General features: G+C 45.4%; 1 protein-coding gene and 1 long non-coding RNA gene across 4 annotated transcripts; one reads left to right on the top strand and one right to left on the bottom strand.

The window, feature by feature from the left end:
• Window positions 1–3,932: 3,932 nt before the first annotated feature.
• Window positions 3,933–115,768, top strand: LOC143930019 (C-type lectin domain family 2 member L-like). Of its 3 annotated transcripts, none has more exons than XM_077453924.1 (5): window positions 3,933–4,792; window positions 101,648–101,729; window positions 108,813–108,932; window positions 113,534–113,617; window positions 115,504–115,768. In XM_077453924.1, exons 3-5 carry the CDS (start codon window positions 108,836–108,838, stop codon window positions 115,713–115,715), a joined length of 393 nt encoding a protein of 130 aa, XP_077310050.1. In that variant the 5' UTR covers window positions 3,933–4,792; window positions 101,648–101,729; window positions 108,813–108,835; the 3' UTR covers window positions 115,716–115,768. The 3 variants fall into 3 exon arrangements, with proteins under 3 accessions (XP_077310050.1, XP_077310052.1, XP_077310051.1); XM_077453926.1 differs by lacking the exon at window positions 3,933–4,792 and adding an exon at window positions 100,420–100,545 and having other exon boundaries at window positions 108,797–108,932; XM_077453925.1 differs by lacking the exon at window positions 3,933–4,792 and adding an exon at window positions 100,420–100,545.
• On the bottom strand, window positions 48,329–54,939 carry LOC143930980 (uncharacterized). Its single transcript, XR_013262864.1, has 2 exons — window positions 54,401–54,939; window positions 48,329–48,585 (listed from the first exon to the last, which is right to left on the bottom strand). It is a non-coding gene; the product is annotated as an uncharacterized LOC143930980 (long non-coding RNA).
• Window positions 115,769–122,462: the final 6,694 nt, after the last annotated feature.

Genomic DNA, 122,462 nt, shown 5'->3' on the forward strand with positions numbered 1-122,462 from the left:
ATTGTTAACCACTTCAATACAGGGCACTTAAAGCGGTAGTAAACCCGCATTTTTTTTTTTTTTTTTTTTTAAAACCTGCAAAGCAAAAGGCATAATGAGCTAGTATGCACCGCATACTAGCTCATTATGAAATACTTACCTTAGAACGAGGCCCCGACATCTCGCCCGATCCACGCCGAGGAAGCCGACATGCTCCCTCGGCGTCTCTTCCGGGTATCGCGGCTCCGGCGCTGTGAGTGGCCGGAGCCGCGATATCGTCACTCCCGCGCATGCGCGCGGGAGATTTAAATCCGGCCGGACGAGCGCTGCCGGATTTTCGCGGAGAGAACCCCCTTGTGCGCATGCGCCGCTGCAGTCAGCGGCGCATACCGAGGGGAATATCTCCTAAACCGTACAGGTTTAGGAGATATTTTTTTTACCTACAGGTAAGCCTTATTATAGGCTTTCCTGTAGGTAAAAGTTAAAAAAGTGGGTTTACTTCCACTTTAAACACCTTCCTGCCCAGACCAATTTTGAGCTTTCAGCGCTGTCGCACTTTGAATGACAATTGCGCAGTCATGATACACTGTACCCAAATGAAATTTTTATCATTTTTTTCCCACAAATAGAGCTTTCTTTTGGTGGTATTTGATCACCTCTACGGTTTTTATTTTTTGCGCTACAAATAAAAAAATACCGAAAATTTTGAAAAAAAAAATGTTTTTTTTGTTTCAGTTTCAAAACTTTGTAAATAAGTACGTTTTCTCCTTCACTGATGGGCACTGATGGGGCTACACTGATGGGCACTGATAAGGTGGCACTGATGGGCACCAATGAAGTGGCACTGATAGGCGGCACTGATGGGCGACACGGATGGGCGACACGGATGGGCGACACGGACGGACACTGATAGGTGGCACAAATTGGCACTGATAGCTGGCACGGATGGGCGGCACGGATGGGCATGGATAGGCGGCACAGGTGGGCATGGATAGGCGGCACAGGTGGGCATAGATAGGTGGCACAGGTGGGCATAGATAGGCGGCACAGGTGGGCACTCATAGGCGGCACAGGTGGGCACTCAGGCGGCACAGGTGGGCACTCAGGCGGCACAGGTGGGCACTCATAGGCGGCACAGGTGGGCACTCATAGGCGGCATCGGTGTTATAGTAATGGATGCCAATCAGTGCCAAACAATAATGCATGCCAATCAGTGATGCCCATTGTGGCCACTGATTGGCATCCATTATGGGCACTGATTGGTACCCATTGTGCTGACTGGCACCCTGGTGGTCTAGGGAGGATTATGGATTTTTATTACCTTTTCCCTGGTGGTCTAGTGGTGTCCCTGGTGGTCCAGTGTGGGCATCCTCGGGGGGGCTGTGCTGATAATCGATCAGCACAAACCCCCCTGTCAGAGGAGCAGCCGATCGGCTCTCCTCTACTCGCGTCTGACAGACGCGAGTGAGGGAAAGCCGATCACCGGCTCTTCCCATTTACACTGTGATCAGCCGTGATTGGACACGGCTGATCACATGGTAAAGAGTCTCCGTCGGAGACTCTTTCCTGAGATCGTAGTTGCCGGGTGTCAGACTGACACCCCGCAACAACGATCGCCGCGATGCGCGCCCCCGGGGGCGCGCAGCGGCTCATTATCCTAATCACGTCATATGACGTCCGGTTAGGATAATGAAACCACTTTGCCGCCGTCAATTTGTAATAGGGCGGGCGGCAAGTGGTTAAACACCTGAATAGAGGAGTGTTTCATAGAGTTGGTTCAATGTCCCTTAGATGAGTTAAGAAACCATCCTCAGATCAGGCAATTAAATATCATGAAAATTCTAGCGAGCGAAATGTTTATTTTTAATTAAATGTTTGTATTTCTATCTCTGAGAACCTGTTTTTTTTCCGAATGTTTTCTAGGCCATGTACGAGTGCGTTTTCCCAACACCGGTACCTGCGTGTTCTATGCAGTCATGCACGCACTCTGGAGATTCGGGGACACAGTTTGGCTTCCATTTCCCTACAAGGCATTTAACAAACAAGCACATTATAGGTGAGTTTTATTTATTTACAATGCATTTGCTTGGTGTTTCCATAGAGTCCTGTTGGAGGTAATTACATGCTTGACCACACAGGAAGAAAGGTCCAGGCTGTTCTAAATAATCACACCTCAGTGCAAAGAACTGGAGAAGCATTGAAATTTTATTGTGCTTTCTGAAAGAAAAGGTATTTTTAGATGAGTTGTACTAAAGTCGGATGCTTTAGGAATAAATCCCAGGGGCCAGTAAAGGAAGGATGATGTCTGTAAGGGGGGCATTCTTCCTATTGACCCCCAATGTAAGGGTGGTATGCTTCCTTTTGATCACCAATGTAAGGGGGGGTATTCTTCCTATTGATCACCAATGTAAGGGGAGGCATTCTTCCTATTGACCCCCAATGTAAGGGGGGTATGCTTCCTATTGATCACCAATGTAAGGGGGGGTATTCTTCCTATTGATCACCAATGTAAGGGGGGGTATTCTTCCTATTGATCACCAATGTAAGGGGGTATGCTTCCTATTGATCACCAATGTAAGGGGGGGTATTCTTCCTATTGATCACCAATGTAAGGGGGGTATTCTTCCTATTGATCACCAATGTAAGGGGGGGTATTCTTCCTATTGATCACCAATGTAAGGGGAGGCATTCTTCCTATTGACCCCCAATGTAAGGGGGGTATGCTTCCTATTGATCACCAATGTAAGGGGGGGTATTCTTCCTATTGATCACCAATGTAAGGGGGGGTATTCTTCCTATTGACCCCCAATGTAAGGGGGGTATGCTTCCTATTGATCACCAATGTAAGGGGGGGGTATTCTTCCTATTGATCACCAATGTAAGGGGGGTATTCTTCCTATTGATCACCAATGTAAGGGGGGTATTCTTCCTATTGATCACCAATGTAAGGGTGGGTATTCTTCCTATTGATCACCGATGTAAGGGAGGGTATTCTTTCTATTTATCACCAATGTAAGGGAGGGTATTCTTCCTATTTATCACCAATGTAAAGGGGGGGGGGTATTCTTCCTATTGATCACCAATGTAAGGGGGGGTATTCTTCCTATTAATCACCAATGTAAGGGGGGATATTCTTCCTATTGACCATCAATGTAAGAAGCATTCTTCTCAGTGACTGCCAATGTAAGGGGCCAGTAAAGGAAGGATGATGGCCCTTGAACTTGCATCTTTAAAAAGAAGTCGGCAATGGCAGTCTCCATTTTTGTTTAGTTAATACCCCAGAAGTTTCGTATATTAAGCCTCTCATGTAAGGATGGTATTTGCTTAGGACAGGAACATTTACCATGATATTTGTGGTATGCTATGCATAGGTAAGGCTTTGTTTGGTTCATCAACTATAGCAAGGTATATGGCCCTATACTGTTTCATTAGCGATTTTTAGCCCCCTAATATTATCTGTGTGTGCGCCATTGATCTTTTAGGTTCTGTGTTGATATTCCCCTTTTTTACCATTTATTTATCTTTAAAGGGATTTATTTATATAATTTTACTAAACCTCATGCGATTTTTAAGACAGGTTTTTGAATCATATGGTTGAATTCCTTTTGCGATTTTTATGTATTTTATCCTTTTAGATATTTATATTTCTATTACACATATGCATTTATGTGATTTTAAAATAATTGCTATGTTTTGATGTCATCTGGAATATGTACGTCATTTCCGTGTTTCCATTAAAATATAAATCTCTATGCACATTCATTATTGCCCAGTTAACTACATGCTTTATTTAAATTAGTCTTTTGGAAAAAATTAGTTATTAAATTACTATCTGTTTTTCCAATATAGTTGTTTATGCACACCTTTTTGTATTTTTACCTATAGATAGGAGCTGGATATTTTTAAAATTTCTATAATTTTGATAGTTTCTTATTCATCGGTTATCATCCTCCTTGATCTATTAGGTTAAAATAGTTTTTTATGTGCAGTTTTTTGTTTACTGTGGCTTACATTTCTCTCCCTTAAAATTTCGTTCTCAGCTACTGCTGACATGAAACTGTCTCCTCAGATGCTGTTTGACCACCAGAAATATGGCCACTTGCATAATCTGAAACTAACTCCAACAAAATGGCCGTCGGGCGTGCTCTAGTGCTCCATATAGTAGAGCTCAGTACGCTCTAAATTCCAGTGCGACGCTATGTGTAGCTGCTTTTACTTTATATACAGTCATCCTTCAGTATGCTGAATAAGGATAATATTCGTTCCGCCCCCTCGTTCCTTTATCCGTTCGCTTTATGCGTTCCCCTTGTCTGCGCTGCTGTCCATAGATGTTACCCACTCCCAGAAGGGAGGGTATTCAGCATGTCTTTTGTGTACTGGTTGACTCCCACAAACATCGTTGTGTTGTACACAGCGGTGCAGTGGTATGTCAATCAAATGGGAGGCGTAGGTCCGCCCAGTACACCTATAAATCACTTCCTGCACCCTGGCAAAATATCCCAGTTGAAGTCTTGACGACGTAACGCGTAGGACGCCCGGAAGTGACGTTCGTATCCGGTTTTATTTGCTGTTTGTCGTATGTGTCTATTTTTCCTGCTTCACTTGTGAGTAGTTTTAAATCATTTAAATAAATTACTATATTTTAAAAAACAACTACACTATGGCGGTTTTCTCTGATTCATCCCTCTGAGTTTACCTACCATCCATGAGGAAGCCATAAGAAGTCTCCTAAAGAAAATTCGTTTATACAGCCATCCCTGCAATCACCTTGGTGCCCATTACTATCTTTTGCTGTGTTACTCACAGCAGTGAGGTAATTACATAGTATTAACATTATCCGCACGGACCATCACGGACGGATTTATCACCCAGCACGTTGCACGTTTAATCTCGTGTGCCTACTGAATTGCACGTTTAAAATTTGTGTCCATTACCCACAGCAGTGAGGTAATTATATAGCATTCACACCACCTGCACGGATCACCACGAATGGACTTATTACCCAGCACATTGCACATTTAATTGAGTGTGCTTACCGAATTGCACGTTTTGATTTGATTGTGTATGGGACATTTTACACAAATCACGATTTAATATTTATTTATTTTTCTCTGTATATATATATTACACGCTGAACACGTGCATATATCTTATATCTTATTTTTTACGTTAAACATTTATGTGTTTTTCTGTGTTTTTTTTTTGCACTTATCAATCACCGGCATGGTTTTTTAACTCATTGACATATATGTATAGGGATATTCTCTGATTGATCTATGCACGGTTGCACTTTATATAGCTCTATAATTGCACATTTTTAGTTCTGTTGTGGCTATTTGAATGTTTTGTAATTAGCGCATCACATCTTTATTCAATTACCTTTACCAGTGAGAGACAACTCATTTAGTGATTGCTGCTTTTTTTCATTTGCTATTCTCGCCCTCTCCTATCTTTTCCATAGAGCGCGGAAATCTCTATATATACTCACCAAGGTATATGGCCCAATCTCCAGGAAATTAGCGTGTAAAACTCCCATAGTCTTAGCCCTTGTACACACGGTCGGACATTCCATGTCAGTTCCGATCGTGTGTAGCCTAGTCCCATGGAAAAAGGTGCCACGCATGCTCAGAATAAATTCTGAGACGGAAGCGCTCGGTCAGGTAAAACTATCGTTCGTAATCGATATAGCATATTCGTCACGCTGCAATGTTAAAAATTCTTTAATGCAGCGCATTCTTTTTTTCTTTAGAATGCTACAAGAATGAAGTTGTTTTGCTGCTCATATTCACACACACTTCTCCCAAACTTCTTTCTTTATTCTTTTTCCTCATTTCATGAATACAATATTTTAATTCGTCACATCTCCCCAATCGTTTTTTTGTTTAACATTTTGTGGTTGGTTTTTTTAATCAAGATCTCCTTTTTTGACAGTTTGCTCATCTTCGGGATTTTTCTGGTGTGTTTTGTGTGTCAACTTACCACAACATCATTATTATCTTTTTATTTTATTGTTTTCTTTTTTAATCTCTAGGAGGTTGTTTGGAGTTGGTTCCCCTTGTTATTAATTTGAATTTGTATTTTTGAAATGTACCTGCCTACTCACAAATAAACTGTCCTTTTTGAAGTAAAACACATAGGCAAGTATTTCTTGAACCAAAAAAAAACTTTATTTAGGTGTCAGAAACAAAAGAGGGAGGCAGCGCTGGAGAAACTGGGGAGATTAGCGAAGCCTTTGGCCCTCAGGGCACACATCAACTATTTAAATGCAAAAATTGGTGGCCTGAGGAGTACATATTTGAGGGAGAGCAGTCTGGTCCTGAAGTCCAACAAATCCAGAACAGCAGCATTTATGTCCCCAGGCTGTGGTCATACAAGAGCCTGCATCCTCTGTCAGACCAGACTGAACCCAGGCCATCACTCTCTGGTCTTCCTTCCACGCTTCCTTCCAGGCTGTGGCTGTGGTGCTGGAGGTGTGGCAGAAGGAGGAGCATAGTCCAAATCACACAAGTGTGTTGTTTGTGTGATTTGGCCCAACAACCCCTTGTTGAGTGTGTGGATAATGAGCTCCTCACACATGAGGTGTTGCCCCTCCTCCATTTGCTGGAGTTTTGCAGGCAGCCAAGGCGGCAAAGGCCTCTTGATATGTGGGGGTGGCTTTGAGGGCCGCTGAAACCTCCCCAATTAGCCTCAGAGCCAACTCCTCCACATTCCCCCCCTTTCTGGCCCTTTTGGTTGGAAGGCGGAGGGGAGGGACCTGTGACTGAGTCAGGCTCCTAGGCCTGCCCACCTCTTGGCTGCCACTTACCCCTTTCTCCTCCCGGCTGCCACGTTCCACAGCCACCTCCTGGCTGCTGCATTCCACACCCTCCTCCTGGCTGAGGTCTTCCTGTGTATGAAAAAGGGACATAGTTTTAGTTTTTGGTTCATCAAACACACACACAATTTTCAGCTCTTGACTGTTGCAAATTGTTAACAAATAGAAAAGACTATCATTCTGAGCCCAGCATTTTTCATTCTTGGCCAAAATGTTTTGGCCACTACTGTCTATTGATACGTGAAACACTTTCTAAAATCAGCAATTAGTGACCAAATCTCAATTTAACATCATTCATTTTTACTCCAAAAATATGTAGAACAATACTATACCTGGCTCAAGCTGGGCTCCTCCAGTTCTTCCTGTCTGGAAGGCCCAGGTTGGGCATTGGAAGACTCAGCAGGGGTGGAATGAAGCGTAGAAGGAAGAGTGGAAGGAAGAGTAGAGAGGGATTCCCTGACCTCAGCCTGGTCTGACAGAAACTGCATCCTCTCATAATACCACAGCGTGGGGACATAAACTTCATCTGTTGCTGCTCCAGTTTTCATGGACTCCTGCACCTTCTTTCTCTCCCTCAGATATGTACTCCTCAGGCCACCAATTTTCATTCTGAAATAGCTGATGTCTGCCCTCGGGACCACCGGCTTCACCAACTCCAGCAGTTTCTCCATCGCTGCCTGCCTCTTTAATTTGTTACTGTAGTGGGGATGTGTAGTTTGCCACATACAGGGCATCTCCCTGTACTTGTCGATGAACAGGGGGAGAAAGCTATGGTCGTTAAACCTATCCATATTATCTGCAAGACACAACACAAGACAAACCCTAATGTCAGGCTAAACTCTCCTAATCTAGTCCCAATACAGGCCTCAATCTAGAAGCAGTATAGGCTAGTGATGTACCAAGTTAAAATTGTACCTTCTTTTGAACGATCGGCGCGTCAGCTTCTCCCTCTGCTCACAGATCGTACGTACGAAACACGCGTGTTGCGTTTTATATACAGTGCACATGTGTGAAACTCCACCCGCCCCTGACGTTCTTTCTAGTCTATTCCCCACCCCTCCTCTTTCGGCGCAGTGGAAAGAAAAGAATTAAGGCCTCAAATATATCTTTTGGAGAGATGTTGGAGATGGTGGATATATTGAAGAGGAACGACTATGATGGGAAGTATGGACCTTACCCAAACCCAAAGGTCAGCAAGGCCAAGATCATAACTAAAGTTGTGAAGAGTCTTCAGAAGAATTTTGGGGTACGACGATCCAAGGATCAACTGAGAAAGCGCTGGTCAGACCTGAAACTGAAGGAGCACGATCAGTACAGAAGGATCAAGCGAGTTCTTCAAAAAAGTAAGTAGTTGTCATGTGTTCATATTATTATTATTATTGCTTGCATACTGCTCCATGTGCTTTGATTTAATGTTGTACAGTTTAAAATGGCCACCTTAATGTTCATGCGTTCAATCGTTCGTAATAAACATTGTTCGTTAGCCCACTCCAAAAACAATGTTTTGCCAAGTTGCACTTGACTACATTTGTTCACACAACAGGTAAGTATTCCAGCTTTAGTAAGTGTCCAAAATAATGTTTTCACCTTTGAACTCTGCCAAAAAACACAATTGTACGACACTTCCAAGCAATGTTTCATATTCCTATTTCTGCCCTCAAATATCTGTGTGCTAAGTATTCCTTTTTTACATTCTCATAGGGGAGAGAAGACTCGGGACGTCTGAGGACACCAGGGACCCCACACCTCCCAAAGAAGGGGAAATACCAACACCAGAAGCAGAGGAGGAGGAGGAAGGAGAGATTGTTGAAATTGGCACCACAACAGGTGAGTGTCGGAAACTCACAGCTTCTGGTAAGCTAATCAATGTATGCCTGCATATTTATAATACATAGTGTGTTTTTTTTGTTTATTTTTAGTTGATGTGGATGTTGTGGAAGAAGAATCGCATTTTACCAGTGAAAGTGCCCAGATCCTCATTGGGGAGATAATGGAGTGCAATCGCGATTTAGAGAATATCCAGAAATACATCAATGATGTTCAGCAAAAAATGAAGAATATCATTGATGTTTTAGGGAGAGTCTGAAACACCCAAAACTAGCTAGCATCCATTTTAATTTTTCAAAAACACTTTTATATTTTTAGAAAAGCCAAATTTGGAAGATGCACACAGTGTGTCAACATGTACTATCTCCCATCATGGGGGATCAATGTACGGGTTTTGTGGGTGAAACCCCTTCCTTGCTACTAAAGTGGCTGAGATGAAGGGGTTGCACCCCCAAAACATGTACATTGATACCCCATGATGGGAGATAGCACATGTTGACATTAGTAATGGGAACAGGAGGAAACTGGCCACTTTTTGATTCTCAATTTGTGTGCATCTTCCAAATTTGGCTTTTCCAGGGGTGACACCCCATCTGATGAAGGCAATATCAGCACAGTTTGTACATACTCATGTCTGATATTGTCTTCACTTTTCAAAGTTGAACTTTGTAAGTTCCTGTGTTCTGTATGTTATGCTTTGATACATGCCTGTTTACACAAAAACAGCAAGTTAGAAAATGTTAAGCAAAATAATGTTTTATATACACCAAATATGTTGGTTTGTTGTAAAACCCTTCTCTAAACGCACATGTGAATGTGCTTTGAGTAAAAAGTTTAATTATCAACAATGTGTGGCTTCCTTTTTCAATGCGCAAAAGCAGTATTTGTAGTAAAGTTGTTGTTTTCTGTGGCAATGGGTGGTATTTACTAAAGGCAACTCCACTTTGCACTCCAAGTCCAGTTTCAGGTGCACTTTTGCAGTGCACTTGTAGTGCATAGTGGATTTGCCTTTAGTAAATAACACCCATAGTGATGTTTAAATTTCCCCAATCACGCCATTTTCATGACCTCACATATTTCTGCCATGGTGCTGAAAATGAGCAATATTTTTGTCAGTAATGCACTACATACATTATCAACAAAAACAAGGTGTGTGTGTAGCAGACCCACAACATAATAAGATTATCTGAAGAAGAGACTGTCACCTCATCTCGCTCTGAAATTGGGTTTGCACTGTTGTAGAAAAAGGCCCAAAAAAAACCCAAATAAAACCTAGGAGACACCTAAAACAAAGCCAAGCAGTAAATGAAAACAAAGATTATTGGAGTTTCAAAGAAAAATGTATTAAAAAAATGCCTCTCAGACATTGTCTGGCATACCAATGGCCCCCCTACCCACAAAGTACTCCACATATCTTGATCTGACCTCGCGGACGCTTTGGGGGGGCAAGCCAGGACGACCAGCTTCAAGGGCCATCAGGTTGACATTTTCTGGCAAGTCTGCATCAGGCCCAACTGAGGCCACATAGTTTGCTGAGTGTTTTTTTTTAAAGTTGTGCAGAATGCAGCACGAAAGCACAATATCATTTAGTTGATATTTTCCGCCATGTGGATTGGAGTCAAAAATAGGTGGAACCGGCTGGCCATTATCTCGAAAGTGTTCTCCACTACTCTTCTGGCTCTGGCCAGCTGCAAATTAAAGATCCTCTGATCCGGGGTGAGGGTCCTCATCGGGAAAGGCTGCATTAGATGGTTTGCCAGAGCAAATGCCTCATCCGCGAAGAATACAAAGGGGAGTCCTTCGACATTCTCCTCTGGAGGTGGCAAGCCCAGACTGCCACTCTGGAGACACCAGTAGAACTCCGTCCGCACGAACACTCCACCACCGGCCATTTTTCCCTACGTCCACATACAGGAAGTCATATGTCTCTGACACCACTGCCAACATCACGATACTATTATACCCCTTGTAATTATAATAGTAGGACAAGGAGTTGGGGGGTGGGACGATGCAAACATGTTTCCCATCAATTGCACCTCCACAATTGGGAAAGTCCCAACGGCTGGCAAAGTGGGAGGCCACAGTCTGTCATTCCTGTGGCGTTGAAGGAAACTGTGGAGTCAAACAAGAAAAAAAATGAGTCATTTTGCACATCAACATTGCAATCAGATTAAACACAAACATTTTTGGCCAAGATCAGTATAACATTTTTATCAGATTCCTCCCCCCGGTAACCGTCTCCACTTCATTGAGAGCTGAATGCATAAATAATGTTTGATACTTTGGCCAGCCCCTACTTACTTACACTATTGTCAGCCCACCGGACAGGTAAGAAGTGTCATAATACAAAAAAAAGGAAAAAATGGAAGCACATTTTGACATTCTGCTATTACCTATCAAGATAATAATAGGAGAAAAAAAAACTTTAAACTGTAGCATTTGAAAATATTGACGCAGGCCCTTGCACTACATGCTTTGGTGAATTCATCCATAAATCTGACCAGAAAAGAGGTAGGTATAGTGTGTATTAGGTTTGGCAAAGTCAGCTGATAGAGGATTGCTATCAGCTGACCTAGCAGTTGGCCCACCAAAAAAAAAACCCCCGGCACTGTGCATGAATTTAAGCACACACATAACATTTGTACACATTTTAGGGGGTGTTTAGGGGAAAGCAATACTATGGAGCTGACAAAATACATTGCTAAGTGACTAGGCTATAGGTTTATGGGCCCAGAAGAGCATGCTGGGGAAGTTAGTGAAGGCAAATATGCATGAGGACAAAGGGGCACAGCATATCAATTACAGCATATTGCAATCATGGTAATTAGGGAATGAGGAAAGAAATCCAATACATTAGCAAACATTAAATACATAGAATGTGATGTTAAAGGAGAAAACTTACCTTAATATAGTCCTTCTGCAGGACCTGTATGATGGCAGAACAGGTCTCTGGAATAATGATTCCCAGAGCCTGGGGGGAGATGCCTGTCGAAAACTTGAGGTCCTGAAGACTTCTCCCTGTCGCCAAGTACCGCAATGTGGCAATGAGCCTCTTCTCCGGAGTGATGGCTTGCCGCATGCAGGTATCCTGCCTGGGGACAGCAAAGCCAGTAGACGGTGAAAAACCTGGTCCGTCATCTGGAGATAATTCCTGAAATCATCAGGATTATTCTCCCGACTCTCAGGAAGCAAAGGCATGTGCGAGAACTGGTCACGCTGGAGCAACCAATTCTTGGTCCACGAAATCCTCCTCGCCCTGTTCATGGACCGGGCTTGTGTCAAAGCTAAAAGCCCAACACCAAGCCCCTGCGCAGCATGAACTCTACGATGAGTACGTACACGAAACATGGCTAAACAGCAAGGCCTGAAAGAACGAACTGAAAACCAGAAACGAGCAGACAATGAGCACTATAAATCAAAGCGTACTATACCAAGATACAGTCCGCAATGACCAACAAATGCGAACTGACTACACGCACTGATAATCAGATACACAAGCACAAACTGAAGAGCAGTACCGATCTGAAGCACAAATCTGAAAAATGCAAAACGTCTCTTACCAAACTTCTACTAACACGCGATAAACACGAGATCAGCAGAAAGAGCCCAAAGGGTGCCGCACGTGGTGCTGAACTTCCCTTTTCTAGTCCCGTCATATGCGTTTTACGTCACCGCGTTCTTGTCAACCGGAAATTCCGACAACTTTGTCCGACCGTGTGGATGCAACACCACTTCCGGACTAAATCCGTCGGAAATTTATCCGACGGATTTTGTGGCTGGAATGTCCGACCGTGTGTACAAGGGCTTATATAAAACCAGTTCTAATGTGTGTCATATTATAGTTCATAAAAGTTCATAAAAACACAAAAGTCCTTAAATCCACAGGAAGGAATGGTGTATCAAGAGAGCACTAGATGGGCAGCTTCTCCTAGAGACAGAACAGGATCTCTGTAAGACCACAAAAAACACAGGGGGCGCCTCTAAGTGTAATATTTATAAGACCTTTAATGGAGCAACCAAATAAATATTCACATGTGTTCCATAAGAATGTGCATACCTAGTAGTATCACCAGAGGGGTGATACTACTAGATCGCCCATATCCAAGGTCGGTAACCAGCCGCCACTGGTGGTATATGAGCCAGGTCATAGCTCATCAGATGTAGAGGAGGACTTCCGTAAACCACCATGGAGCAAGCAAGTGACATCATGCCTGGAGGATGGTCCTGTTGCCCTGGTAAGAGTTTTGGAGCGCCAATCAGCTCTTTTATCAAATCTTAATAATAATTTTGATAAAGGAGCTGATCGGCACTCCGAAACGTGTTATGAAAGTCGTCCTCTACATCCGATGAGCGGTGACCTGGCTCGCACCATTTAGACACCACCAGTGGTGGCTGGCTACCGAACCTGGAACCTAGCCAGCCCCTTCTGGGGTACAAAGGTTGGCACAATGGTCTAGACCAGGCATCACTAAATGGCCGACCGTGGTCTTGATCTGGACATCAGCTCAACCGCAAGGAGACAGTCAACCACAGACACGCTCACAGTCTCTGGCACTATTTATATGTAAGCAAGCCGTTTTTTTTATCTTTTATATCTTTTAAATAAGCGGGACTTCGCTATGTTCGGTTCCTCTATCATTTATCTGCATATAATACACCCTATGATCCCCGGCGGGAGGAAACCCCATTTTGCAGTTTCAAGCTATGCTACACTCAGCAGACAGGATCTGCAATAAGCGCATCAGACTTACTTTTTAGCCAAAGTGGTCAACCATTTCTGGTAAGCAGCAAATTTATTTGAGCACACTGGGGTGATCCATGTGGTGGAGGCTTATGCCGCGTACACACGACCGGACTTTCAAACGAACGGACTTGGCCACACACAATCACTCCAAAAGTCTGACGGATTTGAACGTGGTGACATAGAACAAGGAATTTCATAGCCAGTAACCAATAGCTGCCCTAGCGTCGGTTTTAGTCTGTCGGACTAGCACAAAGACGACCGGATTTTTCGACCGGACTCGAGTCCATCGGAAAGATTTGAAGCAAGTTTTATTTCTAGGTCCGCCGGACTTTTGGGAAGAAAAAGTCCGCTGGAGCCCACACACGATGGAATTGTACGCCGGATTCCAGTCCGCCGGACCAAGTCCGTCGAAAAGTCCGGTCGTGTGTACGCGGCATTATACTATCAAGCAATCTGAGAAGATACCTTCTTTTTTTTCCCCACTTTTGCTCATAGCTCCAACTATGTTTTTCCATATGGGACTTTCGTATGAATTTTTATGATTTTTATTATTTGTGTGTGGTGCTGTAAATATTGCACATATTCATTTTTGATTGATTTTTGTTATTCTGGCATTTCTTGAATGATAATCCAAGAGCTCTCTAATATATAAATACATTTTTTTTTCTTCACGATACTGTATATGTCACATTTATATGTATAATATATTGTTGTTACTCACCTAGCGCTCCCTTTTGCATATTACTTAATTGATCTAAAGCACTTTGTCACTTTAGTGGGGATAGCAGCCGTATAGGATTGTACTATAGCACTTTATGTAAAATTTTAGGCGCAAAGCTTATTTATTATTCACAACAATAGATCTGGACAGAGGCACTGTCCCATCCGGACCCCCGGAATGCACCATTTAGGAGCCGCTTCTTTCCCCCTGGCCCCCACCACTGTCATTCTTATGGGAGAGCGGGAGGCACAGCTGAACTGGATAGAGGGTGAGAGCGGGAGCTGCATATGCTAAATTAACTAACAGGTGATTGGTTGGTAGGACGCCAGGTGGTTCTAGCAACCAATCACCAGCTTGTTAATATGAAATGTTAACCCTGGAAGCTCCCACCCTCCATTCAGTGCTGCTGTGCCTCCCGCTCGCCCCTCTGTGTAAGGTAGGTGTCACGTACCTGGTGGTAGAGCCCGACTTGCAGAAGGAGACCTCTCTTGCAGCTCAGACTCGAGAGCCCTGGTAGTGTATACAGGTGACACAAGAGTCAAGAGGGGCACGAGTGTCTGGCAGGATCAACAGCTGGGTCAAGGAGTGCTGGATTGGAGGGAAACTGGAACAGCAGGCAGGTGCAGGAAGCTGAAGCAGGGCAGCAGGCAGAGAGGCTGAAGCAGGACACAAGTGCAGGAGCTCTGGCAGAGGTAGGACTTCAGGCAGGTGCTGGAACCACTACAGGAGATGGAGCAGCAGATGGCACCGGAACAGAAGGCTGGAAGCAGAGTAGTCAGGCAAGCCGGGTCGGAGGTCAGGCGGTCAGCAGAAGTACCAAGGATCAGGCAGGTGGATGGTCAGACGAGCCGGGTCGGTAAACGGACAGGTAGCAAGGCACCGAAAGAACAAGCAGAAGGGAGGTCAGGCAGGCCGAGGTCAGATGCAGGCGGATAGCAGGAGCAGTAGGTAAACAAGCCGGGTCAACAGGTCACAGGAGGCAGGTTCTCAGGATCAGGGTACTAGCATGCTGTAGATCAGACAGCAAGAACTGGATGTGACCAACTGGACTAAATAGCCCGCCTGGCGCCAACGAGCGCACACACACGCGCACGACCGCGCGCGCGGACGCGCACGACCGCTTACCCGCGCACCCGCGGACGCGCGGCGGAAGGTCCGGGCTGACCGCTGCTGGCAGGATCTTCGTGACAGTAGGAGAGTAAAGATGGGCAGGCGCACATGACTATGAGCGTGGGGTGTGGGGGGGGGGGGTGATGTGGAGGGGGCAGTGTTATGGGTGTGGGGTAAATTTGAAAGGGGGGCAGACGTGAAGGGGCAGAGCACATTATTGTGGGTAGGGGGAGGGTGAGGTGAAACTGTTGAGCGTGGGTTGAACACCACGGCCTACCTGAGTATTGTTGCTGACCATGTCCATCCCTTTATGACTACAGTGTCCTCATCTTCTGATGGCTCCTTCCAGCAGGGTAATGCCCCATGTCACAAAGCTGCAATCATCTCACCACTGGACAATGAGGTGACAGTCCTCCAATGGCCTCCACACTCACCACATCTCATCCAATAGAGCACCTTTGGGATGCAGTAGAAGATTGGCATCACGGTGTCCCCATCTTCTGATGGCTCCTTCCAGCAGGATAATGCACCATGTCACAAACCTCCAATCATCTCACCACTGGACAATGAGGTCCCTGTACTCCAATGGCCTCCGCACTCACCACATCTCATCCAATAGCGCACCTTTGGGATGTGGTGGAAGATTGGCATCATGGTGTCCCCATCTTCTGATGGCTCCTTCCAGCAGGATAATGCACCATGTCACAAACCTCCAATCATCTCACCACTGGACAATGAGGTCACTGTCCTCCAATGGCCTCCACACTCACCACATCTCACCCAATAGAGCACCTTTGGGATGTGGTATAACAGGTGATTGACATCATGATTGTGCAGCCGAAAAAATCTGCAGCAACTGTGTGATGTTATCATGTCACTATGGAGCAAAATCTCTGAGGAACGTTTACAACACTTTGTTGTATCTATGCCACCATAGGCTGTTTGCCCGTTCGGCGAATTCCGAACGTTATGGGCCGTTCGCGCCAAATTCATGTGGCGCTCACGGCTGTTCGCCCCCGTTCGGCGAATTTCCGAACGTTATGGGCCGTTCGCGCCAAATTCGTGTGGCGCTCACGGCCCACAATGCACTGCGCAATCGCAGTGCATTGCTGGCTCATGATTGGCCAAGCATGCACTGTGACCCCTGTAATGGACGCCGTGGCTGGGTCCTGGAAGGACGCTATATTTCCCCTCTGTTTGGGTTGTGGTCTCTTTAAGGGAATAAAATTGAGTAACCCACCTGTTAAGGAAGTGTCTTTAAAAGCAAGACAGGAAGTGGTAGAAGGGTGTGGAGGAGTGGAGAAGACATGGTGGATGGTGTTTATGTTGGATTGCAGCTACTGAAGTGGACAGCAAAGTCCTGTTTGGAAGGCTCCTGGCAGGAGAAGCTACCTGCCATCAAGACCAAGCTCTGTTTCTGATAAGGACAGCTGTTCTGGACTTTGCAAGTCGGTGAGACTACAAATCTTTTTCCTTTTGTTTTTGGCTGCTGTAAAGCTATTTAAGTTAATAAACCCTTTGTTGTATGAAAAGCCTGTGTCCTGCGATCTACCTGGTCCCCCGAACATTACAAGTGGTGCTCGAATGCGGGCAGGACGAAGTAACAGGCATTTTTTCTTGCTATTTTTTGTGTGGATTTGAACTGGCATTTAAAGGGACAGTACAGTGAATGTATGTCCTGGGTTAAAGCTGCACAACTGCGGAAAGCTGAAACCATGGAGGAGCTAATTAAACAGCTGTCCTTGGCGAATATACAAGCGCAGACCCGCCATGAGGAAGCTAATCAGCGCTTAGCAACGCAGCACAACGAGGCACTAGCTTTGCAGCAAGAAAATACTCGCCTGTTGGTGGCCCAGTTAGCAGCCCAGCAAGCGACCCAACAAGGGGTTATGCAGGCTCAGATGGCGGCCTTAAAAGAAGCAGTGCAGCAGCTGTCTCAGGGCCGTGAACAAGTGGCCGTTGCCCCTGGCAACCAGGTGACCATAAGGGCAAGCCATTTCTTGCAGAAGTTGTCCCCGAGTGATGACGTAGAGGCGTTTCTAGCAACATTTGAGAGGACGGCAGAGAGAGAAGGGTGGCCCCAGGACCAGTGGGCCGGCTTAATTGCTCCTTTCCTCACCGGAGATTCTCAAAAAGCCTATTTTGACCTACCACCAGAAGATGCTAAAAATTATCAAACACTAAAGGCAGAAATACTGGCTCGGTTGGGGGTGACTACGGCCGTTCGGGCCCAACGAGTGCACCAATGGAAGTATCGTTCAAACCGGCCACCGCGATCTCAAATGCATGACCTGGTGCAACTAGTAAAAAAATGGCTGCAGCCCGAAGTGTTGTCTGGCCCCCAAATTGTGGAGCGGATCGTGCTGGACCGATACTTAAGGTCACTGCCAGATGACCTTCAACGGTGGGTCAGTCATGGAGACCCCAAAACCGCGAACGGCCTTGTTGAGATGGTGGAACGATATACGGTGGTGGAGGATCTGCTTGGCCCCACCAAGCGTCAAGGGCCCAGTCTGCCACGGCCCTTCCGATCAACTGCCGCCCTTCGAACGGATGTCCCCAGGAGCCCTGGAACCAACACCCCGGAAGGCCAAGAGTCACACCCGTTACCCCCTCAGCGACCTGTTCCTGATCGGAGAGGAGGGGATGTACAATGTTGGCGATGTCATGCCTGGGGCCATACCCGGGCCCACTGCCCATTGCAGGAAGAACCCATGGAATGCGGGGTTCTTCGGAGGGGGTCTTTTTATGCCCATAAATCGTGTACAACACATCTTGACCTTGGAGAGAGGAATTTTGAGTGTGAAGTCCAAGTGAACAACCACCCTGCATGGGCCTTGCTGGACTCTGGAAGCATGGTAACCCTGGTTCACCCTAGAGTAATTGGGAAGATCGGTCCGGTAAGCAAAATTTTGCGGGTTGTCTGCATTCATGGGGACACTAGAGAGTACCCTCTCATCTCGGTGTCCATCTCCACAGCATGTGGCACTGGTACTCAAGAGGTGGGGGTGGTAAAGAACTTGGTACATGACGTTATCATAGGACGAGACTGTCCATTATTTGCAAAACTTTGGAGACAAGGAGAACTATCTGAAAGGTCCAGAGACTGGGAAGAAACTAGTCCCTCTGTTCCTGTTGTAGAGGGTAATAACCCTGAGATGCCACATGTTCATAATATGGACCCAGTTGATAAAAACGCCAAGACTTTGGTTAATAATGATGAAAATAGTGCTGATACTGTTAAAGATGTCAATATGTGGGGTTCTCAGACCTACCTGAACACTGAGGGGGGGGAACCTTCCCCGCTTCAGGTAATGCTGGGGGAAGACGATGAGGAAATGGCCTCTACCCCTGACTTGCCAGATTTGGGTGTTCCCCAGGGGGCATTTGGTACTGCCCAGATGCAGGACCCCACTTTGGCCAGGGCACGGGAACAGGTTGTAGTAATAAATGGGGAGCCCCAAGAGCCAGGTGCTAATGAGCGGTGGCCACATTTTTCAATATGTAATGAATTGCTTTATCGGGTTACTAAAGTGAGAGAAAATGTGGTAGAACAATTATTGGTACCCCAACAATATAGACGCAAGGTCCTGGACCTGGCCCATGATGATGTTTTAGGGGGACACCTGGGAGTTGAAAAGACGGAGGCACGGATCACCGACCGGTTTTACTGGCCAGGCTTGAAAGCAGAGGTAAGGAGATACTGTACCTCTTGTCCCACCTGTCAGTTGACCGCTCCGGCGACCCATTTCCGGAGCCCGTTGGTCCCTCTGCCCATAATTGAGGTCCCATTCGAAAGGATAGCCATGGATATAGTGGGTCCCTTGGTAAAGTCGGCTCGAGGTCATTCTTACATACTAGTGATCCTCGACTATGCCACTCGTTATCCTGAGGCACTACCCCTGCGGAATACCTCCTCTAAGGCTATTGCACGGGAGTTATTCCAGTTGTTTACACGGACGGGTTTTCCCAAGGAAATACTCACAGACCAGGGCACCCCGTTTATGTCGAAGGTTATGGCCGATGTATGCAGACTGTTCCGGATTAAGCAGCTGCGCACATCGGTCTACCATCCCCAAACAGATGGATTGGTAGAACGTTTTAATAAGACCCTTAAGTCTATGCTCAAGAGAGTGGTACAAAGGGATGGGAAAGACTGGGACTGCCTGTTACCAGCTCTCCTGTTCGCTATCCGAGAAGTGCCCCAGGCCTCCACTGGGTTTTCGCCCTTTGAATTGGTATATGGGCGGAGACCTCGTGGATTACTGGACTTTGTTAAAGAAGAATGGGAAAGTGAACCAATTCAGCATAAAAGTGTTCTTGAATATGTCTCTCAAATGCAGGAGAGGATCCGAACTGTGATGCCGCTAGTTAAGGAACACTTACAAAAAGCCCAGGAGGCTCAACGACGGGTCTATAATAGGGCAGCCAAAATTAGGAACTTTCAAGTGGGGGATCGAGTAGCAGTGTTGATTCCCACTGTGGAAAGTAAATTCTTGGCCAGATGGCAAGGCCCTTTCGAGGTTGTAGAAAAAATGGGAGAGGTAAATTATAGAGTCCACCAGCCAGGCAAGAGGAAACCCTTCCAGATATATCATGTAAACTTGTTAAAGCCCTGGACAGACAGGGAACCAGCAACCTCCCTTGCTAGTACAAAACTTGAGCCTCGGGTTGGGGTGGAGAGTGTCCAAGTAGCAAAGACCCTGTCTAAAACCCAAAGTCAGCAAGCAAAGGAGTTCTTGCAGCGAAATAAAGAAAAATTTTCAGACTTGCCAGGGCTCACTAGTGTCATAGAGCATGATATTATCACAGAACCAGGTGTCAAAGTTTTTGTCCGGCCTTACCGCATCCCAGAGGCTCAAAGGAAGGCCGTTTCAGAGGAAGTAAAAAAGATGTTAGACCTAGGGATTATTGAGGAATCGCAGAGTGAGTGGTCGAGCCCGATTGTGTTGGTACCGAAGCCCAACGGAACTCTGCGATTCTGCAATGATTTCCGGAAACTTAATGAAGTTTCCCGGTTTGATGCCTACCCCATGCCCCGGGTAGATGAGCTTATCGAGAGACTAGGTCCAGCCAGGTATATCACTACGTTAGACCTTACCAAGGGGTATTGGCAAATCCCGTTGACTAAGGCTGCTAGAGAGAAAACTGCTTTTTCTACCCCGGAGGGGAGTTTTCAGTACAAAAGGATGCCTTTTGGATTGCAAACTGCTCCAGCCACGTTCCAGAGAGCAATGGATAGGATTTTACGACCTCACCGGAAGTATGCCTCAGTATACTTGGACGATATAGTCATTTTTAGCAAAGACTGGGAATCACATTTGCCCAAAGTGCAGGCAGTGCTGGACTCTCTTTGGAAGGAGGGGTTTACAATAAACCCTGAAAAATGTGCTTTGGGAATGGAGGAGGTGAAATACCTGGGTTATATCGTGGGTAGAGGGGTAGTGAAACCGCAGGTCAACAAGATAGAGGCTATACAGAATTGGCCCCGCCCCCTCACAAAAAAGCAGGTACGTGCATTCCTGGGCATGGTGGGATACTACAGGAGGTTTGTACCCAACTTTGCCACGTTGGCGGCTCCGTTGACCGATCTGACTAAGGGTCGGAAATCGGTCATGGTGGAGTGGAATGCAGACGCTGAGAAGGCTTTTTTGGAGCTCAAGTCGGCGCTGTGCCAACACCCTGTCCTGGTAGCACCTAATTTTTCAAAAGAGTTTGTTGTCCAGACTGATGCTTCCGATGTAGGATTGGGAGCGGTGTTGTCACAGGTTATTCATGGCGAGGAACACCCGATAGTCTTCCTCAGCAGGAAGTTAACACCAGCAGAGAAAAACTATGCCATAGTTGAACGAGAGTGTCTGGCCATTAAGTGGGCTCTGGAATCCCTTAGATATTACCTTTTGGGGAGGAAGTTTAGGCTGATTTCTGACCATGCCCCTTTAACATGGCTGAGACAGGGAAAAGGGACTAATGCCAGGGTCACCCGGTGGTTCCTGGCACTCCAGGAATTTAAATTTGTAGTGGAGCATAGGCCCGGGAGACTGCATCAAAATGCAGATGCCCTCTCCCGAGTCCATTGTTTGAGCTCCACTGTTGCCTCCACCTCCTTGGCGTTGGGGCACAGGGGGGGGATATGTAATGGACGCCGTGGCTGGGTCCTGGAAGGACGCTATATTTCCCCTCTGTTTGGGTTGTGGTCTCTTTAAGGGAATAAAATTGAGTAACCCACCTGTTAAGGAAGTGTCTTTAAAAGCAAGACAGGAAGTGGTAGAAGCGTGTGGAGGAGTGGAGAAGACATGGTGGATGGTGTTTATGTTGGATTGCAGCTACTGAAGTGGACAGCAAAGTCCTGTTTGGAAGGCTCCTGGCAGGAGAAGCTACCTGCCATCAAGACCAAGCTCTGTTTCTGATAAGGACAGCTGTTCTGGACTTTGCAAGTCGGTGAGACTACAAATCTTTTTCCTTTTGTTTTTGGCTGCTGTAAAGCTATTTAAGTTAATAAACCCTTTGTTGTATGAAAAGCCTGTGTCCTGCGATCTACCTGGTCCCCCGAACATTACACCCCGCATGCTTGGCCAATCACAGCACCGGCAGCGAGGAGAGCCATGATTGGCCACAGGCAGGATGCCTGTGGCCAATCATAGCTCAGGCTGTGTAGTACACGCCCTACACTATATAAGGCCGCCAGCGCGGCGGCCTTGTGTAGTGTGTTGGCGTCTGAAGCAGTTAGTGGGTGTTCTGTGTACCTTCAACACAGTATACACCGATCGTTATCGGACGATTTTTCGATCTTGCTCTTCTGTAGTGGTTGTTGTCTGCGTGCCCTGACCGCAGTATACACCACTATATTCACCTCACCTATATAGCTAGCGATATATCTATCTTTTATAATAGAGCTTGCAGTCAGTGTTAGGAGCTTGTGCGTGCTGTCTGCGTGCTCTGTACCCAGTACACACCGCTATATCCACCTAGATAGCTCTTCTCTATTTGAGCCATCTGCCATCTGCAGGAGTTATTGGAAGTTGTGTGTGCCTCCAGCACAGCACAGTATACATCTGTATTTACCCTTTATTGCTGGTGTTCTATAATAAAGGCATCTGCAGGAGTTAGTGGGTGTTGTGTGCCTCCAGCACAATATACACCTGTATCTACCCTTTATTACTGTTCTCTAATAGAGCCATCTGCAGGGCTTAGTGGGTGTTGTGTGCCTCCAGTACAGTATACCCCTTTATCTACCCTTTATTGCTGGTGTTCTATAATAAAGGCATCTGCAGGAGTTAGTGGGTGTTGTGTGCCTCCAGCACAATATACACCTGTATCTACCCATTATTGCTGTTCTCTAATAGAGCCATCTGCAGGGCTTAGTGGGTGTTGTGTGCCTCCAGTACAGTATACCCCTTTATCTACCCTTTATTGCGGTGTTCTATAATACAGGCATCTGCAGGAGTTAGTGGGTGTTGTGTGCCTCCAGCACAATATACACTACCCAATTGCTGTTTTACCCAACTCCCTTCACGCCATTACCATGTCTGGAAGGCCAGCAAGGAGAGGCAGACAGGCGCGAGCCGATAAAAGAGGGCAAGCAGGCTCTGTGTCTAGAGACAACAGTGCTGGTCGTGGATGCGGTGCATTGTCATCAGCACGTGGCCATGGGACACGCTTGTCCTTCTTTTCGGCAGCTGGACATGTTGAACCGCAACATGCCAACGACTTGGTAGAGTGGATGACCAAGCCCTCTTCATCCTCCTCATCCTCTCTCACCCAGTCTCGGGGTACTAGCAAAGCAGCTGCCAACGCATCATCTTCCCTCGTCTCAATGTCATCATCAGTGACTCCTTCCCTAGACCCACCACGTCCTCCTGAGGAGTCTCCTGAACTCTACGAGCACCGTGTTGGGTACATGCTCCAGGAGGATGCCCAGTGTTTTGTAGGCTCTGATGATGACACTCAGCTAGAGGAAGGCAGTAGTGTGAATGCAGAGAGAGGGGATGCTCAAGAAGGACAGCAATCTGGCAGTCATGTTCCACAAGCTGCAGCATATTGCCAGGTTTGCTACAGCGATGAAGAGGGAGGGGATGATGAGGGCACTAACTCCACGTGGGTGCCTGGTAGGAGAGAGGAGGAGGAGGAGGCACATGTCCAATGAGGCAGGATGCCCTCCGGGGGCCAGCTTAGGGGCAGAACACCGACTGAATCACACCGCAGAGCTCCGCCTGTGCAGGGCGCTGCCTCTGCGCGTTATTCTAAAAGTTGTTTGGTGTGGGCCTTTTTTGAGACGAGTGCATCAGATCGCACCACTGCTATTTGCAACATATGTCTCAAGCGTATCTCGCTTGGCCAAACCATCAGCCGCTTGGGCACCACATGCTTGACCAGACATATGTTGACCTGCCATGCAGCTTGTTGGCAAGCGTACCTCAAAGACCCACACCAAAGAACAAAGCGGACCTCTCCTTGCTCCTCATCAGCTGGCATCTCCAAACCCACTAGACCTTCAGTCCTCTCTGAAACCTGCTCTGAGAGGAATGAAGGTGTAGAATTAGGTGTGTCACAGCCAAGTGCTTCCGGGCACTCTGCTAGCAGTACACCCACGTCCATTATAGCAGGCAAATGTCCCTGCCCCAGCTGCTGGACTGGCGAAAGAAGTTCACTCCCAGCCATCCACATGCCCAGCGGTTGAATGCTAGCTTGGCTAAATTGCTAGCACTTCAACTGCTGTCTTTTCAGTTGGTAGACTCAGCCCCCTTCCGTGAGTTTGTACAATGTGCGGTTCCTCAGTGGCAGGTCCCCAAACGCCACTTTTTCTCACGGAAGGCGATTCCGGCTCTCTACCGGCATGTGGAAGGCAATGTCCTTGCCTCGCTGGACAGGGCAGTCAGCGGTAAGGTGCATATTACCGCTGACTCATGGTCCAGCAGGCATGGACAGGGACGTTACCTGTCTTTCACGGCCCATTGGGTCACTCTTCTGGCAGCTGGGAAGGATGCAGGACAAGGTGTAGTAGTGTTGGAGGTTGTTCCGCCACCACGCCTCCAAAATGCTACTATTGGTTGTGACACACCTCTCTCCTCCACCCCCTCCTCTTCTTCTTCCTCCATGGCCTCTTCCAGTGCTCTGTCCTCAGAACCAGCGGTGCTCCGTAGGCGTTCCAGGGGCTACGCAAGTACGCAGGCAAAACGATGCCATGCTGTGCTTGCGCTGGTTTGTTTGGGGGACAGGAGCCACACTGGGGTGGATGTTTTGTCAGCTCTGCAGGGGCAGGCCGAGAGGTGGTTGACGCCACGCCAGCTTAAGCTAGGAATGGTGGTTTGCGACAATGGCACCAACCTCCTCTCCGCCCTCCAACAGGGACAACTGACCCATGCGCCCTGTGTAGCTCACGTCCTTAACCTGGTGGTGCAGCGGTTCTTGGGCAGGTACCCGGGCTTACAGGATGTCCTGAAGCAGGCCAGGAAAGTCTGTGTGCATTTCCGACGATCCTTTAATGCCTGTGCTCGGCTGGCTGAGCTCCAAAAGGAGTTGAACCTGCCCAAGAACCGCCTTATATGTGACATGCCCACCAGGTGGAACTCAACGTTGGCCATGCTGCAGCGGCTGCACACGCAGCAGAGGGCCATCAATGAGTACCTGTGCGACTACGGCACCAGGACAGGGTCAGGGGAGCTTGGTTTTTTCTCACCAAGCCAGTGGGGCATGATCAGGGATGCATGCACTGTCCTGTCACCGTTTGAGGAGGCCATAAGGATGGTGAGCAGTGACAGTGCATGCATCAGTGACACTGTACCTCTTGTCCACCTCTTGGAGCATACGCTGCGTGGAATAATGGACAGGGCACTTGAGGCAGAACAGACGCAGGAAGAGGAGGACTTCCTTGCCTCTCAAGGCCCCCTTTATCCAGACAGTGTTCCTGCTGTGCCACCCATCACACAGGAAGAGGATGAGGAGGAGGAAGAGGAGGAGGAGGATAAGTGTGTCAGCATGGAGGTGGAGGCTGGCACTCAGCATCAGCAGCAGCAGCAGTCTTGTAGGGATGATTTACAGTCCCAAGAAACCCGTGGACTTGTACATGGCTGGGAGGAGGTAGCTGCGGATCATGTTGTCCTTAGTGACCCAGAGGACTCCGGACCGAATGCCTCAGCTAACCTAAGCTGCATGGCCTCCCTGATCCTGCAAAGCCTGCGGAAGGATTCTCGTATTCTTCGGATCAAGGAGAGGGACCATTACTGGCTGGCCACTCTCCTTGATCCACGATACACGGGTAGGGTTGCCGACCTTATTTTGCCATTGCAGAGGGAGCAGAGGATGAGACATCTCCGGGAGGCCTTGCAGAAAGGTCTGTGCAACGCGTTCCCAGAGACTGGGAGGTTACAAACTCCTGGACAACGTGTTGCTGAGGCATCGGTCAGAAGGAGCGGTGGAGAAGGTGGCCGTCTGACTGATGCTTTCAGACAATTTTTTAGTCCGCAGCCCCAAGGTATGATCGGTTCCAGCAACCATCGCCAGCGTCTGATTTACATGGTGCAGGAATACCTAGGGGCAAGGTCAGACTTGGACACCTTTCCCACCGAAAATCCTCTGGCTTACTGGGTCTTGAGGATGGATCACTGGCCAGAGCTTGCACAGTATGCAATTGAGCTACTGGCCTGTCCTGCATCCAGCGTTCTTTCGGAAGGCACCTTCAGTGCTGCTGATGGCTTTGTTACCGATCACAGGGTGCACCTGTCCACCGACTCAGTTGATCAACTGACCTTCATAAAGATGAATCAGTCTTGGATCACGCACAGCTACCAAGCACCTGAAGCTGATGTAACCGAATAATTTTTTTTGAAATATCACATCCCTTCAAGACTGCCTATGCTGATGCTGAGTGACTGTCCTGTTCTGTTGATTGTCTATCCTCTTCCTCCTCCGCTGATATGTTGGAAGAACATTTCTGGTTCTGGGTGATGCCATCAGCCCAATTTTTCCGCCCCTGTTTAACAGGGGCGTTTAATTACAATTTTTGATGCAATGCTTTGCAGCAGGGATAATTCCTGCAATAAAACTAGAGTATATGGGAGAGGTTGCAGTGTGGTGGCACCAGCACCAGTGCCTAAGGCTTAATTTTTCTGCCCCTGTTTAACAGGGGCGTTTAATTACAATTTTTGATGCAATGCTTTGCAGCAGGGCTAATTCCTGCAATAAAACTAGAGTATATGGGAGAGGTTGCAGTGTCGTAGCACCAGTGCCTAAGGCCCAATTTTTCTGCCCCTGTTTAACAGGGACATGTAATTACAATTCTTAATATAATATTTCACAGGAGGGCCCGTTCCTGTGCCCACCCAGAGTAACTGTGAGGACTTATAGTGTTGTAGCACCAGCACCACAACCACCAAAGGTCAATTTTTCTACCACTGTTCAACAATGGCATGTAATTACAATTCTTGATATAATCGTTCACAGCAGGGCGCTCCAGCGCCCACCAAGAGTCACTTTGAGGGCTTACAATGTTGTGGCAAAACCAACACCTTGTTCCGCCATTTCTGCAGAGCATATAGGGCAGGCCCCTACTTTCAAACATCCAACTTACAAACATCTCCTACTTGCAAACGGAAGGAGACAACAGCAAGTGAGATGAAAAAAGATGTACGACAAAACAAATTATACAGGGGTGATAACCCTTCCCTATGTTTTCCAAAAAGCTTAAAAATAGTTTTTTTGACTGGAGCTACACTTTAAAAATGTACCAGTTGAAAATTACAAACAGATTCAACTTAACACAACAAACCTACACAGTCCCTGTCTTGTTTGCACCGTCTGTATACTGCTGTTCTGAGTATATAGGGCCTGGGGGCCACACGCATTTCCTTTTTTTAATATGGGTACGGGGTTCCCCTTTATATGCGTACAAGACCCAAAGGGGCTGGTAATGGGCAGGGAGGGCTACCCATGCCATTTTTCTCAATGATTTTCAACCATATTGCAGGAACCAGATATAACATTAAAACCGCAAGCAGTTTTAAATGATGTTATTTCCGTTTAATGTCATTTTGTGCAGGGACTGTTCTAAACACGGGAAACACGTGGCACTTCACAGGCATACTACAGACACCCCCCAGGCACCATATTTAAAGGAATATTTCACTTTTTTTTCACTTTAATCGTCATTAAAATCAGTGCTCCTGGCAAAAGGAGCACTGATAAGGTCTGGCACACTTGGTTAGCTGACCCTGAAGCAGCCTAAATCGAGGAGGGGATTTAAAGAGGGATTCCACCTGCAAAAAAAATATTAAAAGCCAGCAGCTATAAATACTGCAGCTGCTGACTTTTAATAAATAGTGTTGCGGCTTCACTTCCTGGTTCCCTACTGCGCATGCGCGAGTCGCGCAGCGCACTAGGAGTAGTCCGCGCTGTCTCTGGGTCCTGTGTGTGTCCCAGCAGACAGAGTGGTGGGACAGGAAACGGCATAGACTCCCGTGGGAGTCTATGCCCAGAAGTGGGTGCAAATACCTGTCTTAGCCCTTGTACACACGGTCGGAGAATCCGTCGGAATGTGCCCTATCGGACCGTGTCGTCGGATAATCCGACTGTGTGTGGTATGCATCGGACTGTTTCCGTCGGAATATCCGTCGGACCAAATTTTCCAACACGTTGGAAATATTTTCCGACCAACTGGTCCGATAGGACATACTCCGATCATGTGTAGAGAATTTCGATCGGACAAAGTGCCACGCATGCTCAGATCAAATTCCTACATCAAAGCTATTGGCTACTAGCCTGAACGTAGTCCCGTCCTAACGAAATTACGTCATCACGTTCTGAAAGATCGGATTTTTCGACAACTTTGTCCGACCGTGTGTATGCAACAGTTTCGGACAAGATCCAACGGACAAAATCCGATGGATTTGGTTGTCGAAATGTCCGACCGTTTGTACAGGGGCTTAGACAGGTATCTGTACGCCCCTCCCCCCTGAAAGGTGCCAAATGTGGCACCGGAGAGGGGGAGGGTTCCGATGAGCGGAAGTTCCACTTTAGGGTGGAACCCCGCTTTAAGTTGTTGACGGGATTCTGCTTTTCCCCAGGGTTTCAAGGGATTTTGTTTTCTTGTGAGTTAATACAGGGGATCAAGCATAATGTGCCTGTTGAGTTGGGGCTACCAGTGATATACCCTTATGCTGCGTACACACGACTGTTTTTTTTGACAGCAAAGGTCCGACGGAACGAGTCCGTCGGACAATTCGATCGTGTGTGAGCTCCATTGGACCTTTGCTTGCCAAAAATCCGGCGGACTTTAGAAATAGAACATGTTTTAAATTTTTCCACCGGAACTCCGCCGGACCGAGAAATCCGTTCGTGTGTATGCTAGTCCGACAGACAAAAACCAACGCTAGGGCAGCTATTGGCTACTGGCTATGAACTTCCTTCTTCTAGTCCGGTCGTAAGTCATCATGTTCCAATCCGTCGGACTTTGGTGTGATTGTGTGTGGCCAAGTCCGTTCATTCGGAAAAGTCCGTCGGAACTCCGCCGAAACTCCGTCGGAAAGACCTAGTCCCTCGAAAAGTCCGGTCCTGTGTACGTGGCATTACAGATGTAGAATATTGAAATGCCTTGTTGCAATGCATACCTTTTTATGTCATTCAAAAACCCAACTGTATACTGTAAGCACTGTTGTTATAAGTGTTGTCTGTTATAAAACTCTTAATAATAAAAAAAAAATATATATATAAAAATGCTATAAAACTATCCCCTATTTTGTAAACGCTATAACTTTTGCGCAAACCAATCAATAATTGCTAATTGCGATTTTTTTTAACCAAAAATATGTAGAAGAATACGTACCGGCCTCAACTGCCGAAAAAAAATTTTTTATATATATTTTTTGGGGATATTTATTATAGCAAAAAGTAAAAAATATTGAATTTTTTTTCAAAATTGTCACTCTATTTTTATTTATAGCACAAAAAATAAAAACCGCAGAGGTGATCAAATACCACCAAAAGAAAGCTCTATTTGTGGGGAAAAAAAGGACGCCAATTTTTGTTTGGGAGCCACGTCGCACGACCAATTTAACTGACAATTGTCAGTTAAAGCGATGCAGTGCCGAATCGCAAAAAGGGGCCTGGTCCTTTGGCTACAAAGTGGTTAAAGAACAGTGTAAAAATAAAAAATAAAAGGTAAAATAAATAAGAAAAAAAAAACATTTTTTAAACGCGCCCCGGCCCGCCGAGACCGGTGTTCAAACCACACATGTGAGGTATCGCCGTAATTGGTAGAGCGAGAGCAATAATTCTAGCCCTAGACCTCCTCTGTAACTCCAAACATGCAACCTGTAGAATTTTATTAAACGTCGCCTATGGAGATTTTTAAGGGTAAAAGTTTGTTTTCATTCCACTCGGCGTAACATCATCTTTCACAATATAAAAAAATTAAGCTAACTTTACTGTTATTTTTTAATTCAAAAAAGTTTATTTTTTTCCAAAAAAAGTGCGCTTATAAGATTGCTGCGCGAATACGGTGTGGCGTCCTTTTTTTCCCCCACAAATAGAGCTTTCCTTTGGTGGATCACCTCTGCGGTTTTTACTTTTTGCTATAATGAATATCCCCCAAAAATATATAAAAAATATATTTTTTGCTCAGTTTAGGCCGATACCTATTCTTCTACAAAGTTTTGGTAAAAAAAAAAACCGCAATAAGCCTATATTGATTGGTTTGTGCAAAAGTTATAGCGTCTACAAAATAGGGGATAGTTTTATGGCATTTTTATTATTCATTTTTTTTACTAGTAATGGCGATTTTTATTGGGACTGCAACATTATGGCGGACACATCGGACACTTTTGACACATTTTTGGGACCATTGTCATTTATACAACAATCAGTGCTATAAAAATGCACTGATTACTCTAAAAAAATTCGCTGGCAAGGAAGGGGTTAACACTAGGGGGCAAACAAAAGGTTAATTGTGTGCCCTAGTGTGTGTTCTAACTGAAGGGGGAGGTGATTGTGTAGGGGAGATGACAGATCGCTGTTCATACTTTGTATGAACACATGATCAGTCTCTTCTCCCCTCAGAGTACAGGAAACTGTGTTTACACACACAGATCCCTGTTCCCCGTGTGTCAGCGACAATCGAGGGAGCCTGGTGGGGATCGTGACCACCGGGCACTCGCAACGCCTCGGGGGGGGGGGGGGGTCAGGGGGCGCGCAAGTGCCCCTAGTGGCCACAGGGCGAAGCAACATAACATGACGTAGTTTCACCCAGCCGTGCCATTCTGCTGCAGTACAGCTGAGGCGGGTGTTCGGCAAGTGGTTAAAAATCTCCATAGGCGACGTTTTAAATGCCTTTACAGGTTACATGTTTATGTTTACCACGGCCGCTGTCAAAGGCCATTTACCGTGATGCCCGGCGGTCACGGATACTCCCGTGTGCGCGCCCCAGGGGGCGTGTGGGGGCATGATTCTGGGCAGATGTCAATGTACGCCCTCCCAGAATTAACAAGCCGCGCTGTAGCCGTCATTCGACTATGGTCCGGTGGTTAACACCAAAAAAACGCACTCCGGATCCGTTCTGGATGCGGTTTTTACATGCGCATTTTTAATGCGTTTTTGGCGTGTTCTTTTTCCTTGTTTTTTTTTTTTTCACTGTACTGGGATCCGGTGCGTTTTTGATGCATTTTGGATGTGTTTTAGTGCGTTCCCGTTCAGTCCAGTGCAGGAAAAATGCTATTATTTTTTCTGGAACTGGAAAGCCCTGGAACTGACCGCACCGGTGTGAACTATGCCATTGGAAACCATATAACTTACTATCCGTGTGTTTTTGATGCCGAGAAAAAAAACCGCACTGGACTGCATGTGGTGTGAACTGGACCTAATGCCTGTCAAATGCCCCCCTGTAAAGTACCCCCAAAAAGTTACATTCCGGTAATCGCTTTACAGGGGCACCTGACAGGCATTAAAGTAATTGTAAGCTCCGGGTCACACCAGTGCAACTTGCCATGCGATTGGATAGTTTCAAATCACACAAGAAGTCGCACCCTATTGTCTGCAGTGGAAGCGGTCAAATCAGTGTGACTCTGATTCCACTCCGATTTTGAAAGTAGTCCTACTAATTTTTTAAAAGTTCAGCTGTGACTGCATTGACATCTGGGCATGAAGTTGGGGCTCAGAAATCGTGCGATTTCAAGTGAAGTTGAGCGATTTCAAAGCCGCATTCAGTGTGGCCGAGCTGTAAAGGCAAGCTTTTTCTTAAATAAAAGAACAAAACGTTATACTTCCCTGCTCTGTGTAATGGTTTTGCACAGAACAGCCCTGATTCTCTTTTTTGTGGGTCCCCCCACCGAGTGCCCCCTTAGCAAGCCACTTGCTCTGGGGACACTCGTGCGTGCTCGCTCCCGAGCTGGCTCCATAGACACACACAACGCAGCTCGGCCCCGCCTCCCCAATCCCTCCTCACTGGCTGTTTTTGACAGCAGCAGAAGTCAATGGCTCCCACTGCTGTGTCTGAGCTAACAGGGAGAGAGATCGCTGAGAGAGCCGCTGCTCTTAGGTATCGCTGGATGGAGATCGGGCTCAGGTAAGTATTCACACACTAGCTGAAAGCTGCAATCAGACTTGTGATCGGTTTGCCTGATCTGTAAGATAAAAGCCACTGAGGATTGGTTAGTTGGGACTGCAGGATAGCGAGCTCATAGTATTAAACAATGGTGCCCTGGCATTCCCTTACAGCAGGGATATGCAATTAACGGACTTCCAGCTGTTGCAGAACTACAAGTCCCATGAGGCATAGCAAGACTCTGACAGCCACAAGCATGACACCCAGAGGCAGAGGCATGATGGGACTTGTAGTTTTGCAACAGCTGGAGGTCCGCTAATTACATATCCCTGATCTACAGTATAAAAAGTGAGCAGAAGGCGGGGCAGTGCCACAGATCCTGCAGAATTGCCAACTCTGAAATCTGGTTTTATATATCCCGGCAACATAGCAGGGTTCAGTGATCACATGACTTTATAATCACAGTTTTTTGATGTACAGAATGTTTTATTTGCTTTAAAGTGAAAATTTTAGTAACTTTACAAGTCTGCATAGATACATTCCTGACCTGTCACAATATACGGCCTCAGTAGCCTCTTTTACAGCTTCCCTTCAATCAGTCCTGGAGCTCCATCAATTTGCTGCAGGTAGTAGGAGGCATTTCCTCAGTCTCCATCATCAGTCTGCTACAGGCAGAAGGAAGCATTTCCCCAGTCTCTGTCCCCAGTCTGTTGCATGCAGAAGGAAGCATTTCCCAAGTCTTTGTGCCCAGTCTGCTACAGGCAGAAGGAAGCATTTCCCCAGTCTCTGTCCCTAGTCTGTTGCAGGCAGAAGGAAGCATTTCCCCAGTCTCTGTCCTCGGTCTGTTGCAGGCAGAAGGAAGCATTTCCCCAGTCTTTTTCCCCAGTCTGCTACAGGCAGAAGGAAGCATTTCCCCAGTCTGCTAGAAGTAGAAGGAATCACTTCCCCAGCCTCTGTCCCCAGTCTGCTGCAGGCAGAAAGAAGCATTTCCCCAGTCTCTGTCCCCAGTCTGCTGCAGGCAGAAGAAAGCATTTCCCCAGTCTCTGTCCCCAGTCTGCTGCAGGCAGAAGGAAGCATTTTCCCAGTCATTTAGAAGTAGAAGAAAGCATTTCCCCAGCCTCTGTCCCCAGTCTTCTGCAGGCAGAAGGAAGCATTTCCCCAGTCTCTGTCCCCAGTCTTCTGCAGGCAGAAGGAAGCATTTCCCCAGTCTCTGTCCCCAGTCTTCTGCAGGCAGAAGGAAGCATTTCCCCAGTCTCTGTCCCTAGTTTGCTGCAGGCAGAAGGAAGCATTTCCCCAGTCTCCCCTTCCCCAGTGCACACACTACAACATTGTAATCTTTTAACAAGTCACAAGGTGGGAGGCTGCAGCAGCGGGCTGATCTGTGTCATGGATTTGTGAACACAGCCAAGGACTGTACAGACACCAGGATTTACAGGATAGTGTCATCTCTAAAGAGGAAGTAGATAGTGGATGATGCCTGAACAAAGATGGTGCCGTTCCTCTAAAGAGAAAAGCAGATGAGGGTATTGTCAGGGGGAGTACTGCCATCCCTGGATGTGTTACATTTACACCTTACTTTGCATGCAATAAAATATAAATGTGATGATAGGTCCATTTGAAATGCTTTCCTTGGATTTGCCTTTCAAGTTTTCAAATGAGCAATGAATGTGATTGGGTGTTGTGGGTAACACAACCGTATTTGTTGGAGATTTTTGGTAAACAGTCCCTGAAGTGTCTTCCTAAGGCCGCGTACACACGCGGGGACTGTTCGCCCAACTTTGTCCGCTGAACAGTGTTTGGGCGGACAGTCCGCTCGTGTGTGGGCTTTCAGCGGACAGTTTCAGCGGACAGTTGGACGGACAAGGTTTTACGGAATTTCCGAAAAACTGTCCGCTGAAACCTTGTTTCAGCGAACAGTCCGCTCGTGTGTAGGCTTGTTCGTCAAACTAAGTTCCGCGCATGCTCAGAAAGGATTTACACGCCGAAAGTTATAATGCAGTGTATAGGACGTCGTATTTTTCGTCCCGTCGTACGTGCCGTTCACGTCATCGCGCACGGTTTCAGCAAACTGTTCGTTCGTCGTGTGTGGCCATGTCCGTCCATGCTAATTTTGAGCGGACTGTTTGCCGAAACTGTTTGACGGACAAAGTTGGGCGAACAGTCCGCCCGTGTGTACGCGGCCTAAGAGTTGCTCTTTCCACGGTTGCAAGTACTGCTGGGTGCCAAGGCCAAGTTTACGGTCATCACCCCTCGGTGAAGCCTTGGCTGAGTCCCATAGATCTGACCCATTCAGAACTTCACAGTCTTCTTCTGGCAGATGGCCTCCCGGAGGCTGTCACAGGTAGCCGAGTAGAATTCCATCTCATCCATCACCACGCAGGTCCCCGGAGAGGGCAACTTTATCTGTAACCTGAAGGAGAACACAGACATCATGAGATACGGTCACCGATGGTCACCGATGTAAGATATTCTAGTATTCTCCATCTACATGTCCTCCCTGGGTCATCGGATGACCTTCCATGGATTCCAATACCATCTCTATGAAGTTAGGCTGAAATTCAAGATGGACTCAAGTCCATGTACAGTACAGGTAGGTCAACCAAAAAAAGGAAAATGAAATGGGAAATCTCCATATACAGAACCCTATACACATTCCTTCCCGATACCCCAGAATGCAAACGTATATTCCCTGGATCAACAACCTAGACATGGTAACATCTCTACTCCTCGGCTCTCGCCTTCCGTCTCCTCAACATTCACTAGTTTACCAACTGAAATGTCACTACGGATTTCACACCACTTCCAAAAACTCCGTCTATCCAAAACTGAGCTTATAATACTGAATGTCCTTTGACTTTTTCATCTAGGAGATCAATAAAATGCTGATCAGTTCCTACCAGGGGTGGACAGACCATTCGGGCACCCGGGCACTGCCTGGCGGCCCCATGCCACCAAGGGGCCCCATCAGGGTTGCCAGCCTCAATAAAACCAGGGACATTATGTAAAAATCTGAAAAGATTATAGTTCCCCCGCCTCTCCAGTACCTTTTAAATGTGTGTATGTGTATTCTGTGTGTGTGTACTGTGTGTGTATATTGTGTGTCTGTGTGTGTATACTGTATTTGTGTGTGCGTATACTGTGTTGCCCCATAATCTCCTATTGCCTGAGGGCCCCATAATCTTCTCCTATTGCCTGAGGGCCCCATAATCTTCTCCTATTGCCTGAGGGCCCCATAATCTTCTCCTATTGCCTGAGGGCCCCATAATCTTCTCCTATTGCCTGAGGGCCCCATAATCTTCTCCTATTGCCTGAGGGCCCCATAATCTTCTCCTATTGCCTGAGGGCCCGATAATCTTCTCCTATTGCCTGGGGGCCCCATAATCTCCTATTGCCTGGGGGCCCCATAATCTCCTATTGCCTGGGGGCTCCATAATCTCCTATTGCCTGGGGGCACCATAATCTCCTTTTGCCTGGGGGCACCATAATCTCCTATTGCCTGAGGGCCCCATAATCTTCTCCTATTGCCTGAGGGCCCCATAATCTTCTCCTATTCCCTGGGGGCCCCATAATCTTCTTTTGCCTGAGGGCCCCATAATCTCCTTTTGCCTGAGGGCCCCATAATCTCCTTTTGCCTGGGGGCCCCATAATCTCCTTTTGCCTGGGGGCCCCATAATCTCCTTTTGCCTGGGGGCCCCATAATCTTCTCCTATTGCCTGGGGGCCCCATAATCTTCTCCTATTGCCTGGGGGCCCCATGATCTCCTTTTGCCTGAGGGCCCCATAATCTTCTCCTATTGCCTGGGGGCCCCATAATCTTCTCCTATTGTCTGGGGGCCCCATGATCTCCTATTGCCCATGAGTTGTCAGTCTGCCCCTGGTCCCTACCCTTGTAACAAGGTGCTGTGTATAATCCTAAACTCCAACCTCTCCTTTCCTCCCCACATCCAATTCCTGTCTAAATCGCCTCTCCTTCACCTCTGACATCTCCAAAATGTGCTCCTTCCCAACCAGTGACACCAACAAGAGACTAATTCATTCCCTGGTTGTCTCTCGGTATGACTATTGCAACTCCCTCCTCATTGGCTTAACTCTTCACAGGCGGTCCCTCCTTCCATCTACAGGCGGTCCCCTCGTTACAAACATCTGACTTACAAATGGCTCCTACTTATAAATGGAGGGAGACAACAGGAAGTGAGAGGAAATCTACCCCTAGGAAGGGAAATTCACTCCTGTAATGCCGCGAACACACGACCGGACATTCCGGCAAACTTGTCCGACTGGATTAGACCGTCGGACAATCCGAGCGTGTGTGGGCTAATGAATGAAATCCGGCGGACCTAGAAATAGAACATGTTTCAATTCTATCCGGCGGGCATGGGCGTCCGCAGAACTTTTTTCAGGGGGGGCATCATTTTATGGCCTGGCCGTGTGATCTTACCTGTGTCAGTCAACAGCGGCTGCAGGGGAGAAAGAGCTTGGCAATGGCTGATAAAGCCTGATGAGGTGATGTCACCCCTAGATTTCCATGTCACAGTTGTTATTGTTGCTCCCCCCTCTCCCCTGCATATGCTGCTGGATCACACAGGTGAGATAACATGACCGGATTGGAACAGTCTGAAAATAGGTTAGTCCACATAGGTGTTAGGGGTAAGTGGACTGGGGGGGCAGTTTTTAAGGCTAGCGCAAGCTGGAATTCTACTTTCAACCTACCCTCCCTATTGATGGTTTGTGGCAGTGTTAAAGCAGAGCTCCACCCAAAAGGGGAACCTCCACTTGTTTGCACCCTCCCCCCTTTCCACTGCCACATTTGGCACTTTTTGGGGGAGAGAGTGTACCTAGGGTTGCCCCCTTTTCTTCAAGCCAAACCCGAACACTTTAGTGGCACAGGGCACATTTTTTTTGTAGTATACACTATAGGATTATAAAAGACCTGGGACACCTTTGGGTGCCCCCCAAGGAAAGTGGTAATGCAGCGCTGCGGCAAACAGTGGGTGTGGCCAAACTGCTCTTACTAACATCATGCCCCCCCAGTGATGCCAAACCTACCCTCAGAGAGCAGATCCCGAATGGCAACAGATGTTTGTGTTACTATCTAAGCTACTTGGGGAGCCACAGCCCAGTCTAAATAATGTGTCCGGGTTTCAGGCAGACTGAAACCCGGACACAGGATTCCAAACCCGAACTGTCCGGGTGAATCCTGGACAGGTGGCAACCCTAAGTGTACCTGTAACATCATGCCCCCCCAGTGATGCCAAACCTACCCTCAGAGAGCAGATCCCGAATGGCAACAGATGTTTGTGTTACTATCTAAGCTACTTGGGGAGCCACAGCCCAGTCTAAATAATGTGTCCGGGTTTCAGGCAGACTGAAACCCGGACACAGGATTCTAAACCCGAACTGTCCGGGTGAATCCTGGACAGGTGGCAACCCTAAGTGTACCTGGTTTTGCCGTGGCGATCTGAGCCACATGTAAAACCATGCAAAAAAATATGCTGCGAGCGACCACAGCCAGTGAAGGTATAAAATAAACATACAATTAGGCAATCAATTACAAAAAAAAAAAAAAAAACTACACCTGCATGTTGCAGCATTGGCTTAAGACAGTGGAGATTTTCAAATATGTATGGACACAATAGCATCTTTATGCTGTTGTGCCCATATAGCTGCTTTTGTGCCCATATAGAAGCTGGTGTGCTTCTATATGGGTGCAACAGCATCTATATAGGCACAATAGCAGTTATATGGGCACAATAGCATAACGATGATATTCTGTCCATACTGTATAACTCCTATTGTGGCCATACAAATGCTACTGTCTCCTATTGTGTCCAGTGACACTGAACTTGCAGCGCTCCCAGTGCCGGGACAAGTTGTTTTGGTGACCAGAGCGAAGACGCCAAACTGCGCTTAATGATGGGCGTCTTTAGTTAGCCTAAAATACAAATTTCTTCTAAAATATTAACAGCTACATACAGAATGCCCAAAAAGATTTATACTGAGTGAGAGATTTTTTAGACATTTGTAACTGACCTTAACTAGTTGCTGACCGCCGGCTGTCAAATGACGGCCAGGCGGCGCACCTATTGTGGCGGGAAGCCGTCATATGACAGCCTCCCGTTTAAACAGGGAATGCGCGCGATCGTGCGCGCGCATCCCTGTTTCTTCGGTGGCGGCGTGTGTCACGGAGACACCGCTCGCCACCGAAGGGGGTGAACAGCCATTGGTTATGTCTGTTTACCACGTGATCACAGATGATCACACCCCGACTGTGATCGTGAGCGCGCTGCGCGTGCACGTCGGTGGCGGCGTGTTCCCCAGGAACACTGCTTGTCACCGACGCTGGTAAACAGCCATTGGCCGGCTGTTTACCCACGTGATCGGCTGTGATCCTTTCACAGCCGATCACTAAAATGTAAACAAACCGCGGTAACGAGATGTTACCGGGTTCTCCTCCTCACACACGATCGGTGTGTGAGGAGGAGAATACCGCCTATAGTACACATCAAGCACACTGATTGCCCCCCCAATAAAGAGGACCTGTCACGGTCCATCAGGGTATCCGAGTACCTGTCGCGGTCCATCAGGGTACCCGAGTACTTGTCATGGTCCATCAGGGTACCCGAGTACTTGTCACGGTCCATCAGGGTATCCGAATACCTGTCACGGTCCATCAGGGTACCCGAGTACCTGTCACGGTTCATCCGAGTACCTGAGTAGCTGTCACAGCCCATCAAAGTACCCGAGTACCTGTCACGGTTCATCCGAGTACCTGTCCCAGTCCATCTGAGTACCTGAGTACCTGTCACAGTTCATCTGAGTACCCGAGTACCTGTCACAGTCCATATGAGTACCTGTCACCGCCCTTCAGAGTACCCAAATACCAGCCACTAAGCCATCAGAGTACCTGTCACCAGGCCATCAGAGTACCCGAGTACCTGTCACCAGGCCATCAGAGTACCCGAGTACCTATCACCAGGCCATCAGAGTACCCGAGTACCTATCACCAAGCCATCAGAGTACCAGAGTACCTATCTCCAGCCCATCAGAGTACCCGAGTACCTGTCACCAAGCCATCAGAGTACCAGAGTACCTATCTCCAGCCCATCAGAGTACCCGAGTACCTATTTGTAGCCCATGTCTCATAGAATATACGTTGGGATGTTTGCTTTCCAAAATGGGGTCATTTTGTGGGTAATTTCACTGTCCTGGTGGTCCAGGACCTTCAAAAGTGTGATAGGTAGGAATGAAATGAGATGTGTCATTTATGCTCCTAGAACGCCTGAACGTACTACTTCAATGTTCGGCCTCTCTATGTGACCAGGCTGTGTAAAAGTCCTACACATGTGGTATCGCCATACTCGGGAAGAGTAGCAGAATGTATTTTGGGGTGTAATTTTTGCTATATACATGCTATGTGTTCGAAATATCTTATAAATTGACAATTTTGTGTAAAAAAAAAAAAAATGTGTTTTCATTTTTTTCCACATATTCCAAAAACGTCTGGAAAAAATTAACCGTTCAAAAGACTCATTATGCCTCACAGATTATACGTTGGAGTGTTTGCTTTCCAAAATGGGGTAATTTTTTTGGGAAATTCCATTGTCCTGGTAGACCAGGGCCTTCAAAAGTGTAATAGGTGGTTGAGAAATGAAATGTGTCATTTTTGCTCGTAGAACGTCTGAAGGTGCTACTTCAATGTTGGTCCTCTGTATGTGGCCAGGCTGTGTAAAAGTCTCACACATGTGGTATTGCCGTACTCGGGAAGAGTAGCAGAATGTATTTTGGGGTGTAATTTGTTGTATGCATATGTTGTGTGAGAAATAACCTGATAATATGACAATTTTGTAAAAGAAAAAAATAATTAAAAAAAAAATCTTCATTTTGCAAAGAATTGTGGGGAAAAATGACCACTGAAAAAATCTCACCATGTTACTTATTTAATACCTTGGGATGTATACTTTGTAAAAAGGGGTCATTTGGGGGGTATTTGTACTTTCCTGACTTGTTAGTGTCTCAAGAAATTAGATACACCTGATGTACTGAAGGCCTGATCAGATGTGATTAATTTTCAGCGATTGGCACCATAGTTTGTAGACTCTATAACTTTCACAAAGACCAAATAATATACACTAATGTGGGTTATTTTTACCAAAGATATGTAGCAGTATAAATTTTGGCCAAAATTTATGAAAAAAAATTACTAATTAGCAAAAATTTATGACAGAAACAAAGAAAAGGGCTTTTTTCTCACAAAATTTACGTTTTATTTTATTTATACCACAAAAAATAAAAAACCCACTAGTGATTAAATACTACTAAAAGAAAGCTCTATTTGTGTGGAAAAAAGGACGCAAGTTTCATATGGATACAGTGTTGGATGACTGAGTAATTGTCATTCAAACTGTGAGAGCGCTGAAAGCTGAAAATTGGTCTGGTCAGGAAGGGGGTGTAAGTGCACTGTATTGAGGTGGTTAAAAAGAATTCAGATGTCATGTTCGGCAACTTTGCCGTATTTCTTTGTTCTGTGATTGATCCCTTAATAAAGAACACCTGATTGTTTAATTCAGAGACTTATTGTACTTTAAAAATGTTTGGTCTTACATAAAATGCACACATTTACTTGTATTTCGTTTTAAACATATTGTATGGCTCTCACGGAATTACATTTTAAAATATGTGGCGTTCATGGCTCCCTCAGCCAAAAAGGTTCCCTACCCCTGGTCTATAATATCCACCAGCTCTGTGATGTCATCATGGAGGAGTGGAAGAGGATTCCAGTGACAACCTGTGAAGCTCTGGTGACCTCCATGCCCAAGATGGTTAAGGCAGTGCTGGAAAATAATGGTGGCCACACAAAATATTGGCACTTTGGGCCCAATTTGGACATTTTCACTTAGGGTTGTACTCACTTTTGTTGCCAGCGGTTTAGACATTAATGGCTGTGTGTTGAGTTATTTTGAGGGGACGGCAAATTTACACTGTTATACAAGCTGTACACTCACTACTTTACATTGTAGACAAGTGTCATTTCTTCAGTGTTGTCACATGAAAAGATAGAAGGAAATATTTTCAAAAATGTGTATATATATATATATATATATATATATATATATATATATATATATATATATATATATGTGTGTGTGTTTCTGTAGCGGATGTAGTATTTATAATAAATAGACCAAACACATCCACCTAAAATAGAAAATTCCCTCAAGGGACATGTAGAGAGCAGATTAGGCGACAAAGTTGCATGAAAAGATACATAATATATTTTATCAAAAAAAGGGGAAGAAAGTTGAGGGAATGATATATATTACAGTTATATATTGCACACAATAATCTCTGCATTAGCTGCACAATTAATCGTCCAGGATCGTTCTCCTCATTTCATCCCAGGCAGACTCCATGATGTTGAGATCAGGCTCTGTGGGGGCCAAACGATCAGTTCCAAGACTTCTTGTTCTTCACACTGAAGATTGTAATTAATTACATTGGCTGTATGTTTGGGGGGGGGGGGGGGGGGGGGGTTGTCCTGCTGCAGAATAGATTTGAGGCCAATCACACGCCTCTGTTTTGGTATGACATGATGGATAAGTATCTGCCTGTATTTCTAAGAATTGAAGACACACGGATCCTGACCAAATCTCCAAATCCATTTACAGAAATTCAGCCCCAAACGTGCACCGCTCTCTATCCCTTCACCAATAAACTGCCTCCTGCTACAGCCAAATATTGACTCAATTTTTTACTCATCAATCCAAAGCACCTGCTTCCCATGTTGTCACGCATATGTGAAAACAAGGCTAAGGCGCAGATGTGGAAACAAGGCTTATGTGACTCAACTATGTGGGAAAACATAGGAACTGGGGTGGAGAAAAATGGCAGCAGGTGCTCTGGACTGATGAGTAAAAAATCAGAAATATTTGGCCGTAGCTGGACGCATTTTGTTGGTGAAAGATTGGAGAGCAGTACAATAAAAAGTGTCTGCAGCCAACTTTGAAGCATGGTGGAGGTTCCTTGCAAGTTTGGGGCTACATTTATGCAAATGGAGTTGGAAATTTGTTCAGGACCAATGATGTCCTCAATGCTGAGAAATACAGGGAGATACTTATCCATCATGTCACTCCATAACAGAGGCGTGTGATTGGCCCCAATTATTTTCTGCCCATGACACTAAACATACAGCCATATCATTAAGAACTATCTTTAGTGTAAAGAAGAACAAGGGGTCCTGTAAGTGATGGTTTGGCCCCCACAGAGCCCTGCGCTCAATCACCATCATGGAGTCTATTTGGGCTGACATAAAGAGACAGAAGGATTTGAGGCAGCCAATGGTCACAAAAGATCTGTGCTTAGTTCTCCACCATGTTTGGAACCACTTGTCAGAATTCCTGTCTGGGATTAACCGCTTAAGGACCGCCTCCTGCACATATACGTCGGCAGAATGGGCTCAAGCACGTACAGGTACGTTTCTTTTTAAGTGCCCAGCCGTGGCTCCCAACCCGGTCCTGAGCTCCGTGACAGTGGCCACGGGACCAGCGGACCCGATCACCACTGGTGTCCCGAGATCGGGACACAGAGCTGAAGAATGAGGAGATATAAGTGTAAACGAACCTCTTGCCATCGTCTGTTCCCTGTTATATGGAAAGATGATCAGTGACGTCAGACGCCAAGCCACGCCCCCTACAGTTAAAAAAAACATACACACACACTTAACCCCTCCCCGCCCCCTAGTTGTTAACTCCTTCACTGCCAGTGTCATTTATACAGCAGTCAGTGCATTTAAATAGCACTGATTGCTGTATAAATGACAAAGGTCCCAAAAATGTGTCAAAAATGTCCGATGTGTCCTCCATAATGTAGCAGTCACAATAAAAATCGCTGATCGCCCCCATTATTAGTAAAAAAAAAATATATATTAATAAAAATGCTATAAAACTATCCCCTATTTTGTAAACGCTATAACTTTTGCGCAAACCAATCAATAATCGCTAATTGACAATTTTTTTACCAAAAATATGTAGAAGAATACGTATAAACTTAGGAAAAAAATGTTTTTTATATATTTTTTGGGGATGTTTATTATTGTAAAAAGTAAAAAATATTGAATTTTTTTCAAAATTGTTGCTCTATTTTTGTTTATAGCGCAAAAAATAAAAACCGCAGAGGTGATCAAATACCACCAAATGAAAGCTCTATTTATGGGCAAAAAAGGACGCCAATTTTGTTTGGGAGCCACGTCGCATGACCGCGCAATTGTCAGTTAAAGCGACGCAGTGCCGAATCGCAAAAAGGGGCCTAGTCCTTTGGCTGCAAATTGGTCCAGGGCTGAAGTGGTTAAATAAAAAGAACAGAATGCACCCTTTGTACACACTACTATAAACCCTTTCTAGCAAACTGCATAAAAAAAACAGGGATTTTTAGTTCACGCACATTGCAATGCATGTTTAAGCTGGCCAACTGCTTCAAAGTAACCCCTCTCTGGCCAGTCCCTACTCTACTCTGCAAAATGCAAATGCTCAATTGCTGGATATAGTACCAGTATGGTGCATAGACACAAATTGTAGGAGAGATACAGGTTCAGGTCTGGTCACTGGCCTTGGCTATGCAATAGAAATAAGATATAGCTATGCTCAAATCCAATTAGCTTCTATATATATATATATATTGTAAAGGACTAACGTCAAATGTAGAGCTTTAATGACACCACCACTCGCTGGTTCTTCTTTTTAAGGGCTTTGTTTGCCCATTTTTATTAAAAGCAAGTTCAGCAAACAAACATAGGTCTCCCTCGCAGGGCTTTTCAGCATTCCTTTTTCCATCAACAAAATGTAATTCAGCATAGTTGGCTCTCACTTGCAGCACTGCTGCTCAGGGCTTGCATATCTTACACTGCAGGCCTTTGTCTGTCCCGTACAGACTGTTTCACCAACCACCTTGGTGCATATAGCTAGCAGCCTCTTGCTGCACTGGCTCCCACGTGGAGCCCTCCTCCTCCTCCTCATCCTCCTCCTCCCCTCCTCTAGACACAAGTTGTAGGAAGTTCTGGGAAGCAGTCATGAAGACAGAGGTTCTCTTTTTGAAGGTTCTAGCTTGCAGCATAAACACTTTTGATCATAGCAAGTTGCTACCTCCACTAGGCCGCCTGTCACTTTTTTAGGCGGACCTGAGGGGATGCTCCATACAGTTCTATGGAGTGATGGATGTCAGCGGTGACATGTCCGCTGACATCCGATCTGCTGAATCGAGACGGATGGAAACTCTATTTTTCTTATATTCACCGACTGACACAGCTCGTCTCTTAGCCATTGGGTTGTTACACCACCTTTAGGAGAAGACTAGGCATAACATGTTATGAAAAACACAGAACTCTTAGTTCCGCCCAAGGGGGCGGTCCCTTAGGTAACAACCCCCCAGCCTGCCATGCAGACCCTGCGGGCCCATCGGTCTGTGTTTTTTTCTGCAGAAGCTTTGCTTTTTGCGCAAGACTAAAGATCCTGTGATCTGCTAATAAACAGATGGCTGGGTGACAGGCTGAATAACCCTTATCCTTGTAGTCTCCCCAGCCTGGCCAGCGAGCGTGTGCAGACCAGAGCTACGTGCTGGGTCAGCCATGACTTCAGCTCCAGAGGTGGTCGTGAGCTTTAATGCTCTGGGGCACACATATGACCGGGCTACTGATGTCTGCGTCACAGTGCCATGGCCAACAGCCACCCCGTACTGATCGGAGAGTGGGTCTGTGATGGAATGTCTCCCAGCTCTGCAGGACTGGTAAGTACAGCTCTCCCTGCCTCGGTGGGGCTGAGCAGCTGAGCATTCCTTGGGAGGTCGAATTGGGGTCCCTCACCTTCCTCTCTTCTCTCCCTATTCCCCCTCCCCCCTCCCTGTGGGGGATGCTACATGTGGCTGCAGAGTGGTGTGTATGTCATAGGCAGGGGCACTCCGGGGGGGCTCTCGCCTGGGGGGGGGGGGGGCGCGCTGGCTGGCTGTGCTCTGGTGTATGTTCTTCTCTACTTTGGGAGTCTCTGGGAGACTGTGTCTGTGATCACTGCAGCGCTGTTCAATTTCTGTCACTGTTCCTCATGGTATTCAGTGTTCTCTTGTAGCTTGGCGGCCATTTTCCCTGTGTTTTTGTCCTTTATACACATGTTCGGCTGCCCTTTTCTTGAAGCCTGAGCACATTTTTGGTCAGTCTCAAGGAGCAGCATGCTTTCCTGTAGCCCGGCGGCCATTTTTCCAGTGTTTATGTCCTTTATTCTTGGAGCCTGAACACGTTGTAGATTGGTTTCAGCGCCATAAGCAGCAGCTCTGGGTGACACAGTATGATCTCCTCTGCACATGGGAGCTGACAAGGGACACAGGCACTACTAGCTGGACAGCGCAGAACCAGTCAGGGGGGTGAGTTCTGTGGGAAAGAGCCCCTCAGCCAGCAGCAGTTAGGAGGGTGGGACCATCACTGTCCTAAGTCCCCATCAGGTGGCAGACAGGGTAGGGTCAGCATGGCTTCAGAAACTGGTGTTTCTTCCCCCCCAAATCCAGGCAATTGCAACCGGTTCGCCTGCAGACAGTGCAGTGCCTCTGGACGCTTTGTCGGTGGTGCTCAATTTGTTCGTTGCCAAGATGGAGGTGGTGCGTGGGCGAAAAAGGTGCCAAAAAGCGAATTGGATGGTACCTTGGCCTTGTGTCCGAAGAAACATGGTTTTATCTGTAACGCTTCTCTTTTTAGAGAGCTGAACCCTGGGATCCAGTATTTGTTTTTTTCAGCCATATTCCTGGCATATTGCTTTACGGGTCCTCAACTGCGGATCCCCCTATTCAAGGGGGCCCCAGTCTCTGAAGGTTTTTTCCTAACGGAGCCCACCGTGAGAGGTGAAGATTGGGTCTGTTATTCAGACCCTGCAGCTGGATAAGGTAAGGGAGACTCCTCAAGATTTTTTCAAATTCTAGTAGGTTTTCTCCTTTTAAGTAAATTTATGCTATGCCTATAGTCGCCACCGGGGGGTGCCAAGAGCACATACCTTTTCATGCCTGATCTGTCTGCTTGGTGCCACGCTCTATGCTCCTCCAGCCATGCTCCAGGAAGGATGAAGGTAAGGGGTTTTTTTCCTTCTGGGATTCTCCCTCCATGGATTAGGGGGCTAAGACAGGCCTGGGCAGAGAGCGGTAATATACCCCACCACCCGCCGCCATCCACCGCCGCCATTACAGCGCATGCGAGTGTGGGAGACACAAGCATTACCAGGCAGCATTTACTTAGGCACCAGGCTGAGTCTTAATTAGCAGTGGCAGTTGCTGAACTACAGGGCTCATTTTTTTGTGTGGTACCTCTACCTTTTGTTGCTTTTCACTATGGGTAAAAGAGGTACAAGTATGCCGAAGAATAGGGGCTCTAAGGGGTCCCCTTCAGGCTCTCAGGACCCCCCTCTGCAGCACCTTCCCCCCCTGCAGGACCCGGGGAGGCTGGCCAGGGAGAGCCATTAGGGTCAGGGGCTGCAGCTGCTTCTGGCACTTCAGCCCCTGTGTACATTACACAGGAGGTTTTTTTCCTCATCCATTAACGGTTTAGAGGAAAGATTAGTGGCCTTAATCGCATCTTCACTCAGTGGAAGAAAACGCAATAGGCCGCCCTCTGTCACCCAGGACCCTCAGAATGAGGAACTCTGGGATAAAGGAGAGGAATCCCCCTCAGAGGATCGGGAGGAAATTGATGATTCCACTTCTGAGGAATCTAGTGGAGAAGGGCCCTCTTCAGCTTCTCAGGTTGAGAAAATGGTGCAAATTGTTGCTGGATTGGTCCGTTCCACGTTTTAAGTTACCCCAACCTGAGTCAGTGACACCCCTTTCACGCCAGGGCGTTTTGCAGGCGCTATAGCGTTAGAAATAGCTCCTGCAATCCGCCCTAAAGAAGCTGCACCATTGTATGTAGTGTGAAAGCCCAGAGGGCTTTCACACTACAGCGGTGCGCTGGCAGGACGTCAGAAAAAAGTCCTGCCAGCAGCTTCTTTGGAGCGGTGAAGGAGCGGTGTGGTTACCACTCCTCCACCGCTGCTCCCCATTGAAATCAATGGGGCAGCACTGTAATGCCGCTGGCAAAACGCCGATATTGCGGCGTATTGCCGGCGGTTTTAACCCTTTCGTGGCTGCTAGCGGGGGTAAAAGCGCCCCGCTAGCGGCCGAAATCTGGCGGTAAAACGCCGCTAAAAATAGCGGCATTTTACCGCCGACGCAAAGGGTGGTGTGGTGTGAAAGGGGTCTTAAAGAACCCACTTCTCTGGGTTCACTGAAACCTCCTCAAACTGCACATGCTTTTCCTGTTCATGGTTTAATGGAAAAGCTTATCTATTCTGAGTGGGATCACCCAGATAAACTTTTTTTTCCTCCTAAAAAGTTTTCTACACTCTATCCTATGGAGGAAAAATTTACTAATATGTGGGGTATACCGGCAGTTGACGCCGCCATTTCCTCTGTAAACAAAAGCCTGACTTGTCCTGTTGACAACACTCAGATGCTTAGGGATCCAACTGATAAGAAAATAGAATTCCTATTAAAAAATTCTCCTTGGCAGGTTCAGTAGCACAACATGCAGTGGCAGCAATTGGAGTCTGTCAATATTTGAGAGACCATGTTAAACAGGTGCTTAAAGTCTTACTTGAACAGCAAGCCCGGGGGTTAGCTAACCTTCCAGTGGCTCTGTGTTTTGCTGTTGATGCTATCAGAGATTCTATTCTTCAGACCTCTCGCTTGGATTGGTACACATGCGTAGAATGTTGTGGCTGAAAAATTGGTCAGCCGAATCACCATGTAAGAAACTCCTGCCAGGATTTCCCTTTCGTGGTGCAAAACTGTTTGGAGAAGACTTGGACAATTATATCCAAAGGATCTCTAGTGGGAAAAGCACCCTTTTACCAGTCAAGAAAAGGAGTAAATGTCCCTCCTTTAAATGGGCGCTTTCTCCAGTGCCAGGGGCATCAGCCTCCAGGCAGTCACAACGGCCTCCTCCGTCAGGTTCTAAGGTTAAAACTCAGAGTCAACCCCAGGGACAAAAGAAGTCCTGGGGGAGAAGGTCTTCAAGACAAAACGCTAAGAGCTGCTTATGAAGGGGCGCCCCCGCTCACTCGAGTAGGGGGAAGACTACTAAAGTTGTCAGGGCTCTGGCAGGAGGAATTTCGGGACAAATGGGTGGTCTCCACAATAACTATAGGTTGCAAACTAGAATTCTGAGAATTCCCTTCTCGTTTCCTCAGATCAAATGTACCCAGAGACCCAGAGAAAAAGAAGTCTCTCCTTATAGCGCTGGAGCGACTATTGACGCAAAAAGTGATCATGGTAGTTCCCATGCAAGAGCAGGGAATGGAGTTTTATTCAAACCTTTTCACGGTACCGAAGCCAAACAGAGATGTCAGACCCATTCTAGATCTCAAAGATCTAAACCGATTTCTAGACATACGGTCCTTTAACATGGAATCAATCCGGTTGGTAGTCTCCATCCTACAAGGAGGATGTTAGGTGTGACCTCAACAAGTCACCTATTTGTCAGGTTATGTTACCGTTTCCCAATTGTTAGTTAGAGTTCTTATCCGAGCAAAGAGACACAGAGGTATTATTCAGTATTTCTGCTCAGAAGTCCGTCGTTAACTCTGACTGTCTCTGACTGACTGTGGCTCTGAGGCTTCTTTATTACATCTTTTATAGACAGAAAAGAGCAAACATCAGCAAATGTAAAAAAAAACAACATTTTCAAAGTAAAGACAATTCTCCGGGTGTTATCAGCTGATAAGACAATCTTCTGGGCGTAGACTGCTTTTTAGGGCTGATGCGGCCTCTTCTTGATGAGTACGTGACAATAGATGACGAATCCTTATTTTACAGAGAAGGATAGAAAAATACATGCATTTAGTAAAACATAAGGTCAACCATTTTGTTTTGACACCCCTTACATTTCCCCCTTTGACATCACCCCTCCCTCTTGCCCTGGGTCCACCTGAACAAGTTCTAGTCAGCCTATATCCAGAGTACTCTCCCTGACCGCGAGTTGTCAGAGGGGTATACACCCATCCCCCTGGACAGTACCAACATCTAAAATTCAGGAAGAGTGGCTTTTCTGACAGATGGGTGATGTCAAGAAACTAAATCTACCTATCTTCACAAAAGTTCCATCTTTTCCGCATCATTTACCTTGGCTTTCTTGCAAAAGCACATAAACAACTTAAAGCATGCATAAAAGAAAAATACGAATAAGAGCACCACTATAATCGTCATTGCTGCCTTCTTAACCCAAGAGAATAACCCTGAGAAACTAAAAGTTCCACCAAACGGATCCCAGTCGCGACCAATATTTCGGGCCTTCTCTTGTAAATTCTTTACTTCCGTACGGTGTTGTGCAATGATGTCATAATAATCAGGTACCTCAATGCTGGTGTTATGTATCCAAGTACAGCACTCATAGTCCTCAGTAGTTTCACAGAGTCCTGTCAGTGCTGCACTCATACTTTCAATTGCTAATTCATGTAATTCTAATTGTTAATGCTACTGTTAGCAAGATCAGTATAGTTTATAGGAACTGCCATCAGTGGTATACTTGCTGTGCTGGGGTGTAATTTGCTACAAATCCAACATTTCTCATATCCTGACTTCTGGGCATAAGCATATTTAAACTTCAGTAATAACATTTTTTTTAGAAAATCCTTCATCCTTGTGTATTTTATTCTGTGAGGTAACCAAACTATTAGCCAGAATTACTGAAACAATAAAAAGATACATGTTGTCATTTGCCAACTGGCTCCTTTTTACAATGAGAAGCGTGGATCCAGGTAGGTTTCCCTTCCAATTTCACTGAGGTTGCTGTAATCAATAGCACCTGGAAAGGACCTTCAAACCTTGGTTCCAGTGTCTTTCTGGTATGTTTCTTTACATACACATAGTCTCCTGGTTGTAGATCGTGAGTACCTGTGACAGAATTAGGGTCTGGAAGAGAAGAATACACACTCTTGTGGATTTTAGTCAGACGCTGTTGCAACTGTATTACATACGTAGTTAAACTATCACATTGTAATTGCATACTTTGAGGAAAATATAAACCTAATCTAGGTGCACTTCCAAACAGTATTTCATATGGGGATAACCCTGTTTTTCCTGTTGGGGTGTACCTAATAGAGAACAAAGCTAAGGGTAGGCACTCAGGCCATGGTTTGTTCAACTCCTGCATAGCTTTTTGTATTTTCAGCTTGATTGTACCATTTACTCTTTCTACTGATCCTGAACTCTGTGGATGGTAAGGAGTATGAAAACTTTGTTGAACCCCTAACATTGCCATCACATTTTGCATTATTTCTCCCGTGAAATGTGTCCCCCTATCTGATTCTATTGTTTCTGGGAGACCAAACCTAGGTATCAGCTCACTAATCAGTTTCTTGGCGGTGGCTTTTGCCGTAGCTGATTTCACAGGATAACTTTCGGCCAGCCTGAAAAATAGGCAGATGCACACGAGAACAAATTCAAAGGGGCCGCTCTTAGGCATTTGTATGTAGTCAATCTGCAGTCTCTGAAAGGGATATTGGGCCCGGACCTGATGTTTACGTGGGGTTTTCACTCTCTGTCCTGGGTTATTAATCAGACAGATTTGGCATGCAGCACAGTAGTTCCTTGCAGTACTACTGAATCCAGGGGCTAGCCATCCTTGGCTTACAATCCTATACATAGAATTGGAGCTGACATGAGTGGGTAAGTGAACAGCCGCTGCCATTGCTGGGTATAGAGAAGCGGGTAGACATATTTTGTCTCCTTCTCTCCATACATTGTCAAGGCCTGGTGCAGCTCCCTCCTTAACCCAACGGTCCTTCTCAATAGCCCCTGCTTGTTCCTGTAGTTCCATTAGCTGCTGCCATGTGGTTTCGGGCATACTCACCTGTACCGTGGCTAAGGTCTCAGGGCTTACTTCCCCTAGAGCTGCCTTCTTTGCAGTTAAATCTGCAAATGCGTTTCCTTTTGCCTCAGTTGTTTTTGCGCTCGTGTGTGCCGCTATCTTCATGATGGCTACTCTTATAACCTTTTGAAGATTGTTCAGGACTCTTTTGATTCCTTCACCATGTTTAACAGGTGTGCCTGCTGCTGTAAGGTAACCTCTAGCTTTCCATATGTGGCCATAATCATGTGCCACACCGTAGGCGTATGCGGAATCAGTGTAAATGTTCCCTTCTTGTCCCTCCAAGTGTTCTAGGGCTTTCTCTAGAGCGGTTAGTTCCGCTTCTTATGCCGACATGTGTGCTGGTAATGACTTTGCCTCAATTACCTGTGTGTCCGTTACCACAGCATAACCTGTGTGATATTTACCTTTGTCATCGGCAAATCTACTACCATCTATGTACAGTGTGTGTTCTGCATTTGCAATGGGTATGTCTGTGACATGTGGGAACCCCGTGGTTTCTTGTTCCATAAGTTGAAAACAATCGTGTTCATCAGATGTTATGTCATGAAATGAAAGTGTGTCAGAATCCTGAGTATCTTGTGCTGTATCTACACCATTATCATCATTACTCCCCCCTGTCAAATCTGTCTGTAATGGTAAAAGCTGTGCTAAGTTAAAAGAAGTGCATCGCTGAAAGGTAACATTGGGGGGTAGGAGCAAAGTGCATTGTAGACGCAGCTGCCTTGCCATTGATATGTGTTTTGGTTGGACCTGTGATAAGATGGCGTGTATGTCATGTGTGGTATGTACCACTACAGGATTGTCTAAGACAATTTCTGAGGATTTGTCAATGATAATTGACACTGCTGCAACTGCTCGTACACAGGACGGTGATCCTCTAGAGACAGGATCGAGGGCCGCCGAGAAGTATGCTACCGGCCTTTGTTTGATGTGTTGTTGTGTCAACACCCCTGTTGCGTGTCCCGTGATTTCAGCAATGTACAAATGAAATGTTTTGGTATAATCAGGGATCCCGATCGCAGGTGCCGAAATTAGTAACCTTTTTAAGGTGCTAAAAGATTCATGACCTGCTTCTGTGAGTACATAGGGTACTATTTTCAAGCAATCATATAATGGCTGCATCAGCGAACTGGCATGTGGTATCCATTGTCTACAATATGATACCATTCCCAGAAACATACGAAGTTGCTTAAAGTTGCGTGGGATATTCATTTGTCTTATGGCCTGGACTCGGTCTTCAGTGAGATGTCGAGTACCCTGGGATATACAGTGGCCCAAAAAGACAACCTTTTTCTGACATACCTGTAACTTAGTTCTATTCACCTTGCACCCTTTTTCAGCCAGGAATTGTAACAATGAGAGAGTGGCTTTTAAACAAGTATCGTTATCCGGACAACATAACAATAGGTCATCTACATATTGCAACAATACACAAGTGTCAGGCGGTAGCCATTCCCCCTATTTTTACTTTTAAAGGTTTAGTCAGTCAGTGGGGCATCGGACAAAAGACCGTCATAACCACTTATGGGTATGGTGTCACGGGACGTCATGTGTGGAGGGACTACTGAATCAGACAACAGACTGCGTGACGCTCCTGTGTCAACCAAACAAGGAATATGTTTACCTTCCACCTTCATCAACATGTGGAGCATTTTGTTCTCTGATTCAGCTAGGACTGGGGCAAGTCATGCGGTCGGATCGTCCCTATCATTGGTACGCCTCTGTCTGTAGTCCCTCGTGTCTCTGTCCGTGTTTCCTTCCTGTTCGTCTTTTATCCTTTTCCTACAGTCTCTTTTTATATGTCCCACCTTGTTGCAGTAATAACAGGTAAGAGGTTTACGGGAGGAATTCCCTCCTTCATTGACCCGGGCAACAGTGTTAACTCCCGGTGTCCTTCTGGGTTTAGTTTCTGCTAAATCAGCCTCTATGCCTTGTGCTTTCTGCAACAATGTTCCTCTGTCCCGTATGGCTCTCCATTCGGGAGTACATGCTTTCAGTTTGTCACCTATTTGGGGTACTAGTCCTTCCATAAACTGTCGATTGAAAGCCCTAATGGTGACGGGTAAGGCTAAATCTAGACCTTCGTCAGCCATCATGCTTTCCATGTTGAGGTAAAATTCTGTAACAGTCTGACCTGGGGCCTGTTTTATGGGCGCTGTCGAACCCCTTTCCTGCTGTTTCCCTTGGCAAAATTCTCGTAACTGAGCAATAAACAGGGGTCTAGAGTCTATATGACGAGGATGTATTCCTGGTGGATCTGCCGCTGGATCCCCTTGTGGTCTATGTGGAGCAATTTCATTCATAAATTGATTAAACATCGTTAGTGTCATTTTATGTCTACATATATCTTCCCCATCTTGCCAAGTTGCTTCATGTGTGTCTAGTAATTGTGTCACGAATCTACAGAATGCGGCAGGTTTTGCTACGGGATCAGGAGCATTCTGTATTAATGCCATAAGAGTGTCAGCCGACCAAGGTGTCCATGTCCTCAGAACGACTTGTCGAGTCACTGTAGGTGGCTGTCCTGCTTGACCCGCATTTGGATTATTTACTTGTATTACCCTAGTCCGACTATGGACTGGAGCTACGGGCTCTGGTCTTTGAGCGCCGCAATGTACACATTCCTGTGCCCAGTCTGTATTCTGGATACCGCATACTCGGCATACCCATCCTCTTCCTCTTAAGGAAGGATAAAGTTTTGGTCTTTCGCTACCTGGTGTGGTAGTGTTATAAGGAGGTGGAGTATCTCCCGTATTTACCCTATCGCCGGGAGCAGAAGGAAGACTTTTGTGTCGGACCTTCATATCCCATCCACCCTTTTCCTGACAATACTCCCATCCCTCCTCTTTAGCCCTGTTGGAAACCTTAATTAAACATTGTATTTGTGATACCCATCCGTTCTGCAATATCTCTCCCTGTCTGTCTTTCTTTATTTCTTCCCAACCTTCTACACTTAATCCATTTTCTCCATCCATCCCCAATTTCTTGAGAATCCTATTTGTGCCCTGTGCCTTATCCTTCCCATACAACATTGTAATTATGTCTTTAACAGCATAACATTTCTGAGATTCCTCCTGGGGTTTACCATGTGTCTGGCCCATTTTGACAGTCCTGCCTAGGTGGCGTTTGGATCACTTACTAAGTGTCTCGTTGCCTTCTCCTCCTAGGGTGCCAAAATACTAAAAACCTCTCCTAGATGAGATTTCTGAAATCGAATTACCTTATATGCTAGCCAACTGACAAATATTATGACCAGACTGACGGCTACAACATATACAAGCATTCCCTTTTGGTGGCCAAACACATATGACTAGGTCTCCGGGACTTTGTGGAGACCTTATTTCCGTCCCATTACCATGGAATCTCTCAGCATTCGTTTCTTATTCCTGCTTTATCGAGGCAGTCAGGACTTATACTTTCAACCCGTTTTTAGGCTCATGAATCAAAAAGCGTATATCAAACTTAAGTGTCGGACCCCCAAAGTACTCTTACGAGTTAAGGGCGCATTCCGTTACCCATTGGGATGATATATGTTTCAATTCACACCATACAAACAGGGCTTATCTCATTCACAACAGACAGATGACAAGTAGACAGACAAGAAACAACGGTAACATAAGCCAAAATATTAAGTTCAAGACCCACTTACTACAGAGGTTGGTTTTTACCTGAAGAACAATTCAGACAGATCAGGTGGGCACAAATCTAAGAAGCACAGAGTTTATAAGAAAATAAAGCTTTTCTTACCTGCGCAGGATTTGTCTGTGGTTCTTTGATGTGCCCGACCATTTCGTTCCGTCCTTATGTTCGTTCGCCTCTTGTAGTTTCTTCAGCGAGTCCCTATTCGCGGCGCCAGAAATGTTAGGTGTGACCTCAACAAGTCACCTATTTGTCAGGTTATGTTACCGTTTCCCAATTGTTAGTTAGAGTTCTTATCCGAGCAAAGAGACACAGAGGTATTATTCAGTATTTCTGCTCAGAAGTCCGTCGTTAACTCTGACTGTCTCTGACTGACTGTGGCTCTGAGGCTTCTTTATTACATCTTTTATAGACAGAAAAGAGCAAACATCAGCAAATGTAAAAAAAAACAACATTTTCAAAGTAAAGACAATTCTCCGGGTGTTATCAGCTGATAAGACAATCTTCTGGGCGTAGACTGCTTTTTAGGGCTGATGCGGCCTCTTCTTGATGAGTACGTGACAATAGATGACGAATCCTTATTTTACAGAGAAGGATAGAAAAATACATGCATTTAGTAAAACATAAGGTCAACCATTTTGTTTTGACACCCCTTAATCCTTACAAGGAGAACATCTGGCATCAATAGACATCAAGGGTACATGTACCTATTTTCCCTGCTCATCAAAAGTTCCTGCGTTTCAAAGTAGAAAAATGCCACTTTCAGTTCATAGCTCTGCCTTTCGGGCTAGCTACTGCACCTCGGGTGTTTACAAAGATCTTGGCCCCTCCTCTTGCCAGATTAAGGGCCCAAGGTATAACGATAATAGCATACCTAGACGACTTGCTCTTGCTAGACCAATTGGTAGTCTGCCTGGACTAAAATTTGGACCAACTACCTGAAACGCCTAGGTTGGGTCCTCAACTTAGAGAAGTCTTCTTTAAAACCAGTAAGAAGACTAAAGTATTTGGGTCTGGTCATAGATACAGCCCAGCAGAGGGTATTCCTACCCCAAGCAAAGATCAGTGCTATAAGAGAACTGATTCAGGTAGTCAGGGCAAAGAAGGAGCCTTCTATTCGTCTTTGTATGAGGTTGTTGAGGAAGATGGTGGCTTCATTCGAAGCAGTTCCCTACGCTCAGTCTCATTCAAGGCTACTGCAAAACAGTATCCTTTCGGCCTGTAACAAGAAGGTTCAGGCGTTAGATTTTCCGATGCATCTGTCCCCTACAACGCGTCGGAGCCTCAGCTGGTGGTTTGTACCCAAAAAACTGCAGAAAGGAAAATCCTTTTTACCAGTTACCTGGACAGTGGTAACAACAGATGCCAGTCTTTCGGGTTGGGGGGCAGTCCTGGAACAGTCGACTGTCCAAGGGAAATGGTCCAGGACCGAGAGGGCCTTACCCATCAACATCCTGGAGATCCGTGCTGCGTATCTAGCTCTAAAAGCCTGGACAATCAGGTTGCAGGGTTGCCCTGTCAGGATCCAGTCCGAGAATGCCACAGCAGTGGCTTATATCAATCACCAAGGGGGCACCAAGAAGTCGTGCAGCTCAGGAAGAAGTAAACCAGATCTTAATCTGGGCAGAAAGACGTGCCATGCATATCGGCAGTCTTCATTCTGGGGATAGAGAACTGGCAGGTGGACTGCTTGAGCCGCCAGCAGTTAGTGCCAGGGGAATGGTCTCTCCCCCCCTATGTCTTTTTGGCCATATGCCAGAGATGGGGGGTTCCGGATGTAGATCGCTTTGCGTCCAGGTTCAAAAACAAGGTCGACAACTTTGTGTCAAGAATGAGGGATCCTCTTGCATGCGGGACAGATGCGTTGGTTACTCCATGGCATCAGTTCTCTCTGATTTATGTGTTCCCTCCTATTCTGCTACTGCCAAGACTGCTTTGCAGGATCAGTCAGGAAAAGAAGTTGGTACTTCTGGTGGCCCCAGCATGGCCTAGAAGAGCTTGGTATGCAGTAATAGTGAAGATGGTGGTAGGGTCCAAGTAGAGCCCCGTCCAGACCTGCTACCCCAGGGACCGGTATTCCATCCTACCTTACAAATGCTAAATTTAACAGTTTGGCTATTGAAACCCACATTCTGAAGAATCGTGGGCTTTCGGGCCCTGTGATATCTACCTTGATTAATGCAAGAAAGCCAGCTTCCAGAATGATTAATCATAGAGTTTGGAAAGCATATGTCTCCTGGTGTGAATCCAGGGGTTGGCACCCCAGAAAATATGTCATAGGCAGAATCCTCGAATTTCTTCAAAATGGGTTAGAGATGAAACTGGCCTTGAGTACCATCAAGGGCCAAGTCTCGGCCTTATCAGTTCTGTTTCAACGTCCACTTGCTTCACAATATTTGGTCCGAAGCTTTATACAAGGGGTAACGCGCCTCAATCTTCCAGTTAGGGAGCCTCTGAACCCCTGGGATTTGAATTTGGTACTGTCAGCTTTACAGAGGCCGCCTTTTGAACCGATACGTCAGATTCTCTTAGTTCTGTTGACAAGGAAATTTATTTTTCTGGGGGCCATTTCTTCTGCCAGAAGAATATCAGAATTTGCGGTCCTCTCTTGTAAAGAACCGTATCTGATAATGCACAAGGATAGAGTGGTATTACGCCCTCTTCCTAGTTTTCTACCGAAGGTGGTCTCAGGTTTTCATCTAAACCAAGATATTGTTCGGCCTTCCTTTTTTCCAAATCCCTGTTCTACGGAATGAGGACATCACCTTTTGGGCTTAGTGCTGCAGGCAACGGTATAGGGTCCTCGGGTCTGAGTACACCCTATGTTGTGTGGTTCCCCTCCCCTCAGATAGCTTTGCTCTGGGACATCCCACTAGTAATTACTGAGTCTCTGTGTCCCGTGATGTACGAGAAAGAAAATAGGATTTTTATAACAGCTTACCTGTAAAATCTTTTTCGTTTGAGGTACATCACGGGACACAGAGGTCCCTCCCCCCTTCTAATATACTTATATTGCTTTGCTACAAAACTGAGGTACCTCCAGTAGGAGGAGGGGTTATATGGGGGATTGAACTTCCTGTCTAGGGTGTGCCAGTGTCCAATCACCTAGTGATACCCTATAACCCACCAGTAATTACTGAGTCTCTGTATCCCGTGATGTACCTCAAAAGAAAAGGATTTTACAGGTATGCTGTTATAAAAATCCCATTTTTCGGTCCCCAAGTATATGGCGGTGCACTACCCCTTTGAGGAGAGCCTTCTCAAGAAATGGTCAGCTCCTCTGGTTGTGGACCCCCCAGTATCCAGGTTAAACAAAGTAACCACAATCCCGGTAGAGGGTACCCCTGCATTTAAGGACTCCACGGACAGGAAGACCGAGACAATGGCTCGTTCTTTGTTTACGGTTGTGGGGTCAACCATGCGAGCAGTACTGGCATCCACACTTGTGTCGCAGACACTAACTTAGTGGACAAAAATGTTGCACTGCGAATTGGGAGAACAACAGGCTTCTCCTGTCTGCGTGGAACTAGCAGACCAACAAGTGCAAGGCCTTAAGTACATTTGTGACAAGGCCCTGGATACCCGCCCTCTGTTATCCAGGGCTTCAGTGTCAGCAGTGGTGCTGAGGCGCCTGATTTGGTTAAAATGCTGGTCTGCTGACCAGACATCCAAAAAAAGCCCTGACGGATCTTCCCTGCCACAGGTGATAAGAGTACTTTACTCCCACAGGCCAGAAAGGCTAAGGAGCCACGCCGTAGGCAAGGGCCATCTTTTTCTTCTGAAACTGTTTTTTCGTCCACCCGGAGCTTCCACTAAGCGTCCTCAGCCCGACAGGATGACCGCTGAAGGACCAAAGCGTCCCTGGAACCGCAAGCCTAACCAGCCTGCGAGCAAATGTGCTACCGCATGAAGGTTGCCCCCACCCTCAACTCGGGTGGGGGGTCGTCTTCGGGAGTTTGCAGCCCGGTGGACCTCTCGGCTGTCTGACCAATGGGCCTGCGATCTGATTTCCTCAGGCTACAAGATAGAGTTCTTCTCTTGGCCGCAAAACAGATTCTTCCCCTCCAGCATACCTGTACTCCCGGCTTGCTGGGAGGCCCTTTTAGGGGCAGTAAGGGACCTGCTGAGTCGTGGGGTGATAGTACCTGCTCCAAAAGTGGAAAGGCTTTAGGGATTCTACTCAAACCTGTTTGTAGCCCCCAAGAAGGAAGGGGTACGCCCAATCTTGGATCTAAAAGCCCTCAATTACTTTGTGAAAGTACAGAGTTTCAGAATGGAATCAGTTCGCTCAGTAGTCGCTGCATTCCATTAAGGGGACTCCCTAGCGTCCTTAGACATCCAGGATACGTACCTGTACATACCTATATGCTTTTGGCATCAGAAGTTTCTGCGATTTGCAGTTGGGGAAGCCCACTACCAGTTTGTGGCTCTCCCTTTTGGTTTGGCATCAGCCCCCCGAGTCTTTACCAAGGTATTGGCTCCTGTTTTGGCGTTGCTACGGCAACACGGGATCACGATCATGGGATACGTAGACGGTCTCCTCCTGAGAGCATCTCAGAGTTAGAGGAGGATGTGGCGATCACCATGCAGACCCTGCAAGAATTTGGGTGGCAGTTAAACCTAAAGAAGTCGGTGATTGTACCGACTCAGCGTTTGGAGTACCTAGGCTTACTGCTGGACTCCACGGAAATGAGAGTGTTTCTCCCTTGAGACAAGCAGCAGACTCTCAGAGCCACGGCGAAACTTCTGATGAACAAGTGGTCATCGCTACACTTCTGCATGCAATTCCTGGGACTCATGGTGGCCTCCTTCGAGGCAGTACCATATGCCCAGTTCCACACCAGAGTCCTGCAGAAGGAGATTTTGACAAATTGGGACAAATCTCCATTGTCCCTGGATCGGCAGATTCAGGTGAGCCAGTTAGTCAGTGTTTCCCTGATCTGGTGGCTGAGGTCCCCGGCACTTCAGTCCGGGAAGTCGTTCCTACCTGTGAAATGGACAGTGATCACAATGGATGCCAGCCTATCAGGCTGGGGTGGAATAATGGAAGTTCAGTCGACCCAGGGCCTCTGGTCGGCAGAGGAATCCAAGTTGCCAATCAATCTGCTCGAACTGAGAGCAATCAGGCTATGTCTCTCCACTTGGTTGTTAAGACTGCGAGGGCATCCAATCAGGATCCAGTCAGACAACGCCATGACTGTGGCATACGTCAATCACCAAGGAGGAACAAGAAGCTCGGCCACCGCATGGGAGGTTGCTCACATACTTCGGTGGGCAGAGCGACATGTACCAGCCCTGTCAGCCATTTACATCCCGGGAGTGGAGAACTGGCAGGCGGACTATCTAAGTCACCCCTAATGTTAGAAGCAAATCGCTCCTCCACCCCTGCCCCCATGCTTCGGCATATATGCTCTTTTTTTAACTGTGGTGGTGAAATCACCTCTGACAGTGCTGGAGTCATGGCTTTACATATCCTGTGAGCAAACGCTGTTGCTGTCAAGATAACTAAACCTGTGCTGCAGCTGTATGGCGCACCTGTTAAGCAAATGATGGTTAACAAAGTAACATTACAGTATAACAGTAAGACTTAACATACCTGCAAAGCAAATACAATAAAACAGTAAAAATACTTTTTTTTTAAACAATCTGTGGCCAAAAAAAAAAATATGCCAAAGCATGAAGGCAATCCGCCCCTAATGTTAGGAGCAAATCACTCCTCCACCCCTGCCCCCATGCTTTGGCATATATGCTCTTTTTTTAACTGTGGTGGTGAAATCACCTCTGACATCGATGGAGTCACGACTTTACATATTGTGGGAGCAAACGCTGTTGCTGTCAAGATAACTAAACCTGTGCTGCAGCTGAATGGCGTACCTGCTAAGGAAATGATGATTAACAATGAAACAAAGTAACATTACGGTATAACAGTAAGACTTGCCATATCTGCAAAGCAAATACAATAAAACAGTAAAAATAAAACCTTTTTTAACATAATCTGTGCCCCAAAAAAAAATATATTCCAAAGCATGGGGGCAATCTGCCCCTAATGTTAGGAGCAAATTGCTCCTCCACCCCTGCCCCCATGCTTCGGCATATATGCTCTTGTTTTAACTGTAGTGGTGAAATCACCTCTGACAGTGCTGAAATCACGGCTTTACATATCGTGGGAGCAAACGCTGTTGCTGTCAAGATAACTAAACCTGTGCTGCAGCTGAATGGCGTACCTGCTAAGCAAATGATGGTTAATAATGAAACAAAGTAACATTACAGTATAACAGTAAGACTTAACATACCTGCAAAGCAAATACAATAAAACAGTAAAAATACTTTTTTTTTTTTTAAACAATCTGTGGCCAAAAAAAAAATATGCCAAAGCATGGGGGCAATCCGCCCCTAATGTTAGGAGCAAATCGCTCCTCCACCCCTGCCCCCATGCTTCGGCATATATGCTCTTTTTTTAACTGTGGTGGTGAAATCACCTCTGACAGTGCTGGAGTCATGGCTTTACATATCCTGTGAGCAAACGCTGTTGCTGTCAAGATAACTAAACCTGTGCTGCAGCTGAATGGCGCACCTGTTAAGCAAATGATGGTTAACAAAGTAACATTACAGTATAACAGTAAGACTTAACATACCTGCAAAGCAAATACAATAAAACAGTAAAAGTCGTTTTTTTTTAAACGATCTATGGCCAAAAAAAAAAATATGTCAAAGCATGAAGGCAATCCGCCCCTAATGTTAGGAGCAAATCGCTCCTCCACCCCTGCCCCCATGCTTTGGCATATATGCTCTTTTTTTAACTGTGGTGGTGAAATCACCTCTGACATCGCTGGAGTCACGACTTTACATATCGTGGGAGCAAACGCTGTTGCTGTCAAGATAACTAAACCTGTGCTGCAGCTGAATGGCGTACCTGCTAAGGAAATGATGATTAACAATGAAACAAAGTAACATTACGGTATAACAGTAAGACTTGCCATATCTGCAAAGCAAATACAATAAAACAGTAAAAATAAAACCTTTTTTAACATAATCTGTGCCCCAAAAAAAAAATATTCCAAAGCATGGGGGCAATCCGCCCCTAATGTTAGGAGCAAATCGCTCCTCCACCCCTGCCCCCATGCTTCGGCATATATGCTCTTGTTTTAACTGTAGTGGTGAAATCACCTCTGACAGTGCTGAAATCACGGCTTTACATATCGTGGGAGCAAACGCTGTTGCTGTCAAGATAACTAAACCTGTGCTGCAGCTGAATGGCGTACCTGCTAAGCAAATGATGGTTAATAATGAAACAAAGTAACATTACAGTATAACAGTAAGACTTAACATACCTGCAAAGCAAATACAATAAAACAGTAATAATACTTTTTTTTTAAACAATCTGTGGCCAAAAAAAAAAATATGCCAAAGCATGAAGGCAATCCGCCCCTAATGTTAGGAGCAAATCGCTCCTCCACCCCTGCCCCCATGCTTTGGCATATATGCTCTTTTTTTAACTGTGGTGGTGAAATCACCTCTGACATCGCTGGAGTCACGACTTTACATATCGTGGGAGCAAACACTGTTGCTGTCAAGATAACTAAACCTGTGCTGCAGCTGAATGGCGTACCTACTAAGGAAATGATGATTAACAATGAAACAAAGTAACATTACAGTAAAACAGTAAGGCCGCGTACACACGGGCGGATTGTCTGCCCAACTTAGTCCGCTGAAACGTGTTTCAGCGGACAATCCGCTCATGTGTGGGCTTCAGCGGACTTTTTCAGCGGACAGTCTGACGGACTAGGTCTTTCGGAATTTCCGTAATTTTGTCCGTCCAAACTTGGTTTCAGCGGACAGTCCGCTCGTGTGTAGGCAAGTTGGACGGACTAAGTATGGCGCATGCTCAGAAAGGATTTACATGCCGAAGGTTGCATTGCAGTGTATTGGACGTCGTATTTCTAGTCCCGTCGTACGTGCCATACACGTCATCGCGCAAGCTTTCAGCGGACTGTCTGTTCATCGTGTGTGGTCAAGTCCGTTCACTCAAAAGTAGGACGGACTGTCTGTCGGATTGTCTGACGAACTTAGTTGGGCAGACAATCCGCCCGTGTGTACGCGGCCTAAGACTTGCCATATCTGCAAAGCAAATACAATAAAACAGTAAAAATAAAACCTTTTTTAACATAATCTGTGCCCCAAAAAAAAAATATTCCAAAGCATGGGGGCAATCCGCCCCTAATGTTAGGAGCAAATCGCTCCTCCACCCCTGCCCCCATGCTTCGGCATATATGCTCTTGTTTTAACTGTAGTGGTGAAATCACCTCTGACAGTGCTGAAATCACGGCTTTACATATAAGAAAAATAAAACCACAACTATTTTTGGCTTTTTTCTTTTATATTTTTTGTGTTTTTGTGTGTTTTTTTTTAAATCTGTGGACGCCATCGGTGGTGTTTTTTTTTTTTTTTTGCGGCCATTAGGGGGACTGTTTAAGTGCCCTGGATTTTGGACACCCTAGTGCAGCACCCAGCGATATAGGCATAAGACGATCATCCTGATTCCCTATTGCTGTTGGCATCTCCCCCCCCACCACCCAACCGCACTGATCCCCCTCTCTGTCCTCCCCCATCTGATTCCCCCTGTTGTGTACAAACCTGCACAAACCCCTCCTCCACATCCAAGAACTGTAGTTCAATGATGTCACAAGCATCCCCACCCCTATGTGTGCAGGCTTCTGTGGAATGAGAAATCTCCCACCCAAAGCTCATTGGTCCAGCAATGACGGCTGACGTCAAGATTCGGACTGAACCAAGGCTCCTCCCAATTCCCTATTGGTGTTGCAGTATACCTCTCCCTGTAATCCCCCCCCCCCCGCCTCACTGATCCCCCTCCCTGTCCTACCCACATCTCATTCCCCCTGCTGTGTATACATCTGCACAAATTTCCCCTTCCCTTCCTGGAACTGTAGTTCAATGATGTCACAAGCATTGCTCGTTAGTCCAGCAATGACGGCTAACTTCAGGATTTGGACGGGACTGGGCTCATCCCGATTCCCTACTGGTGTTGCAGTATTTCTCTACCTGCAATTATCCCCCCCCCCCCCCCCGCCACACTGATCCCCCTCCCTGTCCTGCCCACATCTGAATATCACTGCTGTGTAGTCCTCTGCACAAACTCCCCCCACCCAATCCAGGAGCTGTAGTTTAATGATGTCACAAGCATCCCCATCCCTATGTATGCATGCCTCCGCAGGCCAAGAAATATCCTGCCTACAGCTCGTTGATCCAGCAATGACAGCTGACTTCAAGATTTGGACTGATCCTGAGCTCATATCCCCCGCACTAATCCCCCGCCGTACTAACCCCCCTCCCTGTCCTGCCCTCATCTAATTCCCCTGCTGTGTACAAGCTTAATATGTACAAACATTGTTATTTTGTAATGTACTGTCTTTTGATTCCCTTCAGACTCCCCTAGAGAAAGCTGCTCGCCTATGGCCTTTTTTGAGCGGTTTGAAGGCTGGTAATTTCCTTTCACAACCTATTGGACACTGAAGTCGCCCATCACTGTGATGAACACCATGGAGTTGTCTGGTGGGGTGGAAGGTTTGCTTTCCTTTTCCTCTTCGTAAATTGCTTTCCTCTTCGTAAGTCAAAATGTGAGTTTTTACTTGACCACTGGGCCTTGGGTAATATTTGGCTGGTGTTGTGCCCATACTCAGCACAGATCAGGTCTTGAGCCAGAACACCACCAGTGGCCAGGGCCGCAGGTGATGCAAGACGCTTCTGCTGTCATGATCTCGCAGAATGGAGTTGCCATCTTTAAAAGTCTGTGGACACCGTTGGCACACATGGCTGGAGTTTATCAACCCATTCCAGGTCAATAAGTTAGCGATAATATAAACCCATGTGTACTCATATGGGATATTTGAAAGCTGGGCCGCCAATAAGGCGGCCTGCAGCAGCTGAAAGTACCCCCGACTTTCAGCTGCTGCAGGAAGAGACACAAAGGGCATCACTCCTGCAATTCCCCCACCCCCCCCCCACCCCCACCCCACTGCACCAACCCTCCATTCCCTGTCCTTCCCCCCACATCTGATTTCCCCACCTATGCAAATTTCCCCTCCCCAGCCAATAGCTGTATGTTACACCCCCCCCATGTATACATTACTCTGTGGGGCAAGAAATCTCCTGCCCAAAGCTGGTTGGTCCAGCAATGGCAGCTGCCTTCAGGTTTTGAACTGAACCCAGCTCATCCCGATTCCCTTCCTGTGTTGCAGCATTTCTCTCCATCGGTTGCTGACGAAATCGAATCCCGGGACATCTATTGGATGACATTTTTTGTGTCTTTTGAAACTCTTCCCATTCACTCTTATCCTCTTTTTCCGGTTTACCTTTGGACTCTGTGGAGAGCAAAAAACACATTAGATACCAGAAATAATGATTTCAGATAATGCCGAATTATCACTATATGGAATATTACTATTGGGTGACTTCTGTTATTTGCTATGTGCTGAGTGGACATGTGAAAGGAAATCCTACATGGACCAGTAACAATTCGACATATGCATCAGTATAAATTGTCATTATATCATTATAACTATACAGACACGTGTATAAATGATCTTTATATGTTGTACTGATGCTAAATTCTCTGCAGGAAGCTGCTTATAATATATTGATAGCTTTCATGCTTGATTGATACATTACTTATAAATGGTCCACTGTGGCTTGTTTTTCCATCTTAAAAGTGCAATCTATTGGATATCAATAGGTCACGGCACTTGCACAACTCGGAAGGCTATGCAGCTACTTATACCCGCCAGTAGGGGGCAGAATAGGGAATGCAAAACAGCAGACATAGCACAATTACAGACATGATCCCATTTAGTTTCCGATACTTACAGGTGGCATGACGTATGGTGGACGCAGGTTCCCAGCTTCCAATTTTTCCCAGTCAATCCCCGCGAAGAACGGGTGATGCCGCATATTTCTTCGCGCATACTTGCACTGTGGATTAAAAAAAAAAAAAAACATGTATTAAAAAGATAAATTATTTGCATCACAGAAGCAATAACTAAACAATTTAATTTAGCCAATTTACTAGCACAAATGAAAGTAAACTATCTCTGGCTAGAGTAGAGCATTTACTTACCTCCTCTATTAGGTCTTCGAGTTGAGGATCGCGATAATCATCAGGGAGGTTCAATAACAGGCACAAGATTGTCTGGCTAAAGCATGTGTATTCGCAGAGGTAGTCATACCACGGTTCCACATTGGCCTGGAAAAAAATATATATATATATATTATTATAGCCCAAAACATAATACAATTAATACAAAATTACAAAACATTTCATTCAACTCCTATAGCAATGAATATGTATAGTATATGTTATAACAGCAGTTGGGTGTTTCATGATTCTACCACCCCAAACAGAGGTCCGACCCCATTCTGTGGGTCTACGCAAAGTTTCAATTTTCACCACCTTTTATTACATTATTCAGCCCTTTGGACGTATCCGGTATGCCCAACGTCTGAAAATGTTAACCACTTCTGGGCCGCCCCACGGGCCATATATTACGGCAAGGCAGGCCATCAGCGCGAAATCATGTACCGGTGATTGGATGGGGGCACGCACGCGCTCTGCCTGGGGACACACTCCAATCACAGCGGGAGCCAGTCAGCGGGTCTGCCCACCGATCGTAACCGAGGCAGACAGAACAGCGGTCGGCCTATGTCAACAAGGCAGATCGCCGTTCTGTCAGAGGGGAAGATTGAGAGCTTGAGTTTCGGCTAAGCAGGAACACAGATATCTGTCTTCCCCCAGTCAAACCACCTCCCCCCACAGTTAGCAAGCACTCACATGGAACACATTTAACCCTTTGATCGCCCCGGATGTTAATCCCATTCCTGCGAGTGTAATTACAGTGACAGTGCATATTTTAGCACTGATCACTGTATTGGTGTCACTGGTCCCCAAAAAAACGTCAAAAATGTCAGTTAGGTGTCTGATCACTGATCGCAACCATTACTAGTAAAAAAAATATATATAAAAATGTCATAAATATATCCCTTAGTTTGTAGACAGTATAACGTTTGGATAAACCAATCAATATACACTTATTGGGATTTTGTTTTACCAAAAATATATAGCAGAATATATTGGCCTAAATTGATGAAGAAATTTAGATTTTTAAATTTTTTTATTTTATTCTAAATTGTCGCTCTTTTTTTTTTGTTTATAGCGCAAAAAAATAAAAGGTGATCAAATACCACCAAAAGAAAGCCCTATTTGTGGGAAAGAGGATATCAATTCTATTTTGGGCATAGCGTTGCACGACCGTGCAATTGTCAAAGTAACACAGTGCCATATCACAAAAATTGGCCTTGTCATGAAGGGGGGTAAACCTTCCGGAGCTGAAGTGGTTAAACAAGCTCAGCTGTTTCTTTTTTTTTTTTTATCAGCCGGCTTCCCCACCTTTTATTACATTATTAATATCTGGATCTTCCAAGGTCTGAAGAAATGAACCACTTCAGCCCCAAAGGTTTTACCCCCCGTAATGACCAGGCCATTTTTTGCGATACGGCACTGGCATTGCTCTAATTGACAATAGTGCGGTTGTGCGACGCTGTACCCAAATAAAATTGATGTCCTATTTTTCTCACAAATAAACCTTTCTTTTGATGGTATTTGATCACTTCTGTCTTTTTTTTTTTTTTTTTTTTTACTCCAAACAAAAAAAGACCAACAATTTTGAATAAAAAACTATATTTTTTACTTTCTGCTATACAACATTCCCAAAAAAAAAACGAATTTCCTCTCCCTCTCCTCCCTCCCCCCTGTGCTTTCTATTGGCTAAACAAAAAAGCCTGAAGCTGTAAAACACTTGTCTAAAACGCTTTAAAAAGCTTGTATAAAGCTGCAAAAAAAAAGTCAGTAAATGGATCCGCTCAGGTGTGGATGGAGCCTAAATGGACTGTGTGACTTACCATTGAGCTAGTAATAGTAGTAATTTCCGGGTCATAAGGAAGTTCTTTTCTCCTTGACAACCCGAAGTCGATAATCTTTGCATGCCCGGTAGTATCAATGAGGATGTTGCTTGTATGTAGATCACTGTAAAAAAGAAGAAGAAAAAAAAAGGTAAGTAGGCTGTTATCATCTAGAACAAGACTCTCCAAACTTCAACAGAGGTGTCCAAACTTTCTTTCCTGTGGACAGTAGAAGGAGGAATAGGGCCCCATCATTGTCAGTGAGAGGAATAGGGCCCCATCATTGATGTCAGTGAGAGGAATAGGGCCTCATCATTGATGTCAGTGAGAGGAATAGGGCCCCATCATTGGTTTCAGTCGGGGGAATAGTGCTTCATCATTGGTGTCAGGGGGAATAGTGCCCCATCATTGGTGTCAGTAGGAGGAATAGTGTCCCATCATTGGTGTCAGTTGGGGGAATAGTGCCCCATCATTGGTGTCAGTCAGGGGGAATAGTGCCCCATCATTGGTGTCAGTAGGAGGAATAGTGCCCCATCATTGGTGTCAGTGGAAGGAATAGTGCCCCATCATTGGTGTCAGTAGGAGGAATAGTGACTCATCATTGGTGTCAGTAGGGGAAATAGTGCCCCATCATTGGTGTCAGTAGGAGGAATAGTGTCCCATCATTGGCGTCAGTCGGGGGGAATAGTGCCTAATCATTGGTGTCAGTAGGGGGAATAGTGCCCCATCATTGGTGTCAGTAGGAGGAATAGTGCACCATCATTAGTGTCAGTAGGAGGAATAGTGCCCCATCATTGGTGTCAGTAGGAGGAATAGTGCCCCAACATTGGTGTCAGTAGGAGGAATAGTGCCCCATTATTGGTGTCAGTGGAAAGAATAGTGCCCCATCATTGGTGTCAGTAGGAGGAATAGTGACTCATCATTGGTGTCAGTGGAAAGAATAGTGCCCCATCATTGGTGTCAGTAGGGGGAATAGTGACTCATCATTGGTGTCAGTAGGGGGAATAGTGCCCCATCATTGGTGTCAGTAGGAGGAATAGTGCCCCATCATTGGCGTCAGTCGGGGGAATAGTGCCTCATCATTGTTGTCAGTCGGGGGAATAGTGCCCCATCATTGGTGTCAGTAGGGGGAATAGTGCCCCATCATTGGTGTCAGTAGGAGGAATAGTGCCCCATCATTGGTGTCAGTAGGAGGAATAGTGCCCCATCATTGGCGTCAGTCGGGGGAATAGTGCCTCATCATTGTTGTCAGTGGGAGGAATAGTGCCCCATCATTGGTGTCAGTCGGGGGAATAGTGCCCCTTCATTGATGTCAGTCGGGGGGGATAGTTTCTTGCATCAGTGGAGGGAAAAGCTCCCTAAGATCCAGATACAGCCAAGCAAACAACCGCATCTGGCCTGCACGCCGCAGTTTGGAGACCAATAAAATATGATGGGTCATATTATGATGATACTTACCGATGCACAATGCCTCTGGAATGAAGAGCTTGTATGGCACACAAGATCTCCGCAGCGATGAATCTGATGGAAAAAGAAGAAAAAATGATTAGTGATAAACTTTCTCTGTAGTAACCTGATTAATATGACCTGATCCTAATACTATGGGAAGTAGGTATATTTTTGAAGACATCTTGTATTTATGCTAAATCATTTTAACAAGACATTGCCATAGGAGTATTCGTATTTGGCTATAAACCTTGATTTATTCTCATTATGGAATTATTATGGTAAAGGTTTCTAAGTACTAATGAAATGACTGTAGTCCAGCTAAGATCATAACCATGAAGTTCGATCTTCCTGAATCCCATCCCATAAATCATGCCAGTCTAAAGCTCCCCATGGATATTAGATTATATTTTATGAAAGATCGAGCTACGATCTCAGGTCTATGAGTCCCTCCCATGGCTTTTGGCAGACTACATTCGTCAGGCTACAAATTCTGGCTCAATAGTTACTTCCCCATGTAATCCATATAGGCAATGTTTGGCATCTCACCTATCCTCCTTCCCTATGCATTTCCTCTTTTAAAAATGTTGAACCAATTCAAACATAGGAGCAAGGCACCTGACTAGTGTACCTGGGGGTGGTTAGGTAAAGCAGGTGTATCCCATCACCCCAATAGCCTGAAAGTGATCTATCTACAATTGTTCATTCTACCTCCCTCCCCACTACTAATGATCCCCATTGTAGTACTTACCTTATGGTGTTAATATCCAGAGGATGCATCTTGATCATGAATTCCTCCAGGGTCCAACCATTCACAAATTCCATGACATAGAAAAGGTACTCCTAGAAGATGATAAAAGAGACACACATTATAATTCATTCATTATTCACTATGAGAGTCCATATTCAGCCCTTCATTCTTGTCTTCTCACATCCGGAGACTTTTCGGGAACATGTTCACATATCTGTGAAGGGTCTCATTTATTTAGGTCATTTTATAGCTAGTAATAGTCACGTTTCCTGTGCTTGTTCTGTAATGCTGGATTCTGGATGCTTTGCTCCTTTACTGTGCTTGTTCTGTAATGAGGATGCTATGCTCCTTTTTCCAAGCAGTAAGGCCGCGTACACACGGGCGGACTGTTCGCCCAACTTTGTCCGCTGAACAGTGTTTCAGCGGACAGTCCGCTCGTGTGTGGGCTTCAGCGGACAGTTTCAGCGGACAGTCTGACGAACAAAGTTTTTCGGAATTTCCGTAAGACTGTCCGCTGAAACTTGGTTTGAGCGGACAGTCCGCTCGTGTGTAGGCTTGTTCGGCAAACTAAGTCTCGCGCATGCTCAGAAAGAATTTACACGGCGAAGGTTGCATTGCAGTGTATCGGACGCCGAATCTCTCGTCCCGTCGTACGTGCCGTTCACGTCATCGCGCAAGTTTTCAGCGGACTGTTCGTTCGTCGTGTGTGGTCAAGTCCGCTCATGCAAATTTTGAACGGACTGTTTGTCAAACTGTTTGACGAACCTAGTTGGGCGGACAGTCCACCCGTGTGTACGCGGCCTAAGAAGCAAAGGACCGGCTTGGACGGCCTTCAAAAGCTCTTCAAGGTTACAGAACCAGTCCGGTTGACTAACATTTGCCAACACAAGTTGGAGCTATTAGGGGTAGGAGAATGTGATATTCTGATTGATTTGGACTCTCCAAAAAAAATGAAAGATAAAGTTGCTTACCTTTGTCTGGAATGCGGCGTATAATTCCGGGAAGAACCTGTTCCCTCCCACCTCTTCCTGAATTTGACGCTCTGCCAAAAGTCTTTCAAGAGGCAAGGATGTTTTCATGGCTTTTTTTATTGCCAGCAGCTGACGAGTGGCGGGATGTGATGCCAGGTACACCTAAAGGAAGAAAAGCAATAAGATAATAGTAGTTAATCAAAGGTCGTCTCACCCACCCATCATATTTCTTTTTTGGGTTCAATGTAAATAAGCCAATCACCCAGCGGCTCTTTACACTGCACATTGTCTTCAGTGGTGAAATTTACCCACTGGAGTTCCCATCCGCACCCTGCTGTATTCTTTACAATGAATAATACAATGGAAAACCTACCAGGGGAAAGTGAAACCCCTTCCCACCCATCCCTATGTTGTCTTATATCGGGGAAAAGTAATACTCCACCCAAAATCGAATGGTAAACCTACTCCCAGCCCCATTCTAAGCCCAATTTAAAAACAGATTGCTATACTTAACTATTCTGACCCAGCTCCGGTCCAGTCTGGTCCCAGGCTGAGCTGTCAGCCGGGGCTTCTGTGTAGAGCAGAGGCAGCCAACAACAGATGCCCCACAGTAAGTCTATGGGTAAGGTCATTTCCTATTCATTTCCCAGACGTTATCGGCTTTCTCTCTATACAGAAGCTGACGCTGGACCAGAGAGAATTCAGAATAGGTCATTTGTGAGCCTTTGTTTATTCTTAATGTAGAATTTCTGCCTAAAGCTAACTGGCCCATTTTCTAACACATGCTGACTAACCTGCGTACAAAAAAAAATGTATATACTTACCTTACTTGCCCCCTCCCGAGGGGGCTAACTTGGGGGCGCAGCATTTGCGTCCATAGACACGAATGCCGGACTCCGCCCGCCACCCGCATTATTGGATTTGATTGACAGTAGCGGGAGCCAATGACTGCACTGATATCAATCTATCCAATCAAGAGCCAGGACCCGTGAAGAGAGGGACAGCATGTTCCTGCCGAGGAGATGAAGGGGCTCAGGTAAGTAAAGCAGGGGCTGGTGCCAGGTGTTTTTTCACCTTAAAGGGATACTTAGCCCCCGGGGTGTCAGCGCTAAACCAGCGCTATTTTTAGTGCCGCTTTACTGTCGCTATCTTTTGACACACTGCCAGCGCACCGCTACAGTGTGAAAGCCCTCAGGCTTTCACACTGGAGTGAATTGAGCAGCTGTTATATACCCCTTTTACACCAGGGCGTTTTGCAGGCGCTATAGCGTTAGAAATAGCGTCTGCAATCCGCCCTAAAGAAGCTGCACCATTGTGTGTATTGTGAAAGCCCCGAGGGCTTTCAAACTACAGCGGTGCACTGGCAGGACGTCAGAAAAAAGTCCTGCCAGCAGCTTCTTTGGAGCGGTGAAGGAGCGGTGTGTTTACCACTCCTCCACTGCTGTTCCCCATTGAAATCAATTGGGCAGCGCTGTAATGCCGGTTTTAACCCCTTCGCAGCCACTAGCGGGGGGTAAAAGCGCCCGCTAGCGGCCAAAATGCTCCGCAAATCCGGCAGTAAAACGCCGCTAAAAATAGCGTTTTACCGCCGACGCAAACGGCGGTGTGGTGTGAAAGGGGTCTTAGGGCGTTTTGCAGGTGCTATTTTTAACGCTATGGCACCTGCAAAGCGCTCCAGTGTGAAAGGGGTCTAAAGGTTCGTGAAAAAACACCTGTCCTTGACCAGTCCTCCAGCCCCCCCCCCCCCATTTTACTTACCTGAACCCTCTAACTTATCCCACAGGGACACTCTCTCACTGCAGGGGGTTCTCGGCTCTTGATTGTATAGATTGATAGCAGTGAATCCAATGATGCGGCCGCCGGAGGGGCGGGGCCGAGTTCTGCATTCAGCGTCTATGGACGCCGAATGCTGGACTCAGGAGTGCACCCGCAAGGTAACCCCCCACCCACCCGAGAGTGCTTCTCCCAGGGGGTTATCTGATGCGGCGAGGAGCCGCCAAGGGACCCCAGAAGAACAGGTTCAGGGCCACTCTGTGCAAAACGAGCTGCACAGTGAAGGTAAGTATGATATGTTAATTTAGAAATAAAAAAAAACTTTAGTGTCCCTTTAATGCATCCTATGCATTCAGGTGAAAAAACACGAGGGTTTACAACCCCTTTAACATGATGCAAGTTATGACACAACCATAGCAGGTATTAAACCTGTGTGAATGCAGCTTTAATAAAGTGCGTTATCATTCCTCCCTATCTGTTATATGTATATAAATCAGAGAAACTATAAATCTGATCACTTACCTTCCCAAACAATCCCTCTCCGAGAAGCTCATGATATTTGAAGCTTTCTATAGTTAGAGGAACTGGAACATCTGCATGGATCTGGTTGGTTCCTAAAGAGAGAAAAAAAGGATTAGTTTTCCTCCACCTAAGTTTGTTTCAATGATTTGTATTGGGTTTTTAAAAGTACAAATAAAGTTAACTGAACAAGTGGAAGTTGTAAAGTGACTACATTCTACTCAGTCATTCCTATGGGTGAGCTGTATTCTGCAGGACCGTATTCAACACGGGGGCTGCACTCAAGTGGCCGGGGTGATTTTTTAGTTGACAAGTTCTGTTAAAATAAACTTATTCTTTAAGGGCATATTTCACTAACTGCCCATGCAAAAGGAGATTTTTTTTTACTAAGGACCAATAGAAATTAGGCTTTTAAAAGAGTCACCAATAGAAGGGACTCATATAAGGGGTATCAAACAGCCACCAGCAATGCAGGATTACAGTAGATACTCCAGGGTGACCATTGAGACATGTGGTATACTATAAGTCACTGGCAATAAAGGCCATAATTAGGGATATGCTATATAAACTTCTGTAGTATCAAAAAAAAAAGAGTTGGCTTAGGGAGCCTCCATCATAAATTTCCTTTGGGGGCTATGTGATTTGTATATCATCTCTGGTCTATTTAGATGTATACCAAGTCCCACCAATATGAAATATCTCTAAATAAAATAAATCTTGTTCAGCCAACTTGTATGTTATATTGTTTATAATTCTTACTTTTAGAAGAAATGTAGTTTCTTATCCTTTGAAGTAAAGAAGTACCGATCTTGCTAGAAAAAAGACGTTTGCCCCCAGGGACGACGTTCTGCTGGCCTTGTTGGATATATCCTCCGCTGGGGTGGGTCTTGTCCCCTGTAGGTTCCTTTTGGGTGGTCAGAGGAACACTCTCCTTTTCTGGAAGAAGAGCATTGTCTTTGCTGCTGATAACCTCAGCCTTGTTTTCTGAGGTGGACACAATATCTGTAGTAGCGGCAATCTCAGTGACACTTTCTGGGATTGACGCCATGTCTGAAGGGATACAGATATCCAACCCATCTTTAAGCTCAGCCACATTCTCTACATCTGTGGGTTCCATCCCATCTGTTGGGGTGGGCACAGTCTCCACAATGTCTGTGGCTTTGGTGGGTTGGATTGTGTCCTCTGATTCAGGCTCCTTCTCCAGAATAGCGGTAATCTCAATCCCGCTTTCTGGAATTGTCTCTGTAGGAATGCTGACCTCAAGCTCATCTGTTGGTGCATCCACCTTCTCTATAGATGGGGTGAACTCAGGCTCTTCTGCTGAAATATAGACATTGTCTGAGCTGCCTGTGGACTCAGTCTCGCTCTCAAGGCTGGTCTCACTCCCGTCAGTGGTGATGGACCCAGATTCATCTCTTGAGGAAGGCACAGTCCCTACAATAGTAGTGAAATTGGTGCCCTCTGCTGAGGCACCGCCACCCTCAGGAATAACATCTGAGCTGTCTGTGGTCTCAGTATGTCTTCTTAAGCACAGAGACCAAGAAAATTTGTGGCACCCTCCTACAAACACAAACTTTGTAGAGCTGCTGATCTCTAGATCATCGTTTTGCTCAGTCACAATCTTGATGATTGTGACTAGAGTCCCAAATATTGAGTTGGGCACAATCTCCTCAATGTCTGTGGCATCAGTGGATTGTGTTGAGTCAGACTCCTCGTTTGTAGTAGCGGTGCTCTCAGTCCCGCTTTCTGGAATTGACCAAGTCTCTGTAGAGGTGCTGGTCTCTTTCCCGTCTTTTAGCTCAGCCACAGTCTCTAGAACTCTGGTGAACTCCATGTCATCTGCTGACACGAAGGTACCGTCTGAGCTGATGCCACTCTCTGTTGCGGTTGTGGGTTCAGTCCCACCTGCCGGGTTGGGCACAGTCTCCACAACGTCTGTGGCTTTGGTCTGATTCAGTGTCTGAGTGTCTGACTCAGACGTGGTAAAGTGGTTTGTAGTTTCAGGAGGAATCACATTGATTTCTGGAGAAAGAAAAAAAAAAGAAAGATTACTTTCCATTCATGTATTGGTTTTTCTAGACTATCAACTAGTACAAAACGAAACAAGTAAATCGCAAGGCTGGCTGAACAGAATTAAAGGCCAATTCTCTGGCTGCTTTTTTTTATATAATTTTTTTTTTTTGCATGTGTATGTTGTATGTAAGTGTATAGCCAAAACTAGGGTAGAAAGGGGTTAAGAAGCCTATTAGGTTATTTTTGCCATCGGTGTGAGGAAATTTCACTTCTCTTCCTGTACTGGCCATGCAACAGGAAGTGAAAGGAAATCCCTACAAAGTGAGGAGAAATTCCCATCTTGTGCAGTTGTTGCTGGAACAGGTGTCCCTATAGGAAGACTCTCCCTGACCCCCGGTTCTTGTGGTGAATCCAAAATTTTGTATCACACCTCACTTCCTGTTTCAGGGACAGACTATGGTCATCAGGACAAATATACAGTATTGGTAAAGTAACCAGCAATGATAATCTGACAGGGCCTCTAACCCGTCACCCCTCTTTCCTAACCAAAAACAACGTTTTGATTTCAACTAATACTAAAGCTGTCCAATCCAACAATTCCAAGGATTTTTTCCAGCAGTAATGCGCTGTTGGGGGGGGGGGGGGGGGGCAGTTCCAGCATCTATAGTACTGAATTTATGTAATAGCAAGGAGTACTGGGGTGTGCTGGAGAGTCTATTGATGCTTACTGCGGGGGGATCTATTGTTACTAGTTGGGATTCTTTTTTGTGTGTGGGATCTATTGTTGCTGGTGAGGGGGTCTTATGTTGCTGTGGGTCACTTGTTGTCGGGAGTGATCTGTTGTTGGGGGAGAAGGTCTATTGATGCTGGCTCTTGGGAGATCTGATGTTGCTGCTGTGTGGCTATTGTTGCTGGATAAGTATTTTGTTACTGGGGCGTTCATTGTTGGGGGGTGAGGGAAGTCTGCTGTTGTGTGGGGGATCTGTTGTTGCTGGGGGTTCTATTTTTGTGTGGGGGGTCTATTGTTGCTGATGGGGGGTCTATTGTTGCTGGTGGGGGATCTTATGTTGCTGTGGGTCAATTGTTGTTGGAAGTGATCTATTGTTGAGGGAGAGGTCTATTGATGCTGGGATTGGGAGATCTTTTGCTGCTGCTGGGTATCTATTGTTTCTGAGGAGGTATTTTGTTACTAGGGGGGCAGTCTACTGTTGTGTGGCAAATCTGTTGTTGCTTGTGGATCAATTTTTGTGTGGGGGTCTATCATTGCTGGGTAGGTCTGTTGTTGCTGGTGGGGGATTCTGATGTTGCTGTGGGTGAATTGTTGTTGGGAGTAGGGCTGCAACTAAAGATTATTTTCATAATCAATTAGTTGGCCGATTATCGTTTTGATTAATCGATTAATAACCTTAGAAAAAAGTGTGGTGTATAATTTAGTCAATATGTAAAGTTTAAAAAAAAGGCAATTTATTCTTAAATATCTCTATATGCAGTGGTAAATATAAGTAACCAACTATATGGTTGGGGAGCAAAATATCTAATCCACTCTGAGAATGACAGAAGAGATATACTGTATATATTAGAGGGGATATATACTATTAGAGGAGATATACTGTATATAGTATTGAAGATATACAGTACTGTATATACTATTAGAGGATATATACTATTAGAGGAGAGATATACTATATATACTATTAGAAGAGATATACTGTATATACTATTAGAGGCTATATACTGTATATACCATTAGAGGAGAGATATACTGTATATACTATTCGAGGCTATATATTGTATATACTATTAGAGAAGAGATATACTGCATATACTATTAGAGGAGATATACTGTATATACTATTAGAGAGGATATACTGTATAAACTTTTAAAAGAGATATACTGTGTATATCATTAGAGGAGAGATATACTGTATATACTATTAGAGAAGATATAAACTGTATATATTATTAGAGGAGAGATACTATTAAATGGTCAATCAGGTAAATAACATCAGACTCGTTAACTTTAACCCCATTTTTCTACTGGTCGATTAATCGATTATGAAAATAGTAATCAATTAATTTCATAATCGATTAGTTGTTGATTAATCGATTAGTTGGGAGTGATCTATTGTTGAGGGTGAAGTCTAATGATGGTGGCTGCTGGGAGATCTGTTGTTGCTTCTGGGTGTCTATTGTTGCTGGGGAGGTATTTTTTTGCTGGGGGGGTTCTGCGGTTGTGTGGGAGGTCTGTGGTTGCTGGGGAGGTATATTATTGTGTAGGGGGAAATTCATTGTTGCTGGGGGGTCTACTGTTGTGTGGGGGATCTAGTGTCACTGGGGGGTTCTATTGTTGCTGAAGGGGTGTACTGTTGCTGGGGTGGGATCTATTGTTGCTCACTGCAGGTGATCTGTTTTACTGCCTTTCTTGTTATCATTAACAAATTCCAGACAAATTACTTAGTAGCTCAAAATAGCTCCTTAGTTCTGTATTCTCTAAAAGGGGCAGTAGTGGGAGGTGGATAGGAGGCGAAACCAAGGGATGGTGTTCAGAGGTGGGTTGGGGGCAGAACCAAGGGATGGTGTTCAGAGGTGGGTAGGGGGCGGAACCAAGGGATGGCGCTCAGAGGTGGGTAGGGGGCGGAACCAAGGGATGGCGCTCAGAGGTGGGTAGGGGGCGGAACCAAGGGATGGCGCTCAGAGGTGGGTAGGGGGCGAAACCAAGGGATGGCGCTCAGAGGTGGGTAGGGGGTGGAACCAAGGGATGGCGCTCAGAGGTGGGTAGGGGGCGGAACCAAGGGATGGCGCTCAGAGGTGGGTAGGGGGCGGAACCAAGGGATGGCGCTCAGAGGTGGGTAGGGGGCGGAACCAAGGGATGGCGCTCAGAGGTGGGTAGGGGGTGGAACCAAGGGATGGTGCTCAAAGGTGGGTAGTGGGTGGAACCAAGGGATGGTGGGTAGGGGGTAGAACCAAGGGATGGTGCTCAGGGGTGGGTAGGGGGTGGAACCAATGGATGGTGCTCAGAGGTGGAGACAAGAAGTGACTCAGAAGGGGGGTGTCCATGTACCTGTTCTCATAGAAATAAAGCCCTCCCACCAGGAGACACGAGTGACCAGCCAGCACGTCCACCGGCTGTCCGGAGTCCCGAGCAAAGCTGTAAATCGGCTTCAATTGGGTCTCTGATGTAGTACCCGGAAGTGACATCACACCGCTACTTCCAGTTTATTCGACAGCCAACAGCGCCGATTTAAAAAAATTCAAGGTATTCAAAAATGCAGATTTTGGCCACTTTGAAGTCAGAGGAGGGGTTTGGGACCCCACATCCTTCTGTAAATAGTCACTGCCTATTACTGTCACAAGGGATGTTTACATAAAATAAAAGTGATGTGAACATTTTTTTTTTTAAAAGGAACAGTGTAAAAATAATAAAATAAATAAAGAAGCAAAAAATGTTTTAAAGCGCCCCCCGTCCCAGCATGCTGGCGCAACAAATAAAACGCATACGTGAGTAGCGCCTGCAAATGTAAACAGTGTTCACATCACACATGTGAGGTATCGCTGCGATCGTCAGAGCGAAAGTAATAATTCTACCAAAAGACCTCTGTAGCTCTAAACTGGTAACCGTTAAAAAAAATGTAAAGTGTAGCTTATGGAGATTTTTGAGTACCGCAGTTTGTCACATTAGTAACATTTTCTCAGTATAACATAATTTTTCACAATATACCAAAAATTGGGCTAACTTTAGACCCCTTTCACACTGAAGCCGGGTTTCAGGCGTTTTAGCGCTAGAAATAGCGCCTGTAAACTGTCTCTCCAGTGTGAAAGCCCGAGTCCCAGCTTTTGCGGGACGGAAAAAAAAGTCCTGCAAGCAGCATCTTTGGGGCGGTTTGGGAGCGGTGTATATATCGCTCATAAACCGCCCATGCCCATTAGAAAGCACGGGCAACGCTTCCAAAGCGCCTGAAAAACGATTCGGAAATGCCGCAACATGGGCAGGTTTTGATGCTTTTTTTTTTAAAGTTAAAAGCACCCTGCTACCTGCCAAAAAACCCACAGCCAAAACGAATGTTCATTTATCTGTGCTTTCCGGCTAACGTGGCAGCAGCTACAGGGTGAAAGAATCCTTACTGTTTAGTTTTGTAAGATTCAGTGAAGTGTATTTTTAAAAAAAATATTGTGTTTGAAAGACCGCTGTGCAAATACCGTGTGACATTAAATATTGCAACGACTGCTATTTTATTCTCTAGGGTCTTTGCTAAAAAGTAATATAATGTTGGGGGTTCTATGTGATATTATAGCAATAAAATGCTGATTTTAACCTTTAAACAATTGCCAGAAATGGTCTTGTCTTGCAGTGGTTAATGTACAGAGGGGCTGCAGCAGTTTTCAGTATACAGATTTTTATTTTTTTTCTTGAAATTTGTCTTAAAACTGTTTGAAATGTAAATATTCCTCAACTGTAATGTCTCCTTTGAAATTTCTAGGAAATCTGTGATTGGTTGACACCCGCAGACTGCAGAGCTATTTTTAGATTTCTCCTATTTTTTTAAATTACAGCTGACTTTCTATTTTTGGGATAAGGGGCAAATATAGGGGTGACACCCCCCAGAGACAGAGTTAGAAGAGTTAAAGCGGGATTCCACCCTAAAGTGGAACCTCCGCTGATCGGATCCCTCCCCCCCTCCGGTGTCACAATTGACACCTTTCAGGGCAGAGGGGGGTGGAGATACCTGTCAAAGACAGGTATTTTCACCCACTTCCGGGCATAGACTCCCGTGGGAGTCTACGCCATTACCTGCCCTGCCGCGCTGTCTGCTGGGACACACACGGGTCCCAGTGACAGCGCAGAGATTTCCTATTGCACGGCGCAACTCGCGCATGCGCAGTAGGGAACCGGGAAGTGAAGCCGATTCGCTTCACTTCCTGATTCCCTCACCTAGAATGGTGGCGGCAGCAGCCGAGGGCCGAGCGATCGATCGGCATCGCTGGAACCCGGGACAGGTGAGTGTCCATTTATTAAAAGTCAGCAGCTCTAGTATTTATAGCTGCTGGCTTTTAATATTTTTTTTTTTGGTGGAATCCCTCTTTAACATCACTCTTTTCTAACCAAAAAATAAATAAAAAATACATGTAGTCTATAGATGCACCTATAGGGGGCTATAATTAGGGGGGCGGGGTGTATAATCTGCTGTTCACCAATCAGAACATACAATGTAACTGGTCTAAATAAAATCGATCTCATTTACCTCCTGAATTGCTAAGGTCTTTCTTCTTTTTTCCATTACTGAATAGATACCAGAAAACTCGGCCAAACAATGACCGGCGTTTGCCCTTATGGGCAGTTTTTGCATAATCTCTCCTAGGGCTGGACATTTGTATATCCTGCCTGGTGTCTGTAGGCTCCTCTTTGATGGTTAATCGAAGAACAGATCGAATTGTATTAAATCTGTGGTTCATTTTCCAAAGAATTATGATCTCTCTTGGAGAAAATTCGAACACAACCTTCACCTTGCTGTACAAACTGAAGACTGACTGTTAGGGCTAAAAAAATAGCCTATTTAACAGCCGCAGCCTCCTGGCCAGGCTGTGATTGGCTGAGCGGTTGCCATGGCGACAATGTTTTTTAGTTTTTTTTTTAGTGCAGCAGCAGAAGCCTGCACTATGATGTCACACCTCCTGGCCAGGCTGTGATTGGCTGAGCGGTTGCTATGGCGCTATTGCTTTTTTTTTTCTTTAGTGACCTGTGTTGTTTTTAAGATCCAAGGATGGGATTAATACACAAGAACAACCTAGATAAGAGGATATATGATGGGGTCCTGTGTATTTCATTACAATTTTATAGGGTGCCCTAATAATAATTGTATTATCCACACAAAAAAGTGAATTTACATCAAATGTTTTAATATATACTATGTCTGTGTATTTACAAGAAACAACCTGATACAGATATCATTCTTCTCCAGGTAAATAAAGGCTTCTTGCGATGATATTGTCAGCAAAATATATATTTTTATTGCAGTCTATAGACAAATAAGAAAAAAAATAAAAAATATATACACACACATATTCCCTATAGTGAGCTGTGTTTTTTCAAGGTTGTGATTTACTGACAAGCACACTGGATAAGAGGACATATGATGGGGGGTCCTGTATATTTTATAATTATTTTTTTTATTGTATACCCCAAAACAGGTCCTAATATTTGCCACTAAAAAAGTGACTTTACATCTATTTTTTTATACTTCTCTGTGGGGAATTTGATCATTATATATATTTATTCTACATTCAGTCTGATATATACTATGGGGATGACTTGTGTTTTTCTGCTGTTGCTATGGAATCTGCCTGGTTGCTATGGGCTGTACAGGTTGCTAAGGTCTATCTATGGACAGCTAGATGTGGTTTTATGGTGATGTGTTGATGTCTCTGTAATTCTGTAATTGTATATGTTGCATATATATATATATATATTGACATCCCTACCTGCAAAAACAAATTTCAGGGAGGTATGCAACGCTGCCCCACATCCTGCGGCAAAAAATATCTTTTAAATCACCTTTTTAATATTTTTCCACAGCGCTTCTGGTTAAGGGGGTGGTGGTATGTGGAGGTGAACGGTGTCAGTATTTTATTTTTTATTTTTAATAATTGATTTTTTTACAATTTAATTAATTTCTTATTTTTTTCACATTCTTTTTGGGGGGTGGGGGTTGGGGCAGTGGACAGTGTTGGTAGGGCAGGGGAGAGTAGTGTCAGTAGTTTTTTATTTTATTTTTTGACACTTTTTTTTTATTACTTTTTTTTTTACAATTTTTTTGCTATTATATTTTTGGGGGGCTTTGGTGAGATGTCAGCATATACACTTATTAATTTTTTTACTTCAAAGCAGATGTGTGTATGTATATATATTTATAGATGCATATTTTATTTTTAGTCCTATGCTTTAAGGAGACTCAACACAAGAAGAACGTTTGTTCTCTAGCGTTTGGGAATTCTCCCATTAAAATCAATGCAATTTTGTCCACCAAAATATGGCCACCAGCCGGAGCCTTAATTACAAGGACAGATTGTTTAGTGTTGATGGGGATGCTAGGAGCAGAAGCTGTTTGTAGACATGTCTGAGGGGACAGAGTCGGTCTTCATAGCTGTTCCTCCCCACACCGATCATTCCCGGGAGATCGGGAGGCGATTGCGAGTGTGTGGGAGCCGCCTCAGAAATGCGGGAGACTTGAGATTTCTGATACTGTATATATTACACTGCGGACTCTGCATTGAATCCACAGTCATAGATATGAAGAGGTGATTGTATGGTGAGGGGTTGGTGTCTCTGTGATTATAGTAATGTACACAGCGGCCATGTTGTTCATATGTGTTTTATATTTATTTATTTATTTATTTCGATCTATACACAAAAATAAGAAAAAAAACTTTTTTTCTTGTAGTTTTCAGATCCAAGGAGTAACATGGATAAGAGGACATATGATGGGGTCCTGCGTACATTAATATTTGTTTTAGGGTGTTCACCACACAGGGCCTCATAATAATCATAAAATTGTGAATTTGAATTTACATTCTATTTTTTTATACTTCTATGTGTGGAATATGATCATCATATATCTGTATTGTACATTCAGTCTGGTATATACTATGGGGGTGATGTGTGTTTTTCTGCTCTTAATATGGAATCTGCCTGGTTGCTATGGGCTGTACCGGTTGCTAAGGGATATCTATGGTCATCTAGATGTGGTTTTATGGTGAGGTGTTGATGTTTATGTAATTGTATATGTTGTGCACTGGGGCTATGTTTTTCTCATATGTTTTATATATATATATATATGTATATATATATATATACATACATACACAGTATTTTACAAAACTGAGTACACCCCTCATAATTTACATAGTTACATAGTTACATAGTTACATAGTTAGTCAGGTTGAAAAAAGACACAAGTCCATCCAGTTCAACCTTAAAAACAAATAAATAAAACAAAAAATAATCGTACAATCCAGATACCCAATTTTATGCCCACAATTGATCCAGAGGAAGGCGAAAAAAAAACCCAGCAGAGCATGCTCCAATTTGCTACAGCAGGGGAAAAAAATTCCTTCCTGATCCCCCAATAGGCGATCGGATTTTCCCTGGATCAACTTTACCTATGTTAGTACCCAGTTATATTATGTACCATCAGGAAAGTATCCAGGCCTTTCTTAAAGCAATCTACTGAACTGGCCAGAACTACCTCTGGCGGGAGTCTATTCCACATTTTCACAGCTCTAACTGTGAAGAAACCTTTCCGTACTTGAAGATGAAATCTCTTTTCCTCTAGACGTAAAGAGTGCCCCCGTGTCCTCTGGGTTGACCGTACAGAGAACAACTCAACACCAAGTTCACTATATGGACCCCTAATGTATTTGAACATGTTGATCATATCCCCCCTTAATCTCCTCTTCTCAAGAGTGAATAAATTTAGTTCCTCTAATCTCTCCTCATAGCTGAGTTCCTCCATGCCTCTTATCAGTTTGGTTGCCCTTCTCTGCACTTTCTCCAGTTCCCCGATATCCTTTTTGAGAACTGGTGCCCAAAACTGAACGGCATATTCCAGGTGAGGTCTTACTAATGATTTGAACAGGGGCAAAATTATATCTCTTTCTCTGGAGTCCATACCTCTCTTAATACAAGAAAGGACTTTGCTCGCTTTGTAAACAGCAGCTTGGCATTGCATGTTGTTATTGAGCTTATGGTCTACCAAAACCCCCAGATCCTTCTCTACTATGGATCCCCCCAGTTGTACTCCCCCTAGCATGTATGATGAATGCATATTCTTAGGCCCCAAGTGCATAACTTTACATTTATCAACATTAAACCTCAAATGCCACATAGTCGCCCAATTAGACAGAGCATTGAGGTCGGCTTGTAAATTGGAGACATCCTGTAAGGACGTTATTCCTCTGCATATCTTGGTGTCTTCTGCAAAGACAGAAATATTACTTTTGATCCCAGACCCAATATCATTTATAAAGATGTTAAAAAGTAAGGGTCCCAACACTGAACCTTGGGGTACACCACTCATAACCTTACACCATTCAGAGTAATGCCCCGTACACACGAGCGGACTTTTCGACATCCAAACTCCGACGGACTGAGTCCGTCAGACTATCCGATCGTGTGTGGGCTGCAACGGACTTTAGCTTCGCTAAAGTCTGACGGACTTTAGAAATGAAGCATGCTTCAAATTTTCCCGACGGAACTCCGCCGGACCCGGTCCCCTTCGAAAAATTCGCTCGTGTGTGTGCTACTCCGACGGACTAAAACCGACGCTAGGGCAGCTATTGGCTACTGTCTATGAACTTCCTACGTCGAATCCAGTCGTACGTCATCACGTTCGACTCCGTCGGAGTTTGGTGTGATGGTGTGTGGTCAAGTCCGTTCGGTCGAAAAGTCCGCCAGAACTTCGTCGGAACTCCGGCGGAACTCCTTTGGAGGTCTGTCAGACTTAATCCCTCTCGTGTGTACGGGGCATTAGAGTCATTAACCACTACTCTCTGAATTCTGTCTTCTAGCCAATTTTCTATCCATTTACAAACTGATATTTCCAAACCTGTAGACTTTACCTTACACATGAGCCGTGTGTGGGGAACTGTATCGAATGCTTTTGCAAAATCCAAGTATACCACGTCCACCACCACCCCTCTGTCCAAAGTTTTACTTACCTCCTCATAAAAAGAAATCAGATTTGTCTGACAACTTCTGTCTTTCATGAATCCATGTTGTCTGTTGCTTAAAGTGTTTTTGTTCAGCAAGAACTCGTCAATGTGGTCTTTTATTAATCCCTCCAGTATCTTCCCAGCTATAGAAGTTAAGCTAACAGGTCTATAGTTACTTGGTAAAGACTTTGATCCCTTTTTAAATATAGGCACCACGTTCGCCCTACGCCAATCCAGTGGGACTATTCCCGTCGTTAATGAGTCCCTAAAAATTAGATACAATGGCTCTGAAATTACAGAGCTCAATTCTTTTAGGATCCGTGGGTGGATGCCATCAGGGCCAGGTGCTTTATCCACCTTTATTCTGTCTAAGTATTTCTGGACCATATCACTTTTGAGCCATTGTGGATCATTTGGGGCTGTGTCACTATCACCCCCATTATGGACATGCGCTCCCCCATGCTCTTTTGTGTACACAGAGCTGAAGAAAGTGTTTAATAAATTAGCCTTCTCTTTGTCCCCAGTCACCAACTCTAGATTGTTTTGTAAAGGGCCTACATGCTCAGATTTGACCTTTTTACTATTAATATATTTGAAGAATTTTTTGGGGTTTGTCCTACTATCTTTTGCAATCTGTCGTTCGTTTTGAATTTTTGCATCCTTGATTTCCTTTTTACATATGCTGTTAATTTCTTTGTAACATTTAAATGACACTAGTGATCCTTCATTTTTATATTTTTTAAAATTTTGGAAATCTTTTCTTCTATCTTTTCATGTGACAACACTGAAGAAATGACACTTGTCTACAATGTAAAGTAGTGAGTGTACAGCTTGTATAACAGTGTAAATTTGCTGTCCCCTCAAAATAACTCAACACACAGCCATTAATGTCTAAACCGCTCGCAACAAAAGTGAGTACACCCCTAAGTGAAAATGTCCAAATTGGGCTCAATGTGTCAATATTTTGTGTGGCCTCCATTATTTTCCATCTTAACCCTCTTTGGCATGAAGGTCACCAGAGATTCACAGGTTGGCACTGGAGTCCTCTTCCCCTCCTCCATGACGACATCACAGAGCTGGTGGATGATAGAGACCTTGCACTCCTCCACCTTCTGTTTGTGGATGTCCCACAGATACCCAATAAGGTTTAGATCTGAAAAGATGCTTGGGCAGTTCATCACCTTTACCCTCAGCTTCTTTAGCAAGGCAGTGGTGGTTTTGGAGGTTTGTTTTGGGTCGTTATCATGTTGGAATACTGCCCTGTGACCCAGTCTCTGAAGGGAGGGGATCATGCTCTGCTTCAGTATGTCACAGTACATGTTGGCATTCATGGTCCCCTCAATGATCTGTAGCCCCCCAGTGCCGGCAGCACTCATGCAGCCCCAGACCATGACCCTCCCACCACCATGCCTGACTGTAGACAAGACACACTTGTCTTTGTCCTCCTCACCTGGTTGCCCCCACACACGCTTGTCACCATCTGACCCAAATAAGTTTATTTTGGTCTCATCAGACCACAGGACATGGTTCCAGTAATCCATGTCCTTAGTATGTTTGCGGGCTTTCTTGTGCATCATCTGAAGAGGCTTCCTTCTGGGATCACGGCCACACAGACCAATTTGATGCAGTGTGCGGCGTATGGTCTGAGCACTGACAGGCTGAACCCCCCCCCCCCCACCCCCCCAACCTCTGTAGTAATGCTGGCAGCACTCATACGCCTATTTCCCAAAGACAACCTCTGGATATGACGCTGAGCACGTGACCTCAACTTCTTTGGTGGACCATGGCGAGGCCTGTTCTGAGTGGAACCTGTCCTGTTATACCACTGTATGGTCTTGGCCACTGTGCTGCAGCTCAGTTTCAGGGTCTTGGCAATCTTCTTATAGCCTAGGCCATCTTTATGTAGATCAACAATTCTTTTTGTCAGATCCTTAGAGGTGCCATGAGGTGCCATGTTGAACTTCCAGTGATCAGTATGAGAGAGTGAGAGCTATAACACCAAATTTAACACACCTGCTCCCCATTCACACCTGAGACTTTGTTTAGAAAAATATTTACAAAAATGTGAGGGGTGTACTCACTTTTGTGAGATACTGTATATATACTGCATGTTTGTTTGTATTGTCTGCTTATAAAATTTATTAAAAAATGGCACAATTTGAAAATAAATACATTTACCTAGAAAAATAGTGACGTGTTCAAAACTTACTGTACTTTACCCACTGTAAATATATATATTGTGACAGTATGAGACACTGGGGGAGATTTACTAAAACGGGAGCACTCAGGATCTGCTGCAGCTGTGCATGGTAGCCAATCAGTTTTTAAATTCAGCTTGTTCAATTAAGCTTTGACAATAAAACCTGCAATCTGGTTTCTATACAAAGCTGCACCAGGTTTTGCATGCTCCAGTTTAAGTAAATCTCCCCCACTGTCACTATGCAATTGGTCAGTTAAAAGACACAGGCTATGCACATTGCCTTAGGCCCCTTTCACACTGATGATCCGTTCAGGCCCACCTGTCAGTTTTTTAGGCGGACCTGAACGGATGCTCCATAGAGCTCTATGGAGCGTCGGATGTCAGCGTGACATCCGACCCGCTCCGATACGAAAAAAGTGTGACGGAGGAAAAAGCTATTTTTCCATCCATCTGTGGATCGGATCGGGTGACGACGGACACTGGGGTCCGTTGTCATCCGATCTCCCATAGGGGAGAGCGGCGCTGTGACAGGTCTGTCCCTGCGCAGTGTGCAGAGACGGACCTGTCATCTCCCTGCTCAGCGGGGATCGATGGAGTGATCCCCGCTGATCAAACGGATATCCACGGGGCGAATCAGCACTGATCCGCCCCGTGTGAAAGGACCCTAAGTACAGGACTTACAGAGCATAGCTGCGGAGTGGAGAAAACTGCTTTTGCAGCTTTCTCCAGGTTTTGGGATTCCTGCATGGTGCTCTATATCGGTGTTTCTCGGCTCCAGTGCTCGATGATTTGATCGGTTTTGCTGCTTTGGGACGCAATCTCCAACCCAGTGTCCAGGTTTTGTGGAGGACCAGCGGGGTGTGTGCTCAGGTGCAGTCTGGATATGTTCTTTAGTAGAGCTGGGCGAATTTCTAAAAAAAAAAAAAAAAAAAAAAAAAAACTTGATTCATGATTCGAATCAAGTTTTTTTTTTATGGACACCGCGCAGGTCCTGAGGAGCTGCGGGCAGGATTTTTTAGGCGAGGGCGCGGCTTCAGCCTAGTTTGTGACGTCCGGCCTCGTGGACTAGGCCGAAGCCACGGCCTCGCCTAAAAACTCCTGGACCGGTCCTGGTGAAAAAAAAAGAAGAAAAATCTAAACAAAATCGATTTGCTGAAATTTTTAATCGATTTGACCTCTGAACTCGATTCAAGATTTAAATAGATTTTTTTCCCCAGCCCTAGTTCTTAGATTGTAAGCTGGAAAAAGCCGGGCCCTCTGATTCCTCCTGTATTGAACAAGAGAATAAAATAAATAAACAAAAACAACAGTAATATGAATCTATATTAAAGTGGTTGTATACTCATTTTTTTTTACTTTTACCTACAGGAAAGCCTATAATAAGTCTTACCTGTAGGTAAAAAAAAATATCTCCTAAACCTGTACGGTTTAGGAGATATTCCCCTCGGTATGCGCCACTGACTGCAGCGGCGCATGCGCACAAGGGGATTCTCAGCTGAAAGCCCGGCAGCGGCCGGACCCGGTGGGGATGAAATCTCCCGTGCGCATGCGCGGGAGTGACGTTATCGCAGCTCCGGCCACTCACATCGCTGGAGCCACGATACCCAGAAGAAACGCTGAGGGAGCATGTCAGCTCCCTCTGCGTGGATGGGGCCAGATGTCGGGGCCTCGTTCTAAGGTAAGTATTTCATAATGAGCTAGTATGCGGTGCATACTAGCTCATTATGCCTTTTCCTTTGCAGGTGGCAAAAAAAAAAAATTTGCGGGTTTACTACCGCTTTAAAAAAGGGATGCATAAAGGCATTTACCACCACTAAATCATAGACTAGGCAAATAAGGAATGAATGATAATACATTAGTTGTGGTACTAAAAAATTTATATATACCCTATATTAAAAGTATTGGGACGCCTGCCTTTACACACAGATGAACTTTAATGACATCCCAGTCTTAGTCCGTAGGGTTCAATATTGAGTTGGCCCACCCTTTGCCGCTATAATAGCTTCAACTCTTCTGGAAGGCCGTCCACAAGGTTTAGGAGTGTGTCTATGGGAATGTTTGACTATTCTTCCAGAAGTGCATTTGTGAGGTCAGGCACTGAGGTGGGCGAGAAGGTCTGGCTCGCAATCTCCACTCTAATTTATCCCAAAGATGTTCTATCGGGTTGAGGTCAGGACTCTGTGCAGGCCAATCAAGTTCCTCCACCCCAAACTCGCTCATCTATGTCTTTATGGACCTTGATTTGTGTCTTGGTGTGCAGTCATGTAGGAACAGGAAGGGGCCATCACCAAACTGTTCCCACAATGTTGGGGGCATGAAATTGTCCAAAATGTCTTGGCATGATGACGCCTTAAGAGTTCCCTTCACTGGAACTAAGGGCTCAAGCCCAACCTCTGAAAAACAACCCAACACCATAATCCCCCCTCCACCAAATGATTTGGACCACAGCACAAAGCAAGGGCCATAAAGACATATGGAAGTAAGGGGTAATACTGTGCTAACCCAGTGTATGGAAAAAAGCAGATACATGGAATGTGAGAGAATTCAAATGGAAAAACAGTAAAATGTAGCGCTAAAGTGATAACGAACAATATACCAGCAGTATATAAAATGTGCAAACATGCAATAAAACAATTAATCATACAGTGATGAATCACAAAAATGGATAACCGTGAAAAAATATGGTGCTAAAAACACAAATGGAAGATCCCAAAGGTCAAAACCATATAGGCAAAAATGTTAAAGTCCACCATAAGGCAAAGTGGTTGCTCAGAAGTGGAATGTAACGTCCATAATAGCACACAGAACACCAGGGATAGTGTGTCCTCCACCCAGAGTAAGGGATAAATACTTTTAACGTTAGAAGATTTGGATCACATGCCAGCGACAGTGAGTCATGCGGATGGACATGAGGCTGAAACTCGGATGGTGGACAGCCAAAGTGGAAAGCCAAACACCCTCATCAGAGGAAATATGGAAAGAAAAAATGCCTCCATATGGTGTAGATCAAAAAAGGTGGATTTATTGAAAAACCAACATTAAATAATAAATGTAAAAATTGTGATCACAGAGTACAAGCAATGTGGGGAGCTGAAAGCCAAGGCTGACGTGTTTCGTCCCAATGGATCATACTTTGCCCCAGTCTTTGGCAATTTTAGCGTGATCGACTCACTGTCACTAGCATGTGAGTCCACTTTTTTCTGTAAAAGTATTTACCCCTTACTCTGGGTGAAGGACACACTATCCCTGATGTTTCATGAGCTATTATGGCCGTGACATTCCACTTCTGAACAACAACTTGGCCTTATGGTGGACTTTACACATGTTTACCTATATGGTTTTGATCTTTGGGACTTTCCATAAAGGCATGGATGAGCGAGTTTGGGGTGGTGGAACTTGACTGGCCTGCATCCAGGATTGGGACCTGGTGGCATTGAGAGTGACCATGTTCATTCTGCATGGAGACATGGTTTCAGAAGGTGACAGAAGGTTGCGTGTCTTTACCCCATAGGGTGACCACATCCTCAACAGTTTAAAGTGGTTCACCCTAATGCATTCTATGCAATAAGGTGCAAAAACCTTTGGTGCTGCCCCCCTTTTCTTTACCTGAGCCCATCCAGTCCAGTGATGTGCATGAGCGTGCAGCCGCTCCTGCTGCTGTCTCTCTCCTCATTGGACAGATTGATAGCAGCAGGAGAGATTGGCTTCTGCTGCTGTCAATCAAATCTGCTGACACAGGAGCAGGGGCCGAGTCCCGCTGTCTGTGTCAATGGATGCAGCAGCGGGACTCAGGAGCGAGCATGCACTGGTGCCCCCAGGGAAAGCAGCTACAGTGGGGGCACTTGATGAAGATTAGGCGCCTGTAGTGACGGAAAGGGAACCCCAGAAAAAGAGGATCGGGGCTGCTCTGTGCAAAACAGAGCAGTTAAGTATAGGCATGTTTGTTATTTTTATATATAAAACAAAACAAAAAAAAACAAAAAAAACAAAGCTTTATAACAACTTTAAGTTATTCCCTTTTTTTTCTTTTCCTTATTGATGAACTTTTTGAGATAATTATCATCTCTGAACTAACTACACTATGAGGCTCTCCGGACTCCCACTTTTTTTTGTGAACACCCCGAGTATTCAAAGAGACCGCTGAGGACTGAACTCCTCGGACCTTCAGGTGACCGTCACATCCCAAATCTTATTTTATGGCATTGAGTTCAATACTATTCAAGAGTAGATAACAAAAAGTTAAACACAAATATAAATAAATATGGTAAATGCAAATATGCTAAATTTTGTCTTCAGGCTGTGAGTAATGTTATTATTAGTTTACACTCAATCAGGGCCGGACTGGGAATAAAAACCAGCCCTGGAAAAAATTTCATACCAGCCCCACAGCATAACCTCATTATTTCCTTGTTCATGAAAGCAAAAACCATACATTTTAAAGCACATTTGATAAAGAGTGTATTATATATAGATATGATATTCCACAGGGCTTTTATATATATATATATATATATATATATATATATATAATATGCATATGCATGCAAATTCCACTTAAAAGTGGTAAGTGGTCAATCATCCTGGGGGGGAACTCAGAACGTGGGGGGGACCACCTTCCGCAGAAATACATTAAGGTAAGGGGGGGTGGGTTACTAATATAAGGGGGAAACCCTTTATATCAGTGCCCCCTTACATTATCGTATTAACTCCCCCCTTACATCAGTCACCCCCCCCTTTCAGACTGGCCTGGTGGTGCTGTCACTGACCTCCTCTCAGGTGCACTGTGCAGGGCTCAGTCAGTCGGCTCCAGCTTGGTGGCTCTGGTTTTATCCTATAGTCTCCAGTCCACAGTCCACACAAGTTTGACTTCTCCCATGACCCCCATCCTGGCGGCGCTCCCACTCTTGACTCCTCTCCAGAATCCCTTAGAGACTGCAGACATGATACAGGAGATGGTCAGAGACTGCAGACTTGATGCAAGAGCTCAATGCATCCTCACCAGTGCCCATCAATGCAGCCTCATTTTGCCCACCAAATGCACCTTTACTCTGCCCGTGAATGTTGTCTCACTGTGCCCACAAATGTGGCTTCACTGTGCCCACCATTGCAGCCTCATTGTGCCCACTAATGCAGCCTCACTGTGCCCATCAAATGCAGCTTTACTCTGCTGTGAATGCAGTCTCACTGTGCCAATGAATGTAGCCTCACTATGCCCATGAATGCAGCCCCTCCTGTGCTCCATGTCCCAGTCTGCAGTCCCTGTCTGTGGGAAGATGTGTTGTTGATGTTCGGTACGGTAACTTGCATGCCAGCAGGATATCCATGACGGCCAGCAGCAGGCAGGGTCTGTTCTTGTTTTGGATGGGGATGGTGCTCCTTCCAGAGGATCTGTTTGCTGTGAGATGGAGTGGTCCCTGGCCACCTGCACCTTCAGCTGTCCTCATTTTCTGGCCCCAGTCAGCCTGTCCTCTGGTCCTGGGGAAGTGGAGAGCACTGGGTGGGAGCTGGAGAGAAGGGGGAGCAGAGAGTACTGGCGGGGTTGGAGAACACATGGGTGGGGGCAAGAGCAGGGGGGAGCGGGGAGCTCTGGGGGGGGGAACTTGAGAGCACTGGGGGGGGGGGCAAAAAGAACACAGAGAGCATGGTATTCTGAGAGCAGTGGGTGAGGCTAAGAGTGTGGGGTGGCGAAGAGCACTGGGGGGGGGGGGGGGCAGAAAAACAGGGTTGGAGAGCACAGGGGCTGGAGAGTACTGGGGGGTACAAAGAACGGGGGGAGTGGAGAGCAATGGGGGGGAGCTTGAGAGCCCCAGTGCGGGCAAGAAAGAACAGAACAGGGGTGGAAAGAATGGGGGACTGGAGAGCACTATGGGGGTGGAGAGCACTGGCAGGGTTGGAGAGCACATGGGTGGGGGCAAAATGCAGGGGGGAGTTGAGAGTAAAGGGGTGGGGAGTGGAGAGTGCTGGGGGTAGCCAAAAAGAACAGGGGTGGAGAGCATGGGGGGGGGGGGCAGGAGAGCGATGGGTGCGGCTTGAGAGCACCAGGGGGCCAGAAAGAACAGGGGTGGGGAGAATGGGGGGCTGGAGAGCACTGGGGTGGGGGCTGGAGAGTGATGGGGAGAGCTGGAGAGTACTGGGGGTGAGAAAGAATGGGGGAGAGCACTGGGGGGAGCGGGGGGAAGAGCACTGAGGGGAGAGCACTGGGGGGAGCGGGGGGAAGAGCACTGAGGGGAGAGCACTGGAGGGAGAGCACTGGGGTGGGGGCTGGAGAGTGATGGGGAGAGCTGGACAGTACTGGGTGTGAGAAAGAATGGGGGAGAGTACTGGGTGTGAGAAAGAATGGGGGAGAGCACTGGGGGGAGCGGGGGGAGAGCACTGGGGGGAGAGGGGGGAAGAGCACTGAGGGGAGAGCACTGGGGGAGCGGGGGGAAGAGCACTGGGGGAGCGGGGGGAAGAGCACTGAGGGGAGAGCACTGGGGGGAGCGGGGGAAGAGCACTGGGGGGAGAGCACTGGGGGGAGAGCACTGGGGGGAGAGCCCCTGGGAGGAGAGCACTGGAGGGGAGAGCACTGAGGGGGGGAGAGCACTGAGGGGGGGAGAGAACTGAGAGGGGGAGAGAACTGAGGGAGAAGAGCACTGGGGGGAGAGAGCACTGGGGGGGAGCACTGTGGGGAGAGAGGAGGGAAAAGCACTGAGGGGTAAGAGCACTGGGGGAAGAGCACTTAGGGGGGTAAGAGCATTGGGGGGGAGAGCACTGGGGGAAGAGCACTGAGGAGAGAGCACTGGGGGGTAAAAGCACTGAGTGGGGAGAGCACTGGGGAGAGAGGGGGAAGAGCACTGAGGGGAGAGCACTGGGGGGTAAAAGCACTGAGGGGGAAGAGCACTGAGGGGAGAGCACTAGGGGAAGAGCACTGAGGGGAGAGCACTGGGGGGGAGAGCACTGGGGAGAGAGGGGGAAGAGCACTGAGGGGAGAGCACTGGGGGGGGAGAGCACTGGGGAGAGTGGGGGAAGAGCACTGAGGGGAGAGCATTGGGGGGGTAAGAGCACTGAGGGGAGTGGAGAGCAGGGGGGGCAGGAGAGTGTGGTGGGGGAGCAGAGCACTGGGGGGGGCAGGGAGCACAAGGTGAAGAGGGGCAGTAAAATAAGTTGGATAGGAGGATCGAGGGGGGGGGGGGGCTGCATATAGAGGAAATGATCTTTCTATATTCCTCCATGCAGCCGCTGAATGCTTGATTCTCTTCCTCTCACATCTGCAAGCATTCGGCAGCTGCATGGAGGAATATAGAAAGATAATTTCGTCTATATGCAGCCCCACAGCGATCCTTCTATCCAGGCACACAGAGCGGGCTGTACAGGCAACATCTCCTCCTATATGGATCACACAGTGCGGGCTGGCAGTGGCTGTGTGTTCGGCCGCCGTGATGTAACACAGTCCCGCCCCCTCCAGACCTGCTCGTATGATAGTAGATAGAATCAAAGCTCTGTCTATCACACGAGCAGGTCTGGGGGGCGGGGCTGTGTTACATCGCGGCGGCCGAACACACAGCCACTGCCAGCCCGCACTGTGTGATCCATATAGGAGGAGAGAGCGGAGCAATGTAGCCGCAACCAAAAGCGGCCCCAGGGCAGGCGGCCTACCGGGAAATCTCCCGGTATCCCGGTAGGCCAGTCCGGCCCTGCACTCAATTCGATTTAAATAGAGGTAACAGGTGAGGCAAAAGCTGATAAAGGGAAGTATACAGTGAGGTTATTTCACTGCATTTTTTTTTTTTGCAAATATCATTTTATTAGTATTTTGAGCATCAAGAACACACATGGGGAGAGCCCCAAAACAAACAATAATAAGTAAAACAAAGGAAACAAAAGAGGTCGCAGCCTCACAAACATGCTGTACATTTACTGGCGTGGCAACTTATGATCTATTAGCAAAACATGTCCTATCTGCCGGCCTTGGAGGCAGAACCCCCATGGCCAGGACCGGTAAAGATGCCCCTGCCTCTCCATAAGAAGCGGTCATGTCGAAGCCTAGCCTAGCGCCTCAGCATAAGGTCATCGTGAGCAGGTTTGGGGCCGCGGCCAAGAGAAAGAGCGAAGACTGAGATGAAAGTAAAAGAGTGACAGAGAAAAGAGAAAAATGGGAGAGAGGGGCGGGGGGGGGGGGGGGAGAGGAAGAGTCAAGGGGAGGAGGTGATGGGTATGGGGGGGGAGGAGGGAGGGGCGGGGTGGGTTTGTTTTTACCTACGCGGACTGTCAGATACCAGTAGTAAGTGAATTAATGGCCAAACAGGGCTTTGCCCTCGTCTGAGTATACAAACGCATTCCAGAGAGACCAAGTCTTTCGATATGTCTCCTGCCGATCCTGGGCTGTAAGCACCAGGTCTTCCATTTTATTTATATCCTCCACTTTCCGTACCCACATCGCCGCTGAAGGCGGTGTCTGCTGTTTCCAAAGCAAGGGGATGCAGGACTTGGTCGCATTCGTTAAGTGACGTAGTATCGATCGTGCGTATTTCCTAGGGGGTATTTCCGAAACATGCAGTAAAAAAAAGGCTGGGTCATTAGGGATTTGCCATTCGGTACATTTTTGAGAGATGGTCCGGACCGCGGCCCAGAACTCCGAAAGCTTAGGGCAGGACCAAAAAATGTGTAAAATTGTGCCCCGTCCTTCGCGACAGCGCCAGCAGCACTCAGATGCATCAGGGTAGATAAGGTGAAGGCGACTAGGCGTCAAGTACCACCGGACAAGAATTTTATAGTTCGTCTCTTGTATTTTGGTGCATATCGAGGACCGCAGAGCGAACCGCAGTATGTTGTTAATTTGTATTTGTGTAAAGGTGCGGCCCAGATCCGTTTCCCATTTAGTGAGACCTGCGATGCGTGGTGGTTGTGCAGGTGTATTGAGTAGGACGTACATTTTAGAAAGGGTTCGGGAAATCGGTTCAGTGTCAGAACAGTATTCTTCAAAAGCAGTAAGCGGTCTGGTATAGTCTAAGGGGTTCGGGAGAGAATGGAGAAAGTGGTGTAGGCGATTGGTGTTCCAAAAATCCAGACGATACGGACCAAAAGGGTCCATAAGATCCGGGATGGAAGTCCAGTTACCCCGCATTACAAACTGAGAGGCTGTAGAGAGATTGGAGTTCCGTAGCGGTCGAAATTGTGCATGTGACAGACCTGGTGTAAAGCTGGGGTTACTGAGGATCGGTGTCAACGGTGATGCTGTGGTCGTCAGAGACTGTTGCAGCGCCGCCTTTGCGCCTTGAGAGATCGTGTTGCCTATGAGGGGGTGGGATTTCACCGCTCGCGGTAGTGCCTCGTAGCACCAGAGAGCCGTCTTCAATGGAATAGAGCACTGTTGTTGCTCAATTTGTGCCCATAGTTTAGCATCGAGATTGCAATCCCAGTCCAATATCCTACCTAAGTGTACATTTCACTGCATTTTTAACCTGCGAGTCAAGATAAAGGAAACCATAAAAAAAATACATAAAGCAAAACACAAATATTTATGCTGTTGCTTGGCAATTGTTTTGAACATATACAGTATCTCACAAACGTAAGTACACATCACACATTTCTGTAAATATTTTCTTCTATCTTTTCATGTGACAACACTGAAGAAATGACACTTGTCTACAATGTAAAGTAGTGAGTGTACAGCTTGTATAACAGTGTAAATTTGCCGTCCCCTCAAAATAACTCAACACACAATCACTAATGTCTAAACCGTTGGCAACAAAAGTGAGTACACCCCTAAGTGAAAATGTCCAAATTGGGCCCAAAGTGTCAATATTTTGTGTGGCCACCATTATTTTCCAGCACTGCCTTAACCCTCTTGGGCATGGAGGTCACCAGAGCTTCACAGGTTGGCACTGGAGTCCTCTTCCCCTCCTCCATGATGACATCACAGAACTGATGGATGTTGGAGACCTTGCGCTCCTCCACCTTCCGTTTGAGGATGCCCCACAGATGATCAATAGGGTTTAGGTCTGGAGACATGCTTGGCCTGTCCATCACCTTTACCCTCAGCTTCTTTAGCAAGGCAGTGGTCATCTGACACACATCTGACACCATCTGACCCAATAAGTTTATCTTGGTCTCATCAGACCACAGAACATGGTTCTAGTAATCCATCTCCTTAGTCTGCTTGTCTTCAGCAAACTGTTTGCGGACTGTCTTCTGTATCATCTTTAGAAGAGGCTTCCTTCTGGGATGACAGCCATGCAGACCAATTTGATGCAGAGTGCGGCGTATGGTCTGACAGACTGACCCCCCCCACCCCTTCAACCTCTGCAGCAATGCTGGCAGCACTCATACGTCTATTTCCCAAAGACAACCTCTGGATATGACGCTGAGCAAATTTATACTGTTATACAAGCTGTACACTCACTACTTTACATTGTAGACAAGTGTAATTTCTTCAGTGCTGTCACATGAAAAGATAGAAGAAAATATGTACAGAAATGTGAGGGGTGTACTCACTTTTGTGAGATACTGTATCTTCTCAAATTTGGTTAAACTTCCCCTCTTGAGTGTTTTTGGGTTACATTTGGCTTTATGCATTGGGTTGCAGCCACATGCAGGGGAAGTTCCCATAAAAGAAAAGAGAAAACGTTCTTCAGCCTCCTGGTCAGTGGCAGCCAGTCCATTAGGGGCGCAGGGGAGCCAACCCCCAATCTACATGCAGGTCGCTGGACGCATGGATTCCAATGTTTTTTTTTTTTAAGCACGTGATTAGAGCCAGAGGCTCTAATAGGCTTCAAAAAAAGGGTGGACTTGGGGTGCAGAGCACTGCGCCCTGAGCCAAAACAGTTGTGTGACGATAGCGAATGAATTTTCACTATTGTCACACTGATCCTCCTCTGGGGCAATCAGGAAATGGTTAATCAAGACCCGTTTCCCAATTGGCCAAAGGGAGAAGCAATCCTATTGGCCTAGGTCAGTGATATGCCATTAGCGGACCTCCAGTTGTTGCAAAACTACAAGTCCCATCATGCTCTGCCTCTGAGTGTCATGTTTGTCAGAGTCTTGTTATGCCTCACGGGACTTGTTGTTCTGCAACAGCTGGAGGTCCACTAATTGCATATCCCTGGCCTAGGAGGAAGAGTGAGGAGACACATGGCTAGAAGAGACGTAGGGGGAGCCCAACCGACCCACCAGCTGCCACTGTCTCCAGGGATGGCTCCCCTGCAGCAGCTCAGACACATCCTCATACATCCCCGCCTCAGACAAGGGAAGGAGGAGGAGGGGAGATGAGTGTGTTATCCCAGGCAGGACATCTGTCTCCTAAGGTAAGAAGGCCTTTCACCTTCCCATCCGTCTGTCTCCCATGCTGTGGTTGCTGGTGTTCCCCGCCTTCATATCCGTCTCCCGTCAAAGGGGGAGGGGTAGAGTTGGTTTGCCCCCCCCCCCCCCCAAATTATTGCGCATCATCCACCACTGCTCCTGGTTATTGGTTGAACCTTTCTGTCTCTTTCTTCACAAAGCCAGAGCTGCTCAGTCTCAGCTTCTCTTCTAGATTGTTTCTCCTAACCAGCCTGGAACTCTAGTCTGTCCACATAGGGGCTAAGTTCACACCTAATGTTGAATGCATGAATGTGCATTTTCTTGCGCTTTTTAAATTGCATTTTCACGCAAAACACATAAGCCAGCCCATTCAGTGTAATTGGCTGTCCTACGCACGACAAATGCACCAAAGTAGCTCTTGTACCTTTTAGTACTCTCTCGCTCTCTCTCCTCTTTGGCTTACACAGCATCAGGAACCATTAGCTCCTGCTGCTCTCAATTACAGCCAATGAGGAGGGGGTAGGGCCGATCTGCTCTCTGTGTGTGAATGGACAATGTCTATCCACAGGAGCGTGGCTCGGGATTGAGCCTGTTCAAGTGTCCCCATAGCATGGGGCTTGCTACTGGGGGCACTCGGCAGGGGGGAGGAGCCAGGACCATTGGCGGGGGACCAAAAAAAAGACAGGGGCTGCTTTGTGCAAAACCTCTACATATAGCAAGTAAGTTCAACATTTTTTTTATTTTATTTTTTAATTACAACCTTTAGAATCACTTTAAAGCTTTCTCCTCTTCTATCAGTCCCCGTCGGCACCGGCACTTTGATGGGGGTGGCTCGGGGACAGTTGTTAGGTGGGTGTGGGATAGACTTCCCTGAATAAATTAGTTTTCAGGGATCTTCTAAAGGTGGACAGGTAGGGGCTGATCGGATATACCGGAGCAGGGAGTTCCAGAGGATGGGAGAGGCTCTGGAGAAGTCCTGAAGGTGAGCATGAGAGGAGGTAACAAGGGAGCTAGAGAGCAGGAGGTCCTGGGAGGAGCGGAGGAGACTATTTGGGGGCGATATCTGCAGATGAGGTTGGTGATGTAGCTGGGGGTGATGTTGTAGATGGCCTTGTATGTTACATAGTATTACATAGTAGGTGAGGTCGACAAAAGGCACAAGTCCAACCTATGTGTGTGATTATATATCAGTATTACATTGTATATCCCTGTATGTTGCGGTCGTTCAGGTGCTTATCTAATAGTTTCTTGAAATTATTAATGCCCCCCACTGAGACCACCGCCTGTGGAAGGGAATTCCACATCCTTGCCGCTCTTACAGTAAAGAACCCTCTACATAGTTTAAGGTTAAACCTCTTTTCTTCAACAATGTTGTTGGCCTTTTGAATTTTATACAGTGGGATAGGGGAAGGCAGTGAAGGGATTGGCAGAGAGGGGCAGCAGTCGCGGATCGATGAGTGAGGTGTATTAGTCTATCAGCGGCATTCATAATAGACTGAAGGGGGGATGGGCATGCTTAATGGTTGGCCATTAAGGAGACAGTTCCCCAATAACGTTTACTGTATAAAAAAAGGTCAGTTGGCATGGACCATAGGGTGAGTACATGGATTGAAAACTGGCTACAAGGGCGAGTTCAGAGGGTGGTGATAAACGGGGAGTACTCGGAATGGTCAGGGGCGGGTAGTGGGGTCCCCCAGGGTTCTGTGCTGGGACCAATCCTATTTAATTTATTTGTAAATGACCTGGAGGATGGGGTAAACGGTTCAATCTCTGTTATAATCACACACATAGGTTGGACATTGATGGACTTGTGTCTTTTTTCAACTTCACCTACAATGTAACTATGTAAGAGTTGCAGTATATATATTGTGGGTTTTTTTGCACTAAAATTCACTAAAGTGTATGTTTTCTAAATAAATTGCATTAAAAAAAAAATGCTGCACAAATACTGTGACATAAAAAATTGCAATGGCCGCCATATTATTCTCTAGGGTCTCTGCTAAATATATATATATATATATATATATATATATATATATATATATATATATATATGTTTGGGGGTTCTGAGTAAAATAAATAAATAAATAAATAAATATATATATATATATATATATATATATATATATATATATATATATATATATATATATATATATATATATATATAAAATTTTTTTTTTTTTTTTTTTTTATTGTAAACATAAAGTGTCAGAATAGAGTTTTTAAAACCTGAGGCTGTGACTAGACAGTGGAATCTCATTAGACTGGTTTGCTGCCAAAGACGAAACATGGTAGGGGTCGCGAGAGTGGAGTTACACAGGAGAAAACAGAGGAGTGCACCTGACAGCTCAGTGGTATTTTTTTTGCTTCCTGTTTTTCCTGTGATGAAGATACAAACGTTGTTGCCATAGCAAAATAATAAAATAGCTCTGGGGAAGTCCCACTCACAAGGAGGGTAACGCTCCCTATATATATGAGGATCCATACACACAGTATGGGCAGTGCAGAGCTGTCAGGTGCTCTCCTCTGTTTTCTCCTCTGTTTTCTCTTCTGTTTTCTCCTCTTACACCAATCAGTATTACATTGGCGCAGTGCTAGATTGTTAGTACACGAGGATTACATAAGGGTGAGTATTATATTTTATATTGTCAAATACCTGAAAGCATTTTGTGTTTGATCAGTTTCTGCTTGTGTATATAAAAAAGACTAAATTTAAAAAAAAAAAGCAACAAAAAGAGTACAAGTTAGTCTGTGTTATGTAAATATAGGGGTTTATTTAAAAACAAAATTAAAAAAAATAATAATAATGTAGCCTTGTGTACAGTGATTTTTCCATTTACATTTTTGCTGTGTGAAATGGCTATTTGCTCTTCTGAACAAATGTTCTGTTAGTATAGGCAGTAGTAAAATACCACATTATGGCCACTAGATGGAGCTGAGGACATATGTACGTCTTTATACCAAGAGAACACTAGAGGGATTTAGCAAAAAAAAATAAAAGTGGACCTTCAGTCATTATTGTAAATTCACACAGAATTTATAGCACACAAAATTAGAGTTTTATCACATTATCCTAAACAATGCAATATATGTGTTTATTAAATATAATAATAATAATGTAGCTATTCGTCCAGTGAAATTGCATGTACATTTGTCCTGTGTGAAGTGGGTTAAAGCCAACATTCTTTAGGATATTTTCTCTTCCGAAATGAATGTTCTGTTATTATAGGGCTATAGGCAATAGTAAAATATCACATTATGGCCACTAGATGGAGCTGAGGAGTATAGGTCATATGTACGTCTTTGCACCTAGAGAACACTAGAGGGATTTAGCAACAAAAAAAAAAGTAATTAAAGCGGACCTTCAGTCATTATTGTAAATTCACACAGAATTTATAGCACACAAAATCAGATACGCGCTTAATAACATTATCTTAAACAATGTAATTTAGGGGTTTATTTAAAAAAAATTATAATGTAGCTATTCGTCCAGTGAATTTGCATGTACATTTGTCTCATGTGAAATGGGTTAAAGGAAGCGTTCTTTTTCTCTTCCGAATGAATGTTCTGTTATTATAGGCAATAGTAAAATACCACATTATGGCCACTAGATGGAGCTGAGGAGCATAGGACATATGTATTTGTAACAAGAGAGAGAACACTAGAGGGATTTGGCAAAAAAATAAAAAAATAAAGAATTAATTGCTACATCTAATAATTTTCTCTAGTGTTTTCTAGAATTGTTACTGTGACAGACCGCCTGGCACCCTGTCAAGATACAGCTTCCTCCACTCTGGAACCAGGAACTAGGTATTTTAGCTGAAAATTGCACCCAAGAACTAGACAACACTAGCATAGATCCAACCCGGAACTCTCTTTATTGTAAATTCACACAGAATACATAGCACACAAAATCAGATAAGGGCTTGATCACATTATCCTAAACAATGCAATTTAGGGGTTCATAAAAAAAAAAAAAATAATAATAATGTAGCTATTCGTCCAGTGAATTTGCATGTACATTTGTCCCGTGTGAAATGGGTTATATAGCAAACATTCTGTAGGCTGTTTTCTCTTCTGAATGAATGTTCTGTTATTATAAGCAATAGTAAAATATTGCATTATGGCCACTAGATGGAGCTTAAGAGCATAGGAAATACGTCTTTGGAACAAGAGAGAGAACACTAGAGGGATTTGGCAAAAAAAAAAAAGAAGAAATAAATGGCTACATCTATTTGCTAATTTTACTCTAGTGTTTTCTAGAATTGTTACTGGAACAGACCGCCTGGCACCCTATCATGATATAGCTTCCTCCACTCTGGAACCAGGTATTTTAGCTGAGAATTGCACCCAAGAACCAGACGACACTAGCATAGGTCCAAAGTGGAACTCTTTATTATAAATTCACACAGAATACATAGCACACAAAATCAGATAAGGGTTTGATCACATTTTCCTAAACAATGCATTTTAGGGGTTCATAAAAAATAATAATAATGTAAATGTAAATAAAAATAATAATGTAGCTATTCGTCCAGTGAATTTGCATGTACATTTGTCTCGTGTGAAATGGGTTATAGCCAACATTCTTTAGGCTATTTTCTCTTCCAAATGAATGTTCTGTTATTATAGGCAATAGTAAAATACCACATTATGGCCACTAGATGGAGCTGAGGAGCATAGGACATATGTATTTATAACAAGAGAGAGAACACTAGGCGGATTTGGCAAAAAAAATGGCTACATCTATTTGCTAGAATTGAACAATGCTTTCTAGAATTGTTACTGTGATGGACCGCCTGGCACCCCGTCATGATATAGCTTCCTCCACTCAGGAACCAGGTGTTTTAGCTGAGAATTGCACCCAAGAACTAGACGACACTAGCATAGGTGCAAACTGGAACTCTCTTTATTGTAAATTCACACAGAATACATAGCACACAAAATCAGATAAGGGCTTGATCACATTATCCTAAACAGTGCAAACTTTAAACAGTAATATCATCAGTACATCTAATATAAAACTAGCAGCTAACAGTGATCTAATCAAACAAGAATCCAACCAACAGCTGACTAATTACCCAGTAATCTAATGAACAGCTAGAGCCCTAGACAAGCCTTGATTAGTCAGGGGGTGCCCACCACAGACAGTCGGCAACATATCTCATTAAATAGCTTTCTTTTCACACCCATTTTCTCACTGAGTTTCAGGTTGGCAGAGACCATCATGGCTTCCTTGACTATTAAATGTGATAATAAGATCTCATCTTGCATTCTATAACAGGACATCTTCCTGATTGCTCGTAGCTCCCTCAAATGCCAGGGCCATAGTCAGTAGGCATATGGCTACCCTGCAGCCCACTCTAAATGCCCCTAACCCAGGTGGGTCTGTCACAGTTACATTGTATCTCTTGTTGTAAAGACATGCGTATTTCCTATGCTCCTCAGCTCCATCTAGTGGTCATAATGCTGTATCACAACTGGAGCACACATGCATGGCAACCAATCAGTTTCTGTCTTTTATTTTTAAAGCTTAAAGTGGTTGTACACCCTTATATATACCCAGTGAAGTGACTGTCCTTTAGGTGATACACACAGATGAAACAAATCATCCTACATACGTTTTACCTGTTTATCTGCAGTCTTTTCTTCTCTACATCTGTTCAAAGTGCAGAGTTATAAAGCTTGTCTGAGAGGTCAGAAAAAAGGGGGTGGAGAATGGAAGTTACACTCTGCAGAGCTTTGAGAGCTTAATGGAGGGAAGGGACACCCCCCACCATTCACACAGGAACAGATCTGAGGCGTTCAATCACAGCCTGTATGCTGGAATTCCCTCCCCTGTCACCATTTTTTTCTCTGTGTCAGGAAAATTGGCAAAAGTGATAGAAGAGGAAGGAGGCAGCAGACAGAAATGACGCTTAAGGCCCGTACACACGGTCAGACTTTTTGACAACAAACATGCAAATTAGCTGTTTTGGAGCAACATTCGACTGTGTGTACGCTCCATCGGACAAACTTTTTCTGTTTTCATCGGACTTTTGTTGGCTGTGCGAACGGACAAACTTTTTGGCAACAAAAGTCAGATGGAGCAAAGTCCGACCGTGTGTACGCAAAAGCATCAGACTTTTGTACAAGGTACAAACACACATGCTCAGAACCAATGCAAAAGATCAGACTACAATACAGAAGTTCACCAAAGGTGGCGCTGGAGTCATTGAACGTCCTCTTTTGAAAAGGCGTCAGTACGTTGTGACGTCATTACGTTCGTGTTTGTTGTCAAAAAGTCCGACCGTGTGTATGCAATACAAACTTGTGGACCACGCCCTTTGTACAAAAGTCCACGGAAAAGTTTGTACAAAGTCCGACCGTGTGTATGAGGCTTAAGTGCTCTTGAGACAAGCACACACTATAGAGGGATATGCTTTGTTCAGATTTCATGTCTGAGGTTTACAAGCACTTTAACTAAACTTAAAGAGGAAGTAAACCCTGATGAGTTTACTTCCTCTTTTTTTCCCTGCAAAGGCAAAGCATAATGGACTACTATGCATCGCATCGCATCGCATAGTAGCCCATTATGTGTCACTTACCTGACACAGGAGCCAGCGAAGTCACCGCTGTCCCCTGTAGTCCGCCGCATCCATCTTGCTGGTGGCGTCTCGCAGCTCCGCCGCTGTCATTCGGCGAAGCCGCGATGACGTCACTCCCGCGCATGCGCACGGGAGTCGACAAATGCGGCAGCTCCATTCTTGGAACTGCCGCGTTCAGTGCGCCTGCGCGCCGCTGTCTACGGCGCATGCGCCGTAGACAGCGGTGCCCGTTTTCGGGTAAATATCTCTTAAACCATATAGGTTTAGGAGATATTTCTCGGACCTACAGGTAAGCCTTAATCTAGGCTTACCTGTAGGTCAAAGTGGTTTGCAAGGGTTTACAAACACTTTAACTTAGCTGAAGATAAAAGCTGATTGGTTGGCATGCACATCTGCTCCAGATTCCGTCTGGTTCAGTTTAGGTAAATCCCCCCAGAATTATGAGCACTTGGTAGAATTGAGAACTGAAAATAAACAAATGAATGTTCTTTTATTATTGGCAGTAGTAAAATACTGAAGTATGGATCTGAGAAGCAAAGGAAATACATATGTCTTTTTTAACAATGAGAGATCCTTTGTAACAATTATAGAGAACGCTAGAGAGAATTAGCAAATAAATGTAACCATTACTTACTATTTATTTACAGTGCCTTGAAAAAGTATTCATACCCCTTGAAATTTTCCACATTTTGTTATGTTACAACCAAAAACATAAATGTATTTTGTTGGGATTTTATGTGATAAACCAACACAAAGTGGCACATAATTGTGAAGTGAAAGGAAAATGATAAATGGTTTTCAATTTTTTTACAAATAAATATGTGAAAATTGTATGGGGGGTACATTTGTATGGCGCCCCCCGGAGTCAATACTTTGTAGAACCCCCTTTCTCTGCAATTACAGCTGCAAGTCTTTTTGGGGATGTCTCTACCAGCTTTGCACATCTAGAGAGGACATTTCTGCCCATTCTTCTTCTCTGCAAAATATCTCAAGCTCTGTCAGATTGGATGGAGAGCGTCTGTGATCAGCAAATTTCAAGTCTTCCCACAGATTCTCAATGGGATTTAGGTCTGGACTGTGACTGGGCCATTCTAACACATGAATATGCTTTGATGTAAACCATTCCATTGTAGCTCTGACTGGATGTTTCGGGTCGTTGTCCTGCTGGAAGGTGAACCTCCGCCCCGGTCTCAAGTCTTTTGCAGACTCTAACAGGTTTTCTTCTAAGATTGTCCTGTATTTGGCTCCATCCATCTTCCCATCAACTCTGACCAGCTTCCCTGTCCCTGCTGAAGAAAACCATCCCCACAACATGATGCTGCCACCACCATGTTTCACGGTGGGGATGGTGTGTTCAGGGTGATGGGCAGTGTTAGTTTTCTGCCACACATAGCGTTTTTCTTTTAGGCCAAAAAGTAAAATTTTGGTCTCATCTGACCAGAGCACCTTCTTCCACATGTTTGCTGTGCCCCCCACATGGCGTCTCACAAACTGAAATCAGGACTTCTTATGACTTTCTTTCACCAATGTCTTTCTTCTTGTCACTCTTCCATAAAGGGCAGATTTGTGGAGAGACGACTAATAGTTGTCCTGTGGACAGATTCTCCCCCCTGAGCTGTGGATTTCTGCAGCTCCCCCAGAGTTACCATGGACCTCTTGGCTCTTCTCTGATGAATGTTCTCCTTGCCCGGCCCGGTCAGTTTAGGTGGATGGCCATGTCTTGGTAGGTTTTTAGTTGTGCCATACTCTTTCCATTTTCCGATGATGGATTGAACAGAGCTCCGTGAGATGTTCAAAGCTTGGGAGATTATTTTATAACCTAACCCTGCTTTATACTTCTCCACAACTTTATCCCTGACCTGACTGGTGTGTTCCTTGGCCTTCATGATGCTGTTTGTTAATGAAGGTTCTCTAACAAATTTCTGAGGGCTTCACAAAACAGCCATATTTATACTGAGATTAAATTACACACAGATGGACTCTATTTACTAATTAGGTGACTTCTGAAGGCAATTGGTTCCACTAGATTTTAGTTAGGGGTATCAGAGGAAAGGGGGCTGAATACAAATGTACCCCCAGCACTTTTCACATATTTATTTGTAAAAAATTTGGAAAACCATTTATCATTTTCCTTCCATTTCACAATTATGTGCCACTTTGTGTTGGTTTATCACATAAAATCCCAATAAAACACATTTACGTTTTTAGTTGTAACATGACAACATGTGGACATTTTCAAGGGGTATGAATACTTTATCAAGGCACTGTATGTCAGGCCTTGTACACACGGTCGGATATTCCGATGGAAAATGTCCGATAGGACCGTGTTGTCGGATAATCCGACAGTGTGTGGGCTCCATTGGACTGTTTCTGTCGGAATATCCGACGGACCAAGTTTTCCAGCTGGGCTATAAAATTTTCTGACAACATGATCCGATCGGACTTTGTCCGATCATGTGTAGAGAATTCCGATCGGACAAAGTGCCACGCATGCTCAGATCAAATTCCTACACCAAAGCTATTGACTACTGGCCTGAACATAGTCCCGTCATAACGAAAATAACGTCATCACGTTCTGAACGATCGGATTTTCCGACAACTTTGTCCGACCGTGTGTATGCAACAGTTTCGAACAAAATCAGTCGGATTTGGTTGTCAGAATGTCTGACCGTTTGTACAAGGGCTAATACGTTTTTTTCCTATGATCCTCGGATCTATCTAGTGGCTATAATATGCAATTTTCCTAAATTACCGCAATCTGCATAATGGCCACTAGATGGAGCTGAAGATTATTGGCTGATGATCATAGGAAATAAACATATTACACACAATACGGGGAATCTTTGTGATGATCGTTCCGACACTGAGACCATCACACAGCAGATTTGGTATATAGACACCTTTCAGTTGGCATAAAGTGTAATTTATAGTAAATGCATATTTTTTCCATATATATATATATATATATCTCCACTCACAGGCCACTTTATTAGATCCCCCTTGCTAGTAGCGGGTTGGACCCCCTTTTGCCTTCATTCTTGGTGGCAGAGATACAACAAGGTGTTGGAAACGTTCCTCAGAGATTTTGCTCCATAGTGACATGATAACATCACACAGTTCCTGCAGATTTGTTGGCTGCACATCCATGATGCCGATCTCCCGTTCCACCACATCCCAAAGGTGCTCTATTGGATGAGATGTGGTGAGTGTGGAGACCATTGGAGGACAGGGACCTCATTGTCCAGTGGTGAGATGATTGGAGCTTTGTGACATGGGGCATTATCCTGCTGGAAGGAACCATCAGAAGATGGGGACACTGTAGTCATAAAGGGATGGACATGGTCAGCAACAATACTCAGGTAGGCCGTGGTTATTAAACCATGTTCAATTGGTACTAAAGGGCCCAAAGTGTGCCAAGAAAATATCCCCCACACCATTACACCCCCACCACCAGCCTGAACCGGTGATACCCCATCCCCCACACCATTACACCCCCACCACCAGCCTGAACCGGTGATACAAGGCAGGATGGATCCATGCGCCAAATTCTGACCCAACCATCTGCATGTCGGAGCTGAAATCCAGACTCATCAGACCCGGCAATGTTTCTCCAATCTTCTGTTGTCCGATTTTGGTGATCCTGTGCCAATTGCAGCCTAATTTTCCTGTTCTTAGCTGACAGGAGTGGCAGCACCCGGTGTGGTCTTCTGCTGCTGTAGCCCATCTGCTTCAAGGTTGGATGTGTTGTGTGTTCAGAGATGGTATTCTGCATACCTTGGATGTAACGAGAGGTTATTTGAGTGACTGTTGCCTTTCTATCATCTCCAACCAGTCTCCCCGTTCTCCTCTGACCTCAACAAGGCATTTTCCTCCAAACAACTGCCGATAACTGAATATTTTCTCTTTTTCCCACCATTCTCTATAAACCTCGAGAGCTGGTCATGTGTGAAAATCCCAGAAATACTCAGACCAGCCCGTCTGCCACCAACAACCCACGCCACATTCAAAGTCACTTAAATTACCCTTTCTTCCCCATTCTGATGCTTGGCTTTAAGTTCAGCAAGTTGTCTTCACTATGTCTAGATGCCTTAATGCATTGAGTTGCTGCCGTGTGATTGGCTGATTAGCAATTTGTGTTACCGAGCAATGGGACAGATGTACCTAATAAAGTGGCCAGTGAGTGTGTACAATATTTATACATATACTGTACATATATATATCTACATACAGTCTAGTGTGTGTGTGTGTGTGTGTATATATATATATATATATATTTTTTTTTTTAACCAGTTTCCCAAACTCTCAGCCGATTTTGCAGGTTTATGGAGGATGGAAGGGTCAGCGCTCTGTGCTCCGGCTCCAGAATACACTTATTGCCAGACATACAAGGCAGACGGTGGACCCGGCCGTGGCACCAGTGTCTGTGGTATGTGAATATATAATGAACTAGGATATTATTTGCAGGATTATTTTAATCATAAATTGTGGTCATTTTTTATAACCTTTAGGTCATTCGGTGGTGGATTTGGCAGCCAGTATTGTATAATACAGTATTGTGGTATAAGAAGGAGTGGCCCTTTAAGAAATAAAACTAAGCAGTATTGAAGAGGAAAGGATGGGGGGGGGGGGGTGCCAGGTGACTGTAACACCTCATTCAGATCTTCCCCTCAGTCCGGCCCAGTTTTACCGTCACCTCTCCTGGACTGAAATGACTTACTCTGATTTCACTGCACACTGTGAGCCTCTCACCATGTGCATTAGAAGCTGCAGCAAATCAGATAGAGCCCCGCCTTATTTCTTGGTTGGGGACATCCAGCACCATCTAGCTCTTGCTTTCCCATCCTAACTGTCCCTGGCCTGCTTCTTCTGATTGGGGGGATTTCAGTTCTGTCGATCATGGAGGCTCAGCATACCATGTGGGTTCTACCTGGGGGGAGGGTCTGCGGGCAAATACAGCCTGTCTGGGAACCCGGGACTTCCATTCCACACCGATGTGATGTTTTTCAGGAAACTGTGTACGGCCCCCTGTGTTCACCCTCTGTGTACGGCCCCCTGTGTTTACCCTCTGTGTACGGCCCCCTGTGTTCACCCTCTGTGTACGGCCCCCTGTGTTCACCTTCTGTGTATGGCCCCCTGTGTTCACCCTCTGTGTACGGCCCCCTGTGTTCACCTTCTGTGTATGGCCCCCTGTGTTCACCCTCTGTGTACGGCCCCCTGTGTTCACCTTCTGTGTATGGCCCCCTGTGTTCACCCTCTGTGTACGGCCCCCTGTGTTCACCCTCTGTGTACGGCCCCCTGTGTTCACCCTCTGTGTACGGCCCCCTGTGTTCACCCTCTGTGTACGGCCCCCCGTGTTCACCTTGTGTGTACGGCCCCCCTGTGTTCGCTTTCTGTGTACGGCCCCCTGTGTTCACCTTGTGTGTACGGCCCCCTGTGTTCACCTTGTGTGTACGGCCCCCTGTGTTCACCTTGTGTGTACGGCCCCCCTGTGTTCGCTTTCTGTGTACGGCCCCCTGTGTTCACCTTGTGTGTACGGCCCCCTGTGTTCCCCTTGTGTGTACGGCCCCCTGTGTTCGCTTTCTGTGTACGGCCCCCTGTGTACACCTTGTGTGTACGGCCCCCTGTGTTCACCTTCTGTGTACGGCCCCCCGTGTTCACCTTGTGTGTACGGCCCCCTGTGTTCACCCTCTGTGTACGGCCCCCCGTGTTCACCTTGTGTGTACGGCCCCCTGTGTTCACCCTCTGTGTACGGCCCCCTGTGTTCACCTTGTGTGTACGGCCCCCTGTATTCTCCTTCTGTGTACGGCACCCTGTGTTCACCTTGTGTGTACGGCCCCCTGTGTTCACCTTCTGTGTACGGCCCCCCGTGTTCACCTTGTGTGTACGGCCCCCTGTGTTCACCCTCTGTGTACGGCCCCCCGTGTTCACCTTGTGTGTACGGCCCCCTGTGTTCACCCTCTGTGTACGGCCCCCTGTGTTCACCCTCTGTGTACGGCCCCCTGTGTTCACCCTCTGTGTACGGCCCCCCGTGTTCACCTTGTGTGTACGGCCCCCCTGTGTTCGCTTTCTGTGTATGGCCCCCTGTGTTCACCTTGTGTGTACGGCCCCCTGTGTTCACCTTGTGTGTACGGCCCCCTGTGTTCACCTTGTGTGTACGGCCCCCCTGTGTTCGCTTTCTGTGTACGGCCCCCTGTGTTCACCTTGTGTGTACGGCCCCCTGTGTTCCCCTTGTGTGTACGGCCCCCTGTGTTCGCTTTCTGTGTACGGCCCCCTGTGTACACCTTGTGTGTACGGCCCCCTGTGTTCACCTTGTGTGTACGGCCCCCTGTATTCTCCTTCTGTGTACGGCACCCTGTGTTCACCTTGTGTGTACGGCCCCCTGTGTTCACCTTGTGTGTACGGCCCCCTGTATTCTCCTTCTGTGTACGGCACCCTGTGTTCACCTTGTGTGTACGGCCCTCCGTGTTCACCCTCTGTGTACGGCCCTCCGTGTTCACCCTCTGTGTACGGCCCTCGTGTTCACCTTGTGTGTATGGCCCCCCGTGTTCACCCTCTGTGTATGGCCCCCCGTGTTCACCCTCTGTGTACGGCCCCCCGTGTTCACCTTCTGTGTACGGCCCCCCCGTGTTCACCTTGTGTGTACGGCCCCCCGTGTTCACCCTCTGTGTACGCCCCCCGTGTTCACCTTGTGTGTACAGCCCCCTGTCGGTCCCTCCCGTCATCCAGGATCTATTCCTGGCTCTTGGGAGTTATAAGTATGTTGTCCAGGTACATCTATACATACATGTAGAAGAGACGATCCAAAAACATTCTACTATTTTAGGGAGGTGATCCCCATGTTAATATTCACCCCAGCAGAAAAATGGTTGGAATTGTCCCCCTGGATCCAGTGTTGGACCCATAAAATTCCACATGGAATGACAAAAGCTTCTTCACTTCCCATCAGGGCAATACAACTGAGATCATGTCTTCATATACTCTGATCTCAATGATCTGTGCCAGAGGTCTTCAAACTGGGGCCCTTTTTCTTGCCTTTATCTGGTCCAAGGGGCACTATTCCTCCCACTGACACCAACAATGGGGCACTATTCCTCCCACTGATACCAACAATGGGGCACTATTCCTCCCACTGATACCAACAATGGGGCACTATTCCTCCCACTGATACCAACAATGGGGCACTATTCCATCCACTGACACCAACAATGAAGCACTATTCCTTCCACTGACACCAACAATGGGGCACTATTCCTTCCACTGACACCAACAATGGGGCACTATTCCTTCCACTGACACCAACAATGAAGCACTATTCCTTCCACTGACACCAACAATGGGGCACTATTCCTCCCACTGATACCAACAATGGGGCACAATTCCTCCCACTGATACCAACAATGGTGCACTATTCCTCCCACTGATACCATCAATGGGGCACAGTTCCTTCCACTGACACCATCAATGGGACACTGTTCCTTCCACTGACACCAACAATGGGGCACTGTTCCTTCCACTGACACCAACAATGGGGCACTATTTCTTCTACTGACACCAACAATGAGGCACTATTCCTTCCACTGACACCAACAATGGGGCACTATTCCTCCCATTGATACCAACAATAGGGCACTATTCCTTCCACTGACACCAACAATGGGGCACTATTCCTTCCACGGACACCAACAATGGGCACTATTCCTTCCACTGACACCAACAATGGGGCACTATTCCTTCCACTGACACCAACAATGGGGCACTATTTCTTCTACTGACACCAACAATGAGGCACTATTCCTTCCACTGATACCAACAATGGGGCACTATTCCTCCCACTGATACCATCAATGGGGCACTATTCCTCCCACTGACACCATCAATGGGGCACTGTTCCTTCCACTGACACCAACAATGGGGCACTATTTCTCCCACTGACACCAACGATGAGACACTATTGCTCCCACTGACACCAAAAAAATGACCCCGATGATTGGTCACAATTTTTTCTTTTGCCACAAATAAATAGGGCATTATTCTTCCCACTGCTACCAATGATGAGGTATCATTTTCCACTGATACCAATGAGGAGGCAACATTCCTCCCACTGATACCAATGATGGGACACTATTCCTCCCACTGATACCAATGATGGGGCACTATTCCTCCCACTGACACCAATGATGGGGCACTATTCCTCCCACTGATACCAATGATGGGGCACGATTCCTCCCACTGATACCAATGATGGGAAACTATTCCTCCCACTGACACCAATGATGGGGCACTATTCCTCCCACTGACACCAATGATGGGGCACTATTCCTCCCACTGACACCAATGATGGGGCACTATTCCTCCCACTGACACCAATGATGGGGCACTATTCCTCCCAGTGACACTAATGATGGGACACTATTCCTCCCAGTGACACTAATGATGGGGCACTATTCCTCCCAGTGACACTAATGATGGGGCACTATTCCTCCCAGTGACACTAATGATGGGGCACTATTCCTCCCACTGACACCAATGATGGGGCACTATTCCTCCCACTGACACCAATGATGGGCCACTATTCCTCCCACTGACACCAATGATGGGGCACTATTCCTCCCACTGACACCAATGATGGGGCACTATTCCTCCCACTGACACCAATGATGGGGCACTATTCCTCCCACTGACACCAATGATGGGACACTATTCCTCCCACTGACACCAATGATGGGACACTATTCCTCCCACTGATACCAATGATGGGGCACTATTCCTCCCACTGACACCAATGATGGGCCACTATTCCTCCCACTTATACCAATGATGGGGCACTATTCCTCCCAGTGACACCAATGATGGGGCACTATTCCTCCCCCAATCTTATTGACTCCCAGTAATTTCTGGACATTATCTACTTCCATTGGCACAAGCCCTTTGTTTAGAATGTTTGGAGACCTCTGATCTATGCACACAACAAGCTAAATTGTAGAATGTATTGTGCCTCTAATCTACAATCTCATTTCTTTTTTTTAGGAATTTGGAAGAAATATCGATCAAAAGTGACCATAGGAATTTTATTATTGATGATAATTGTTATTCTCGCTGTTCTTATAAGAGGTAAGATGGCTGCCGGCTGTATTGGACTTTTATTTTGAGATTCAACAGAAACCATCAAAGCAAAGGGCTCATTCACACTAGCAGATTGGGGGAGGGGCAGTAAAACCCCACGGTTGAGTCACATTTTTACTGCCCCGCAACTTTAGCTGCAGAAGCAGTGGTCAGGCGTTTACACATGCCATGGCAGCAATGCTTTGCATCGCAGCTGAGGTAGGTATTATACCTCCTGTCACTTTCAGCAAGTGTAGTACCCACTGACCATAGTCAAGTTCCTCCACCCCAAACTCGCTCATCCATGTCTTTATGGACCTTGCTTTGTACACTGGTTGGCACTCATGTTGGAACAGAAAGGGGCCGTCCCCAAACTGTTCCCACAAAGTTGGGAGCATGAAATTGTCCAAAATATCTTGGTATGCTGATGCCTAAAGAGTTCCCTTCACTGGAACTAAGGGGCCAACCCCTGGAAACAACCCCCCCCCCCTCCACCAAATGGTTTGGACCAGAGCACAAAGCTCCATAAAGACACGGATGAGCGAGTTTGGGGTGGAGGAACTTGACTGGCCTGCACAGAGTCCTGAGCTCAACCCGATAGAATACCTTAATGAATTAGAGTGGAGACTGCGAGCCAGGCCTTCTCACCCAACATCAATGCCTGACCTCACAAATGCTCTTCTGGAAGAATGGTCAAACATTCCCATAGACACACTGCTAAACCTTGTGGACGGCCTTCCCAGAAGAGGTGAAGCTGTTATAGCTGCAAAGGGCGGGCCAACTCAGTACTGAACCCTACGGACTAAGACTGGGATGCCATTAAAGTTCATGTGTGTGTGTGTAAAGGCAGGTGTCCCAATACTTTTGGTAATATAATCTTTAAAAGGTTCTCTAGTAAAATGAAATGCTAAAAAAACTAAGATAAAATAGTTGGATCAAAACCTGATATAGATTAGTGTCAGTGTGTTTTAGAGAGGATAAAAAAATGTTTTTTATTTAGGGCTGTATCTAAAAAGAAAAAAAAAAATCATACAGAAATCCGCCCAGTGAAAGTGCATGTTCATGTACATTTGTTCTGTGGGAATGGGGCAAAAAATAAACAAATATTTTTAGGCTATTTCCTTTGCTGGTTGATTTATGAATTTTTTTTTATGTTTTTAAAAAAGTGGAAAATACCGCATTTGGCCACTAGATGGCACTGAGTTATATAGGTAATTCCTGTGATACTTAGCGCCATCTAATGACCACATGCAATATTTTCTGTTTTAAATGAATGAAAGACAATTCAACAGCACAGTAACATTATTATTTTTTTTTTTTTTTTTGCCCAATTTGAAAAAAAAAAAATTGACATTTATTTTCGCTGTATAAATTGCTACACACATTTATTAAATAAACAAAGTCCTTAGTGTCAGCTTGTTTTAGGTAGGATTTTAGGTAGTATAGTAATAAAAAAAAATTGCAAAATGCACATTATTGTTTCTAGGCCCCACTAAAGGTACATACAATACATAATATACTATACATATAGTATATGTGGTATCCTCATTATGTGTACTTTATTTTGGGTTGCATTTTATTGGTGGGTCATGGTATTAGTGACATGGGGGCACCAAGCAAGCATTTGGGCTTCTTAAATTAAACATTTATAGATACAATTACAAAGCACAACATACAGATGACATGTTATTATTTGCCATCATATAATCTTTCCTGGTGTTAGAATGTATAGACATAGGCTGCATTCTTTACAAATTCCACAGATTTGTATGTATTTTATACATTGTGTTTATTTTTTATACACATTTTCTAATTCAGAATTTTTTTTAAAAAAAGTTCAGCTAATGTCATTATAACAAAGTAACCTCCTGTTCATATGTTTCCATAAAACACAGGAACACACAAGGAAAAACGTATAAATGTTATCCGATGCAAGGATGACTGGATCTTATACAGAGATAAATGTTATTATTTTTCAAGAAGGCGAGATACATGGAGCTACAGCCAGACATTCTGCAAATCGTTCCATTCATCACTGGCAGTTATTGATAATCAACAGGAAATGGTGAGTTATATTATAACTGAAATGTCAGAAATGGACACATGACCACTAGACATGATCATAATACAATTCTATTACACTCTATACATAGAACACTACAACCCCCAACATGACCCTCCCACTGGACATGATCATAATACAATTCTATTACACTCTATACATAGAACACTACACCCCCAACATGACCCTGCACTGGACATGATCATAATACAATTCTATTACACTCTATACATAGAACACTACACCCCCCAACATGACCCTCCACTGGACATGATCATAATACAATTCTATTACACTCTATACATAGAACACTACACTCCCCAACATGACCCTCCACTGGTAGTACTAGTGAGCAGCAGTACCAGTTGTAAAACTCCACTGGTTGAGTGACCTAGGTACAAGTCTGGCTAATGCCCAAATGTGGGCATTTAAGGGCAAGTCATCTTTTTATATCTAGATTATTACAAAAGTCTCTAACCAGTTAAATAAATGAGGATAAAGGAGCGCCCGGTGATCAAAGAGGGAATTCATTTGTATTTTATTTGAAATTTCAGCAATAGAAAAGAGGGCCAACACATTTCGGGGGACTAGAGACTTCATCAGGGCAGCTAGTAAAAATAGTTGTGGAATAATCCTGTTGGAGGGTGCCTCTGGCACATGGATCTGGACAGTTAGAAGTCCTCAGCGCTGTCGGGTCTTCTTTCTCCCCCCACCCCTCCCACCCCCCCTCCCAACCTCCTCCCAACCCTCCCAGACCCCTCTTTGGTCCTTGCACCTATATCCAGAATATATCCCCATCCTGGAATATGTACCTCACCCCTTGGGATGAAGCTCCAAGCCCGGTATTCCATGTCCCTCCACTCCCCCCCCGGCCATGAAGGCCCGGTAGACATAGGGGGGGGGGGGAGAGGAGGGAGCAGATAGTCCAGGGAGGCTCTTCCCGTTTCCACCCATACCCACATTAACTTTTATTTACTTTACCTCTCCCATCTCGTTTCTTTTGTAATAAATTACACCAGCCCCCCTCCCCCCTCTCACCCTACCCCCCCCCCCCCCTACATTAAGCTCTCTCCCCTATTCCCTCTTCAATTAATCTTTCTTCTCTTTCCGATCGCTTAGGTATACTAATGGTTGGAATCTGTAACTCTGTACAAAAGTCCTGTACTTCTTCCAGAAATTTCAATCTAACCGTCTTTCCGTCCCTACGTACTATCAATGCTGCAGGGAACCCCCAACTATATTTAATATTAGCTTGTCTTAAATGTTCTAGTAATGGTTTTAAGTGTCTTCTTCTGGATAATGTTTCACTTGACAAGTCCGCAAATACTTGCAAAGTTGTTTGCTCGTATTGCAACGGGTGTCTCTCTCTCTGAGGTTCCTCCATATTTTCTCCTTGTCTGTATACCGATGGAATTTAACAATGACATCTCGTGGGGTTTCCTCCTTCATTCCTAGAGGCTTTCTGATTCTATGTACTCTATTGATCTTTAACTCCTCGTCCTCTTCTCGTCCTAGTAGGGGGTTAAATATTTTCCTTATTTTTTCTTCCAGTTTCTCTCCGTTTTGCTCTGGGAGGGCTCTTATCCTTAGATTTTGGCGTCTATTTTGATTTTCCTGTGCTTCCATTTTATAAAAGGTATTTCTTTGGTTTATTTGCAGTGCTTTCACTTGCGATTTTAATTCTGCGATTTCTTGTGTTTGTTTCTCAGTTCTCTCCTCAGCCTCTTCTACTCTCCGCAGCAAATGGCCCAGATCCATCCGGACATTTGTAATCTCACTCTTAATTAAACTTTCCATCCTTTCAAACATTGCCATCATCTCGATCTTTGTGGGCATTTGAGCTATACTTCGCTGTTCTTCCCCTTCCCCCTCGTTAGTTTCCATCTCTCTCTCTGTTTGTGTATCTTCTCTTGTTTTATCTCCTTGGGCCCCTTTTAACTTAGACATTTCCTTTTTTGCGTTTTTGGATGGCAAGGATGTTTTTTTTCTACATCTGGGCTTTTTTGGTTACCCTCTTTAGTTGTCAAATATTTTTGTATTGAACTAGCAGTTACACTAGTATTTAAACTCTCCCTCGGGGTTTTAGGTTCTGTTGTTTTATGTGATCTTCCCCTCATCATGTATCTTGTTCATTTATCTTGTTTGACAAATTACTTGTCCTGTATAGAGGGGAGTACCTCTCGGTTCCAATCTTTGCTTTTATTGATTTGAAAGGAGGGGTAAGGGTAGAGAAGAATATCCTGCCGTTTCACCTCTCAGGCTCCCTAGTTTAGATGGGATACTTCACTTTTGCTTTAAGAATTGAAAATTCTGCGACTTGGTGGATTTTTTTTATTTTTATTTTTTTACTTATTTTACTAGGGCACCTGTAAAGATCCTGTAAAGGACCTATAAAAAACGTACCATTCGTCCCTTTTTTCCGGTCTCTATATAGCGTAAGAGGGGCGGGAGGACACGCAGAGAGAGAGGAAAAAAAAAAAAAAACGCATGGGGGAAAAAAAAAAAAGGAGAATGTCCTTATACTTTTGCAGCTCTATTTCAGCTTGACCCAATTGTCTAATCAGCTGCTATCCACCACAGAATGGAAAGTTACTCTCCAGTAGATATCGCTCTGAGCTTATCGCATAGTTAAATCGCAGAGTTCATCACTTAATCCACAGCTTAGTTCCTAACATAGTTCATAACCTTTCAAATCAGTACTAAGCTGTATCAATACATAGTCCTTAAGTGAACTAAAAACTCAATACTAGTTTCAGCTGTCAGTTTAGTAATTCCAGCATTTAATCAGTTGAGCCGCTCCTAGGGTTATTAGGCAGTCATTGACATTTAAATAGGTCCTCTCGTTAGTACAGTTCATGCAAACCGTTAAATTCCATAGATCTCATGGGTTCATAGTTTTCAAACAAAATCATTGCTCCATCAAGACCTCTCTTATGTCTCCATTCACTTAACCCTCTCAGGCCCCCTAGTTTAGATGGAATTGAAAATTCTGCGACTTGGTGGATTTTTTTTTTTTGTATTTTATTTTGCTGGAGCACCTATGAAAATCCTATAAAGAACCTATGAAAAACGTACCATTCGTCCCTCTTTCCCGGTCTCTGTATAGCGTAAGAGAGGCGGGAGGATACGAGAGAAAAAAAAAAAAAGAAGAAGAAAACCGCAGAGGGGGGGGGGGAAGAAAAAAAAAGGAATGTCCTTATACTTTTGCAGCTCTATATTAGCTTAACCCAATTATCTACTCAGCTGCTATCCACCACAGGAAGGAAAGTTACTCTCCAGTAGATATCGCTCCGAGCTTATCGCATAGTTAAATCGCAGAGTTCATCACTTAATTTGCAGCTTAGTTTGTAACATAGTTCATAACCTTTTCAGTCAGTACTAAGCTGTATCAATACTTAGTCCTTAAGTGAACTTAAAACTCAGTACTAGTTTCAACTATCAGTTTAGTAGTTCCAGTACTTCCAGCATTTAATCAATTGAGCCACTCCTAGGGTTATTAGGCAGTCATTGACATTTAAACAGGTCCTCTCATTAGTACAGTTCATACAGTTCATACAAACATTTGAATTCCGTAGCTCTCATAGATCCATAGGTTTCAAAAAGAATCATTGCTCCATCAAGACCTCTCTTATGTCTCCAGTCATTTAATTTTTAGCCAGCCCCAGCTGCTGCATCTCTCCCTCAGTTAGTCATCAAATCTCTTTAGCTTCCACAGCAAACACAGTTCAAACACAGTTCACAATGCAATAGCGCTGGATAACCTAGGGGCTCTGGAGGGTAGTATACAGAGCATAGTATACAGAGCACACAAAGGCAGAGATAAGAGGGGGGGCGTATGGAGGAGACAGAGGGGAGGCCAGCACCAGCAGTCACTCGTAGGGTCTCAGGATCAGGTGTTTTCTCTTGCAGCCATTTTTTTTGATTGAACCAGGGATATCTCTCACTTACCCCTGTTCAGTTTCCTGCATCCTTTACTGCTGTCCACCCCTATCTATCAGTCGCTCCTCCTTGGTCTCCTGATCCAATATCGCGGGGAATAGGCATCTGCGGGGGTCACCATGTGCGGTCCTCTAACACGGTGCTCTATCCCACTTCACCAGCATCTGCATCGGACTTGCCGCCATGGATCTCCTGCCTCCCCTTCCGTCCTCACAGACACCGCCTCGGGCTCCTCCCCCAGCCTTCCCACATCACATTCTGCTGAGCCTCCCCCTAGCAGAGTGCAGGTTTATGACCTCCCAAAAGAACCTCGCTAAGTGAGAAAAGAGAAAAAACCAGCCTGACTAAAATCTATGTCTATAGTTAATTGTTTGTCATATAACGTTAGGGGGCTAAATGAATCAGCAAAGCGGTTTAAAATTTTGAAAGAAATAGAACAATATGAAGCAGGTATAGTGTTCTTACAGGAAACCCATCTATCATACGAAAGCAAGATTAGAATATATTCCCCTAGGTTCCCGGTGTGGTTTTATGGAGATTCTTACTCAAGGAACTCAAAAGGGGTAGCTATCGGTATAGGACGGGATGTCGACTATAAAATAGAAGAAATATTAGTCGACCCGGAGGGTAGATTCCTCTTTCTGAAGGGGAAACTATGGGGAGTAGACTATACCCTCGCTAACATATACTGCCCAAATAGAAGTCCAACGGTTTTTCTTAAAGGAATATTGGAGAAATTATGGGATTTTAAAAGAGGAAGAGTAATTATAGCTGGAGATATGAACTTTTGTATGAATCCGCAAATGGATAGTTCGTCCCGTGTGCAGGGGATTGGGAAGGAACAGAGGAGAATAATAAAACACAGGCTATATCAGTATCAGCTTATGGATGCGTGGAGAACTATGCACCCAAGGATACGAGACTACTCGTTCTATTCCCCTGTACACGGGACGTACACAAGGATCGACTACTGGTTTGTGGAACATAGGGTTCTGGACGAGGTGATATCCACAGATATAGGAATTAGAACATTGTCTGATCATTCTCCAATATGCCTGAAGATCAAAATCCCAGGATTTCAGAAATCTCCTTTTTCCTGGAAATTGAATAGAGAATTGTTGGACGAGAAGGGAGATGAAATAATTAGAAAGGAATTGGAGTTTTTTTTTACCACTAATTTAAATGAAGAGAATATGGAAAATATTATTTGGGAGACACATAAAGCTTATATAAGAGGGATATATATTTCACTAGGTACAAATAGGAAGAGAGAAGGTATTAAAAAGAGTAGGGAGTTGAGGGAGGAAATCCATGGATTAGAGCAAGAACATAAAAAAGCAAATGGCAGGGAAAGTGGACAGGTAGTGGACCTATTACATAAACTGGCTATGAAAAGAGAGGAACTTGGGGAATTAATGGAACAGGAAATGAGGACGATATATAATAGGATTACTAAAGAGAGATATTATAGCGGCATTAAAAATAGTAAGATCCTAGCAAAGATATTGAGGAAAAAAAGATCGAAGAATTATATAGAGAAAATATTAAATAAAGAGGGAGAGTCGGTCTATAAAACTAAGGAAATAGCAGAAGTTTTTTGAGAATATTATGGGCAGTTATATTCCGTGAGAAAAAAAGAGACAGAAAAACAAGAGATGAAGAGAAGGGGAAAAATCAAAGACTATATATTTCAAGCAAATATCCCTAAAATACCGGGGGAATTGGCGCAGGAATTGGAGAATCCAATCTCAGTCCAAGAAGTAATACAGGCAATAAAAGAGACCAAAGGAGGAAAGAGTCCAGGGCCTGATGGCTATATAATAGAATATCTAAAAAAGTTTGGAGACATACTAGCCCCAATTTTATGCGCATATTATAATGGACTAGGTACAAAATATGGACTGAGCGAGGAGGCCTCCACTGCGACAATCTCCACGATATTGAAAGAGGGAAAAGAGAATACAATATGCTCAAACTATAGACCGATCTCACTACTCAATACTGACGTTAAATTGTTCGCAAAAATATTGGCCGCTAGAATAAAGAAGTTAATGCCTAGCTTAGTCCATGCAGATCAGGTGGGATTCATTGAGGGGCGAGAAGGAAAAGATAATGGAGTAAGGTCAATATTACTGCTTCAGAGGATGAAGGAGAGTAGAATCCCCAGTCTACTCCTATCAATAGATGCTGAGAAAGCTTTTGATCGAGTAGACTGGGGATTCATGATGGATACCCTAAGGGGAATGGGGTTTGGACCCAAAATTTTGAAGTGGATAAAGGCACTATATAACAGCCCCAAGGCAGTGGTAAGAGTTAATGGGGTACTATCAACAGCCTTCAGAATGAACAATGGGACTAGACAGGGGTGTCCGCTGTCCCCCCTATTGTTCGTTCTGGCATTGGAGCCACTCCTGGAGACGATAAGGAGAAACCCAGATATAAAGGGGGTTGAGATAGAGGGGGAAATACATAAGACAGCCGCATTCGCGGATGATATTCTGTTTTATGTATCTAGCCCACGAATCTCCATGCCAAACTTGTTAAAGGCTTTACAGGAGTACGGGGAATTATCTAACTTTAAAATTAACCCAAGCAAGTCAGAAATCTTAAACGTAAATATAAATTCGAGAGAAGAACTTCACATTAAGAGAGAATTCCCATTTCTATGGCAAAAAGAAATTAAATATTTAGGGATTAAACTGATGGCATCAATAGAAAAAATATATCAAATAAACTATATCCCCCTTCTAGAAGAATTGAGAGAAGAAATAAGGAGAATGAGAACAAAGCCCCTGCCATGGTTAGGAAGAATTAATGCCTTAAAAATGATTATTCAACCTAAAATCCTTTATA

The sequence above is a fragment of the Lithobates pipiens genome, unplaced genomic scaffold, assembly GCF_037356315.1.
Source record: "Lithobates pipiens isolate NorthernLeopardFrog02 unplaced genomic scaffold, aLitPip1_a1.2 Scaffold_25, whole genome shotgun sequence".
NCBI lineage: Eukaryota > Metazoa > Chordata > Amphibia > Anura > Ranidae > Lithobates > Lithobates pipiens.

What these genes read in the sequence shown, in the direction of transcription:
- LOC143930019 (XM_077453924.1), top strand. Translation starts at nt 108,836, where the DNA reads ATGGAAGGGTCAGCGCTCTGTGCTCCGGCTCCAGAATACACTTATTGC. An exon ending in CCGTGGCACCAGTGTCTGTG is followed by an intron (nt 108,933 to 113,533) that starts GTATGTGAATAT and finishes TCTTTTTTTTAG; the next exon opens with GAATTTGGAAGAAATATCGA. An exon ending in TCTCGCTGTTCTTATAAGAG is followed by an intron (nt 113,618 to 115,503) that starts GTAAGATGGCTG and finishes CATAAAACACAG; the next exon opens with GAACACACAAGGAAAAACGT.